Source organism: Octopus sinensis, linkage group LG10, assembly GCF_006345805.1.
Source record: "Octopus sinensis linkage group LG10, ASM634580v1, whole genome shotgun sequence".
In the NCBI taxonomy this organism is placed as follows: Eukaryota; Metazoa; Mollusca; class Cephalopoda; order Octopoda; family Octopodidae; genus Octopus; species Octopus sinensis.
The window spans coordinates 64,851,917-64,996,095 of record NC_043006.1 but is presented as its reverse complement, the minus strand read 5'-3'; the positions used below and the strand labels follow the sequence as shown (position 1 = coordinate 64,996,095).

Genomic DNA, 144,179 nt, shown 5'->3' with positions numbered 1-144,179 from the left:
TATATAGCACCATGATAGATCAATGGGACTTAAATAATCAGCCACATAACTAGGCACAATCCAAAGACATATGTCTCTGACTAGTTGAGTTATAGCTTGTGTCCATAGGTAAAGTTGACCTCAACAGGATTTGAATGTAGAACAAATGGTCATACGTAAATGTTGCAAGGTATTTTGTGCTTTAATAATTGTATGAACATTCTACCTAAGAATAATGATATCTAACATAAATCTTAGGGTCTGTCATGAGCCCTACAACTCATAGGGCCAGGGTTAAACCTGGCTTCTATGGTGTATAAGTGATTGAGATTACAGCACACTCCTCACCCTGGATGGGATGCTAGTCTGTTGCAGAGTTCACTTCCCAGCTATTACTGGAACACATTTACAGCTGAATGGATCAGGGCAACGTGATATGAAGTGATTTGCTCAAGAACATAATGTGCTGTGTGATCCAGGAATTGAAACCATGACCTTACGGTAGTAGTGAGTGCAGCAACCCAACCATTAGGCTATACACCTTCTGAAGTGCAAGGTACAACTGCTTGATCGGAGAGGTTAACAACCATTTCTATCACACCCACCTCCCAGTTCTTATTGTATCAACCCTTGTAATAAAGATAATGATTTTAAACTTGAATATAACAAATTGTTGATCAACCATCAGATGGAGGAAAGTGTACCTAGGACTACATTATTCAATGTGTCCTTTTGTTGTTTAAGACTGTGGCTTGTAATTTGAGGGCAATTAAACTGCTTTTTCTAGTCATGTAGACACTTGTTTGCTTTTTTTCATTCTGTAGTGGGTTTGAGATTATTTGTCTATATTTGATATTTCCACCATGGCTTTGGTGAGAGGTTTTTACTCTTAATTGAGCTGTTTTAACGATGGATTTAGTTAGAGGTTGTTCATCCAGCTTTAGCTATTTCCATGATAAATTTGGTTAGAGGCTTTTAGTCTGAGTTCAATTGTTTCAAAGATGGCTTTGGTTAGAGGTTATTGATCTTACTTTAACCATTTCTATAATAGATTTAGTTAAAAGTTATTGGTCTTACTTCACCTGTTTTTATGATGGATTTGGTTATAGGCTATTGGTCTTACTTTAGCCATTTCATAATGGCTTTGATCAGAGGTTATTCGTCTTTCTTCAGCTGTTCCATAAAGAAGTATTTTCTTGATATGTGTAGTAACTGCATCTTTGTGTTGTTGAAAGAAACAAAAATGTCTGTGTTTTCTCCTTAGATTTTTTAAAACCCATCGTTAGCCAGGTGACTCTGATAAGCAGACTTGTTTGCTTGCTCATCCACCACCTCTTTAGTGTATGCTGTCGTAACATAGTTTCCTTTGGTTCAACAAAGCAACAATCAACCTGCATTGGTGATGGGCCCCGTGTTGTCAAAAATGATGGCCTAATTGTAGTATTTTATATATAAATATGGATGGTAAATCAAATTAATACATTTATCAATTTTATCAAGCAGTTGTCTTTTGAGATGTGACATTGATCATCATTTCTTGCTGAAAGAAAGCTGGTTCACACTTATAAACTTTCACATACTTCCCTTGTACACACACACATCTACTCACACAGAGTTGAAATGCTGCTTGATTTTCCTTTTCAGCATTGAATGTCTACCATCCCACTTCCATTGCGCACACACACATACACTTGCACAGAGTTGAAACACTCCCACTACCAAGTTTTTCATCACCCCCTTCCTTATTCATCCATCACCCCTTTCTTTCTCATTCATATGTGCTGACAGAGAAAAACACAAAAGTATTATTATAGTAGATAGTCATGTCAGTTTATTTACAAACTTAACACAAACACACTCTCTCAGTATTTTGGTTAATTAGTGAGAGTTGCAGGAAGAAGGGCATCTGGGTGTGAAATAGCTACCTTAACAAATTCTCTTCAACCCATACAAGTATGAAAAAGTGGATATTAAATGACAATGATGATGCCAAAATTGAATCATATAACATTTCTGTAGACATAACCAACCATCATGTAAAGTCTCTTTATAATGAATACCATTTCAACCCTAGCTTCATTCTTTTACTGGCTGAAACCAGCAAAAGACTTAGAATAAATTAATAATGAAACAAATCTGAGATGATATTGTTTTGAAGATTTTCTTTCTGTTTTTGTATTTGTTATGTTTCCTTGATTTTCATTCCCAAGAGTTTAATGTGTATAACATGATGACAATAACAATTTTTATAAAACTAATGACAATATGTTTTTCTTTGTATTTCCAGGTAAGAATACGGTATGGGAATTTTTCAATTTTTTTTTTTGAAACTAAACATATCTGCATTTCTTAAGATGACCAAAAAGAAAAAAAAAGAAAAAGAAAAAAAAACCTAATCCAATCCAAGAGTGGATCTTTTGTGCCTTATTATTGAGATATTAAGATTGCTACTTAACCTTCGAAGTGTCAAGAATGCCATATTTGGATATTTATTGCACCACCACCACCAACAACATTATGATGATATACCACAATGGAAGATGATGAAGAAGATGATGATGATACTGCCATTGCTGTTCTTCATTGTCCTCCTCATCCTGTTTTTACTTCTGCGACAGTCAATGCTGCCAAACTTGGATTACCTACCATTTGTTGTGACTAAAAACAAGCCAAACAAGGAAACGCAAATACACCCAAACAACAAACCTACTTACCCCGTCCCCGTAGCCCTCAAAAAATAACCCTGGCTGTGACGTAAGATTTGATCCGCTGTCGTCATCATCTTTCTTTGGCTTTAATATTGCTGTTAGCTGCCAGGTGTCTCTGTAAGTCTCTACAACTGAATGTTTGTGCCGTTAATTTGGCAGACTTTTCTTCGTCTTTCTCCTTTTCTTTATCTTTTTTTTAATTTATTTTATCACATTTTTTTTTCTAACAACTTAACATTTTCAGAATAATTTGGATATTAATTTTTTTTTTGTCTTTGCACGTGAAGAGAAAAGTTTAAACAAGCATAAAAAAAAAGAAAATGAAAAATACAAAACAAAAAAAAAATCAACCGCATAAAGAAAAAAAAATAATAATTAAACAAACAGCATACAAATTATTTGTAATGAGAGTTTTAAAAAATTTTACCAAAACACAAAAAAAACTAATTTAGAGAAAAAAAGAAAAAAAAGAAAAAAAACAGTCTCTTTGAAAATATGGAAAATAGACATAAAAAAAAAATTGTTTTATTGTGATGTGAGTGGAACAAAATAAGAGAGTATGAATTCTACTGCTGATCTCTACATGTATTTGTATGTGTGCATATTATGTCTGTATGGGTGTGGTAGTGCATAAAAAGAAAAACAAAACTAAGACAAAATTACAAATATTAAGCCCAGAAATTAGACCAAAATATGTCATAATTAATAACTTTGTCTATTGAATTTTTTTTTCTGGTGAATGTGTGTATTTTTTTTGTTTATTTAAAAAAAAATTTTTTTTAATTTAAGTTCCTTCTAATGGCTCTCTTCAAGTTGTACCAAATATTGATTTGCACTTATGAATTGTAAATATTACAAGTAATTACTTTTGTTCTTAATTAGACACACCTTCCTTGTCCCCACACCTCCTGCTTATGTCTATTTGTATTTTGTTATTTTTTCGGCTGTGACACTGCAGCAAATGCAAATTGTCTTTTAAAGCCTCTGTACCTCCCCAACTATACCCCCGCCCTCTCTTTATCATTCTGTCTATCCATCTATCTATGTGTGTACATCTATATGTATATGTGGATAGGTAGAAATTTGTATATATGTATGTATTGATGCATATATATGTTTATATGTATGTGTGTGTATATATATTTATATATATATATAATACACATTTACATATATGTATATACTTCTCTCTCTGTGTCTATGTGTAGGTGTGTGTGTATATATATATATATATATATATATATATATATATACACATACACACACACACACACACACATATTCCTCCATCTATTTATTTTAATCCTGCATTCTCCTGCTTTTCCATTAATCAACATCTTTCTTTATAATAGTCCTTTCTAGTAGAAGTACAAGGCCTCAAATTTGGGGGAAGGATTAAGTTGATTACATCGACCCCCAGTTTGTAACTGGTTCTTAATTTATCGATCTCGAAAGGATGAAAGCCAAAATCAAGCTCAGCAGAATTTGAACTCAGAATGTAACGGTAGATGAAATACCACTAAGCATTTAGCCTGGCATGCTAATGATTGTGCCAACTCACTGCCTTTTCTTTCTTTATAAGAGTAATAGCAATAATAATAATAATAATAATAATAATAATTGCTTCTAATTTAAGCACAAGGCCAGGAATTTTGAGGGAAGTGGGAGAATTGATACCGTGGACCCTAGTGATACCAAGACGAAGTCGACCTTGGCAGGATTTGAATCTAGAAAATAAAAAGCCAGAATAGATAATGGGAAAGTATTTTTTGTTGGACATTGTAATTATCCCACCAATTCACAATCCTAAATAATGATAATAATAATAATAATAATCTTAACTGATTGGAGGTGTTGACATGTACATGTTTTGTCTTGGTGTAAAATATGGGTTCAACAAATATTCTGCTCATTACCATAGATTTGCTTGTCATTTGTTTGACCATAACTGGTTGAGCATGTCCTTTAGTGGCTGATTGTGAGCAGAAGTGGTGGGGGAGCATCATGGCCATGTGTTGAGAAGAATTCGTAGGGGTTTGAATAATTCACCTCTGAAAATATCAGTGCTTGCATAGGGTATTTTTAGCTGTGAGGTTAAGGTTCCAGACTACTACTTCTTGTAGAGTAAAAGTAAAGTTACCTTCTTGCATCATACCAACTCATAATAGCCAGTTTCCTGGTTTCATGGCGTATGAATTCCCCACCTGGACTGGATGCTGGTCTGTCACAGTGGTATGCATTTTTGCCAGCTGAGTGGACTGGAGCCACGGAAAATGAAGTGTTTTGCTCAAGAACACAACGCATCGCCCAGTCCAGGAATCGAAACCACAAACTTACAATCAAGAGTCCAACACTCTAACCTCTAAACCATGCACCTTAACCAGACTACTGCTTGTTGTGTGGTTAATCCAGGTTTTTGTAGCTTCTACATTTTGTGATATACCATTTTTGTTTTCATTTTAACACTAAATTGTCTATGCTTTCATGGGTTGGATTGTGTATTGGATCAAATTTTTTATGGCCAGATGCCTTCCCTGTCACTAACCCTCACTTGTTTCCAAGCAAAGTAATATTTTCCCCATGGCCAGGCATGTTTTCACAGAATATCGCAAATGCATGATACTGCTTGTATGACCATGACGCTGACGGCTATCATGCAATGTCAAGACAAGGGGATTCCAAACATACACACACTCACCACCACACACACATATATTTATATATTTAACAGGCTTCCTTCAGTTTCCATCTAAGTTCACTCAGATGGCTTTGTTTGACCTGGGGCTAAAGTAGAAGACACCTAAGGTGCTGTGTTGTAGAACTAAACTTGAAATTATGTGGTTGGGAAGCACTTCTGACCCACACAGCAATGCCTGATTGGCCAAGCTTTCCATTAGTTGATTTGATCAATGGTATGGCATGCTCATGAAATTAATGTTCAAGTAGCCAAGTGCTCCACAGAGACATGTACTGTTAATATAGTTCTCAGGGTGATTCAGCATGACACAGAATGTGACAAGGCTGGCTCTTTGAAATACAGGTACAACTTAACTTTTGTCAGCTGAGTGGACTGGATCAATGTGAAATAAAGAGTCTTGCTCAAGGATGCAATGCCCTGCCAGGAATCGAATTCGTCATGTTATGATCATGAGCCAACTGCTCTAGCTACTAAGCCACGCACCTGATTTAAATATATACTGTATTTTAACATGTATAAGGAACTCCCTAATTTGGTGGGGGGCGGCTTAAAATTTGGAAAAAAGGTTTTGTAAGGGATTATAATACTGTCCATGTATAAGAAACTCCCATATTTTTCACCTAATTTTTGACAAAAACGGATTCCATATACATGTTAAAATACAATGTATATATATATATATATATATATATATATATATATATATAATGTATATACCATATTTCCACACTTCCTCAACTGGGCAAATCATTGTGCTAGACCCTATAATATTATTGACATCAACACCCCAGCATGTGTAGATCAGAATTGGACCCTTGGATCCATGAAGGCCCACAGGCAACAGCCCAGTGTGCCTATGCCTTAAGATGTCCCCTGTGTGTGTTTATAGTAGATATAAGGTCTATGAATTTCACTAGACCTTCAGTGCAGTTAAAGCTTATAAATTAAAATGAAATATTTTGTTTTGTCTGAAGACATTACAGATGAGGAGAGTCAGTTGTCTCCATCAAAAAATTAAAAAAAAAAAAAAAAGGAACAAGGCAAAAATACAGAATACATGTTTGCTCAGGAAAAACTGTGAAAATTGTCCTCTGACTGGTTGCAAGTAAGTGCTTGAGTGAACTCCATTTCATAAAGCTGGTAGTTCAATTCAGTGTTGTGGGATTGTGTATTTGAACAGCAGGCTGTATTGTAAGCATTCCCATTCACCTACATCAGTGGTTCCCAAAGTGGGTAGTATTGTCCCCCTGGAGGCAGTGAAAAGTTCCTAGGAGGTGCTGAAGGAAAGTGGGGCGATAATGGGGTCGTGATTCATGTAAAAATTGGGGTGATAATGGGGTGGTAATTCATGTAAAAACAACAAAATGATGGGTTCATTGGGTTATATTTTATTTGTGAAATACAGTTGTTTTGAATTTGCTTCAGAAAGAGGTCTATGTTTGTGATGGTTAGTTGGGGTGGTGGCGCTAGGAATTTGGCCTAGGTGTCAAGGGAGTGGCAGTCCGAAAAAGTTTGGGAACCACTGACCTACATGACAAGGATCTGAGAGTTGAGATAGGCCAGGTTCCCATTTCAAAACATTTATCTCTCATCTACTGAACACTTTAAAATTGAAATGAAGACAAGCACAGATTTTTGAAGACTCCTTGAAATAAAAATATTTAAAAAAAAGAACCATTTTATATACAGTTTGGCAGAAATAAAGACATGTATGCTCATCTATCTATTTTTATTATTCTTAAACAAGAATATTATTGACAGTGACTTCGAAGTTTTAACCAGTTAAGCCAAACATCAAAGTCATTGTCAATATTCTTGTTTAAGAATAATGAATCTGTACTTAAGAAAAGTATAGAGTAACTCCACAGATTAATGTAAAATTGTTTTTATTATAAACAACATTAACACACACACACACACATATTCTGTGGGATGGTTTCATTCAAAGCTGAAGACCCCTTACATCATTATCATCACACCAGTTTTCTACTCTGTATACATTCATTTAACTAAACAAATGCTTACCAACTATGCTAGAAATCTCTATTATAATTTCAATGGCAGTTAATCAGTAGACTCGATCGAGCATCAACCAAAATCGTTTGCAGTATCTGTTTTGTCCCTTTGTTTTTTAAATTCTGGTTGTGCCAGAATCAACTTTGCCTTCCATCTTTCTCAGGTTGATGACATAAAGTAACAGTCAGTTTCTGGGCTCATTAGTATTAATTAAGCCCCTTTCTTAAATTTCTAGGGCTGTGTCTATCTGTATTAGAAACAATTGTTTAAGGATAACACAGACAGAATCATTAGAACATCTGATAAAATGACCAGGCCAGTGGATGAGGAGAGCCTGCGCCATTGCTGCATTCACCATTTATTGGTGTATTCCCAGGTCCTCTTGGGCAACCCATTGAACAGAGTTTGAGTAAGTCCCCATCTCTCTGAGATCCTTCCTCATCAGCCATGACCATGTAACATGTGGTCCTGAACTTCTTTGATACCAGGATGCTTTGCAGTATTATGGGTCACTCTTGGTCAGATTTTCTATCCAACCAATGACTCTTTTCGGAAACTTGGGATATATCCTGTTATTGTATGGATTCAGGAGTAACCACCTCAAACAATTTGGCCATGTTGCTCAATTTCCCAAGTTAGACCCTGTTTACCATGTTCTCTTCTCCAAGTACTTAGCTGGGTTGATGGCTCATGTTGGTTGACCACATACCACCTAATCATGGCAGATGAAGAGGAAGTATAGATAAAAGAATAATCATTATTTGTCACGGCTCTTAAAGTTTTGAGTTCAAATCTTGCTAAAATCAACTTTGCTTTTCATCTTTTTGGGATCATTGAGAGGAAATACCAGTCAAGCATCGGAATCTAATGTAATTGCATGTTTTCTTCCCACAAACAAAATACTGGCCAAAATTAGAAATAAATTATTACTTTGGGTCTGTTATGTAACCTGTCTCTGTGTTCTTTTTTAAGGAGAATGTACACATTTAGTATTGTAGAAAAGCTGAGAGGAAATGTTCTAAACTTGCCAAAGATATTTGGAAGCACAAACATCTGCTTCTTCATTCCCCTTTACCTATTATATATATCTGCATGTGTATGAGCGTATTCACATATATAGAGGCAATTATGCAGATAAATGCCTCCATATCTGCTCAACTTGATTCCTCTTATATCTGTTCTTTACCTAAGTTTGAATCATTTGAGCGCTACTAAGTGTCTTCTTTACTAAGAATCTCTGGATCTCATCTTTTGGCTATTTATATATATATATATGTATATGCATCTCTCTCATATATATATTACAGAGATGTACTTGCATAGCAAGTGACCTGATCTGAGATTGTGTGCTGGAACGAAGACAATTGCAGTGTGGAAGGTTTTAATAAGCCATTTAAAACACACAAAAACTGTTAGATTCACTTCAACACTTAAATTTACTTTGCCAAAATATTTTCATCGCTTTGAGACTGCAACCTGTTCACTCACAAGATGCAGCACAAAATTTTGTCAGCGAACAGGTCGTTGTCTCAAAGCAACAAAAATATTTTGGCAAATTAAATTTAAAAGTTGAAGTGAATCTAATGGTTTTTGTGTGTTTCTTAAATGGCTTATAAACACCTTCCATGCTGCAATTATGTATATATATATATGTATGTATGGTTTATCTACCTTTCAGCCCTACTCTTTCTGGCAGTCTTCCTCTCCATTACCTCCCCTCCTCCTTCCTATACATCTTGCAAACTTATTCTTCAATTTACCTTGTACCTTGTGGGGTCATCTAGGCACCTTATCACCATTATTTATCTCTTACAGCTCCTACTGTTCATTTTCTCTGCTTTCTTTTTCCCCTACTAGATGTAAGTAACCATGCAGGTACCCCACAAAAATTTGCATTGCTTCTCTTTTCTGGAGATAAATCCCTTAAGCCACTAGCATAAAACTGACTTCCCCAACCTAGGGGAGCTGTGAGCTGTATGGCAATCTCAGTAGGGTCAGTGGCACCAAAAATGCACCCAGTTTACGCTGTATAATGGTTTGCATTAGGAAGAGCACCCAGTCATAGAAACTGTGCTAAAACAGACACTGGAATATGATGCAGCCCTTGGACACATTGCATCCTGTCAAACTGTTCAACCGTTGCTAGCATGAATGATGATGATGATGTGTGTGTGTGTGTATACACACTTTATTTGTGGGTTGACACAATGCTACCAATGATACCATGTTAGGAAAAATCTCTCAACAATTATCAAGCCTGCCACATGGGAACATTGGTATTTGTCTCCATCTCAGATGTGAATACATGAAGCTACACAAAGCTGACATATATATATATATATATACAGGGTTGGCGAAAAGTCACCCAACAGTAAATCAAAATTCCATAAATACTTAATATTCAATTGTATTTATTCATTCCAATTATGAATGTTTAGTAATTGAATGCTGTGAGTTAAAATCATTGTTTTTGCCAAAATTTGACTTTTTTAGCAAAGTCTCTTTCAGTTGTTAAACATAAATAAATCTTGGAATTAATGGTTTTGATTTACTGTCAGATGACTTTTGGCTAACCCTGTATGTATGTATATATATATATATATATATATATATATATTATATTGAGCACTTTCATGTACTTGTGATACAGGATTCAAGCTGAAATATACATCACACATTCTGGTCATCATCATCATTGTTTAACATCCATTTTCCATGCTGCCATGGGTTGGATGGTTTGACAGGAGCTAAACTGTCCAACCCATGCCAGCATGGAAAGCAGACGTTAAATGATGATGATGATGATTACAATGAGGGATATCCGTTCCCCACAAATGTGAATCGATTACTTGCACAACGCTCACTTCAATGCTTTTGTCTATATTTACCTTGAAAGACATTGGTTGGCATATTAGTCTAGCCATCTGAGATTCTTGGGGTGGCAAGTTGTCCACTGGAATGAGGGAACCAAAGCAATGAGAGGCAGGTGAGGGTTGCATCAGCATTTCTCTTTTGATCTAATTAGATTTACACAGTTAAGATAGGCTTTTTATGCAGTCACATTTTAATGTGCATGTATATATATGCGTGTGTGTGTGTGTGTGTGTGTGTGCATACATACATATATATATATATATATTTATAAATAAGAATAAGATAGATATTTAAATATCAATCTTATCAAGTGGCCAGCATGGGAATATAGCACTCTCCTAGTGCTATATGAACATCTAATGTGACTTTAGGGTCAGGTTTTGACTGCTATTTCAGCGTGGTGGTATCTCTCAGATACCCTAACTTATAATTTTATATATATACACACACACACACACACACACACATACAGTCTCATGTATACATATGCTGGACCATTGAAATCTACAAGTTTTTTTTTTTCATTCTCTCTCTGTTTATTTTCTCTTATTCCTATCAGTTGAAGAGCATAGGCTCGAAATATAAAAGACTTTTTTTATTTTCCCGAGCGTCAAACTAATACACTTGCTTGTTGTTCATACACCTGTCTTCATCTTTTGTTTTTCTATGAATTTCAACTACAAGTATATATATATATATATATATATATATATATATATATATATATATATATATGTATGTATGTATACTTATATATATGTGTGTATATAAACACATACTTTGCTTAAGGTAGGACAAATGAGAAAAAGTGTGCTCAAAACATGTTATAGAGGATGGATTCTTTTTTATTTAAACTGAAGCTAAAAGTTTGTTTTGTAGTTCAAGTTTTATTAAGTAAGAAAAACACAAGTTTTAGTGAGCAATATAATACATCTTTAGTACTTAAATATACCTGGATGATAAAATAATGGGGTAAGAAGCAGGTTTTTAGCGTATCATTTCTCCGACATTGATTCAGTCCTACGCATTGGAACCATCTGTTTTCATTCACATCTTAGGAAAGGCAGGAATCACACAATCTCCCATTATTTTTCTCTTCCTCTTCCAAGATATATACATATAAATGTATGCATATATATATATATATATAATAATAATAATAATAATAATAAAAGGGTAAAATTAATTAATAATTTTACCAAGTAGATCAGTACATTAAAATAACCTTTTTAGGTAAAATTATACAAATATTCTATAATTATAAGCATAATTATAATTAGGGGTCAGCTAATTGCTTCACCATGCACCGAATTTAGAAATAGGAGTTAAAATTCCTTTTCTGCTACTGTGCGTGGTGAAGCAATTAGCTGACCCCTAATTATAATTATGCTTATAATTATAGAATATTTGTGTGTATATATATATGCATTTATATGTATATTTATATACATACACATATATATATATATACATACATTGTGTGTGTGTATATATATATATATAATATATATATATATATATATATACACACACACATAATATGTGTGTATGTATATGTAGGTGTTTTGCACTTTGCCCAAAATATGCAATAGCCTCATATTTAAATTCCTCTAAGTCTCCCCTGAGCCAGCCATCCTCCTGAAGGCTTAAATATATAGTTGTTTTTGTTTTAAATATTTTTTTTTGTTGGTGTGTATGATGTGTCATATAAACATATATATTTTTTAATGATGTATCATATGTATTTTATGATGTATCATATTTTCAGACATTTTGGACATTACTGGGGTAAGAGAAATTCTTTTTTTTTTTTTTTCATTTTGGAATATTAATATGTAAATGTTTGCATGGGTGAGTGAGTGAGAAAGAGTTTAATACGTGAATGAGGATTGAAGTCAAACATGAATTGTATTATATATTGATTGTATCGGAATAAATTTAACAAAATAATTTTTTTCTATTTATTTTCCATTTGTAATAATAATGATAACAATAATAATAATAATAATTTATTTCTTTATTGCCCACAAGGGGCTAACCATAGAGGGGACAAACAAGGACAGACAAAGGGATTAAGTCGATTACATTGACCCCACATAGCAAAACGTCCAGTTTGCTGTTACTTAAGCTCTCAGGGTGAGACTTGAGACAGCTCTTATAAAACCAAGCAACAATAATGGAACTATCAATAATAATAATAATAATCCTTTCCACTAAAGGAACAAGGCTTGAAATTTTGTGGGAGAGGACTAGTCATTAATATCAACCCAGTGTTTCACTGGTACTTAATTTATCAACCCTGAAAGGATGAAAGGCAAAGTCAACCTCGGTGGAATTTGAACTCAGAACATAAAGATGGACAAAGCGCTGCTAAGCATTTTGGCCAGCATGCTAATGTTTCTGGCAGCTCACCGCCGTAATAATAATAGTCATCATCATCATCATCGTTTAATGTCCACTTTCCATGCTAGCATGGGTTGGATGATTTGACTGAGGTCTGGCGAACCAGATGGCTGCACCAGACTCCAATCTGATCTGACAGAGTTTCTACAGCTGGATGCCCTTCCTAACGCCAACCACTCCGAGAGTGTAGTGGATGCTTTTACGTGCCACCGGCATGAGGGCCAGTCAGGCGGTACTGGCAATGGCCATGCTCAAATGGTGCTTTTTATGTGCCACCTGCACAGGAACCAATCCAGTGGTACTGGCAACGACCTCGCTCGAATAATAATAATAATAGTAATAATAGTTTCAAATTTTGCTACAAGATCAACAGGTTTGAGGGTAGGGGCTAAGTTGATGAAATCAACCCGAGTGTTCAACTGGTATTTATTTTATTGATCCTGAAAGGATGACCAGTGAAGTCGATCCTGGCAAAATTTGAACTCAGAACATAAAGACAAATGAAATGCTGCCGAGCATTTTGGCCAACATGCCACCTTTAGGTAATAACAATAATAATGATAATAATAATAGTCCTTTCTACTATAAGCACAAGGCCTGAAATTTGGTAGGGAGGGGGATTAAGTCGATCACATCGACCCCAGTACTCAACTGGTACTTGATCTGTCGACCCCAAAAGGATGAAAGGCAAAGTCAACCTTGGTGGAATTTGAACTCAGAACACTAAATACCATTAAGTATTTCGCCTAGGGTTCTAACAATTCTGCCAGCTCACAACCTTAATAATAATAATAATAATCCTCTTTATTTTAGGCACAATACCTGAAATTTTGTGGGTAGGGGACTAATCAATTATACTGACCCTAGTATACAGCTTGTACTTATTTTTTTGACCCCAAAAGGATAAAAGGTAATGTCATCCTTGGCTGATTTTAAACATAAAGACAGATGAAGATGCTGCTTAGTAGTTTGTCCAGCTAACGAATCTGTCTCACCAACTTAATAATAATATTGATTTCAAATTTTGACACTAAGCCAGCAATTTCGGTGGTGATAGTAGGAGAGGGGGAGGTGGCAAGAAGATTACATCGACCCCAGTATTCAACTGGTACTTGTTTTTATAGATCCCAGAAGGATGAATGGTAAAGTTGACCTCGGCTGAATTTGAACTCAGAATGTAAAAACACGAATTGATGCTTAGCATTTTGTCCAGCATGCTAACGACTCTACCAGCTCACCACTTTAATAAGGTCTCAAATTTGGGGGAAGGGATTAAGTTGATTACATCGACCCCAGTGCATAACTGGTACTTATTTAATCAATCCTGAAAGGATGAAAGGCAAAGTCAACCTCAGCGGAATTTGAACTCAGAATGTAGTGGCAGACGAAATACCACTAAGCATTTCGCCTGGTGTGCCTACGATTCTGCTAGCTCGCCACCTTAAATACTAATAATGATAATAATAATTTCTGATTTCAGTGCAAAGCCAACAATTTTGATGGGAAGGGTCTGTTGGTTAGTTGGTACCATTAACCCCAATACTTGATTGTACTTTACTTCATTGACCCCTAGAAGGATAAATAGAAAAGTTGACCTTGGTGAGCTCAGAAGTTGAGAGCTAGAGGTAACACTGCAGAGCATTTCATGAACTGCTCTAATAATTCCTGCGAATAAAAAGGCACAAGGCCGGCAATTTTAATGGGAGGAATTTAGACAATACCCTTGATTCCAGTACTTGACCGATACTTTATTTTATTGACCTCTTGGGAGTACATGCTGTGATAGTTTGATATAGTAAGAAGCCAATTGTCTAAAAGAAGTTGACCAGCTCAATGCTTTGACAGGAGATACTAATACTAGACAGGGTTGAAAAGTAATAATACTTTATTAAATTTTATATATATATCTATATACATAAATGTGTAATGGTGTCTGTGTGTGTTTGGGGTTACTCTAACTCCTCCCACACCATCCAACCAATTTTAATGATTTTTTTGACACATAGGTAGATCACATGACCTGAAGTTTGAATAAGGCCAGAATTTTTCGAAAACTCGCAAATGCTCAGTTGCCATCAATTTTTGAGAGCTCAATTGAGCGTTTGAATAGAAATTCCCATAATGATGTTAATTTTTCCTTCTTAATGAGTAATAGTTGGCATAGGGAATGTAAGCTAGTATATATATATATATATATATATATATATATATATATATATATAATCATCATCATCATTTAACGTCCGCTTGCCATGCTAGCATGACTTGGATGATTTTGACTGAGGGCTGGCGAATCAGATGGCTGCACCAGGCTCCAATCTTGATCTGACAGAGTTTCTACTGCTGGATGCCCTTCCTAATGCCAACCACTCTGTGAGTGTAGTGGGTGCTTTTTACATGCCACTGGCACGGGGGCCAGTCAGGCGGTACTGGCAACGACCTCGCTCGAATCTTTTTACATGTGCCACTGGCATGGAAGCTGGTTAGCCGCTCTGTCACACATATATATATATATATATATATATATATGTATATAGGCACAGGAGTGGCTGTGTGGTAAGTAGCTTGCTTACCAACCACATGGTTCCGGGTTCAGTCCCACTGTGTGGCACCTTGGACAGGTGGATTTGGTAGACAGAAACTGAAAGAAGCCCATTGTATATGTGTGTGTTTGTGTTTCTCCCCACTTACTATTGTTTGACAACCGATGCTTGGGTGTTTACGTCCCCGTAATGTAGCGGTTTGGCAAAAAAAACAATAGAATAAGTACTAGGCTTACAAGCAATAAGTCCTGGGGTCAATTTGCTCGACTAAAGGTGGTGCTCCAGCATGGCCACAGTCATATGACTGAAACAAGTAAAAGAGAATATATATATGTGTGTGTGTCTATATATTCTTTTACTTTGACTACGGCCATGCTGGAGCACCGCCTTTAGTCAAGGAAATCATCCCCAGGACTTATTCTATCAGTCTCTTTTGCCAAACCACTAAGTTACGGGGACATAAACACACCAGCATCAGTTGTCAGGCAATGTTGAAAGAGGACAAACACAGACACAAACACACACACACACACACATATATATATATACACACACGATGGGCTTCTTTCAGTTTCCGTTTACCAAATCCACTCACAAGGCTTTGGTCAGCCTGAGGCTATAGCAGAAGACACTTACCCAAGGTGCCACGCAGTGAGACTGAACCCAGAACCATGTGGTTGGTAAGCAAGCTACTTACCACACAGCCACTCCAGTGCCTATATATATATATTATACAAACACACACAGAAGGATAATTAGGAATGAAAATGACAAAGGAATAAAAAATTATGTCAGATATTGGAAATGTATTTTAAGTTCTAACACCAGGTTATTAGTATCAATGTGCCTAAGGGAAATGAAAGATGTGTGTGTGTGTATGTATGCGTGTGTGTATGTGTGTGTGTGTGTATTTGTATGCATCCATGTCTAGACATGTAAGGGATGTAAATCATCATCATCGTCGTCATAGTGATATGCATTTGTTCCCCATCTTCTGAGTTGGTGACAGGAAAGGTGTATAGTCATAGAAAATCCACCTCAACAAATTCCATCCAACCCATGCAAACATGATGATTATGATGATGATAGTTTGCCTCCAAGGCCTGCAATTTTGAGAGAGAAAGGGGCCAGTCAGTCACATAGAGCCTGATGCTTAATTGGTCATCTTCATGTATTGTATGCTTTACAGTGAATTAATGGCACTACGATTGAAGTGTTCATGATTAAGTGTGATTTCTCCCATCGGATCTTGCCATAACATTACCTGATTCTGACTTTTATTTATTTATTCATTTACTTGTTTCAGTCATTTTGACTGTGACCATGCTGGAACACAGCCATTTAGTTGAACAAATCGACCCCAGGACTTATTCTTTGTAAGCCTAGTACTTATTCTGTCGGTCTCTTTTGCGAAACCGTTAAGTTACAGGGATGTAAACACACCAACATCAGTTGTCAAGCGACGATGGGGGGGACAAACACAGACACACAAACATATATATACAATGGGCTTCTTTCAGTTTCCATCTACCAAATCCACTCACAAGGCTTTGGTCAGCCCGAGGCTATAGTAGCGGTCACTTGCCCAAGGTGCCACGCAGTGGGACTGAACCAGGAACCATGTGGTCAGGAACCATGTAGTCAGACCCCCTTCTCACAAGAACAGCAAGCTATTCAAGTGGGGTGGGTGTGGGGCAGTTTAGTCATCGACCACCCCAACCATGGAACAGGTAGTAAATACTTGTTTACATAGCACTAGTAGCAGGTCTCTTCAGCCTGTCATGAGATCCCTGACTACTCCTTAGCTAGTATATTATTCTATTAAATGACATTAGGAAGTGACGTTCAGCCATAGAAACCAGGCCAAAACAGACAATTGGAACCTAATGCAGTTTTCTGGCTTACCAATTCCAGTCAAATCCATGCCAGCATAGAAAATGGACATCAAATGATGATGATGTATCAATTATTTATTTATTAAATAATGTCCCATAAAGAACGTATGTAAATGATAGTTGATCTAGGTGGGCTATGAATTCAGAAAATGAAAATCCGAAACAAATACCACAAGGCATTTTTTCTAACACTCTACTGATTCTGCCAATTAACTGGACAGTAATAATTATCTTTTCACATAGCCATCAAGGTCAGAAATTTTAAGAGGGAATTGGTCAATCAAATTTGCTCCAGTATTTGATTGGTGCTCAGTTTTATCAACTATAGATAAATAAAAATAAAATCAACCTCAGTAAGTTTTGAAGAAGGAGCAATAATAATAATAATAATAATAATAAACCTTTCTAGTCTAGTCACAAGGCCTGAATTTTTGGAGGAGAGGACTAGTCGATTAAAGACCCTAGTGCATCACTGGTACTTAATTTATCGACACCGAAAGGATGAAAGGCAAAGTCGACCTTGGTGGAATTTGAACTCAGAACATAGCAACAGACGAAATGCCGCTTAGCATTTTACCCAGCATGTTAATGATTCTGCCAGCTCACCACCTTCATAATAATAATAATCTTTTATGCTATAGGCACAAGGCCTGAAATTTTGGGGGAGGGAGATTAGATCGACCCCAGTGCACTACTGGTACTTATTTAATCAATCCTGAAAGGATGAAAGGCAAAGTCGACCTTGGCAGAATTTGAACTCAGAACATAAAGACAGACAAAATTCCGCTAAGCATTTTGCCTAGCGTGCTAACGATTCTGCCAGCTCGCTGCCTTAATAATAATAATAATTATTATTTCAAATTTATGCCACAAGGGCAGCTTGGGGGAGGTAGGGATGAGTCGATTACATCAATCCCAGTGTTCAACTAGTACTTATTTTATTGACCCCAGAAGGATGAAAGGCAAAGTTGACCTCAGCGGAATTTGAACTCAGAATGTAGTGACCGGCGAAATATCACTAAGCATTTTGTCCAGCATGCTAATGATTCCGCCAGCTCACTGCCTTAATGATGATGATGATGATAATAATAATTATAACAATAATAATAATCCTTTCTGATATTGGCACAATGCCTGAAATTTTGGTGTGAGGGGCTTGGTCAATTATATCAATCCAGTGCTCAACTGGTACTTATTTTATCAATCCTGAAAGGATGAAGGGTAAAGTCACCCTTGTTGGAATTTAAACTCAGAACTGAATAGAATTGGAAAAAATGCTGATAAGCATTTTGTCCATGCTAACAATAACAATAATAATTACTTCTAATGGTAATAAGAAGCTGAGATGTTGGGAACTGTACAAGGGAAAAGACTAAAACTGGAGATACAAGAAATTAAAATGACTGTAAAAGTTTTTGGACATCTGGTGGTCATTTTCATCTGGTGAATATCTGGTTGTCTGTTTTCTCTGAGGAACACCTGGTGATCAGTTTTAATTTTTGAACACCTGATTATTAGAATATTGTGTCCAACTGGATGCAACAGATGAATGAGGTGACTGCTGTTTTGAACCACAGGTAAGAACACCAAGAACACACAACCAGGGTTTCAATTCCATCTCATTCCATTCAGTACGTTAATAGTAACATTGAATATTTCCTGCCCTTTAACCTTTGATTTCTGATTCCTAGCTCTCTTTGGACTGAAATCAATTAATTACAGAATTAAGCTTTCAACATTTAGTATCTCTCCCTGTGGTTCTCAAATTTTTTTAATATCTAGACCAGATCCAAAATCTGAATCTTTTTAGTGGGCTGCACCAAAAAAAGTAAAACACAAGTGAATTCTTAAAACATTTTCAACCATCTTAATTTTATTATTTAATTATGGTAATCTGTCTGCCTCTTTTTGATTCTTATTTGGAACTAGCTTAAAAGTTGGTTCATTTAAAATTTGGATTTTCAACCCTTTTCACGGTGGTTTCCAACCCTTTTATCTATTTCCCATGGACCCTTTTCAGTATGCTTATCCTTATGCATATATTTATATTATGAAATTTTGAATTTAGTTCATGGACCCCCACTAATACCTTTTAGACCCCAGGTTGGGAACCACTGTGTTAGCATATAACAAATCCTCATCCAGACCCGATCACAATACTGGATGTTCAAGAACCAAATGAAGGGCAGATTTTCAGTTCTGAGATTATCCTGATTCCAAAAAGATATAATATGTATGTGAAGACTGAGATACTGGGGCCCTGGACAGAAAGAATTTTGCATTTATCATTATCTATACACAGGAAGGCTGTTGGGGGTCACCAAAAGGATGGTTGCGGGCCACATGTGGCCCTGAAAGCAACAGTTTAGGACCCCTGATCTATTAAGTTTAGTCAGAAGGATTAATTTTAATCTTTTTTCTTTTTGTCATAGATTACATTTAAGGACCTTCATATTCTCTAAATCTTTTATTCCAATATTGACGTCTGTTGTTTGTTCCTTCTCGAGCCATTCGTGGCTCATAGGGCCGGTTTCCTTGGCATATAGGTTCCCCACCAGTACGGGACGCTCGTCTGTCACAGGTGAGCTGCAAGATGCAGGAGGAATGAGTGAGAGAAAGTTGTGGCAAAAAAGTCAGCAGAAGTTTGCCATTAATTTCTGCCGGACCCGCAGGTGTTTCACTCATAAATACACACATCGCCTGGTCTGAGATTCGAACCCGCAATCCCTCGACCACGAGTACGCTGCTCTAACCTCTAGGCCATGTGCTTCCACATATTGACATCTAGAGGGACGGAAATCAGCGAGATTAACCCAGAGAAAGTGAAAGATGGAAAACCCAGAAGTTTGAGGTTCGCTTTTCCATGCTTGCGTGGGGCAGATATTTTTCTATTGGCAAATGACCTTCTTGTCACCAACCCTCACTTTTTTTTCCAAGCAAGCTAATATTTCCTCATGAGCAGACATGCTTTTCATGGAAGATTGGAAATAAGCAACTTCACTTCTATGAGAGTGATGTCTAGAAAAGGATTCACAATCACATACACACACAATAGGCTTCTTTCAGTTTCCATCTTCTAAACCTACTTATAAAGTTACGGTTGCCCAAGGTGCCAAACAATAGGACTGATCCCACAATCATGTAATAAGGAAGTAAGCTTCTCCACCGCATTGCCATGCCTGTACTGACAGTTCTGTACAAATTGTGATGTGCTAAAAATAGAAGTATAGAGACTGTGAGTGAGAGGGAGTACATAAATGTAATATATACAGAGAGAGAAGTGGAGAGTGGGTTACTGTACAATTTAGAGGGAGGGAGGGAAGCTAACTTGCTGTGTAGTGTTACAGAGAAGAAATTACTGAGTAGTTGTCTAGAGAATGAGAATAGATTGCTGTAGAGTGTGAAAAGATTGCTGTATGATATTGGTGAGAGAGAGAGTGTGTGCGTCTGGTTTACTGTCCAATGTTGTGAAGCATGTGGATCAATGAATAACAGTATATGGGAGAGACAAGGGGAGGATTACTTATTGTACAATATTGTAGAGAAAATATGGATTGTAACAACACTGTAGCCATTGTTGACTCTACAAGTATATTGTCTGTTGCTCTTTCTGTAAGTCACAACATGTCTATTGTTAGCACCAAGTCTAGTCCCCAGGTGTTAGTACCACTGTGTAATGTCTCCTACCAGATATAACTATCCCAGTATTGGCTGAGCTGCAGGTGTAATATAACAGCCATGACAGCGTTGTACAGGCAAGATGGTCAAGTGGTTAATGTTTTTTTCGTATGACTGCTCATAGATTTTGACTTCAAATCTTTTCATGGCATTTCTTTATGTTTTTGCTTAGAACTCTTTATTCTACATTATATTCTCTACACCCACCCACCCACCCACTTCTCCTTTTCATGTCTTTTCACTTCTCCACTTCTTTCATTGATTCTCTCTCTCATCCTTGCCTAAACACACTTTTCCATAACTTTTGTAACTTTTGGCAATGTTGGTTAGTACCTTGAGCAAGTGTCTTCTACTATAAGCCCTGGGTTGACCAATTCCTCATGAATAAATTGTGAATTTCGTTTGACAGAAACTGTGTGAAAGCCCAAGCCCATTGTATGTATATGTAAAAAGGACCATCCAAACATGGTCAAACCCAGCCACCCCGCCCCAAATGGCTCCTGTGCTGGTAGCACATAAAAAGCACAATCTCAACGTAGCTGATGCCAGTGCTGCCTGACTGGCTCTCGTGCTGGTAGCACATAAAAAGCACCCACTACACTTTCGGAGTGGTTGGCATTAGGAAGGGCATCCAGCTGTAGAAACATTGTCAGATCAGATTGGAGCCTGGTGCTGCCTCCTGGCTTGCCAATCCCCAGTCAAACCGTCCAATCCATGCCAGCATGGAAAACGGACGTGAAACGAATAATGTGTGTTTGTCCCCCCCACCCACCACCACTTGACATCTAGTGTTAGTTTGTTTATGTTCCCATAATTAACAGTTCAGCAAAACAGACTAATAGAATAACTCGCAGACTTAAAAGAAAGTCGTAGGGTCAATTCGCTCAGCTACATTATTCAAGGCTGCAGCCATGCTGGGACACAGCTTAATGCTAATGTCCTTGGGAAATGCATGATCACCACAATATCCCTTCTTTCTTCCATTATAAATCTGAATCCTTGTTCCCTGTAAGAAATAAATATTTTGAAATAAACAGCAGTGATAGAATAAAAGGAGCCCTAAAGGTCAGCAACCTCACCTTATTTTTCTGGTTGCTTGGCCCCAGTAGATCAACAGTCAAAGACATTTCAATCATGACTATCATTTAACCCTTAAGTATTTAAACTAGCCGTATCCAGCCCAAATATTCTTCCTGTTTATAGTTAAACTGGCCAGATCTTGCCTCTCACACTTACCCTACAATGCCATACTAAACATAAACAATCACATCATTAGAATTTTGATGCTACAAAGCAATTTATGATTAATTCAAAGCAATGTGAATAAACACAAATTGCATTTGACGAAATAGTTTAAATGCTAATGGGTTGAACCAGCTATATCAGGCCCAAATATTCTACCTGTTTTATGTTCAAACTGGCCAGAATCTGGCCTTTCACACCAATCCTACAATGTCATTCAATTACCTCGTCAAATTCTGAAAGGAGCGAGATAATGCAAGATTAATTCAAAACATGACAATTAGTTTTGGCAGAATTATTTGAATGTGAAAAGGTTGAAGTGAAGGCACAGGGTTTAGTGGTAAAGCTTTTGTGCCCATGAGCACAAGATTACTAGATCGTGGTTTTGGTTCTTGGATTGAGTGGTGCATTGCCTTCTTGAGCAAAACCTTTCATTTCACATTGCTCCAGATCACTCAGCTATAAATGAGTTCCCCTTCAACAGACAGGCATTCTGTTCAGGGCAGTGTCGTGATCTCAGGTACTGAAATGCTGTGGAAACCAAATGACTGACCGTTTGATTCCTAGGGCTTGAGGCATAACTGTCTCAAGCCCTAGGGTTTGTTGATGATGGAAAATTTGGTTGCTATTTCTTGCACATTGAGTATCCAGATAGTGGTTCTTTCATTGGCTTACCAGAAATTTTTGATAATTATCTCTAGCTCAGTCCAGATTCAGTAGATCTACCATTAAACTTATTCCAGCCATAATCATCTAGTCTTTATATCTACTACAAACTAAATTATCAACTGTATCTTCTTTATTAAAGATGGTAGAGTGTGATTCCGGGAAAATTAGGCTGCTATTTTTAGCAGAGCAAGAGACCACATTGAAGCTCCCTTTTTATCTAGGATGAGTTCAATACATAAAACTTCTTTCATTTTTTTTTACCCAAACCACTGAAATCACAGACTGAATTCTCAACAATGTGCACTACTAGCTATCCTCATCTATTTCTGTCTCTGACCATCATACTTGTACTTGCTGCAGTATTTACCTGGAGAGAATTGAGTTGGTTCTGACCAACGAGTTTACATGTCCTTCGTGGATGCCAACCACACCTGGCAGACAGTTGCCCCACTGGGAGAGCAATCATGTCAAGTAGAATAGATGCCAGAGCTGTAGTTGTCATCCGCTGATGAGATGTAGAGTTCATATTCGGAGTTTCAGTGGCAATTAATTGCTGAAGCATAGAATAAACTACTCACATCAGTTGTTAGCTCTTCAGGACAGTACATCCTTCAAAACTTGCTTCCTGAAATTCGCCAGCCATACACCTGATGTCCTTCCCTCTTTTTTTTTTTTTTTTTAACAACTCCTTCATTGTTCACTTCCTGTACATTATTCTATTTATGTGTTAATGCGCTTTTAGCTACCTTTTCTGATGAGTTATAGTGCACCTGAGCACTGTATACAATAAGTTCATTCAATGCCAATGCTGCCTGACTGGTACCCATGCTGGTGGCCCGTAAAATGTACCTACTACACTCTTGAAGTGGTTGGCGTTAGGAAGGGCATCCAGCTGTAGAAACATTGCCAGATCAGATTGAAGCCTGGTGCAGCTTCCTGGCCTACCAGTCCCCAATCAAACCATCCAACCTATGCCAGCATGGAAAGCGGACGTTAAACGACGATGATAATTATTATTATTATAATAAATTGTAATACCTCTTTCTCACTCTCTCTATCTATTCCTATCTGTATGTATGTGAGTGGATGCATTTGCCTCCAGCGCCAAAACGTACCCTTACCTAAACCAGCTGCATATTCAGTCAGCTGCATCAAAGCATCTCATTCTGTAGCACCAACAACTATCAGCTAAACATTAATCACATTGTCTTCACCTGTTTGGGAAGACTGGAACTGATTTTTAAAAAGGTACCATAAATACTCTGGGAGTGAGAGTAAGATTCAACAAAGGGAATAGCAGTAGTGGATGGCTTTTGTGGTTTCTAGTCAATGACCAGTGTTGCACTAAATAAATTGCAGATATACCAAACCTTCCATCACCTGGGCCCAGAGCCACCTCCATCAGTCTTGTTCTCCGCCTGCAGTTGAGAAGTATTTATTGTCTTTGGCGTTAGGAAGGGCATCCAGCTGTAGAAACTCTGCCAGATCAAGATTGGAGTCTGGTGCAGCCATTTGGTTCGCCAGCCCACAGTCAAACCGTCCAACCCATGCTAGCATGGAAAGCGGACGTTAAACGACGACGATGATGATGATGATGATGATGATGAAGTTCGTTGGTGACCTTACTGATACTAATGCCATGTAAGCACACAGCAATCAGCTGTAGAACCCATGACAAAGCAGAAAGTAGAGCATGACACACAGTCCTCTGGCTCGCTTACCCATATCGAACCGTCATGGAAAGCGACGTTAAATGGTGGCGGCGGCGTATCCATACACTGATACACATACGACACACATTTGTTGTTTTTATCAATCTTTTATGTATGTATGTGTGTGTGTGTGTGTGTAGATGTTACTGGGATATTGGGAGGTGAGTTTAGTAGAGAAAGTAAATAGTAAAACTAGTGTAGTGAATTTCTTTCTACTCTGATTCACCGACTACATGAAAATATAGGGAGAGGTGACACCCACCACTACCACCGTCATCACCTTAAAAAAAACCGACATCGATCTCTTCAGCTAGACTACATCGTTTGTGACAAACCCTCACAAATCGATAAATATCGAAATACAATAAGAGTTAGCTCCCTTGGCTATATTAGCGTTTCACTTCTCTTCCTCCTCCTCCTTCAGTTATAGATAAAAGGAAGACGACACAGCAGTTGCCTTCCTCCTCCCTCACTCTCACAGCTTTTGTATTTTTTTTTTGTAATTTTTTAATTTCTTCTCATTTGCTTTCTGCCTCTCTCTCTCTCTCTCTCTCTCTCTCTCTCTTTCTTGCCATTCTTGTGTTGCTTCCTTTTCAATCAAACCTTTCATTCCCTCCTTCACCTAACAGTCTGTGTTTCCTTGTCTTGACATCACGTAATGGGTGTAAATGAGTGTCACTGTCACACAAGCGGGGTCCTTCATTTACAATATTCTGCAAAAAAACTTGTTTGGTTGTAGGGGAATGTTACCCTGCTTGCAAACAACATGAGGTTTGTCAACAGGAACGACATCAGACTGTAAAAAATCTCCTACAGCAGATTCCATCTGACCAAGGCAAGCATAGCAAAGTGGACGATACGCTGGTGATGATCGTATATATCATCATTGTTGTTTTAACATCCATAATATTCTGATGACCAGACATGTTTTCTATGAAAGATTGAAAACAAACATCATTTGTTTGATGATGATGGTGGTGGTCGTGATGAGGCCAATGATGATGATTATCATCATCATTTACTGTCATCATATGATGTCAAGACAAATGCGTGCGCACACACACACACACACACACAGAACAGACTTATTTTCAGTTTCTTATTTCTTTATTACGCACAAGGGGCTAAACATAGAGGAGACTAACAAGGACAAACAAACGGATTAAGTTAATTATATCGACTCCAGTGCATAACTGGTACTTATTTAATCGACCCTGAAAGGATGAAAGGCAAAGTCGACCTAGGCAGAATTTGAACCCAAAATGTAGCGGCAGATGAAATACTTATTTCTTTACTACCCACAAGGGGCTAAACACAGAGGGGACTAACAAGGACAGACAAACGAATGAAGTCGATTATATCGACCCCAGTGCGTAATTGGTACTTAATTTATCAACCCCAAAATGATGAAAGGCAAAGTCGACCTCACCACCTTCATAATAATAATCTTTTATGCTATAGCCACAAGGCCTGAAATTTTGGGGGAGGGAGATTAGATTGACCCCAGTGCACTACTGTTACTTATTTAATCAACCCTGAAAGGATGAAAGGCAAAGTTGACCTTGGCGGAATTTGAACTCAGAACGTAATGGCAGACGAAATACAGCTAAGCATATCGCCCAGCGTGCTAACGTTTCTGCCAGCTTCTTTTCAGTTTCTGTCTACCAAATTCATTTGCAAAACTTTGATGATCGGAGGCCATAGTAGGAGACATTTGTCCAGGATGCAGTGCAGTGGGACCGAATACAAAACCACTTGTTTGGAAATAAGTCACTGAACCACCCAGTCACATCTGTGTGGGTGTGTATCAGTCATGGTTGTGTGGTAAGCCACATGGTTCTGAGTTCAGTCCCACTGTGTGGCAACTTGAGCAAATGCTTTATACTATAGCCCTGGGCCAACCTAACCTTGTGAGTGGATTTGGTAGATGGAAACTGAAAGAAGCCCACCTTATATATCATCATCATTTAATGTCAACCTTCTATGCTGGCATGGGTTGAACGGTTTGACAGGAGCTGGCTAGACTGCACCAGGGTTCAGTGTCAGTTTTGGCATGGGTTTTATGGCCAGCTGCCCTTCCTAACACCAACCACTCTACAGAATGGTCTGAGTACTTTTTATATGGCACCAGCACAAGCAAGGTCAGTTTTGGTGTAGTTTTTTGCAGCTGGATGCCCTTCCAAATCCCATGGTGTATATGTTTGTGTTAGACGTTACAAGATAGCTGTGAGTGTCAACCCCTATGCAAGCTGTGTCCTTGTCCTTCATTTCTAATCATCTGTGACATGTCAAGTCTTGGGGAAATATTACCTTACTTGGGAACATGAGGTTGATGACAGGTAGGGTATCGAGCCATAGAAAATTGTTGTTGTTTGTTCCTTCTTGAGCCACACCTGGCTCATTGGGCCAGTTTCATGGTTTCCTTGGTGTATAAGTTCCCCATCTGGATGGGATGCCAGTCCGTTGCAGCTGAGCTGCAAGATGCACGAGGAAAGAGTGAGAGAAAGTTGGGGCGAAAGCTGGAGCTGCGTGGAGCTTAGGTGTTTTTGCTCATAAACACACACATCGCCCGGTCTGAGATTCGAACCCAGGATCCCTTGACTGTGAGTTCACTGCTCTAACCACTAGGCCATGTGCCTCCATGCCATAGAAAATACACTTCAACAAATTCTGTCCAACACATGCCAGGATGGAAAACTGAACACTGAACAATGATGAGATAAAGAATGCCAGGCTTATGTAGATCAGTGGTCTGCTACCAGGACCCATATGGCCCTTAGGGTTCTATATAAGAGTTTTATGTGTAATAAATAGATTTTACTTCTATAACACAGTCATCCCTTAACTATTGTGGGTGTTACTTTCCAGGTTTTAGGTGAAAATCTGCGAAGTAGAAACAGTATTCTTTTATTTTTGTATTTGTTTCAGTCATTTGACTGTGGCCATGCTGGAGCACTTCCTTTAGTTGAGCAAATTGACCCGAGGACTTATTCTTTGTAAGCATAGTAATTATTCTATCGGCCTCTCTTGCCAAACCACTAAGTTATGGGGATGTAAACACACCGGTATCTGTTGCCAAGCAATGCTGAGGGGACAAACACAGACACACAAACATATACATACATACATACATACATACATATATATATATATATATATATATATATACATATATATGTCGGGTTTCTTTCAGTTTCCATCTACCAAATCCACTCACAAGGCTTTGGTCGGCCCAAGGCTATAGTAGAAGACACTCACTCAATGTGCCATGCAGTGGGACTGAACACGGAACCATGTGGTTAGTAAGCAAGCTACTCACCACACAGCCACTCCTACGCCTTTACACAGCCACTCCTGTGCCTATTTATACTGTATATTTTTAAAATCATTTTTATAATTTGTACATATTTATTTTATAATAATGCAAAACAACACCACAAAGGAATTGATGTAAGCTTAAATAATAAATCATGATTGGTGAACCACGATATGGCAAGGGATTACTGTACACAAAATATTTCAACATTTTTTTTAGATGATTTCTAATAAAATTTAATTCTAAAAGTATAATAGGATTTTTTTAAAACATCAAATGGCTATGACGGTCCAATAGAGTAGAATAAGAATCTAAGGTGTCCATAGGTGAAAAAAAAGGAGCGAGAAACACTGACCTAGATTAATTAGATTAAGATAATCTTCCTCCTTTCTCTGTGTCTAAAAATTTCTACTTCTGTAAGGAATCTTTATTGTTATAAGGGACAGTTGATTGGCACAATCATTAGGACATTGGACAAATTGCCTTGTGGTACATAGTTAAAGTTCTCTGCTTTCTGAGATCAAATCTCACCAGGGTCAACTTTCCCATTCATCATTTCAGTTTTAATAAAATCAAGAGACAGTAAAAAAAAATCCATTCCCTACTCCCCGAAAGGTCTGACCTTGTACCTCTGTCAGAAACTACTACTACTACTACTACTACTACTACTACTACTACTGCAGCTGCTTCTGCTACTACTGCTGCTGCTGCTGCTACTACTACTACTGCTACTACTGCTACTACTGCTGCTGCTGCTGCTGCCGCTGCCGCCATCATCATGGCAAGCTGGATGACGAAATGTTTGCAGCATTTCATCTGTCTTTACATTCTGAGTTCAAATTCCACCAGGATCCACTTTCCCTTTCATTGTTTCAGGGTCGACAAAATAAGTTCCAGTAGCATACAGGGGTCGATGTAATCAGCTTACCCCATCCCTTTGTGCCAAATTGTAAAACCATTATTATTATTATTATTATTATTATTATTATTATTATTATTAAGGTGGTGAGCTAGCAGAAACGTTACCACACTGGACAAAATGCTTGGCGGTATTTCGCCCATCGCTACGTTCTGAGTTCAAATTCTGCCGAGGTCGACTCTGCCTTTCATTCTTTCTGGGTCAATAAATTAAGCCCCAGTTTCATACAGGGGTTGATCTAATCGACAGGCCCCCTCCCCCAAAATTTCAGGCCTTGTGTCTTGAGTAGAAAACAATCATTAGCATGCTATTTACTGTAGCCCTTCTTTTATACCAAGACAAAACAATGTACATGATAATGCTTCCAATCATTATTATTATTATTATTATTATTATGTGGATGGTGAGTGAACAAAATTGTTTGCAAGGAAGACGAAATATTTAGTGGCATATTTTCTGATTCTTTATGTTCTGTGTTCAAATCCTGCTAAGGTCAACTTTGTCTTTCTTTGCTTTTGGGTCAATAAAATGTACTGAGGTCAATGTTATTAACTCGCCCCTCCCCTTAAAATTGCTTCAGCCAAAAAGTAGAAATATTATTATTATTATTAAATTGGTGAGCTAGCAGAATTGTTAGCATGCTGGGCGAAATGTTTAGCGGTATTTCACCCATCTTTATATTCTGGGTTCAAATTCCACCGAGGTTAACTTTGCCCTTTATCCTTTCAGAGTCAATTAAATAAGTACCAGTTACATACTGGGGTTGATGCAATCGACTTAATCCCCTCCCCCATGTTGCTCTTATGGCAAAAACTTGAAATTATCCTTATCATTATTATTATTATTATTATTATTATTATTATATTATTATTATTATTCCACCAAGGTTGACTTTGCATTTCATCCTTTGGGAGTTGATAAATTAAGTACCAGTGAAACACTGGGGTCGATGTAATCAACTACTCACCTCCCTCCAAATTTCAGGCCTTGTGCATTTAGTAGAAAGGGAATAAATGAAAAAAAGAAATCATTATTATTATTATTAAAGGTGGTAAGCTAGTAGAAGCATTAGCACACCAGACAAAATGCTTAGCGGTATTTCATCCATCTTTACGTTCTGAGTTCAAATTCCACTGAGATTGACTTTGTCGTTCATCCTTTTAGTGTCAAAGTACCTGTTTCGCACTGGAGTCAATGTAATTGACTAGCCCCCCCCCTCCCACAAAATTTCAGGCCTTGTGCCTTTAGTAGAAAGGATTATTATTATTATTACCATTATTGTCCTTTGATGTTGTTCTCAACGTTTTATGCCCTTGTGGCCAATAAAATAAATCATTATTATTATTATTATCTTCAATAGAATGCCTTGCAGCATTTTCTTAGACCCCTGTCTCAAGCCTTAAGACTCATAAATCCAGTTTCTAATTTCCACAGCATATAAACGACCAATATTACAACATTCCCCCTAAATGGGACACCAGTCCATTGCCGGGTTACTTATTTATGGTTGAGGAGACTGGAGCCATGGGAAATGAAGTGTTTTGCCCAAGAACACAACACACCACCCGGTCCAGATATTGAAACTTTGACCTTGTGATCATGAGTGCAACAGCCAAAGTACTAAGCCACTCACCTGGTGGAAGGTCAGCAGTGGTTGCCTGTCATTTCAACATTGACTGTTCTGTCCAGAATTCTTTGAGTGACACTCCTTTGGACGGTGAGTAAGGCAGCTGGCATTGTCTCCCCCACTGGATTGCTTCTTGGGCCTCCATGCCAAGTATCAAGCGGTGCAGAAGCATGCAACAAGCTTGGTCGATGGTGGGGCTACCCTGCAGCAGTAGCTCCCTTGCTAGTTGATGTCCAACTGTTGTCTGATTGTACAGATCTTCCGCTTGACCCAGTAACCTTCCAACCATTGGTCAAGGACTCGTCCACCTTGTCAGTTATCCAAAATAAAAATTGAGACAGAGTTGATACTGAAGTAAGTGGAATAACAACAGTTGAAATTATCAATGGAGGGTCCATTGCCTGGAAGGAGAGAAATAGGGGGTGGGGGAAATAAAGAAGAAAGATAGATTAACTAAAGCAGGGGAGGCAGAGTGAATGCATTTAAACTAGTGGTTGGTGGGTTGCACTCATGATCATAAGATCTTGGTTCTAGGTTCAATCCCTCTGCATGGCACCTAGGACAAGTGTCTTCTACTATAGCCTCAGACCAACCAAACCCTTGTGGAAGGATTTGGGAGACAGAAACTGAAAGAACCCTGTTGTGTGTGTGTGTGTGTGTGTTTCTTTGTGCCTGTGTTTGTCCCCCACCACTGCTTGACAACCGGCATTGATGTGTTTATGTCCCCGTAACTTAGCAGTTTGACAAAAGAGACTGATACAATAAATACCCAGCTTAAGAAAAAGAAGTAAATCCTGGGGTTGATTTCTTTGAAGGCAGTGCCCCAGCATGGCCACAGTCAGATGACTGAAACAAGTAAAAGATAACAGATAAAAGATACGAGGCCATGCATTGTGTTCTTGTGTGAAACACCTCATTTCCTGTTGCCACGGTCCACTCAGCTGTAAAATGAATTCCAGCAATTTCTGGGAAGTCAACCCTGAGAGAAACCAGCATCCTGCTCAGAACAGGGGATTGCTATCATCTCAGTCATTTATAAGTAATGGAAACTAAACTGGATTAAGCTCTGGCTTATGAGTCTTTAAGGGCTCAGGAGAGACCTAAATAAGAGGAGAGAGAGAGAAAAGGTGAAGTAGATGAGGGAGTAGGGGTTATCAACATCATCATTTAACATCTGTTTTCTATGCTGGCATGGGTTGGATGGTTTGACAAGAGCTGGTAAAGGCCAGGGGGTGCAACAGACTCTATTGTCTCTTCTGGCCTGGTTCCTTCAGGTAGATGACCTCTCCATTGTGTTTCTTCAGCTAGATGACTCTCCTAACATCAGCCACTTTACAGAATGTACTGGGTGCTTTTTATGTGGTACCAGCACCAGTTATCAGAGAGAAAAATGACAATGTGGTGGGTGGGGTTCTGCAGAAGTCAATGTCAAAAAACAGACAATAGAAAGGGAGAGAAAGAGGTGTGGGGGAAGTAGTTATGAACAATGCTATTATAAAATATCTCGCCATTATTTAGCTCCAAGTCACTTTGGCTGAATGAGCTGACCTGTAGTCAAAAGTGTCCCTAAAGTGCCAGTCATGTCTTTTATTTGGACAGTGTATCTAGGACTACATACGCTAATGTGACTTCCTTTTCAAAATCAATAGAGTGTAATTTGAGAAGTCTGCTTGCTATTTCTAGCAGGTTGAGGGATCATATAGAGCAGGCATGGGCAACCTTTTACAAGAAGCAGGCCATATGAGACATGAGTGATCTTAAGTGAGCTGCATTACTAAAAAAATTCAAAGTAATTTCTCATTAGGCATGCTATTCAGAAAATCCCATGGGTCACAGGTGGAGAAGCAGGCTGTCTTTGGTCAGTAAAAGAATCGTTTATAAGAGTCATTCAAGGTAACAAGTCCACTCTGACCTTTAAAGGAACTGTCCTGTGAAAATCAGTCAGAAAAACAGGTGTCACTGTGGCTTCTTTAACTGGCAACATCTATGAATCAGAGGAAAGGCATTTGAACAAACACTGCTCCACAGCACTTGGCAAGAGCAGATTAGGGAATAATAAAGAAGGCGTGGGTTGGGGACATGATATCTCTTCTCTCATATATCTGGTATTTCGTTGGTTATGACAACCAGGGTTCCAGTTGATCCATTCAGTGGAACACCTGGCTTGTGAAATTAACAAGCAAGTGGCTGAGCATTCCACAGTGTGTGACAAGGCTGATGCCACTCATTTTTGCCAGCTCAGTGGACTGGAGCAACATGAAATAAAGTGTTTTGCTCAAGGACACAACATGCCATCAGAAATTGAACTCACAACCTTATGATTATGAATCAAATATCTCTAACCACTGAGCCATGTGCCTCATATGTCTAATAGTAGTAGAACAAGTAGGTGAAGGAGAGACAAAGAGAGAGAAAATACTCAAGAGTGAGGCACTGGTGGACAGACACCATTCCTTTTCTAAAGACCAACAACAACAACAGCTAAAACAGCTCAGCAGGTAAGATTCCAAATAGGAATTGTGGGTCCTTGGACAATTAGTATATTACAATCTTTAAATCTACTTCATTTGAATGAATCCCACAACAATTGAATACTAACATCATCATCATTATTATTGTTGTCGTTTAGCATGCTGGACAAAATGCTTAGCGATACTTTGTTTGTCTTAACCCTTTAGCAGTTCTATATTTAAGGGATGAGGAATTATGTACATTATTTATATTTGACGGGTAGTTGTCCTCATTTTGTTTGTTGTTAACACAACGTTTCAACTGATATACCCTCCAGCCTTCATCAGGTGTCTTGCAGAAATTTCGAACCTGGGTTCTCATTTTTGAGGTATTTTTCAATGTTATTATTATTATTATTCATTTAGCGTCCGCTTTCCATGCTAGCATGGGTTGGACAGTTCAACTGGGGTCTGGGAAGCTAGAAGGCTGCACCAGGCCCAGTCTGATCTGGCAATGTTTCTACGGCTGGATGCCCTTCCTAACGGCAACCACTCCGTGAGTGTAGTGGGTGCTTTTTACGTGCCACTGGCACAGCTGCCAGACAGGGCTGGCAAACGGCCACGGTCGGATGGTGCTTTTTACGTGCCACCGTCGGGGCGGCGCTGGCAACATCCACGTTCGGATGGTTCACTTACATGCCCACCGGCACAGGTATCACACCTACAATTTCTATTGATGTTGATCGATTTCGATTTTGATTCTGACTCTCACATGCCTCAACAGGTCTTCACAAGTATAGTTTTGTGTCCCAAGAAGGAAAGGTATGCATAAGTGGATTGGCCACATCCCAGGTAGAGGCCATGGGTTATGGTCTCACTTGTCCTGTCGAGTCTTCTCACGCACAGCATACTTCCGTAGGTCTCGGTCTCTAGTCATTTCCTCGGTGAGACCTAAAGTTTGAAGGTCGTGCTTCACCACCTCGTCCCAGGTTTTCCTGGGTCTACCTCTTCCACAAGTTCCCTCAACCGCTAGGGTGTGGCACTTTTTCACACAAATATTTTCATCCATTCTCGTCACATAACCATACCAGTGCAAACGTCTCTCTTGCAACTGATGCTTCTTAGGTCCAACTTTTCTCTCAAGGTTCTTACATTCTGTCGAGTATGAACACTATTATTATTCAGGTCACTGCCTGGAGTCGAACTCGGAATCTTGGGGTTTGTAGCCCACCCCCTGAACCACTATGCCATATACCCATGGTTAAGAGTGCGGGCTACTAACCCCAAGATTCCGAGTTCAATTCCAGGCAGTGACCTGAATAATAATGATTTCAAATTTTGGCTCCAGGCCAGCAATTTTGGAGGAGGATGTTATTTTTCTGCTTTTTTCAGTTATTTGACTGTGGCCATGCTGAAGCACCACCTTTAGTCGAGAAAATCAACCCCAGGTCCTATTCTTTGTAAGCCTAGTACTTCTATTGTTTTTTTTTTTGCCAAACTGCTATGTTACAGGGGACATAAACACACCACCATCAGTAGTCAAACAATGGTGATGGGGGAGAAACACAAACACACACACACATATATACAACGGGCTTCTTTCAGTTTCCGTCTACCAAATCCACTCACAAGGCTGTGGTTGGCCCAAGGCTATAGTAGAAGACACTTGCCCAAGGTGCCATGTGGTTGGGAAGCAAGCTACTTACCACACAACCACTCCTGTGTCTATAGTTGATTACATTTTATTTCTTTGACCCTGAAAGGGTGAAAGGCAAAGTCAACCTGAATGAAATTACGAGAACATAAAGATGAACGAAATGTCATTAAGCATTTTGTCTGGCATGCTAACGATTCTGCCAGCCCTCCTGCTTAAATTTCCATCAAATATTACCATCATACGAAACAATGTAATTTGCAATCTTCCATGGAAAAGTGTTTGAACTGGAGTTGGTCCATTCATTCAAATAACTAAAAATTCTTCAAGGTGGTGCCCCAGCATGGCCACAGTCTAATGACTGAAACGAGTAAAAGCTAAAAGATAGCCACAAAGAGGTGATATATTTGCAAATGACAGCTTATTGATCCAACCACATTCTATGACTGGTACTTATTTTATTGACCCTTGGAAGAATGAAAGGTAAAATTTCTTTGGTTATGTTTGAACCCAGAATTTTACTGGTACTCTATTATTTCTGGTTGGGTATGACTTTAAGCTACATCCAGTTATTGAGGCCTGGTTCAGGAGTTCCAGGGTTTTGAGGAGTGTAGCATCACTTCTTATCCACTTTTGTTCCCAGGTCTACTCTCATCCAGAGTACTAGCGGCTGTCAAGGCCCACCCAGCTATGAGTTATTTAGCATACCTCTGCAAATAGTCCCTGACACACACCTCAGCAGACCTAGAGCAGGTGAGGCCCTCCAGTTCTTTAATTGCTCGTCTAAGAGAAGGTAACTCCATCCAAATCTTTTATTCTGATAACTGATGGAGACAAGTAAAAGATTAAAGATAAATTAGTTGTAAAGGATTGAAGTCTCACTTATAAATTCAATGCTTTAAGTGATCACTCTGCATGCTAGAAATAGCAGCCAAAAGCCATCAAACCAGATTCCACCATTTAAAGATAGTAATGATAAAAAAAAAATGAAAAGATGTAAATGCATTGAAAGACATGATGGTCATGGCTAGAAAACCTTTCATCAAACAGTTGACCAATAGGAAGCTTTAGGTTAAATCTGTCAGTCAAATCATCATCATCATCATTTAACATCTGCTTTCCATGCTAGCATGAGTTGGACGATTTGACTGGGGACTGGCGAACCAGATGGCTGCACCAGGCTCCAGTCTGATCTGGCAGAGTTTCTACAGTTGGATGCCCTTCCTAACGCCAACCACTCTGAGAGTGTAGTGGGTGCTTTTACATGCCGCTGGCACGAGGGCCAGTCAGGTGGTACTGGCAACGGCCACACTCAAATGGTGTTTTTTACATGCCACCTGCACAGGAGCCAGTCCAGCAGCACTGGCAACGACCTCACTCAAATGTTTTTGCACATGCCACTGGCACGAGCTCCAGTAAGGCAATGCAGGTAACAATCCCGCTCGAATGGTGCTTTTTACGTGCCACCAGCACAGAAGCCAGCTTGTTGCTCTGGCAACGATCATGCTCATATAGTACTCTTAGCACTCCACTAGTACGGATACCAGTCATCGAATTTGATTTATTTGTCATATGTGGCACTCCGTCTTTTATGACGACAAGAGTTCCCGTTGATCCAATCAACGGAAGAGCCTGTTCATGAAATTAACGTGCAAGTGGCCGAGCACTTCACAGACACATGTACCCTTAGCATAGTTCTCAGGGATATTAGGGTAACACAGAGTGTGACAAGGCTGGCCCTTTGAAATACAGGGACAAGAGAAACAGGAAGAAAGAGTGAAAGAAAGTTGTGGTGAAAGAGTACAGCAGGGTTTTCCACCACCCGCTGCCAGAGCCTCGTGGAGCTTTAAGTGTTTTCACTCAATAAACATTCACAACACCCAGTCTGGGAATCAAAACTACAATCCTATGACTATGAATCTGCTGCCCTAACCACTGGGCCATTGCGCCTCCACTATAGTATATAGGAAATACTGAAGCATTGGGTCACATCCAGGTCTATGACCAGATAGATGTGTGCCATAAGTGGGTCTGTCTAAAAGACTGACTTATGAAGAGGGGTGCTGCACAACAACCATAATCACCTTTCTACTATAGGTACAAGGCCTGAAATTTGAAGAAGGGGTATGGTAGTTGACTACATCGACTCCAGTGCTTAACTGGTTTTTATGTCATTGACCCTGGATGAAAGGCAAAGTCAAACTTGGCAAAATTTGAACTCAGATTGTAAAGAAGCACAAACTACTGCCCAGCATTTTGTCCTTCATGCTAACAATTCTGCCATCTCGTGGCCTTAGGTAACCTCTCAAACTGCATCTAAAGCTGCCCTCTGTTTACCCTGCCCCCTTGTTATTGTGTACAGTGATAAGTCAGCGAAGGAGATATTAGATTACAAATTACAGGTTTCTAAGTTCAAATTACTTGCAGTTAAAAGCATCCAAGCAGGTGGTTAGGAGGACCACATGGAGGAGGCAAATGAGAGTAAGAGAAGGAAATATACTGAGTTGGAGGGGCTATGCAAGGAAGGTGTGATCCCATCAAAGTTGAGTGCAAAGGGTTTGTAAACTAATCCCTCTACAGAGCTTATAACATACTGGGCATTACAGGGGCCAGTAGGCAGAAGACCATCAGGTTTGCTGTTGAGGCAGTAGAGGTTTCCTCAAGGTGTCCGTGGATCTGGAGGTGTGAGCCTTCAAAGGAACTGGGCTGCTAGGGCTAAGGCTGGCACTCCATCAGTTTCAATGGTGTGGGTTCCAGTTGATCTGATTAATAGAACAGCCTGCTCATGAAATTGACATGAAAGTGGCTGAGTTCTCCACAGACATGCATACTATTAATGTAATTAGTCCTTAGGGAGATTCAGCATGACACAGAAAATGAAAAGGCTGGCACAATACATTTTTGCCAGCTGAGTGGAATGGAGCAACATGAAATAAAGTCTCTTGCTCAAGGATACAACATGCTACCAGGTATTGAGCTCACAACCTCACCGTTTAGCCACATGCCTTTACTAACTCAGCCACTAGCAGGGCTAGTGCTAACAAGACCCAAGCTGAGGTTTGATCAACTGCCGCTGGGTCACTTGAGTGAGGGTGTCCAATGTTGAAAGATCCCAAAACATTTAATGACCCCCAAGAAGCATCATTGAAGATGTGTCCAGATGCATCTCTGGTTGATGTACAGAAAAGCTACAAACTCTGTAGTTAGTTGGAATAAGTATCGTATCAATCCAGGACTGGTCCTTTTGACAGACTGCTGTGCTATACACCCTGTGTCCTGTCTGCTTTATGCCATGAACTCAGACACCAACTCCTTTAAGAAATTTTGACTTTAGGGAAGATTTCCTGCTACTTACTGCAGCATCACTGAATAATTAACAAGGTCCCTTCACAATCTTGACATCCTGATTTTGGTCCTACTTCACATAATCTTGAGCAAATATCTTTCTCTCTCTCTCTCTCTCTCTCTGCTCATGAAATTGGCATGAGAAAGCGAGTGTGTGTGTGTGTGTGTCTGTGTGTTTGTCCCCCCGCCACCATCTGACAACCGATGTTCATATTGTAGGGTACTTTGCCTAGCAAGGACAAGTACTTTTTCTGCTCTGTAACAAGATGTTTGTGGTTGGTCCATGTATTTACTCAAGCCTTGTAACTTTTCTTGGCAAAAAAAAAAAAAAGAAGCACTGACAAAATAAGAACCAGACTACTTTTTAAGTGCTGGGGTTGATTTATTCAACTGAAACCCCTCAAGGCTATGCTTCAGCATGGCTGTAGTTCAATGATTAAAACAAGTAAAACATAAAAGATAAAGAAGATACACATGCAATGTACTTTATTAGAAATAGAGTAAAAAAAAAAAACAGGTTTGGGGTTACTGTTTGAAACCCTGTCCACATTTAACATATCTCGGACATCACAGTCTACCAGGGACCATCTCTCTCTATGCTCAACCTGCCACAGGTTTGGCATGCAGATAACGGATTTAAACTCTTCTCAATAAACTTACAAAACCCACATCATGAAATTGTTACTCCACAGGTTGTATCTCTTCAATGAGGAAACTGGTAGTGGTTGCTCATCCACCATCCATCACTTTAAATCTAGATCTTGTCCCCGTTAACAGGGGTGGTCGGATTTACCTCAATGCCATAGCAACCACTCTCACACCATCTTGCCTGGTTTTGGGCGTCCGCCCTTCTTAAACCAACCCTCCCAATCTCCTCCTCCACATTTTCCTTGGTCTACCCCGCTTTCGCTGTCCATATACCTCAAACTCTAGCACCCTCCTCAACACATGCCCATACCACCACACTCCATTTGCCCTTGCCAGCCATTCCACTGATTCCTCCAACCCCCAGCATCCCCATCAAGTCCTCAATCCTCTTCTTATCAAACAGCTTCACCCCACACATTTCTCTCACCATTGCTCTCTCAGTCCTTCTCAAAATTGCTCAACCTGCTAGAAATAGCAGACAAATCTTCCTTAGATCGCACTAATGATTCTACCAACCCACCAAATGATGATATCTTTTATTGCCACAAGGACAGCAAATAAGGACATTTCTTGACAGTGGTGGGAAGGTTTACATCAAGAGAGAGAGAAACATTAAATGAAATTGTTTACATTATTTACATTTGACAGATATTTGTCCTCGTCTTGTTTGTTGTTAACCCTCCAGTATACCCTCCAGCCTTCATCAGGTGTCTTGGGGAAATTTTGAACCTGGGTTCTCATTCCTAAGGTATTTTTTGATATCATTATTATTATCATTATTATTATTCAGGTCACTGCCTGGAATTGAACTCAGAATCTTGGGGTTAGTAGCCCGCGCCCTTAAGCACTATGCCATATGTGGATATATGGTGTTGCGGTTAAGAGTGCATGCTACTAACCCCAAGATTCCATGTTCGACTCCAGGCAGTAACCTAAATAATAATAATAATAATAATAATAATAACATAAAAAAATACCTTAGGAATGAGAACCCAGGTTTGAAATTTCCCCAAGATAACCTGATGAAGGCTGGAGGGTATATCAGCCAAAACGTTGTGTTAACAACAAACAACATGAGGACAAATATCCGTCAATTGTAAATAGTGTACATAATTCCTCTCATCTCTTAAATAGAGAACTGTATTAAATGAAATATAATGTAAAAAAATATAAAACAATTGTGTCCCAATAGTGAGACAACACTTTACAATCAAGCAAGGGGCCCCACATATTATTGAGTACTTTGCCTATCAAGGCAAGTACTTCCTCTGGTCTGCAACAAGATGTTTGTAGTAGGCCCATTTATTTACTCAAGCCCTTCACTTTCTTTGGAGAAAGGGTCATCAACAACTTCTCTCTGCTGTTCTCAACTCTGGGTTGCTTTTTCTGCTTCTCACCAACTGGATCCTTATTTCTTGCAGCTCTGCCTCACTATCCTGCCCCAGCTATTTTTAGTGCATCCTCTTTTTTGCTTCCTTTGTGAGTATTAGGTTATAAGTTTTGATGAACGAAGGCTTTCCTTTCCCAGATTTTGTTGGTTGGTTTTGAATTGTTACCAATGCTTGTGGTTTTGTTCTTTTCTCGGTAGGGGTGTTGGCCCTGCACATTTTTACCTCAAGGAAGAAGTGGTCCATATGAGTCTAACCACTGTCCTTTGACCTGTCCAATGTGGGAGATCATACCAGGAACTTGCACTCTGCTGGCATAATTCTCATGCAAGCCACCACACCACACAGGAACCAGACCCTGTGATGGAGAAGGCTCACTTAACAACATCAAACTACTCTTTCATCCTCCTCTTCAAATGATATTTAAATTGATGAAAGCTTCACCAAAAAGGAACTATTTTGTTCAAAGAGAATTAGTTTAATTTATATAAAGATTGAATCCCAATTTAAATACAAGGAAACAAAGAAAAAGGGAGGGATTAAGCAGCAGAAGTTAGTGGAGAGAGAAGTAGACCCCAGAACAAATGGTCTGTTCAGCCATGCTCTGCTCACATAACCATGATGGCATTGCTGTTGGAAATGGCCAGTGACATTTGCTGCAGCAACCACCTCACTTCATGGGGCTCATTTCCTATATGGGCCACAGTTATCCCAGTTTTGCAGAGGAAATCAGCAGTGCAGGATCCTGGAAACTGCTTGCCTCCCTCCTCCCCCAAAGGAAGGCAGTTGAATGATGCTTACAAGGGAGCTGGCTGACTGCTAAGTGCATCCTAAATCTGACAACAATGTTCCAGTGTTGAATGAGTTTTTAATTCTACCCGTCTGTCTTGGACAGGCCCAGCTGAGACTTCATTTAGTGTTGGTTGCACTACTAAGCCAAAGAATTTAATAAAAGTTCTCCATAATTTCCAACCTGGGAAACTACCATAGTCTTCTTTGATAGCTAGATCCTCTCTCAGACCATCTCTCATGCATATCAATGGTTGATGCCCCACTGGCTAATTTGAAAGGACCGTGAGTCTTTGACAACATTCCAGATGCCAAGGACACTATTCTAGTCTACACTTGACTCATAAATGTAGCCCTATCAAAAAGAAAATCTGTAAAAAAAAAACTGCTTGACAAACGACAACCACACACACACACATGTTAAGTCAGGTCACTCATGAGTGACATGCAACCAAGGTAACATGTAAACCAGTACAAACTTGTTGCATAGTCAAGCAGTCAGGGACTAAACAGGCAACAACACCACCAAACCTATTTAGTGAGTAGGTTGGTCTTTGGACAGCTTGTGAGGTGAAGACTCATCAAAGTTGGAAGAACTTGGGAGAATCAAAGGCCATCCAATCATGAGATATATACGTGTGTGTATGTGTGTGCGTGCATGTGTGTGTGTATGCCAGCATTGCATAAAAGGCACCTGTGTTGGCACCACATAAAAACCTCCTGTGCTAATGTAACATAAAAAGCACCCATTAGACTCTGTAAAATGGCTGGCATTAGAAAGAGCATCCAGCCATAGAAACCATGAGAAAACACAATTCAAGCCTGGTGCAACCTTCCAGCTCCTGTCAAGCCATACCAGCAAGGAAAATGAATGATAATGGTGATGATGGTGCATGAAAACTTACGAATTTCTTGTTTGGTAGCCTACCAGTGTGGGTTGGATTCTGAGTCATGGTGGGGGCTACTAACCCAGGATATGGGGAACTCTGACAAAAAAACTTGAAGTATGTTAGTCATTGAATTTGTGACATATTTGTACAGCTTTCTGCTTTCAGCATTTTTAAAAAGCATGGCTGGTCCTACACAAATCTTCACCACTGAAAACATAATTTGAGTGGATAGTCCAACAAGTTATAATGTTGGCTGTGAAACCCTCGTATGTTGAAAGCAATGGGAGAATGCACTCTCTCTCTATATATATCACTTTGACACCTGTTGTGTGGTACCCTGTGCACCTGTTCAGGCAATGTCAGTTTGATGGAAGGAGTGAGCTGATGTACAGCAAATACATTTGTTCCCTATAAACAAATCACCTGTGCAGGTCATTCTGCAAAAACTGAACACTCATACATCGTCTTCAACGGGTGAGTTCATCATATGTGTGTGTGTGTAAGAAGCACTCCTGCTGGTGGCACATTAAAAGCACCCAGCACATACTGTAAAGTGATTAGCATTGGGAAGGACATCCAGCTGTAGAAACCATGCCAAATCAGACTGGGACCTGGTGCAGCTCTCCAGCCTGCCAGCTCTGGTCAAACCATCCAACCCATACCAGCACGGAAAACGGATGTTAAAGTTTGATGATGATATATATATATAGACGTCACTGGTGCCAAGCTGCATCGGCCTTTGCCTTTCCCTTGGATGACATCGGTGGCGTGGAGACGGGAGGCTGGTAAGCATGGGTGACTGCTGGCCTTGTGCCTCGGAGGGTAACTTTCTAGGTGCAATCCGATGGTCATTTGTGACCGAAGGGGGTTTCCATTCCACACACACATATATATACATGGCACATAAAACACACCATTCGATCGTCGTTGTTGCCAGTGCTGCCTGACTGGCTTCTGTGCCAGTGGCACATAAAAAGTACCATTCAACCGCGGTCGATGCCAGTATCGCCTGACTGGCCCTCATGCCGGTAGCACATAAAAAGCACTCACTACACTCTCGGAGTCGTTGGTGTTAGGAAGGGCATCCAGCTGTAGAAACTTTGCCAAATCAGATTGGAGCCTGGTGCAGCCTTCTGGCTCGCCAGCCCTCAGTCAAACCGTCCAACCCATGCCAGCATGGAAAGCAGATGTTAAATGACGACAAGGATGATGATATATATATATATATATATATATTATTGATGTCTAGAATTTTTGTATAAAGTTTCAAGAAATGCCAGCTCGCCATCTTAAACCTATAAATAATAGCATGTAAATATTGGTTGGAAAAACCCTTTTGGAAAGAAAATATCGAAGGCTGCTCACACACAGACGGCAATTTTAATTTAGTGCTGTTCCTATTGCATATACTGAGTTTTATATAGGAGATGTAACTGCATAGCAAGTGACCTGATCTGAGATCATGTGCTGGAACAAAAACAATTGCAGTGTGGAAGGTGTTTATAAGCCATTTAAAACACACAAAAACTGTTAGATTCACTTCAACATTTAAATTTTATTTGCCAAAATATTTTCGTTACTTTGAGACTGTGACCTGTTCACTGACAAAATTCCGTCTGTCATTACATTCTGAGTTCAAATTCCGCCTAGGTCGACTTTGCCTTTCATCCTTTCGGGGTCGATAAAATAAGTACCAGTTTCGCACTGGGGTCGATGTAATCGACTTAATCCCTTTGTCTGTCCCCTCTATGTTTAGCCCCTTGTGGGTAGTAAAGAAATATATATATATATATATACACACAAATTTTATAATTATAAGCATAATTATAATTAGGGTTCAGCAAAATTGCTTCACCACTTACCGTAATTTAGGAATAGCAGTTAAATACTATTCTACTACCAGGTAACAATACTCCCAACTCACGCAGGTAAAGAGAAAAAAATAGCGAATAACGAAGCTGGGTGGATTCGTTATTTTTTCTCTTTACTTGCGTGAGTTGTAGAGTATTGCTGTCTGGGAGATATCTTATGGTAGTAGAATAGTATATAACTGCTATTTCTAAATTTCGGTATGTGGTGAAGCAATTTTGCTAAACCCTAATTATAATTATGCTTATAATTATAACATTTTTGTATAAGTTTACCAATAATGGTTCTTTTAACATACCAAACTACTTGGTAAAAAAAAATATTAATTATAAATTGATTAATTAACTTTACCCATTATTATATATATATGTGTGTGTGCTTTATTTGTTCGATATTTGTGTGTGTGCACATATCTACATACATATATGAAGGTGCAAGTGTAGCTGTGTGGTAAGAAGCTTGCTTCCTAACTACATGGTTCCAGGTTCAGTCCCACTGTATGACAAGTGTTTTCTATTATAGCCTTGCACAAGCTACAACCTGGTCGTTGACTAGATTACACAATATCTGTGCTATGTACATACATATACACGGACACACAGAGATTTTGTTTATGAATGCATGAAGAGATTTAAAACTAATCTTGGTTGTGAATCATATTTTTAATCAATGTAAATGTTAGCAGATAGGGAGTGTTTGTGTCAAAGTTTCCAGAATGTTCCTCACAAAATTTGACACTAAATTTTCACCATCTCTTATCTTCCATCTTCAGGTACATCTATAAGAACGTCAAGATGGAATCACAAAAGCTCAGTGGGTGACTTTGCTGTTGTGAACTTCAGCAAGACCCTTCATTTTCATCATCACAGTTCACCCAATCTCGGAGAGACTTATATGATAAAATTGTGTCGTGGATTCTCATCTCATGCAGGAGCAGATGAAGGTCATTCAGTTACTGCAAAGTGGTAAGTTGACGTTTCACCACAGATCAATACTAATCCTACTAAAGGCGTTCCAAAAGATGACCATCCCATCTTTTTAGGTCTTCTGTCATTATTTGAGGTGCAATTCCAGGAGTTGACTGCTATATCCTTCTCCTCTTTGACACACAATATAGCAAATGATATGAAATGTATTTTACTTCTAGAAAATATAATATAGAAACAAATATTATATATGTATCCTCATCATCATTTAATGTCCATTATCCATGCTGGCATGGGTTGGACAGTTTGACCAGAGCTGGCAAGCTGAGGGGCTGCACCAGATTCTGGTTTAATTTGGCATGGTTTCTACAGATGGATATCCTTCCTAATGACAACCACTTCAAGTGTAGTGGGTGCCTTTAATGTATCACTGGCACAGTGTGCCATGGAAATGGGTAAGAGGTTCATGTTTATAATATTCTCAATGAATATTGTCATATACCTCTGCTGTAGAGGAATAACAAAATAATCTCTTGTAAAACATAAGAGTTGGTGACAGGAAGAGCATCCAGCGATGAAACACTGCCTTGTTTGTTATTTCACATCTTTCAAAGCATGGGCTGAACAAATACTTTTGGGGTATTATTTTAATGACCTGATGCCTTTCCCATCACCAACCCTTACCTGTTTTTCAGTAAAGATTTCTTTATTCCACTCATATTCAAAATGAAATGTCAACATTAGATTGCTGTTTTGTTCAAATAGTTTCATTTTGCAAAAATTTTAATTCACACACAAGCTTCCATACAGTTTCCATCTACCAATTCCAGGTGTTACACAATGAGATAGATATAGTTATTAGTCATATAACCAACTGTACACTTGCTACTTTCCAGAGATATCTCCTCTGGGAGCTGCTTATCTCCCCTAGATATTAACATTTGAAACCAGTAGCATACAACTGAGAAATTAGCATATTATTGAATGTAGGAATAATACATTGGCTACGGTGCCTGTAGAACACATTGAATGAGCACAATAAATATAACTATATATATAATTAATGAATGACAAGGAAACAGAAATCACGTAATCAACTTTACTGACTAACAGTCTACATTCTAATGGCTCCAAAGAAGCCATAGGATGTTACACAAGCACTCAGCTCTGAGTGCACTGCTTCTTAGAACAGAAACAGCTGTAAGCTAATGAAGTTAAGTACATGATTTCTGTTCCCTTGTCATTCATTAATATAATGCTCTGTACTTACCAAATGCTTTATCCTAAAGCATATTTGCATTCAGCTCTAACAACTGGTTAGTATGCCTATGTGAAATATAAATACGTATACATACATATGCATCTTGAAAAAACTTAGTCATTGATGCTGATGACATTTCATTAGTGGTGTCATTTAAACTGATGAAAAATGCTTTTATCTTCCTTGCTAAGTACAAAGTCCATATGACCCGACAGTCTCACATCAACAAAGAACTGGGTATGTTAAATGTCACTTAGATCAGGCCTAAAGACAAATCAGTGAAGGATAATGTGATCTTTGTCCAAAATACCCTAAACTGGACTAATAGGGATACGGGCTGGAGGTCAGATAAGATTAATTAATAGAGTTGAATGTTTAGGGAGAAAATTTCACAGGTCAGTTGATTGGCCGTGCAACATGCATTATCTTGTAGCTTCAAGATTTCAGTGATATGATTGTTTATTTTTAGAATGACATTGTAAGGTAGGTGTGAGAGGCCAGATCTGGTCAGTACGACCATAAGACAGAATATTTCAGCCTGATGTGGCTGGTTTAAATGGTCATTTGGTTATTAAGAGTCAGGAATAGCAGTAGTAAATGGAGGAGAATCGAGTGAAACAAAAGGTTTAGGTGGGAGTGCAGGTCTTATACAATCAGATGGTTGGCTAGCGCAACGTCCTTTGTAATAGCAGCTGTTGAAAGGACAAAGAAAAGGCACAGTTCAACAGAGAGCAAGTGAATTGATTTCTTTGTTGAAAGGGACAAGCTAACAGATGCATTTAGATTAAATATTCCACTTCACATACAAAGAGGGGTTGTGAACAAGTTCATTAACCCTTTTGTTACCAACCCGACTGAAACTGGCTCTGGCTCTTTAGTACAAATGTCTGGTTTTCAAAAGTTCTGAATTAAAACCTTCCACCAAACCTTAGTCACAATTTATGTTCCTAACTCTAGCTTAATGATAACGATGTTATTTTACTTAATTCTTTGTTATATTTAACATAATTGGAAGAAACACTGAGCATCTCAAAATAAATTCAGTAACGAAAGGGTTAAGACAATTTATATTCTGGTGACCAATATCCTTTAAATATATTGTGCAGCATCTCTGGTGAAACAGTTGATGATTCAGTTGTTGGTGGTTCAATTCCACCGGGTGCTATTTTTTTTTTTTTTAAATAAAGGGCATTGCTGTTATCCAGAATATCTAGACTGTTTATATCAATGTAATAGGGTCCCGAGTTCAATCATACTGCATGACATGTTGGTATTTACTATGGCCTGGGCTGATTAAAGTCATATAGGTGAAATTGGGGAAGAATGGAAACAATGTGTAAGACTGTTGGTTGGGTTGTAGCTGTAATTCTAAAGCATGTCCTGTGACTCAAGTATTTAGAACAAACTGAAATACAACATTGAGAATACTTTTAAAATTAAAATAGAACATGAAACACTGATTTAAAACCTTAAAAAGAATATTTATTGCTGGAATTAAAAATAAATATGCATAGCAATATATACATGAATGAGGGAGGGTGGGGGGCATAAAAAAATAATTGTCTTTCATTTTCAAAAAATAAATAAAAGATGTCTGTTCTGGTTATTTTATATCAAGGAATTGTATGTCCATCTGTAGTAAGTAAGTTTTGGGTAGTGGTCGAGGAGCTGGCGCCAGCACTGTAAACACTTGACGGTCAGCATCAACATTGGTTCTGAAATATAAAAAACAATGATAAAAATTTCAGTTTCGAGCCCTTTTTATGGTTCAGCTATTAAATAGATACAAGTTAGATTTTAATACCACACAGACAGGCGCAGGAGTGGCTGTGTGGTAAGTAGCTTGTTTACCAACCACATGGTTCCGGGTTCAGTCCCACTGCGTGGCACCTTGGGCAAATGTCTTCTACTATAGCCTCGGGCCGACCAAAGCCTTGTGAGTGGATTTGGTAGACGGAAACTGAAAGAAGCCCGTCGTCATCATCATCATCATCATCGTTTAGCGTCCGTTTTCCATGCTAGCATGGGTTGGACGGTTCTACTGGGGTCTGTGAAGCCAGAAGGCTTCATCAGGCCCAGTCAAATCTGGCAGTGTTTCTACGGCTGGATGCCCTTCCTAACGCCAACCACTCCGTGAGTGTAGTGGGTGCTTTTTACGTGCCACACGCACTGGTGCCAGACAGAGCTGGCAAACGGCCACGAACGGATGGTGCTTTTTATGTGCCACCGGCACGAGGGCCAGGCGAGGCTGGCAACGGACACGAAACGGGGCGGTGCTGGCAACGGTCGTGAAACGGAAAGTTCTCTTACATGCCACCGGCACTGGTAACACATCTGCAATTTCCATTGATCGATTTCGATTCTGATCCTCATATATATGTATGTGTGTGTTTGTGTGTCTGTGTTTGTCCCCCTAACATTGCTTGACAACTGATGCTGGTGTGTTTATGTCCCCATTACTTAGCAGTTCGGCAAAAAGAGACCGATAGAATAAGTACTGGGCTTACAAAAGAATAAGTCCCGGGGTCGAGTTGCTCGATTAAAGGCGGTGCTCCAGCATGGCCACAGTCAAATGACTGAAACAAGTAAAAGAGTAAAAGAGACACTCCTGTGTCTGCACAGCCTCTTAAATGAAAAATATTATTGAGAGTAACATCGAAGTTTTGGCCAGTTAAGAAGCCATTGTCAGACTGCCTGTTAAAGTGTTCAAAGTCACTGTTAGTAATATTCTTGTTTAAGAATAATAAGCCTGTACTCTACAAAAGCATAGTATAACCCATCAGATTAATGTAAAATTGTTTTCATTATAACTGAACATAAAAAAAAAAACATTCACACACACACACTCAGAGCTGTTGTAATTAGATGTACTTACACAACTACAAATCCCAGCACATTCACTTCGACTAGTTTTTCTAAACTTGTGGCTGCACTCATACTTAACACATGATGCATTAAGTTCACACCTGAAAAGAGATTCAATGAATAAATACATAATACATAAATAAACAAGAGCACTCAAAGAGCGCAAACATCTGCCAATGCAACATCAACATCCTCTCAACGGTTAACTGGAGATAATATTCAAAATGAGAATATCTGAAATAAAATCCTTCAATAAATATCATGAGATCTTTTGATTTTCTCTTCTCTTAAATTCCGTTCTTCCTTTAGTAATCAATCCTGTTGTTTTAGATCGATGTATAGAATTATGTATATATGTAAGTATATTGTAAAGTATTAAAATGTATGTATAATCTCCTAATATAATAATGAGCAGTGTCCTTTTATATATTTGTGAGTATAAATTATATATATATATATATATATATATATATATAAATAACATAGAGCCAGAGTGAGAGGTGAAGGCAGAGGAGATAAATGGCAAAGAGAGCGTTGTATGAATGAGAAAGGAAGGGATGACAGATGAGTAATGAAGGAAGGAGTGAAAAAGCCAATAAACGGCATTTGAAGCCTGAGTATATATGTGTATGTATGTGTGTGTACAAGAGAATTATGTGAAACTTTACATATACATGTAAAGAAAATATAGAAAATAATCCAGAACCCTTGTCCAGTACCAGATCAATCCCAAAATCTAATCAGTTTGTGTCAGTCACGAGGCCAAATTATCCCTGAAAGTTTCATCCAAATCTATCCAGTGGTTCTTGAGATATCTTGTCCACAGACAAACAAACACGACTGGAAACACTACCTCCGCCTGGTTTTCAAATTTTGTCACAAGGCCAGCAATTTTAGGAAGAAGTGGATAGTCAGTACCATCAACCCCAATACTTGACTGGTATTTTATTTTATTGATCCCAGAGGGATATTCTCTTACTCTTTTTTCATATTCTTGTATTTGTTTGTCATTTTGACTGTGGCCATATTGGAGCACCACATTTAGTTGAACAAATCGACCCCCAGGACTTATTCTTTGGAAGCCTAGTACTTATTCTAGCGGTGACTTTTTTTTTTGCTGAACTAATTTACGGAGACGTAACCACACCAACTTCAGTTGTCAAGCGATGGTGGGGGACAAACATAGACACACAATCACACAGGCATTTTTCAGTTTCCATCTACCAAATCCACTCACTATGCTTTGGTCAGTCTGAGGCTCCAGTAGAAGACACTTGCCCAGAACCATGTGGTTGGTAAGCAAGTTTCTTACCACACAGCCACTCCTGCACCAAAGGCAAGGTTGACATTGGCAGAATTTGAACTCACAACATAAAGAGTTTAAAGTAACAGAAACACCGGCAAGCATTTTGTCCAGCATTTTGCCTTTAAATTATGGTTTCTGATTCAGACACAAAGCCTGTAGTTTTTAGGAGAAGAGATGCCACTACCACCTGATTGGCACGTAAAAAACACCATTTGAGTGTAGTCAATGCCATTGCCTCCTGACTGGTCCTGTGCCATGTAAAAGGACCATTCGAGCATGGTGATTGCCAGTGCTGCCTGACTGGCTCCTGTGCTGGTGGCACATAAAAAGTACCCACTACACTCTTGGAGTGGTTGGCGTTAGGAAGGGCATCCAGCAGTAGAAACCTTGCCAGATCAGATTGGAGCCTGGTGCAGCCTCCTGGCTTGCCAGTCCTCAGTCAAACTGTCAAATGGAAAACGGACGTTAATCGATGATGATGATGATGAGACAAGTGTCACCACTGACCCCTGTACTTGACTGGTATTTTATTTTATCGACCCCAGAAAGATGAATGGCAAAGTTGAATGTAAACAGTTGGAAGAGAGATCTTCATGTATCTTTTCTAACTTTTATGTCCCGAGTTCAGTTGCTGCTAGGGTAAGCTTTGTCTTTCATTCATCTGGGGGTCAAAATAAAGTACCAGGCAAGTACTGGGATGGATGTAATTGACTAATCTCTCTCTCCCCATAAAACTGCTGACCTTCCAGAGAATGTGGGAAAACATCTGATTTCAATAACACAGGAGAGAGAGAGATGGGGGAGAAAGAGATAGTGACAGAAAGGCAGAGAGAGAGAAAAGAGAAAGAGAGAGAAAAAGAGAGAGGTGGAGACAGAAAAGCAGAGAAAGAGAAAGAGTGAGAAATTACCTGGTTGAACGGGAACAAGTTTTGTCTTACTGTCTTGTGATTTCATTCCCAATGGTAAACAAGAATCAGGTAAATGTGGGCCTAAAAGACAGAGGGAAAGAGAGAATAATTGTCTTATGCAAAACTATACAGGGTTGTCAAATCAATAAGTTACTATTTTAACAAATTCCTTCAAATTATCAAGTATTTAGCTCCTAGGTCAGCAGTACACTGCTGAGTTTGTTTTATCTAATTGGAATGGCTTTTCATATCTGTGTCCTTATAAGGCAATATAAGGACACAGATATTGTGTCTTATAAGCCAGCTGAAAACGATGTTTCTCGGGGTTAAACATCAGAAGCAGTTGTCCCTTCCAGGACAGCCACATTATGTTGGCAAACAGCCTTTACTTTAAAGAACTGTTACTGAATATCTCTTTCTGAGAGATTTAGAAATAATAATGTTTCTCTTTTATTAGATCAGTGACTATGTGTCACTTTGAAAAATATATATTTTCGAACAGTGAATTCGGCAACGCCACCTAGCCAAGCAGTTATTCTGTATTGATAAAGAACAATTACCCTGAAACCAGTCCACAGATGTTGTTTTGGACTGGAGTGGGGTGGGGTGCTAGACTCCCTGTTTGAAAATATGACACAGATATTGTGCTATATAGCCAGCTGGAAATAATGTTTCCTGGGGCAAAACAATAGTAGCAGTTGTCCCTTCCAGGACAGTCACATTATGTTGGCAAATTGTCTTTAGCATAAGACATTTGTACAGAAATAATAAAATATACCAAACCACATCATCGTTGTTTGGCCCCGATCTTAGAGAAGTACCCCTGTAGGTTCATATCAAACCATATTGCTAAGAGTATGGAAAATTGGACCCCAAACTTATCTCAAGGCAACAGCAGTTATTTCTAATTTATTTTTAACTATATGGTCAGCAGAATCATTGAACCCTTTTGTGAGCATATTATTTAATGAAACACACTGACTATTTGAGGTTTGAAAATAACTAAGAATTTGAAGGGGTTTACTAAAATAACTTTTTCATTTTTAGGCTTACAACATACACTGAAATAAGAATTAAAAAAAAGGGATGATATATTGTATACTGCAGTAGTACTCCTACTCCAAGTCTTGATAAAAAATAGGACGGATCATGACACCTCTGACTATAGGTGTGCATGATCAAGGTAGACCTGGGGTTAAACAACAACTGCTAAAGCTGAGCTGATTAACTGACAATCTTTTACTTGTTTTAATCATGCTGGGGCAACCACCTTTAGTCAAACGAATCAATACCAATGCTTATTTTTTTGAAAGCCAGGTACTTATTCTATCAGTGCCTTTTGGCAAACCACTAGGTTACAGGGACATAAACACACCAATACTGGTTGTCAAACGGAGGTGGGAAACAAACAGACACACACATACAAATGTTTTTCTTTCAGTTTCCATCTACTAAATCCATTCGCAAGGATTTGGTCAGCCTGAGGCTGTAGTAGAAGACACTTGCCCAAGGTGTCATGAGTGGGACTGAACTTGAAATCATGTGGTTGGGAAAGCAACCTTTTATCATACAGCCACACCTACGACAAAGAGAAAAAGTAAAAGAATACTCACCCCCTATTTTGTAAATTTTGACATCAGTGAACTTCACTTCAAACGAATGAGGAAAGTATGTGTTTCTGATTCCATAGAAATATTCCCTGATTTTGCTGTCTCGGCTTTCTGTTCTGCTGTGGGCGTTTCTCTCAACAACCTAATAACAACAAAATATTAACATGCACATTATATATATATTCTTTAATTTGTTTCAGTCATTTGACTGCGGCCACACTGTAGCACCGCCTTTTAGGTTATGTTCATTTCTAATTTATTGACTTAATAATTTATCTTTTATCTTTTACTTGTTTCAATCAATGGACTGTGGCCATGCTGGGGCACCACCTTGAAGGCAGTCTTAGTTGCACAAATTGACTCCAGAACTTATTCTATCAATACCCTTTTACTGAACTGCTATGTTACAGAGATGTAAACAATCCAATGATAGTTGTCAAGCAGTGGAAGGAGGACAAATGCAAAGACATAAACACACACATACACAGCAATCTTTCATAATTTTCATCATGTGACATCTAGACAAGGGTACACACAAATACACAATAGGCTTCTTTCAGTTTCTGTTTACAAAATCCACTCACAAAATTTAGGTCAGCCCAGGGCTATTGTAGAAGAAGACCCTTACCCAAGGTGCTGTGCAGTGGGACTGAACTCAAGATCACATAGTTCTGAAGCAAGCTTCTTTACATAGCCGTGTCTGTGTGTGTATAAAACAGCTAATAGTTTGAGGGGTGGGTAAAATGTGAGAAAAAGGTCTTGATTCCTTACCCCTCCAGATTTTGGCAGCAGGATAACTTTCACGAAGTCTGGCATATCTCGCACCAATTCATTGTACAATCTCTCTTGGTCTAACACTGCTATGATGTCCACTGCAAATAGATAAGAAAAATGGTATGATGTGTGAGTGACCACAACAATGTTCTAATAAAATAATTAATAAGAATGCCTTTCGAATGTTGGGCCTTACGGAGGCAAAGTGACTGAGTTCCTTTAGAGCACTGGGCCTCATGGAGGCAAAGTGACTGAGTTCCTTTTGAGCATTGGGCCTCACAGAGGCAAAGTGGCTGAGCTCCTTTCAAGCGTTGGGCCTCACGGAGGCAATGATTGAGACCTTTGACATTTTGTCAGGCTTGAGAAGACCCATTAAACCAAGCAAAATCACAGTCATGGCAGATACCAGTGTCACGCAAATAGGCACCTGTGCCAGTGGTACATAAACGCACCCTGGTGTCACACAAATAGGAGCCATGCCGGTGGCATGTAAAAGCACCCATTACACTCTCGGGGTGGTTGGCATTAGGAAGGGCATCCAGATGTAGAAAAGCATGCCAAATCTAACTGGAGCCTGGTGCAGCTATCTAGCATGCCAGCCCATTCAAACTGCCCAACCCATGCCAGCATGGAGAACAAACATTAAATGATGATGATGAATTACCATATTAAAAGACCTAAAAGATGCAAAGGCATATTAGATGAACCACAACTGCAGAGGTGCAGATTCACAAAAACATTTTTTAGTGCAATTAACCCTTTTATCATCATCATCAGCATCATCATCATCGTTTAGCGTCCGTTTTCCATGCTAGCATGGGTTGGACGGTTCAACTGGGGTCTGTGAAGCCAGAAGGCTTCATCGGGCCCAGTCAGATCTGGCAGTGTTTCTACGGCTGGATGCCCTTCCTAACGCCAACCACTCCGTGAGTGTAGTGGGTGCTTTTTACGTGCCACCCGCACAGGTGCCAGACAGAGCTGGCAAACGGCCACGAACGGATGGTGCTTTTTATGTGCCACCGGCACGAGGCCAGTCGGGGCAACGGTCGCGAACGGATGGTTCTCTTACATGCCACCGGCACTGGTAGCACATCTGCAATTTCCATTGATCGATTTCGATTCTGATCCTCTGTATTTATTTTGAGATGCTCTGTGTTTCTTTCAAAGAATTTAGTAAAATAACTTAGTTATCATTAAGCTAGTGTTAGGAACATAAATTATGACTAAGGTTAAACCTGCCACATCCAGCCAAAATATTCCACCCATTTCATGTTCAAACTGACCAAATCCAGCCTTTCACATCTATCCTACAATGTCATTCTAAAACTAAACCAGTAAATCACTGAAATGTCAAAGCTACGAGACAATGCATGATTAATTCCAAAACAATGTGAATAAATAAGTGCTACACTTGACAGAATGATCTGAATGCTAAAGGGTTCCATGTAATATAAGCCCAACTTTGCATATAGGACCCAGGATGATTTTTCTGAGAAAAGCTTTCAAAAAAAAAGTGCAACAATGCTGAAGTATGACCACAGCTACTACAATGGATTGAGCCAAAAATCATTAAATTTAACACTATAAAGTCTCTTGATGGTTTTCTAATTATTGTACTGATGTAGCCAGCTTAGAAAAGAATAAATTATTTCATTTATTTGCCACAAGAGTGAAAGTGGACATTATGAGGACAAATGAGAAAATTGTGATGGAGTCATATTGCAAAGATTATGAATTATGGAAGAATATATAAAACAGTTTTGGAAAACAAGAGTATACGAACAGGAATGAAATGAAAGAGTATATGAGCAGGGATGAAAGAGTATGTGAACAGGGATGAAGTGAAAGACTATATGAGCAGGGATGAAAGAGTATACGAACAGGAATGAAATGAAAGAGTATATGAGCAGGGATGAAATGAAAAGGGAGAATCAACTAAAGCTAATAAAGGTAACTTTACAGATTCAGGATTATTCTTTCATGGACAAGCACTTTCCTCTGGCTGACAGGTACATGCTGATAGTAGGCTCATTCATCCCAGTAACCAGTCTCACCAGCCTTTTAGCAAAATCAATGGAAGGCAGCACTTCCTTTCCACCTTCACTTCACTCTCCAAGTTAAACTTTTTCAAGCTGATAGCAGCATGGTCGACAAAGAAAGCGCTTGCCTTTAGTTCTTCCAACTTTCACCAAGCACCATACGCAATCAGATGGAGAAAGATCACCAGGTCCTCTCAGCCATAAACAGAAGAAAAAAAAGTAAAGAAAGAACATTACTCAAAATGGGCAGCCATGTCCATCCTACATGCAACTGGAATCTGTCCATAATCCCCAGGCTGAATCCTCCAGAGTAAGTTATTCAGTTGTGTATTGGCTATGCCCAGAGTTTCCCAAGAAACAACAATCCTTCAATTGAGGGAAAAGGTTGATGCACTATTGGTGCTAGACTAGTAGAGAACTGATAAAATTGCAGCTGTCAGGAACCTAATGTTGGTCTTTTTTTCAGATCACATTCGTGGCACTCTGTCGGCTACAACGACAAGGATTCCAGTTGATCCAATCGACAGAAAAGCCTGCTCATGAAATTTAATGTGCAAGTGGCTGAGCACTCCACAGACACGAGTACCCTTAAAATAGTTCTCGGGGAGATTCAGCATGACATAGAGTGTGACAAGGCTGGCCCTTTGAAATACAGGTACAACAGAAACAGGAAGAAAGAGTGAGAGAAAGTTGTGGTGAAAGAGTATAGCAGGGTTCACCACTACTCCCTGCCAGAGCCTCACGGAGCTTTAGGTGTTTTCGCTCAATAAACACTCACAATGCCCAGTCTGGGAATCGAAACTGTGATCCCATGAATGCAAGTCTGCTTCCCTAAACACTGGGCCATTGCACCTCCACAGAACACATTAGTATGAAGTTGAAGTCAAAATAGATTCCTGTTATAGATCAGGACTTATTTGATCAAGAGCTAATACCTTTTACTAATGATGTTGATGACAATAACAACAATGATTCAGATTTTGGCACAAAACCAGAAATTTTGGAGAAGGGAGTTAGTCGATTATATCGACCCTAGTGCTCAACTAATACGTATTTCAGTGACCCTAAAAAGATGAAAGGCAATGTTGTTGATCTTGGTGGAATTTGAACTCAGAACATAAAAAAAAAAAAACAGATGAAATACCACTAAGCATTTTTGCCCAATGACATAAGTTGTTGTAGTAGTAGTAACAACAACAACAGTGATTTAGTTTGACTGGAGATAAAGCTCATTTGGTGAAGGAGAGAAGTAGCTGAGTAAATTGAACCCAGTAATTTCAATAGGTAAATTAATATATTTTAATAGACTGACCTTCAAATGCTCCAGCTGTATGTACTAGCGATTGATAACCTCCACCTCGCACCCAGCCACTTGTGTTGATGATGACACCACTGAGGTTAGCTGAAACAGAAAACCAAGTTAATAAATCACCCATCCAGACACTGGAGCTGTTTGCAAAAATCAATATGTCCTGCTTAAATTAAGGACAAACTAATCCAGACAAAAAGAATTTAGTAAAGACACAGGCATGGTTGTGTGGTTCAATCCCACTGTACAGCACCTTGGGCTGACAAATGCCTGGTGGGGAAATTTAGTAGATGGTAACTGTGTAGAATCCCACCACACACACACACATATGTATGTATAAACTTGTTTACCAGTTCAAATATACTTGGGGCATACCTGAACCTGTAAGAAAGAAATCTGTCATAGAGATAAATGTAAACCAGTAGTTCCCAAATATTTTCAGGCTGCTGTTCCCTTAACCCCTATTCCACATTCCTAGCACCCCCACCACAACTCAACACCACAAACATGGACCACCTTCTGCACTAAATTCAAAACAATTATTTCAAATATAACCTAACCTAATTAACCCATTATTTTGGGGGTTTTTTTCAACATCCATTGCCCCCTTTTGGCCACCCCATTATCATCCCACTTTTCTTCAATGCCCCCTTGGATCTTTTCACTGCCTCCAAGGGGGCAAAACCACCCACTTTAGGAACCACTGGTGTAAACACACCAAGTCAGCTTTCAGTGCCACCTAACCAGACTGTTGCATACATGCATTTTGGAGTGATTATCTCCTCTCTTCAGCAACAAAAACCAGAGAGGTAGACACTGTGAACTGACAGGAGAGAGATATGATATTCCCATCATTGTTCAATAAAATACAGAGTGACAGCGCTAAGTGGTGATGTGTATAAATACAAACTTCTAACTGGTAACAAGTTTTCTACACATCACAGCTTAGCACTGTCATCCTGTGTGTATATATCTACAGATCAAACCAACAGGCCATGCACTTTCAAAAAGTAAGAGAGAAATACACACATACACACATAATATATATAGAAACATTGCCAGATCAGACTGGGCCTGGTGCAGCCTTCTGGCTTCCCAGACCCCAGTTGAACCGTCCAACCCATGCTAGCATGGAAAGCGGATGCTAAACGATGATGATGATGATGATGATATACTTACTTTTCTTATTTGCCTCACATTTCAACTGGATTACTGATGCTAGTCTGCTGATGAGGAGGTTGTACAGAGCAAGATTTTCATTGGGACTAAAATGGCCAAAATGGTAGACAACAGGTGCCACGGACTGGATGAAGCCATCTTCAATGTCTGCAGGTCTTTCTACAACTGCTGCTGCTGTTAATAGGAAAAAATGTACAATTTAGTTTCAAACAAGGAACAAGATGGAAGTTAGGTTAAATTCTAATACACAGTATGAAGTATTTTCATTAACATCATCCACAACACATGTTAAAGTACTGAAACCATAGAATCTCAGAAATTATAGGGAGCCCCAAAAGCAAGGCAACATTTAAACAGGTTTTTATTTAAAAAATCTGACAAACGTATGGGACATAGGGAAGTTGTAAGTTCTATATTTAAGAGATGAGGAATTATTTACATTATTTACAAAAAGAAAAAAAAAAATTAGATTCATAAGCCCTAAAATTCACTCCATAATTTCCCACAGGCTACTAACCCCAAGATTGCGAGTTTGATTCCAAGCAGTAACCTGAATAATAATATAATAATAATAATAAAATCGAAAAATACCTTAGGAATGAGAATCCAGGTTCGAAATTTCCTCAAGACACCTGAAGAAGGCTGGAGGGTATATCAGCCAAAACGTTGTGTTAACAACAAACAAAATGAGGACAAATAATGTATAGGGAAGTTGTTTTAAGCCATCCCATCATCATCATTGTTTAATGTCCGCTTTCCATGCTGGCATGGGTTAGACAGTTTGACTGAGGCCACACCAGGCTCAATCTGATCTGGCAGAGTTTCTACAGCTGGATGCCCTTCCTAACGCCAACCACTCCACGAGTGTAGTGGGTGTTTTTACATGCCACCGGCATGAGGGCCAGTCAGGCAGTTCTGGCAACGACCATGCTCAAAAGGTGTTTTTTACGTGCTACCTGCACGGGAGCCAATCCAGCAACACTGGCAATGACCCATTATCTGGAAAATGCATAATGGAGAAAAAGAGTGGAATAAGGATTTCCTTTTCACCTCTAGTTCTCACTGTTCTGAGACAAATTAGAAAACTCTACACAGCCACTCGAGCTGCTGTACACAGCACCCAAATCTTCCTCAAATCACACTAGTATATTAAGAAAGGAAGAACAGTGGATGGATAGAATAGTCCTAAATATACTGCCTGGGAAAGTTGAGATGCCTGCAATCATAAAATTACTTGATCAGAGCTGACAAGGAGATTTGCAGAAACAGAAGTTCACAAAGATATTACAGAATGTAACAATGCACAACTTGAGATAACACTCACAAAGCTGATGTTACACAGCACAACACTGGTCACACCTAAAACATTAAACAACAATCACAGTAGAAACACAATCTTATACACATTGACATTACAATACACAACACAAACTACAGCTAATACATCATCATTTAACGTCCATTTTCCATGCTGGCATGGGTTTGACAGGGGCTGGCAAGCTGGAAGACTGCACCAGACACCAAACTGATTTGGCATGGTTTCTACGGCTGGATGCCCTTCCTAATGCCAACCATTCGGAGATTTTACATGGTTTGATGGATCTTCTTCTCAAGTACGACATAATGCCAAAGGTCTTGGTCATTGCCTCCATGAGGCCCAACACTCGAAAGGAGTTCAGCCATTTTGCTTCCATGAGGCTCAACGCTCAAAAGGTGCTTTTAAATGGCACCAGCACAGAGGTCTCAGTCATTGCCTCCATGATGCTCAACACCTGAAAGGATTTCAGCCACTTTGTCTGTGAAGCCCAATGCTCAAAAGGTGCTTTGTATGTGCCAGTTACGTGACACCAGCATCAGCCACGACTGCCATTTCACTTGGCTTGATGGGTCTTCTCAAGCACAGCATATCGTCAAAGGTCTCAGTCACTAGTCATTGCCTCTGTGAGGCCCAAAGTTTGAAGATCATGCTTCACCACCTTGTCCCATGTCTTCCCGGGTCTATCTCCACCACAGATTCCCTCTACAGTTAGAGATCGACACTCCCTTACACAGCTGTCCTCATCCATACGCATCACAAGACCATACCAGCGCAGTCGTCTCTCTTGCACACCACATCTGGTGCCACTTATACCAAACTTTTCTCTCTTAATACAACACAATCTCCCAGACCATGACATTATAAAACACCATACAACACTAATGCTTCATGCGTTAAACACCATTCACCACACAAAACAGGTTACACTTAATACACTAATTTACATTTACAACAAGACCCACACTATTTTACACGTCTTAACCCTTTTGTTGTGTGGAGGCACATAGCCTAGTGGTTAAAGCAGTGGACTCGTGGTCGAGGGATCGCGAATTCGAATCTCAGACTGGACGGTGTGTGTTTATGAGCGAAACACCTGAGCTCCACGCGATTCCGACAGAAGGTAATGGCTAACTTCTGCTGACTATTTCGCCACAACTTCCTCTCAATTTTTCCTCCTGCATCTTGCAGCTCACCTGCGACGGACCGGCGTACCATCCAGGTGGGGAACCTATACGCCAAGGAAATCAGGAAACCGGCCCTTATGAGCCAGGCGTGGCTTGAGAAGGAACAAACAACAACAACCCTTTTGTTACTGTATTTCTTTCAATTACTTTAAATATAACAAAGAATTTAGTAAAATAACTTAGTTATCATTCAGCTAGTGTTAGGAACATAAATTGTGACTAAGGTTTGGTGGAAAATTTTAATTCAAAACTTATGAAAACAAGACATTTATACTCAGAGTCAAAGCTGGTTTCAGCCAGGTTGGTAACGAAAGGGTTAAGCATCACACCCTCATATATTAAATAATATTCACAGTACAGCAGCGCTATCTTATACATCCCGACAATAAAGACGACGGCGGCAGCGATGCTGACGATGCCTGGCATGCTAACAATTCTACCAGCTCACCACCTATATAATAATAATTTTCCTTTATTCCCAAGCCAGCTCTAGACCTGCTTGATCATATGTTAGAACATGATCCAAGTCGGCAATGCAGTGCTGAACAAGCTTTAAATTGTGCTTGGCTCAGAGATGTTGATCCTGCTAAAATCACACCACCTGAGTATGACAGGTTTTTCTTCTTTCTATACTTATCCCTGCTGTTTCTATTTCCATTCATTATTGTTGAACATTATACTATGTTATTATATATGTTCACATCCCATTCAAGCATGGTCGATGCCAGTGCTGCCTGACTGGCTCCCATGCTGGTGGCACATAAAAAGCACCCATTACACTCTCAGAGTAGTTGGCATTAGGAAGGGCATCCAGCTATAGAAACCTTGCCAGATCAGATTGGAGCCTGGTACAGCCTTCTGGCTTGCCAGCCCTCAGTCCAACCGTCCAACCCATGCCAGCTTGAAAAGCAGACGTTAAACAATGACGACGATGAATGATAATAATAATAATAATCCTTTCTCCTATAGGCACAAGGCCTGAAATTTAGGGAGGGGGATAGTTGATTACATCAATCCCAGTGTGTAGCTGGTACTTATTTTATTGACCCCAAAAGGATGAAAGGCTAAGTCAAACCTTGGCAGAATTTGAAGTCAGAACATGAAGAACAGAATACCAGGAAGCATTTTGCCTAGTGTGCTAACGCTTCTGCGAGCTTGCCCCCTTAATAATAATAATCCCTCCTTCTATAGGCACAAGGCTTGGATTTTGTAGGGAGGGGAGACAGTCAATTACATCGATCCCAGGATTCAACTGGTACTTAATTTATTGACCCTGAAAGGATGAAAGGCAAAGTCAACCCCGGTGGAATTTGAACTCAGAACATAGCGATGAGCAAAATACAGGAAGCATTCCGTTCAGCGTGCTAACAATTCTGCCAGCTCACCGCCTTAATAATAATAATAATAATTCCAGAAGACTTACCCAGGGTACCAGGGATTGAAATCATACTCTGGAAACAAAGAAAAACAAACAATTTAGCGATCATTCATAATTTATTTGACATAAGAAAAGTAATCAAAGAAATCAACTATGACATTTGTTTATTCATTTAATGTTGTTTCCATGCCAAGATGGACAGAAGAGAAACTTACTGAGGCAGCATTTTACAACCAGGCGTTCTTCCAGTTGCCAACCCTTACCTGTTTGTCAAGTAAAGGATTTCTTATTCCACTACTTTTTGAATGTATAGAGCAATTCATCTTAATGTCAACCAGGAATGTAAACAGGATTCAATGTTTTACTCAGTAGAATATGAACTCAAAGGAGGTAAAGAGCCGAGACAGATTCTGCATGATATTTTGTCTGATGCTCTAACAATCTTACCAATGTACTTCCTTATTATAATAATGATAAGAAGAAGAATGATCATGGTACTCTGTTGCAATGCCAGGTAGTGGCTCTCATGCTTTCTGGCCTTAACTGATAGGAAGTATTAACATGTACATGCTTTGTCTTGTAAAATAGGAATCACAGCAAATATTCTGCTCAATACCACAGAGTTGCTTGTCAGTTGTTTGACCGTAACCAGTTGAGCATGTCCCTTAGAGGCTGACGATATGTGCATCTCTAATCACAAGCAGAAGTAGTGGGGGAGCATCACAGCCACGTGTTGAGAGGAAAAGCCTTGCAGAAGAATCAACAGCACCATTTGATTTGCCATAGAGAGGAAGACTAGCTACCTTTCCCTACCAAAGGAAAGGGATTAATTCTTACTCTAGACTCAGCTGATGGCTGAATTCATCCTACATGCAGCAACAGCTGTTTAACACAAGACCACAAATCAGTAATGCCCAGACACTAAATAATAATATGCAGAGCAGTTTTGTCAAACTACTTGCATTTCAAACTGGCTTGCAGTTGGTATTTCCAATGCTTAAGCCAAGTAATACCCTACATCCTACCCACCTCCTGTAGCACTGCTACAACAAGGACTTTTGGAAGTTATCCACAGTTTCCAATTTGAAAGTTTTTCAGAAGAGACTGCTCAGACTGTTCTCATTGATGCCCAGAGCCATTCCCAGACAGTCAGATACAAACTCAGAACAGTAAGGAATGCAATAATGATTACTAACATAAACACAAAACCACAAGTTCTAGAGGAAGAGAACAGCTAATCATCATGTCTACTGTACCTTATTTTGTTGACCCTGGAAGGAATAAAGATAAAGCTGGCATCCACAGTACTTGAATTTATAAAGATTACTACCTTCCAGATTGAACAACTTGTGATCAAAAGCATTCCAATCAGGACCACCCTGTCTTTGCTACATATATGACTACTTCATTGCCCACTGTGTTCTTCCTATTTTTGAGTTAGTAGTAGTAGTGTAAAAAAAAACATAAAGTTGGATTGGTCGTGGTTGGCATGCTTTTGACCATAGTTCTGCTCAATTATGGATAATAAGGACTGAAGAACAAGAAAAAAGTTTCAGAATGGAATAATTGATTTGAAAGTGGGGTGTGGGTAGGTAGTAGGAGGTTATGGACCAAGTTCTTTACTCACTTGTCCAACATCAATATCCACAAATAATGGGGCATGGCCAGCTCGCACACAATAATTCAGGAGCAGCTTACAAACGGTACTTTTACCAACGTCCTTAGGTCCAACAATCATAATCTACAAAAAAAAAAAAAAAAGGCAAAAAGTATTTTAAAATGCGTGAAACAAATTTATAATGATTTATTTATAACAGAAACACAAGGAGAGAAATATTGAGTGTGGGAGGGGACAGTCACGTCAATTGACTGGGACTTATTTTATACCCCGTCCCACAAAGGTGTAGAATTAAGTTGCCTTTGGTGAGATTTGAATTCACTTATCAAGGACAAGGAAAAAAATATGACCACTGCTTGACAACTGGTGTTGATATGTTTACATCCCTATAACTTAGTGGTTCAGCAAAAAAGACTGATAGAATAAGTGCTAGGCTTTAAAATATAAGTCCTGGAGTCAATTCATTTGACTAAAAATTCTTCAAGGCAGTGACCCTGCATGGCCATAGTCTAAGCATGCCCATCTATCTTCATTTATCTTGGGAGTTTGGTCCCTGCAAATCACTGATAAATGCATCCTCCCCATGCACTTTGCAGAGGGGAACAAATGGTAGATTCATTGGCACCAAACTCATTGCCCCACAACAATGAAGCTTCCGCTTTCATGTATTTCTTTGCTCATCTCTAACTTTTCCTGTAAAGAATACCCTCATCTGAATCATTTTTTATGATTAAACACCTTCATATATTTTCTGTCCACTGGTCCCATGTTGACTGGTATGAAAGCATAAATCTGCATAAAAAATACATGCAGCTCAATTACGTAAATACAGGCAGAAGTCAGTGCATTCCGGGTGGCCACTGGGGTACATTTTTGCAGTACATATATATAATCTTCAACTGATCACCAAACCATGTTATCCTAGATCAAATCCACTGGTAAGTGTAACACAGTTCACAACTAAGCATACCATGTTTCCCAGGATCAGTAATAAACAAGACAACATGTATTTACTGTAGTCTTATCATCTAAGGCTATAGGACTTTCATCTCAAGTCCAACATCCTTAGATTAGACCTCACCACTTTCTCCCAAGTCGCATCTGACATATTTTTCAACCCCATCTATCAGTCATCCTTCACACATTCAAACACACCACGTCCATACTAGTGCAGTCTTCTATCTTGCACATTGTGGCACATACTAAACTGTTATCTAAACAGCAACAGAAAGAGGGTTGGAAAAACAGTGAAGCACACAAGGTCTGATCAAGAAGTACTGGGACAGTTAACATGGTAATGGAGCTAAAATACACAGAGTGAAGCTGCTTCGCATGGAATGACCCTGAACATTCTCACTCACTTCCATAGTTTATAGCAGCACTTGAAAGTAAAGTGGGTAGAGTATGGTTATCTCAAAAAGGTCAGGTTTCAGCTGTGCAGGATCTCCTTGATTAAGATGAAAGCTTTTGTAAAACAATCATAACATGTGATGAATCATGGGTCTATGGTTGTGATTTTGAAACCAAGATAAAAATCAAATCCCACTTGAAAGGAAGAAAATTTCAAGACATCAAGGAAATCCAAGAGAATGTAATGAGGCTCTCTATCCCCAGAAAAGGAGTTCTAGGAAATGATGGCTAGATAAAAGGTGTGGCTTTGGAAAGGGACTACTTTGAAGGAGATTAAATGCTGAATTGATAGGTGTTGTAGTTTTAGTTTTCTAGCACCTATTCCAATACTATTTGATCAGACTTCGTATGTATAACTCTATAGCTTTTAATGATGAGGTAAACTCAATCAATTATGGGATACAATTTTAATTAACCAGAAGTAAGCAAGGCTGTAGAAATGATGATGATGATGAAAGAGAGAGAGTACAGCTACATATATGTGTGCATGCATATATTTGTAGCTATACATATTTTGCTAATATATAAAGAGTAAAATAAGATAGAGAGAGATGAATGTAACTGATGAAATATACTCACCCTGGGTCCAGGACCCATCTCTTCACTGGCCTTCCGTTTCATCTGTTCCAATGCTCCATGGACATTCAAGTACATCACCATTGGAGTATCCTTTGAGACATAAGCCATTTCGGTCTTACCAATTAAGTAACAAAGAATTAAGGATAAATTTACAGAGAGGTAGAACAAAAAAAAATAAAATACATTCAGTGTGTTTGTTCCCAAGACAACCAGAAATTTATGCTGGCTATATGCTGGATTAGAACCAGCATCACCAGGGCTAAAATTAAACACTGCTTGCTACTGGTTTCAAAGATCATCCAGTTGTTCAAAAGAGTAGCTAATTATTCTACAGTCACTAATACATTAGATGTAATGTTAAAACAGATTCAGTGTAATACTAAGAAGGCTGGTTCTTTGAATCACATGCAAAATCAATCTAATGAACCACTACAGTTTCCATCAAGCAAAAACTATATATATAAAACTCAACTCTGTCAGTCATGAATGACCATGGGTACACCTAAGTGGTTCCCTTCTGGGGTAAAAGTGTGGGCGGAAAGTCGTTTCACCAGCAAACGCACAACCTGGGGTTGTTTTTATGGAAGACCAGCAGTCACCCATGCATACCAGCCTCCTCTCTCCATGCCACTGATGTTATCCAAGGGAAAAGCAAAGGTTAATACAGCTTGGTATCAGTGATGTCACAACTCATTTCTACAGCTGTGTGAACTGGGGCAACATAAGATAAAGTGTCTTGCTCAAGAACACAACACGCAGCCCAGTCCAGAAATCAAACTCACAACCTCATGATCGTTAGCTCGACGCTCTAACCACCGAGTCATGTGCCTTTACACACACACACATATATGTAGGTACAAGCATAGCTGTGTGGTAAGGAGTCTGCCTCCCAACCAAATGGCTTTGGGTTCTGTTCTACTGCATAGAGTTTGAAAAAATATCTTCTACTATGGCCCTAGGCTACTCTAGACTGGATTTGGTAGATGAAAACTAAAAGAAACCCATCGCGAGCGTGTGTACATGCGCACACATGCATGTTAGTGTTTCCTTGTGTTTGTTGTAAATTGGTGTCACTGTCACATGTTTCCAATCTTCTGTGAAAATGTTTGGTGATGGGGAAATTTGACCTTACTTGGAAACAAAAGCTGGTGACAAGAAGGGTGTTTATCATAAAAAATCTGCCCCAAGAGACTTCCTCTGAACCATGCGTACATGGAAAAGTGGGCATTAAAATGATGGTATATATACATACACAGAGTCACGAAGATTGAAGATTGATTTCAGCAGATGAGTTATCTAATCCCATCGGCAGAACTAGCCACCCATTGAGTTATAGTCTAAATGGCTGAGCATGATGTCACAGTCAATTGTACCCTTAACGTAATTCTCAAATACAATCGGTATCAAAACTGGTCTTTTGAATTACAAGTAAAACCAGTCCTACTGTGCAGCACAGCAGGATCAACTGCAGAACATAAAAACCATTAACAGCAGCTATTTCTGTATCCGCGAATACATACACACACACATGCAATAAAAGGAAATATGTAGCTAATAAATACATAAAAAGGATATTTTGATGCTGCATCCATGCCATGTGAAGACAGCTAACTTTGAACTTGGCAGGAAAGTGGCCTTCTTCCCCTTCACCAGTTCTGTACCAAACACTTCTGCTTTCCCATCTGTCAGCTGCAAAAGATAATGAAAAATTTAATACAAGTACTTGATAAAATTTTGTCCTTTAGCTGAATGGGTGAAGAGACATCAATAAAAGACATATTACTCAAATACTGGAGCCTGATATAATAAACTCTATGTTCAACAAAATATGTAGTCTTGTGCCTAATTTATCTAACTTGAAGACAACATAATATTAAAGAAAACATTTTCGTGAGTCATCATTATTATTAGTGATGCAATCAGTATTGCCATATTATTAAGCGGGCAAGCTGGCAGAAACATTAGCATGCTGGGGTAAAATGCTTAGCGGTTTTCATCCGCCGTTACATTCTGAGTTCAAATCCCGTTAATGACGACTTTGACTTTCATCCTTTTGGGGATCAATAAATTAAGTACCAGTTGCATACTGGGGCTGATCTAATTGACTGGCCCTCTCCTTAAAAATTTCAGGCCTTGTGCCTGGAGTAGAAAAAAAGAAAAAAAAGTATTGCTGTATTATCTCCCTTATAGTATTTAATTAAGTCTCTTTGTACTCATATATATTTAAATGTCTGATTTCACATGCTGGTATGGGTTAGATGAATTAAAGTTTTATCAAGGCATCATTTTACAACCAGACACATTCCCCATTACTAACCTTTACCTGTTTTTCAAGTAAGGGTGTTTTCTTCCAGTTGTCTTCAAAAGCTCAGAGCTAGTGGACAATTTGCTGACAGAGAAATGACTGCTTGTGGATCAGTGATTTTCATACAAGCTGTGTGGTGGTAGATGTTTGGGAGGGCATCCAGCCATAAAAACAGTGCCAAAACAGACACAAAAGTCTGGTGCAATCTTCTGCCTGGTTAGCTCCTGTCAAACTGTCCAACCCATGCCAGCATGGAAGGTGGATGTTAAATGATGATGATAAACACACACACAGGCATGACTGTGTGGTTAAGAAGCTTGCTTGTCAACCACATTGCTTCAGGTTCAGTCCCACTGTGCGACACTTTGGTGTTTTCTTCTATAGCCCAAGGCTAACCAAAGCCTTGAGTGTGGGTTTGACACCTAGAAACTTAAAAGGAGCTCGTCATGCATGTGCATATTTGCATGTAGCTTTGTCTTGACATAATGTGATGGTTGTAAATGAGTATCACTATCATACAAGTGGCATTGTTCATTTCCAGTCTTCCACAAACAACATGTCAGGCTATGGGGAAATATTGCCTTGCTTGGAAACAGGAAGGGTACCCAGCTGTTGAAAATCTACCCCAACAAATTCTGTCTGACCCATGCAAGCATGGGAAAACAGACATTAAATAATGCTTGTACCAAGTCTTTTAGATAATTTATTTTTAAAAGCTTAACTGGTTTCATACATTTCTCTAGTTTTCAAAAGTTGAGATAGAAAGACATAGGGCTATGCCACAACTGTATGGCATTTAAAAATTCTGTTGTTTTTATAGAGAGAACATGGCTCGAATTAGTATCTGTTTAGGACAGAATTTGATTGGCAGAGGGTGATTACGTGATTAGACTTAGAAATTTTTGTAAGTTCCCTGCTAAGTCTGTGTATTCATATCATATGACAATATTATTGGCACCGAAAATTAAGGCTGACACGGTTAAGTGAACATGTCAAATCTCTCTCCATATATATATGCTCACAAAGAATGCTGTTGATAGTAACTTTGAAGTTTTGGCTAGCTAAGCCATCATCAGATTGCAGTCTGACAATGGCTTAGCAGGCCAAAATTTTGAAGTCACTGTCAAAAACATTCCTGTATAAGAGTAATATATTTGTACTCTACAAAAATATGGAGTAACCCATCAGATTAATGTAAAAATTTTTTTTATAACTGAACATAAAAACAAACATTAATATAGAGAGATACATACACACATAAATGGCGTTGTACAGTTTCTGTCAACCAAATTTAATCACATGGTACTGGTTGCCTAAGTTTACAGGAGAAAACATTGTGCAAAGTGCACCACAGTTAAACTGAGCCTGAAAAACCACAAGGTGGTAAAGTAAACTTCTGAGGTCAGCTTTGTATTTCAACCTTCCCAGGGTAAATAAAACAAGCAACAGTAACCAACAGAATCAATAAAATACATTACCTTCCTTCTTACAAAATATCCAACAAATTATTAGTTATAGTAATGACATTTAGTTACCCCTCAATATATCCTAAGTTCAAACTCCGGTCAAGCTCAACTTGGCCTTTTCATTCAAGGATCAATAATATAAGTACCGGTCACTTACTAGGGTCCAATTTGACTATACTGTCCACTTAAATTTATTTCTTTATTGCCCACAGGGGTCTACACACAAAGGGGACAAACAAGGACAGACAAAGGGATTGTCAATGACATTGACTCCAGTGCGTAACTGGTACTTATTTAATTGACCCCAAAAGGATGAAAGGTAAAGTCGACCTCGGCGGAATTTGAACATAGAACATAACGGCAGATGAAATACTGCTAAGCATTTCACCCAGTGTTAACAATTCTGCCAGCTCGCTGTCCACTTAAATTTGAAGCTTTGTGCAGTAAACTACTGTTGTATAGCCCTAGGTCATCTTTGATTAAAATCTATGACCTTCCAGATGTAGCCATACACCTCCCCACCTCCTAGACAGATTGGAACTTCCAGAAGAAATGGCAGTGGTTTGCCTGGAACTTACCTCTCCACTATACATCTTGTTACATGAACTAATAAGGATGCCTCTACACTGTTCTGTAATCTGCTAAAAAGAGCAACCAAATCTTTCTTAAATCTCACCCTACCATGCAAAATCTTTTACCTTTTACTTGTTTCAGTCATTAGACTGTGGCCATGCTGGGACACTGCCTTGAAGAATTTTTAGTCAAATGAATTGATACCAGTTCTTTGGATTTTATTTAAAAACCTGGTATTTATTCTATTAGTCTCTTCTGCTGAACTACTAAGTTTCAGGGATGTAACCACACCAACACTGATTGTCAATCAGTGGTGGGAGGACAAACACACATACACAATGCGCTTCTTTCAATTTCTGTCTAAATCCACTCACAAGGCTTTGGTTGGCCCAACACTACAGTAGAAGACACTCGCCCAGGGTGCTACACTGTAAGACTGAACCTGGAGCCATATGGTTGAGAAGCAAGCTTCTTACTACACAGCCATGCATGCACCTATATGGGAAAAAATAAATAATACAATTCCAAGAAAAGGGGGATAGTCATGACTGGAATGTTTTTGATTGTAGGTTTGCTTCATCAAAGTACAAGTGTGGGTAAACACCAACAGCGATAGTATCTGGATTCCATAAACTACTCACGTGCTATTGGCTAGTTACTTGAGGTGATCGACTCCTCTCATTTGCAGTAGTCATAGTCTATTAGTTATAGCAGGAACAGCAGGAGGTTAATGTTCACTGGGAATACAAACACAACACCATATTTTCCAGCTCAGGTGGTCTCATGTAATTAACAGAAATAACGACTTTTCACACACACACACACAAATATTGATTTCTTTCATAGCACAAAGCCTTGTATATGAGAGAGAGGGTAGAGTCAATTATATAAAGTTCAGTCCTTGAATATGATTCTCTACTGAAGCCAGTGAAGCATACGTATTTTTCATCTTTTATTTGTTTCAGTCGAATGAATCGACTGCATTACATATTATCTTTTAAGCTTGGTACCTATTCTATCAGTCTCTTTTGCCGAACCGCTAAGTTATAGGAATGTAAATACATCAACATCAGTTGCCGAGTGCTGGTGGGGGAGACAAACATCGACACAAACACATGCACACGACAGGTTTCTTTCAGTTTCCATCTACTGAATCTGCTCACAGGCTTTGGTCAGCCCAAAGCTGTAGAAGATACTACTCGCTCAAGATGCCACACAATGGGACTGAACCTCAAACCATATGCTTAGGAAACAAGCACTTCTTACCACACAACCATGCCTGCACCTACATTAAACTATATAAACTCAGTCCTTGAATGTAATTCTCCATTGAAGTCATTCAAACACACTTTTTAATTTTTTTTAACATTACACCCTTCACAAGGCAATAAGAAAGATGGCAAGATTAAATCTGTAGAGATCCGTTTCAAAAGAGACTGTATCAGTGTGTCACTCAAAGAAGACACAAACTATGCATAAAGAGCTCATTCATAAGTAGATATTAGAACTAGGAGTATTTCATATTAATGGTCTTAAAAACCACACAGGACAATTGACATATGTATATATTTTCAACAGCTGGCCTGTCATAGCGTTTATGTCTTTTCTTGTCTCTTAGAAAATTTATTATAAACACAAAGTGAAGCTTTATCTAACAAAAAGCTTAAATCACTTTAAACAAAGGCTAACATGTTAAATAATGGACAACTTGTGTAATCTATTAGATCATCATCATTTAATAACTACTTTTCTCTGTTTGCATGGGTTGGATGGAAATGGGGCAGATTCTCTATGACTGGATGTCCTTTCTTTTGTTAATATTCATCTGTTACCAAATAAGGTAATATTTCCCCCATGACCAGGCGTGTTTTTGTGAAACACTGAAAATGAAGGCCATTGTTCTCATGACAGTGATGATCATTTACAAACGATATGATGCGAAGGCAAAGAGACTGTAACACACATACAATGGGCTTCTTTCAGTTTCCATCAACCAAATTTCCCACCCATACCAGCATGGAAGGCGGACATTAAACAATGATGATGATGATGAAATTCACCCACAAGGCTTAGGTTGACCTGGAGCTATAATAGAAGGCATTTGCCTAAGATACCACACAGTGGTACTGAACCCAGAACCATGTTGTTAGGAACCAAACTTCTTACCACACAGGCATGCCTGCACTTGTTACGAAAGAAAGCGAGAAAGTTCTTGCAAAATTTCTTAACTCAAGTAAGCACAGCACTTAGTAATCACAGGAGAACTGCGTCATACTAATCCAGACGGTGAAGTTCACTTCACAATCATGATGTTCCCTGATTAATTCCACTGTGCAAAAGCTCATGATATTCATTATATATGTTCTTGGGTTATAACCGTAACAGAAAAAACAATTTAACACCACTGTCTGGCATTTGGCCATCTTTAGCAGAGTTCACTTACAAGCAATCTGACCAGATCTCCAGCCTGAGGATAGAAACTGTGTTCTGATATGTCCTGAGAGGAGGTATTTCTTCCAACTATTCCTCAACAGACGCTGAAGTCTAGCAAACTTTGTTGGCACTGCCCTTCTCCGTCTGTTTAAGCCAGTGTTTCTCAAGGAGTAGGAGGCTTTCATGCCTATGAGGACTGAAAAGGGGCAAATAGATTACTATGTTTAATAAAATTAATATGGTTTTAGACTTTAGATTTGTCGAACACCATGCCAAAGAAGGGAGAATAATTTGGACGATTATTGGTAAGACAAAACTTGGTTGAGGCAGATTTTCTACAGCTAATGACCCTTCTTGTTACCAACTATTACCAAGTAAAGGTTGATGGCATCTTACTTTCCAAGTAAGGTATCATTTCATTCCTTTGATCCTCACCCATTGAAAGCTGAAACTACAGAACTTTTTGCTTCTCACCAGATACTAAACACAGGCACAAGACACTGTTTTTGCTCAGATAATATTAATGAGGACCAAGGAATGACATTCACAGTAAAACATGTGCAATGGCTTTCTTCTCAGTTTCCATTAGACTCACAAGGCATCAGTCAGCTTGAGGCTTGCAATAGAAGACATTTGCCCAAGGTGCAATGCAGTGGGACCAAACCCAGAACTATATGGTAACAAAGCAAACCTTGTGACCACACTGGCATGCCTGTTGGCAATGGGGCATGAATTTCACCAATATTATTTTGGAGACTTGGTATTTGTCCGTTTGAGAACTGTGGATTTAAGTAATTCCAAAATAAAACACACACACATGCAAGCATCACATAAAAGGCACCCGTACTGGTACCATGTATAAAACATTCAGTACACTTTGTAAAGTGGGTGGCATTAGGAAGGGCATCCAGCCATAGAAACCATGCCAAAACAGTTGGAGCCTGTTGCTGCTTGCCAGCTCCTGTCAAATAGTCCAACCCATACCAATATGGAAAACTGATGTTAAATAAGGATAACAATATATGTATGTACATCCTATCTTTAGAAGACAACTGGACACACACACCCACAATTTTCTTTGTCTAAAACAGTTTCCTACAAAAGCAAGAATCCTTCATGGAGACACTCCACAAGTAAAGAAGTAGTATGTGAAGTTTTAACAGGCATGGCTGTGTGGTTGAGAAGTTTGTTTCCCAACCACATGGTCTCAGGTTCAGTCCTACTGCATGCAAGTAGCACTTGACCGACCAAAGCCCTGTGAGAGGATTTGGTTGATGGAAACTGAAAGAAGCCTGTCGTGTATGTGTATATATGTGTATGTGTGTGTGTATACACAGTCAGACACACACACACGATTGCATGTGTTAATGGCACCATGTCTTGACTCTGTGTAACTGGTAATAATTGTAAATGAGTATCACTGTCATACAAGCAGTGTCCCTCATTTCCAATCTTCCATGAAAACATGTCCACCCAGGGGTAAATATTACCTCACTTGGAAACAAGTGACTAGTGATAGGACCATAAAAAAAATTTGTTTCCACAAATCCCATCTGACCCATGTAATTATGGCAAAACAGACATTCAAAGGCAACGATAAAACCAGAACCCAAGCCAACCAGAACTTTCAAAATGGGTTTGGGAAATGGAAACTGAAAAGAAACCCATTGTGTGTGTGTGTGAACGCTTGTCTTAACATTGTACAATGTATCATGCCCTGGGGATACATGGCCAAGGGGAAATATTACTTGGAGGCAAGTGAGGGTTGGTGACAGGAAAGTCATCTGGTTCAATGCCTCAATAAATTTTATTTGACTCTTGCAAGCATGGAAAATTGGGCATTAAAATGATGATGATGATGATGCATGTATCACAAGCCATCTTTGTCTATGTATTTAAACTCCTCAGTCACTGAAGAGTTGAAATAAGACTGAGACATGCCTACAATACTCACTAACATGAGACTTATAACAAAGACATTGCTCACATTCCATTTTAATTAATTTCAACTAAGATTTTGGAACCATTTCCCCTGCCTTTATTAGCAAGAATTGATCATTAAGCTAATGATTCTTTCACCATACCACAGCTGCAAATATAATTAAAATTTCTTGCTTCTTTTCAGTAAGCCCTTTAGCACTGAATTTGCCATGTCATGATTTTATTCACATATATCTTCAAAATCAATGAGTAAAAATAGAAAATAAATACACACATCCTGCACATTTATATATAAAAAAAAAGAAAAGAAATAACATATGACTCAGGGGAAATTTTTAAACCAAATAATTGCAATGTTTTTTTTTTTATTTTTCACATTTTTAGGTGACAAAAATATATTGTAAGCACAAAGTGAAAGTTTATCTTACAAAGAGAATTACTCGAAATGTATTTTAAGCTCTAAACAATAACTTTTATCAGACACAACAGAGCTGATATTGTCAAAAATATATATAAGACTATTTCATTTTGGAGCAGAAGGGGCATATCATTGAGGAGGCCATGAATGGCAATGAAAGGACTTTGGCAAATACAACTGATTCACTGATTAACCTAATGACAAATAATAATGAAGTAAAATTGAACCAGTGGGTGTGTTTTTATTATTGGCTTTGTTCATCGTGCCATCATTGTCCAGACACTCCTATCTGAATCATATCCCTTTCTCCCATCATCCTTGTCGTATCCAACCCAATCCAGGTCCTGCACTAATCCTCATACCATGTCCTCCCTTTCCAGAACATCAACCATTTGGAATTCTTTTCCTGCTCCTATGTTTCTCACAGGTGTTCACTTTCAAAGGTTCAAAAAAATAAATGGCATTAGTCTCACCAGTTTAAGAGAGCATGTCACAGGCACTGACCCTTTCCCCAGAACCAGCCAGAAAAAAATAGAAAATTAAAACATCAAAATAAACTCTATTAAACTTCAAACACACAAATAAAATTGCTAAAAAAAATCTCTTTTGACAACTGCTTACTTCCCCTTTCTAACTCCAAATATCAAAATTGGAAGCAGACATCATGTCAATGTATTAATCACTAATTAAATATTGAAAATCGAAACAGGTGTCATGCTAATGTACTAAATTATTCAGTAATCCATGAATAATGAATATTAATACAATTACTGTAGTGTGTGTGTGTGAGGGGGATATCTTTCATTGAGTCAGCATTAGTATCTAAACCATATACTTCACATTAACCTGAAAAAAATAAGAAGGTACATCCCCCTCAGATCTCACTCACCCACCTTAAAAAACAGAAAAAATAAAAAGTCAGGATACATTGAACAATATTGCCAGAGACACACTATACCCGCAAGCAAGTCAGGATGGCCACACTTGGAATACTTTTGTTCATAGGCCTGTTCAATCAGGTCTGACATTTGGAGCTGAATATCAATTAGCTGAAACACAGGCATTCTCTTTGCAACAGTTGGTTTCTACTCAACACAGATAACACACACACACCTTTTTACTAGCTTCATTCAGTAGGTCATGGTCATGCTTGGGCACTGATATTAATATATTCATCTGTTATTTGTTGTGTTAAATGAGAATAATTGAATATCATTTTGGAAATACCTACTCATAAATGGATTACAAATCTCCCTAGAGCTAATGTGTAGTAATCTGACAACACAGGACTAATTACTCCAGTCTCCTCCTCAGGAAAGTTCTTTACTATGGACTTAGGCTAATGAAAACCTAGTGAATGAATTCAGTAGAAAATGAAAAAAACCACCATGTGTGTGTGTGTGTGTTCTGAGTTTAGTCCTACAATATGTCCCCAACCACCAACCCACCAGAACTATAAGCAATAAACTACATTAGTCAACAGATGCAAACATAGCTGAATGGTCACTAAATTCAGTGGATTGACTGAAAGGGTGAACATCCTCAAATTGTAATCAACATAAACTGCTACAGGTGTAGCTGTGTGGTCAACAGCACAACACCAAAGGTCTGTCACCAGTCATTGTCTCTAAGAGACTTAAGTTCAAAGATCATGCTTCACCACCTTGTCCCATGACTTCTTGGATCTACCTCTACCAGCTGTCCTCATCCATATGCATCACGTGACCATATCAACATATCGTCTCTCTTGCACATCACATCTGATTCCTCTTATGCCTAACTTTTCTCTCAAGATGCTTACATTCTGTCGATCAAGGACACTGACATTGCACATCCAGCAAAGGATACTGGCTTCATTTCTCTCAAACCTACGCATATATTCGCCCATGTTTCATTGCCATGCAGCATAGCTGTTCACACATAGGCATCAAACAATCTGCCTTTCACTCTGAGAGAGAGGCCCTTTGCTACCAGCAGGAGTAGCTCTCTGAACTTTGCCCAGCCTAATCTTATTCTCACAGCTATGCTCTCGGAGAATCCACTTCCATGACTAACTTGGTCACCTAGATAATGAAAGCTATCAACTACCTCTAGCTTGTTTTCTGCGTATTTTTGGTATTTATTGTATCTGTGAACCTTCCACATACAAATGTTAGTTTCCTTGTAAACCTTCCTCTCATGTTGCTGCACCTTTTATGTGTCCACACACACACCTTGTGAGTGGATTTGGCAAATGAGAATGGAAAGAGGCCTATTATATATGTGTGTGTGTGTGTGTATAAAAATCAAAATCAAAATGAAAATTTTGTAGTTGTAGTTGTGGCCAATGCCAGTGCTGCCTGACTGGCACCCGTGTCAGTGGCACATAAACACCATTCAAGCATAGGTTGATGCCAATCCCCCCACCCCTCACTGATTGGCTCCTGTGCCGGTGGCATGTAAAAAGCATCATCCAAATGTGGTCAATACCAGTGCCATCTGACAGGTTCCGGTGCTGGTGGCAGATAAAAAGCACCCACTACACTCTCAGAGTGGTTGGCATTAGGAAGGGCATCCAGCTGTAGAAGCCTTGCCAGATCAGATTGGAGTCTAGTGCAGCCTACTGGCTTGCCAGTCAGTCCCCAGTCAACCGGTCCAACCCATGCCAGCATGGAAAACAGACATTAAACAATGATGATGATGTGGCTATTCGCAATTTAGAACCGATAGGCAACAAGTACAGTTGTCACTAGAGCAACGGAGGGTATTTTTAAGCACCAGCAATGCTAGAAATAAGAGTCAAAACAACTCTTAGCCACGTGAGAGCACTTTTCTAATGACCTGTCTCCCTTGTCTGCCATTAGAAAAGTGATCTCACATGGCTAACAGTTTTGACTCTTACTTCCAGCAATGTTGGTGCTTACTAGCACTCTCCGTCACTTTAGTGACGACTGTATGGAGTGGCAGTGTGGTAAGTAGCTTGCTTCCTAACCACATGGTTCTGGGTTCAGTCCCACTGTGTGGCATCTTGGGCTGACCAAAGCCTTGTAAGTGGATTTAGTAGATGGAAACTGAAAGAAGCCCATCGTATACGTGTGTCTGTGTTTGTCCTCCCACCATCACTTGACAACTGATGTGTTTACGTCCCCGTAACTTAGCGGTTCAGTAAAAGTGACCAATAGAATAAGTACTAAGCTTACAAAGAGTAAGTCCTGAGGCCGATTTGTTTGTTTAAAGGCAGTGCTCCACTATGGCCGCTGTCAAATGACTGAAACAAATAAAAGAATATATATATACACATGAACACACATGTATATTAGCACCATGTATATGTGATTGCTGTAAATGAGTGTCACCATCATACATGCAGCATCCTTTATTTCCAAAAGTCCATGAAAATATGTCCAACCATTGGAAACAAGGGTTGGCAACAGGAAGGGCATCCAGACATAGAAAATCTGCCACAACAGATTCCATCAAACTGATGCAAGAATGGAGAAGAGGACATTATAAAAACAAAAATAAATAAAATAAATTGGTGTCCATTCTCACCATCACTCGTCAAAAGCAGTGCAAACCACTTGTTAATTTTTTTCCATGACAACATCTATAAATATCTGAGCACTTATGTGTGTGTGTGTGTGTGTGTGTGTGTAAGTTAAACATCATGTTTACAATTTCAAGACAATAAATTAATTACTTGAGTGCATTAGTCAATTAGTTATGTGATTAATAAATCATACATTAAGTGTTTTATATTAGAGCCAGTACAGTAATGCAAGAAATTTGCAAACCACTTTGCAAATTTTTAAAAATATTATTCCAAGACATTACAAAATGTACATTAATGTTCATAATTTGGTTATTCACAAGAATGCACAAGAGAAGGTAAACGACAATTGGGAATAGCTGAGTGGATATTGAACCTGTTTTGGTGATAGTACTTTTTTGGACAGGAGGCAAACACCCACAAACACACATCATCATCAATGTTTAATGTCCGTTTTCCATACTGGCATGGGTTGGATGGTTTGACTGAGAACTGGCAAGCCACAAGCTGCACGAGGCTCCAATCTGATTTGGCAATGTTTCTACAGCTGGACGCCCTTTCTAACACCAACCACTCCATGAATGTAGTGGGCGCATTTTAAGTGTCACAGACATAGGAGCCAATCAGGCGGGTTTGGCATCAATCATGTTCGGATAGTGCTTTTTACATGCCACCAGCACAGGGGGTACTGGCATCTGCCAAGTTCAGATGGTGCTTTTTATGTGCCACCAGCACAGGGCCCAGTCAAGCGGTCCTGGCGTCGATCACATTCGAATGGTGCTTTTTACATGCCACCAGCACAGGAGCCAATCTATCTATCTATATATAATTGAAAATTCTACCTGCACACCTGGAGAAGTATGTTGTGTAGAAACAATTGTAGTGATTGAAAATAAATGTCCAACCATACTCCTTCTTTTTTCAATTATCTATTCACACACAACAGATAAATCGACCCCAGGACTTATTCTTTGTAAGCCTAGTACTTATTCTATCGGTCTCTTTTACCAAAACACTAAGTTACGGGGATATAAACACACAAACAGCAGTTGTCACATGATGGTTGGGGGGGACAAACACAGACACACAAACATATATATATATTTGAAGGACTTCTTTCAGTTTCCATCTTCCAAATCCACTCACAAGGCTTTGGTCAGCCCAAGGTTATAGTAGAAGACACTTGCCCAATGTGCCACACAGTGGGACTGAACCTGGAACCATGTGGTTGGTAGTCAAGCTACTTGCCACACAGCCATATAATGAGAAAAAGAGAAGGAAAGAGACATAGCAATTTCTTAGTTGAATATAATTGATATATATGTACATGCACACACACACTTTCTGTCCTTGACTAGCTTCATTTGGTGGGCTATGGCCACACTGGAGCATTAATGTATTCATCTGTTATTCGCTGTATTAAATGAGAATAATTCAATGTTTTTGGAATCATTGCCTACAACTGAGTTACAATCTTCCTACAGCTATTGTACAGTACTTTGAGCACAACACAGGATGAACCACTCCAGTTTGCTCGACATAACAACAGCAAAAAACAAACTTTTGCTTAGTAATTATCAACTCTGATTGAAAGAAGAGAGAAAGAGAATGGGAGAAACATTAAAATGCCTAATGTCAAATAAGTCAGCATCAACTCAGCAATGCCAAAACATCTCATGACATATTTTTAACTTTAAACCAATGTTTTTTTTTTATTTAAAAATTTTCTATATTTACTCGATCTCCTGCATGATACATGATCAAAAAGACTGACGGCCACGGAAACAGATTTGATCATGTAACATCCTTCACTTTATTGACTTATGGGAATGATGGTAATTGGAGGTCTGGCATTGCCAAGACCCATTTCAAAGGACATCAAAAGAGTTGCTGCTTAAACTCCAACATCTTTACAGGGGATATTCCACAAAGTATAGAAAGGAATAAGAGGGAGGAATAAGGAATAAGAGCAAGTATAGAAGCAAATTAGGCGCATTAATATATAAAGTATATTAAATATATCAAATACAACATATGTATACATGTATACGTATAAAAGGGTCCACTCACACAGAGTACAAACGACAGAGAAAATTAAAGGGGTGGGAGAAAGGTGTTACAAGTGCAACAGTTGTTTCTGGGGCTTAGCAAGCCATAATAATGTTTGTAGATTTAGTCCATCAGAAAATTTGGTCGTACAGATGCATTTAACATAGGATGAGACAAGCCTCCATCTTCCAGGAAGAGAAGATCTTACATTTCAGATCTAAATGCAGAGAAGTTCAAAGATGGAATAATTAAATATGGAAAGCTAAGTGTATTAGAGGATGGTGGGTGGGACTTGAGGTGGGGGTATTAAGACAGGGAGTAGTGAGAGGAGAAAAGACAGTTTAACAAAAGAGACCAATAGAATAAGTACCAGATTTAAATAAGTACTGGGGCTGATTGTTTCAACTAAAAGCCTTCAAGGCAATGTTCCAACAAGGCCCCAGTCCAAAGACTGAAACAAGTAAAAGACAAAACATAACACCTGAATCACTATTGGATATTCTCTACTTTTTTGTCAAGTAAAACAATTCAGAGTTGCCACTGTCAGTGTTGGTACAACGAAAGGCAGGTTTGAAAGATTGTTGAGATACTAGAGCTGATGATTAAATAGATGATTGTTGTGTACAAGAGGTGAGATGCATGTGAGCCACAACCTGACTGCTCACAGGCAAAGAGCACAGTATAAATTTTTCTAGGCAGGGAGAAGAGGATATGATACTGACAGAGAAGTAGATAAAGTAGCCAAAGTATAGGAGAGAATAGTTAACTTAGGACTAGTCATAGTCACAATAGCAACTATCTCTGCTTATGTATCATAACTGGGACTGACAGATGAGCAAATGAACCATTTCACTAAGAATCTGTTGCAGACCACCTCAATAATGAAATCAATTTCATAACAAAGTGAGGGACATTAATGGACATTTTGAGCAGCTCTCTGTAATGGCTATGAATATGACACAGGGAATAAAAAATGTGCAAGACTCCTGGAGTTCTGTTACACAAACAATTTAAATGTTCTGCGTTGTGAGGACCAGAGAATTGAAGTGTTTCATATTGCAAGACAGTGTGTGAGAGAGAATCGTGATGCCACAGGAGAGAGAGAAATATGTCCACATGGATGATGGCTCACTCGCATTTAATGATGCTGCGAAGAGAGAGACTTGGAGACACCATTAAGAAAGGTTGCTAAATGAAGAGAATGAATGGGTGAGGGAAAGTTTGCCAAATGTCGACCTAACAGTTCGAATTGACAGTGCCTTGGTAGATAAAGCAATTAAAGGTATGAAAACAAGGAAAGGTCCTGTCCCATCAGGAATCACTGCTGAGATGCTTAAACATCTGGTGGTGTAGGCTATAATCTACAATATTGTAGATAACATCAAAAAAGTGAAAAGACAAGTCTGGAAAAACTAAAAGAATATCTAAAACAGGCGTTAGGTTTACAAATGATGAACATCGAAATAAATATCAATGGAAATAGTAGTTGTGATACCTGTGCCGGTGGCACATAAAAAGCACCATCCGAACGTGGCCGATGCCAGACTCCCCTGGTACCTGCGCAGGTGGCACGTAAAAAGTACCCACTACACTCGTGGAGTGGTTGGCATTAGGAAGGGCATCCAGCTGTAGAAACACTGCCAGATCAGACTGGAGCCTGGTGCAGCCCCTGGCTTCCCAGACCCTGGTTTCCCAGAACCTGGTTTCCCCAACCCATGCTAGTGCGGAAAACGGACGTTAAACGATGATGATGAAGGAGAGAAACGAAAACAAGAGGGGTGCCAATATTTAACAATGAGTAGGGCAGCAAACTGGCAGAATTGTTAGCACACAGGGCAAAATGCTCAGCGGTACTTCATCTGCCATTACATTCTGAGTTCAAATTCCGCCGAGATCGACTTCGCCTTTCATTCTTTTGGAGTCAATTTAAATGAGTACTTCACCTTTCATTCTTTTGGAATCAATTTAAATACGCACTAAGGTCGATGTAATCGACTTAATTCACTTGTCTGTCGCCTCTATGTTTAGCCCCATGTGGGTAATAAAGAAATATTTAAAAATGAGTGGATCAGAGTCGTTAAGTGTTCTGGATTGCAAAGCAATGTGTCTAAGTGAATCAAGATGTTATTAGGGGAAAAAGTGAGTTTAAAATGACAGTGGTGCACTTCCCTCACTGATGTTAAAAACAAAATGGTTTGGAAATGTTATGATGAGAGGCTAGGGACTGTGGAGGATATGTAGGAAGAAACAGGTTTACTCCAAATATATCCATCTGAGGGACCAGCTAAAATGACTACTAAGGATAAGAAATTAGGGAAAGCTGCTACTCCTGGTAGCTACTAAATAGGACTCAAATCAGTCATTTGCATAGTCAATTAGGGAGTTCAGACAGTAATACTGAATGACTAGCCTAATGTTATCATCAAGTGCTACAAAGAAGCAGCAACTGCAGCGGGATCAAACAGACAGGCGGGTCAAGTTATGGGCTACTACTGATGCCTTCCCCTTAGAAAAGGACTGCAAAAATACTTCTTAGCTAAGACTGAGACTCTCTATCGAGCTTTTATAGACCTGTGATAGGATACCAAGCACTGTAATCTGCTGGTCATTAAAAAAGACCAAGTGTAGATGAATGGCTTGTGAGATTAGTGCAAGGCATGTAGAGAGAAGCAGTCAGTTAAGGGAGAAATTTTGTGACAAGGTAGGCGTTCAACTCTTTAGCATTCACATTATTCTCTCAAATGTGATGCTTATTTATTCACATTGTTTTGAATTAACCATTCATTGTAGCTTCAAGATTTCAATGATGTGACAGTTTTAGCATTATGTCGTGCTTGAGAAGACCCATCAAGCCGAGCAAAATTGCAGCCATAGCAGACACCAGTTTCATGCAAATGGCACCCGGGCTGGTGGCATTTAAAAGCACCCATTACACTCTCAGAGAGGTTGGCATTAGGAAGGGTATCCAGCCATAGAAAACCAGACTGGATCCTGGCGCAGCCTTCCAGCATGTCAGCCCAGTCAAACCGTCCAACCCATACCAGCATGGAGAATGGACGCTAAATGATGATGATGAAGACATTGTAGGGTAGGTGTGAGAGGTCAAATCTAGTAAATAAAAGAGAGAAACTATTTTGGCTGGATATGGCCAGTTTAAGTGCTAAAGAGCTATTTATTGTGGCTCTCCAGGCCATAAAAGAAGAGTTTAAGACTGGATGGCTATGGAAATCCTTCTATAGGCTGATGAGTTAGTATTTATAACTGTATCAGATAGAAATCTGAAGAAATTCCAGACATGTAAGCAAAACCTAGAAGTAAAAAATTTTCAAAGTAAAACCAGTGAAGACTAGAGTTTTAGTAAAACAGGATCCTGCTGCCATAAGGAAAATGGTTGTGTTCAATTTGCAGAAAAATACAAAGTAGGAATTCTGTATGGTGAACCCAATGTGAACTATGACGGCACAAGATGTCACAGGACCACATGGACAAGTATAAATGACTAGACATGAACTATCAAACTCATAGATTGTTATCTAGGGGCATACAATTTAGTCTCATATGCTCTCCTGCAGTTAGTAGGTTTTTTTTTACTGTTCCGTCAAGGCTGGGGGGTGGGGCAATGATCACAATTTTTTATTTTATAGGGTCTTCAAGACTAAACAAGAGGAAGGAAGACTTTAATCTCAAATATGACACTTGGTTTTAAAGGCTTGCAAAAGAGTGAACACCACTAAAGCCACTCAAAGTGCTAAACCAGGTAACAAATTGATCTACCCTACAAGAGCCCAGAATGCAAAGAACTAGAAATACAGCAAAGCATCTCATCCAATGCTGTAACCATTCCGTATGCACACCACCCTGGACTGGTACTTATATTATCAATACCAAAGAGATAAATGGCAAAGAAAGTCAAAACAAATACTGCAAGCCCCCTCTTGTCATGTCTCAATGACTTGACCAATTTGTTAAAATGGCAAAAATAAATGAATAAACAGGATGAAATGTTTTTGAAGTTTAGAAACCAACCTCTAACTCTACTTCTGCTCCACTGTCCACTTCAACCCGAAGTTCAGATAAAGGTTCAAGCTTGTATTCTTCTGTGTGTGTCGTCTGAAAAGAGAAAAAAATTAATACATTGCTTACTTCTTTACTGTGTTCTATTAGATCTAGATCAAGGGTTCCACACATAGGGGGATCGCAAAGTCTAAGCAGGGGGGAATGGTCGCATAGCCTTGCTAGAAGTGGCTTGGGATAATATTAATTTCAACTCATCAATTACATTTTTTATACTCTGCTTATGTTAGGGGGTCGCGTGGGTTTCAAGCTTTTAGGTAAGGGGTCGCGAGTGCAAAAGTTGAGAACCGCTGATCTCGATTTTTAAAAAAATCAGCAAAACGTTCAAGAGAAATTTGAAATCCGAACGTGGTGATGAAACTGTAGGTAAAAATAAAACTATGCGCTACTTCGTTTTCATGTCTCGATGAAAGTAGTGTTTATCTTGTCAAAAGTGAAGGAATACTTTATCTGAACAAGGTAAAAGTTTTATTTCTACAATACTGCTAAATAAACCTGGAGGACTTCAAGAATAGCTGTTCTACATAAGTTGAAATTTCTCCGTCTTAGGATTTTTCCAATGGGGAAACATTTAAAAGACATTTTTAAACCCATGCTTTTTAAACGTCTGTCCTACTTCGTCGTACCTTTGGAACAGCATCCACCACTAAAATAAATCTTTTCGGCACTGTCATGCCTTTGGTTGTCAGAAGTGAAAGTAGAAAAATCTGACGTCAGTGCCATCTTTTCTTTTTTGTCCCCACTTTTCTGAGAAATTCCAAGTGATGCGGGTCAGCTATTCTGAAAGTCCACCACGTCTGTTCAAATTTATTATCGAGAAAAATATAACGCCACATAAAACTCGAGTTTTGTGAGGCAATGAGAGAGGCCACAAGTTTAAATAAAGTAACTCTGTCACATGTATTTGATGTTAAACAAGTCCAAGTCAATATAATGGAATCAGGTTTTTTTTCTCAAGTCCATAACAGATTACCAACGTGTTGCTTGTTTATCAACAGGGGCAATCTTACATCATTAATATTAGGAGTGTCAAGGAAAAACCTTCATCTCCGGATCGAATCTGAGGACACCTGATCAAAAAGACATTCCAGTCATAACCATCTCTCCTTTTTTCAGACTGTATTCAGGTCTGTATTTGGCTTGTGTACAAAGTGATATAATTTGGTTACAATTTCTAGAAGGTTGAACGACAACGTAGAGACACCCAAGTTTGCTCTTATCGTGGATGTTTGCATCATTTTAACGCAAGTATAAAAATGACGACAGAAATGAGTTTGGGTGTTCATCCTTGTTATAGATAGATAGATAGCTATAAAGATCAACAAGGAGTGAAAACATACATATTGGTCACATGTGACACAACACTGCCTTTTTATTTATTGTAACATCTATATATATATATTATTAATTTAAATATGAATTGAGGATTTGAAAATAACTTCTGAGTGATCATTTTGAAAACGATTGAAAGTTGCTAAATAAAATAATAAACCAATTCCACAAACCTCTTCTTTATTTTCACTTGAACTTCCCTCCATCTTGAATAGCAAAAATTTACGATGAAGGCAAGTCTCACATGAGCGAGAAAAAGTAAAAATACTGATATTTTTTCTTTTTCAACAAAATAATATTTAATTATTATAAACTTTAAAAAACCTAAAGAAATAATAAACTATACATCTTAATTATAATTTAACTATTTTCGGATTATTATTAGTATTGAAAACAAAATAACAAAAACCTATATCTATATCTTCTAAAAAAAATCCCTCACAACGCGATCACAACGAGATTACATACATTTGTTTCGGTTTCACTGTTTTCTTTCTTATGATTATACTTTTTTTGAGTTTATTCAATAAAAAAAAATCTTAAAATTTCATTAAACTTTCAAATAAATATTTATTTTTGCTGAAATTGATTTACCTAAAGCAACTAGGAAACAAGAGAAGAAGAAAAATAATAATAAGCAAACGACGAAAGAGGAAGACGTGTGTGGTTTGTGTATAAAGCGGTGCATGCTGGGAAAGTTTGTGCAGTCCTTGTATCTGCTGCTGTCAGACATTTGGATCAGTATAAGGAAGACGGAGAAACTGGCCAAGCAACATTGAAACAACTCAAGTGGCACTCACTAATTCTTCTTTAGTTTAGCCACATCTTTGTGTGTGTGTGTTTTTTTTTCTTTTTCCTGCGAGGTAAGTGAAGTCATCGCCAACTGCTTGCCATTTACAGTTTCTCTCTTTTTTAAAAAAATAATCTCTGACTTGTGTAAAATGTCTCGAAAGTTCATTTGATCTAATTTACCCTCCATTTGTATGTGTACAATATTTTTAGGTAGCTATCTTGCAATATCATGTATGCATACACTGCAAGCTATTTCTGTATAAATGTTAAATATATGAAACATATAATGTGCACTATATATTTTTCCGTTTCCATGTATACTCGCCATTTAAATATCTGGCTGTTTGTGTGCGTGTGTATGTATGTATGTGTATATATATATATATATATATCTCATACACACGCCATTGATAGGTGTATGTACATCTTCTCCTTTACTATATATTTATGTATATTCACCATATGTATGCACTCTTCTTCTGATGTATATATACATATTATTATTAGTATGTTTACATCATCTATGGTATGTGTGTATATGTATGCTCGCCATATGTAAGTATATTACACAATTTCTGTGTTTATATAACCTTCCGTTTATAAGTTTCTACACCCTTTATTTGAATGTGTACGTCTTATAAACCCCTCTGTTCTTTGTATGCGGATGTGTATTTATTAATGTACGTTTCCTAGTTGGTCTCGTACTCAACAATGGAAACCTAACCCAATGGATTCACTTGTGCTTGACTGCGGTGTTCTGTTCTAATACTTTCATCCGTGTGACACATATATCTTATATACACACACGCACCATATATCTATCTATACGTATATACACACAGATCTTTTATGTGGGTTTTAAAATTCTCTGGAAATACGAGTAGGTTTGGGAAATCACAAACCGTATTTATGTTGAAGTTTACAGAGCATTACTATATATTACTTTCATGTATGTGTTTGTTACCTTTTATTATAGAGAAATAATAGTATTAAGTGGTAATCAGTATTGATCAAACGTTATATTTGCGTGTGTATATGTATGTGTACATGCACACAAATACGTTTTTTTTTTTTTTTTTAATTTAGTCTGAAACATTGACTAGGGGCATGTCTACAAATATTCATTTTAACGTATTTTTATTATATATGTTGTATTTATAAATAGCTATTGCGTCTGTGTATATATACTAATACAGACGCAATACAGAGTATAATGTCTCTACTTTCGGATTGTCTCGATAAAAGAGCTTTATAGTAGCATATCAAAGATAGAGGAAGTGAAGTCTCTCTCTGTACACGTACATTACACACACACACACATATTAGTATATATATACCTACATAATGTGTGTGTGTAGAGAGAGAAAGGTGGGTAACTGAGATTACACGCTTTTTCGGAGTAATTTCTCAGAATATTGTATTGGAACGGAACTTGCAGAACAGCTCAGCTTTGTATAAAGAGAAATATTGGTTTTGATGGTGGAAATGCTGATATAATAGAAGTGGGCTTGTTTTCCTAGTAACTATCTTAGACCTTTCCACACGAGTATCATATTTTATATCATTCTATCTATCTATATATATATATATAACCGCATACAGTCTAGTGGGAATTTAAAACCTCCATCCCTTAACTCGCTGTGAATACGTCGACATAATTATTTTCCATCAATTTCCTATTGATTTCTTTTACTTTTCTAGTCCTATTCTTTTATTCATTGTTAGCTGCATTTTTTTAAGTTCAACTCCAGTCGGGATTGACATAGCTTAGAAACCAACTCGGCTTTAGAAATAGTATTAAATCTTGTTTTTGGTTTCAAAACACATCCGCTTCCCACAAATTTGTATTCTTATGCCGAAGTCAGAAAGTGTGTGTGTGTATATAGAAATCGACAGTTTGGCTGAAACGAATCTTATCCTTCGTAAATGGAGTTCAAATCCAATAGTTTATTTTAATCCCACCCACTTTTTAAAATCGATATAAAAAAAATAAACTACCAATATATTGAATAAGTTCAGTCAACCCTCCCCTTCCTCCAGAGAATATCTACTACTGTGTTCGCTTCGTAAAAGATAAATTTATAATAAATGCGTATACGTATGTAATGTACACGCAGTTAAGAGTTTGTTTACAAATAGCTAAGTATGGCGAGACAGGATCAACTGTTTGTGTAGGTCTCACTTCTTCCATGGCTCATGGCCGTCTAATGTGTCTCCTTTATATTTTATTTAACAACTACTTCCAGCAGTTTCCGTCGATGCACTGCAAATCGCTCGAGTTTTTTTGAATAAACGACCAGACAATAAGTTTAGCTGATTGATAGGAATTTTCTGGAAGCACTCAATCAAGACGAGTGTGATAAAACAGGATTAGACGGGTTCTATTGTTGCAGTTGTAACCAAGTTTATGTGTAAACTAATATATATGGATGGATTAATGTTTGGAAAATTTCAAGACTGAAGCTGGGAAGGAGACATATGGCTTTTGTTTATTTTTTTAGGTTAAAAAACCCATTTAAAATGTACACATTACAATGTGTAGGCTGTTCATATGTAAACCGGATTACATGTCCTAAACTAGCTTAGGGAGTTGAAAATAAAAGGAGTACACAATGTCGCGACACTCTTCCCTATGTTTTGGGAAATTTCTAGAAACCAAATTCGCATGTAATCGTTCACTTAAGTAACCCTATACATCTTATAAATACGTCTTAATTTTTATACTGTTTTTAATGTTATACTCTGTTAAGTCATTTCGTCCGATGGTCTGTAAAAACAAATATTTAAAAAAAAACCATCTTTAATATTTCAAACTATTTAGGATGTTTATTTCATTCTGCGAATATTTCCCTAATGATGGAAACACGTTGGAATAACAAATCCAAAACTGAACGCCAGATGAATTTCTCAAACCTGTTTAAAAAGGGAAAATGCTGTAGTTCTAAGTAGAAAATCGAACCCAACCGTTATCCCTTAAACTATTTTGATAAACTTTAATTTTTTTTTCTCTTTTTTATTGCTGAGACGCTCTGATTGTGTATAAGGTTTCGATAGTTTTTCTTCCCTTAGTGGTTTGTATCGACTAATTTACTTCGTTTCAGTTATTATTGGCGTTTCTTTTTTTTTTATGGAGAGTGAGGACAACGTGGGGTTTGAACACTGAAATTTTTTCTGTTGATCGGACGCTCTGTTCTTTTTCTTTTTTAGTTTTGTCCGGAATTTTTTTCTCTCTCTCTATTAAACGCTATTGTTCGTTATCAAATTAAAAGAAACGGTTCTCTTTTGCCACACTGAATTGTTCACTGATCTTGGTTCCCAAGGTCTGTAAAATACCTTATTATAAACATATATACCTTACTACAAAAAGAGGTGAGGGACATTACGAAAAATTAGTTTCATCAGCTGCTTTCGATAAACTGTTTCAAATTATTCATAGTTAGTTGAATGCATACACAAGTTTGTCTTGTTTACTTTTTACGTCTCTGGGACTAGAATGGATGTTTGCGAAATGGTGATAATATTTAGGGACAGACGGGAGATAAGGATTAATGAACGTTTAAAAAGCAATTTAAAGACATTTCTCATTTCCTATTCTTTGCAAAGAATTTTTGTTGGCAGTGTTTCGTCCAGCTTTCGACAGTCATGAAATAGTTCCTCAAGGATAAGTATATGAGGGTGAAAGATGTGAAAAGATATGAATTCTTTAAGTTTTTCAATATTGTGTTTTCCTTTGCATGAAACAACACAGGAATATTATGACAAAACATATTCCCTTTATCCTTTCGTAGAGGTGTTGGATTTCGTTTTCCAAAACGTCCTGATGCTCTCTTTCAAATAACTGGCATTTATGTGGGTGGGTTTGATTAAGAGGTGTGTTGTTAGTTTTAAAAAGCAACAAAAGTTATTATAGTGGCAGTGGAAGACTTCAGAATTTCACACCTTTCCAACCCACCCTCCATTTAAATCTGAAATCTGTTTCAAGAAAGTAGCTGAGATTATTTTTACAGCATTAACTCGTACATTCTTTTGTGCATTAAATGCAATATTGTCTTTATTTATAAGTGTGTGTATTTAAGCTTACTGAATCTGTAGTTCCTCGTCAACTATGGAAGAACTGATTATATTTGCTACTCTGTATCAAAGCTGTGTCTTGCAGCAGGGATAGTTGTCATGCAGAGGTAGACCAAGAAAGGAATAAATGAATTTAAATAAAACACTTAAATATGACAGACTAATGGAGGTATGCAGTGACATGTATAAACATGTTGAAACAATGAGTTTATTCGCTGTTCCCTTATAAAATGGGAAACTTTTATGAATTTAATTTATTAGTATTTATGAGTATTTAGTAATTAAATGCTCATAGAAATAAGTTTCTTGTATTTTACCCAAATTGTTCAAGCCCTTCATTTACCCATCTATTGAATAAAGGGTGTTAAAGTAAGGGCAGGTAATTCATGTGATTGAGATTCTGTTAGTATCTTATTTCTTGAGTGTAATATTCAAGTCATTAATTTAATGAATGTATATTTATTTCCCATGGTAAGGATGGATAGTTTCAGTTCACTTGGGAATTGTTGGCAAAATTTTGTTATTGTTTTACAGTAAAGTGATATTGCTAATTCTTGTGAACTGGGAATATACATATGTATAATCAGCATGGTAAAATAGTGTACTTTACCTAGAGACATGACACCGGTTAATGTTTTGAACTCATAATCAGTAGTTCATCACTATCTGACCACTTAATCTGTTCTAAATATTTTTATATGGTAACAAGTTTTAACAGTTTAATGCACTGTATCTCTTGAAGCTTGTTAACTTCAGTATTGTACATATTAACTATATGGTCTGATATTGGCTGGTTTTATTGCAACACTACATTTTAGTGAAGTGTTACACAAGCTATTTTTTGGTAAAAGTTCAACACCAAATTTACATATCCACACTAAATACATTTTGTTGGCTGTTTTTGGTTAGTAATAGTTAATCCAGAAATTACTGAAGGGATTTTGTTGATAGATATTTAGAAAGATTTTACATCCTTCTGCTTTATGAAATTTAAGAATTTTTAATACAATAGTTTCTTTATTAGTATTACATGGTAGTGATATATTCTGATTACAATACTTTGGTAAGTAAAAGTTCATTGTTTCTGATCTTGTTACATAATCACACAAAAAACTGGGTTAAAATTAACAAGATTAAAATATATATGGAAACAACTTGTATTTTATTGCCTAAATATTTTAAATAAAAATTATGGTAAAACAAAATTCTGTCTTTTGTGTGGAATAAAAAATCATAAGCATTTATCAAGTCATATCGGAATGAATTAAAAACTGGAGTGGCTGCGATCAACTGAAACCCTTTTTTAATATACATGAATACATGCAGCATACAATTTTCCTTGTATAGAGAGATACCTTTTGTAGTAAACAGCACTTTGAATTTCTGCCATCCCATTCTTATCCTAGCTATTTACTTGAATTAAGTTACTCAGTTATGACCCCTGGCTGGAGCCCATGCACTGTACAAACAAGATAGACAAACCAAAAAGATTTCCAATAATATTAATATAGTACGCTATTTTACTGATTTTAGTGAAAGAGCTGTTTTATGTGTGTGTGGTTGTCATCATCACCGTTTAACATCTGCTTTCCATGCTGGCATCTGCACCAGGCTCCAATCTGTCAGATCAGATTGGAGCCTGGTGCAGCCATCTGGTTTGCCAGTCCTCAGTCAAATCGTCTAACCCAAGCCAGCATGGAAAGCAGACATTAAACGGTGATGATGAGTCACACACACATAAAATAGCTGCTCTTTTTTCTAAAATCAGTAAAATAGTGTACTATGTTAATATTATTGAAAATCTTTCTGGTTTATCTATCTTGTTTGTACAGTGCATGGGCTCCAGCCAGGGGTCATAACTGAGTAACTTAATTTAAGTAAATAGCTAGGATAAGAATGGGATGGCAGAAATTCAAAGTGCTGTTTACTTCTGTTGGCTACAAAAGGTATCTCTCTACAAGTGAAAGGAAGATTGTATGATGCATGTATACAAACAGCAATTCTACATGGTAGTGAGTTGTGGGCCCTGAATGCAGAGAACCTGCAAAGGTTAGAGAGGAATAACTATGCTCTGCTGGATGTATAATGTATGTGTTCAACAGTGCTAATGTATTGAGAGAAAAGTTAGGCATAAGTGGAAGTAGATGCTTGTGTGCAAGAAAGTGGTGGTTTGGGCATGTGATGCAGATTGATGCCAACAGCTCTATAAAGAAGTGCTGATCTCTCCAAGTAGATGGAAGACATGGGACTACTCCCCTTGGGATGCTAAACCTTTCAAGCAAGAAGACGAAGGACCAAGATGTCTGGTACCTTGCTGTACTCCACAGCAGAAGTGCTAAGGCCAGTTACCTCTGGTGGAGAAGATTGGCTTGCAAGAGTCATGTGTCAGTGCCATATAAAAAGCACTCATGCCAAAGTCACATAAAAGCATCCAGCTGTAAAAACCATGCCAAATCAAACTGGAGCTTGGAGTAGCTCTCCAGCATGGATAACAGATGTTAAATGATCATGACTCACTCAGCATGTAGCTTCTGTAAACCAACTTGTACATTAGGTGTTTGGCTAATTAAAAAAAAATGGTTTTGTGTTCCCATTACAGCCCATTTGATGGCAAATAAAACAGGCATAGATGGTAACACTTGTGAGTGTATATATGTATATGCGTGCACACGCACACAATTTTCATCCCTTACTAGGATATTAGTAACTTTAGGGTAAGAGCTAGATGAACCCAGAGACAAGTCCTGGAGGAGGAGATGGAAATTGAAAGAGCTGTCAACCAGCAGTGGGTTCATCATCATCATTTAACGTCCATTTTCCATGCTATCATGGGTTGGACGGTTTGACCAGGGTCTGGTAAGCCATGGAGGCTGCACCAGGCCCTAGTCTGATTTGGCAGTGTTTCTACAGCTGGATGCCCTTCATAGATACTAATTGATGCATAAGGCAAGGAATAGGAAATTATAACGTAGACAATTGGATGTTCCTGTGGAACAGCATATTAGGGGTAACAGACTAGATCTGTAACTAGTGCAAGGACCCAACAAAACAAAAAATCAAAAAGGTATGACCAGGATGGAATAGCTCCAAAGTAGAGCCATAAAGGCTGAGATCTGGGAGTGGAAAGAGCGGATGGAAAAAAGCAAAGATCAAGTAACAAGAAGCTAGATATCAGGTATACCTAGCATGGAGAAGTGCTGAAAGTAAAAATTTTGCCAGTGTTCTAAAACATGATGGTCAGAAGCATGAATTGTTCCAGATTGCAAGACAATATACAAAAGAATCAAAACATTGTTGATGTGTATACCTAACGACAACAGCACACTTGCTCTTATTGGCACTGAAAAGACTGAGTTATGGAAGAGCTGTTAATAAGGAATTGCTGAATTGGGAGGATGCATAGAAGAAAGAGGGTTATATGAAGGTGAATCTAAGAGGGCCAGTCAATTAAGTTGACAGCAGTTATTGTTAATTATGTTTAATGATATGAAGATAGGAAATGTATCTGGTTCATCAAGAATAGCAGACATTTCAAATTTCTGGCAGAATAGAATACAAGCTAATCACTCACATAGGTAAATTATCATACCTTAGGGCTGGTGTAGCAGCAGCATCAACTGCTACAAGGACAAAAGGGCTGCTCTAGAAAGAGGAACTAGAGGTATCAAACTGCAGTTGATTAGGAAAAGAATTAACCTAAATGAGATGCAGTTTGGCTTTGTGCCAGGAAGTACTACTACTGATGCACTCTTAGTGAGACAACCACAGAAATACTTGTTCAAGAGTAAACTCATATAGCTGGCATTTGTTGACTAGTGGGGCCTTTAGTAGGATATCTAGCTCTGATCTAGGAGTGTGTTCATTATAATCTTGTAAGCTAAAGCAGGAATTTAAGACCAGATGTATGTGGGAGCATCTAAATGTTGATCTAGTCCTTATTGCAGAATCTATTGTAGAATTAGAAATAAAAACCAAGAAACAAGAGATTAAAGTAAACTTAGTAATCACTACAGTATTACTGAGGAGGTGGAAGAAGAGAGTAAAACCTACTACTCTAAGGGAAATTGTCATGCTCACTATGCAGACAAGAAGGTAGAAATTCCATATGCACCCATTGTTGCACAGAAGGAACACTTCACGGGACAGGTGGTAAGAGGCAATCAGCTGAAGCTTACAGAAAATAGATTCTTTCAAATGCTTAGAAGGAATGGGTGTTTTGAAGGTATAATAAGACTGAGTTAATAGAACTGTCTCTGCAACATGGGGCTTCTCTCTCACTGGAGATAGATATGAGGGTTATGTACAGTATAATATTGCATTGTTGCTGCAAGACTTGATGCAGAAGATTGGAAAGAAATGAAGCAAGCATTCTTTGCTGTATGTATGATGCTACTATGCATGAAAGACAGGGTACATATGAGCTGAGAGAAAAATTGTCAGAGGAATTAATTGTAATCTGCAAGGGAGAAGAGTATTATGGCGTGGATATGTGACGTAAATTGAGGATGACTGCTGTGAACAGAAAGGAACTTGAGGAAGATGTGGGACAAAGTAGTGAATGCTGATTTCACAGAAATGATAAAGAACCATGTCAACCAGCAAAATCCAGTGCAGGAGAAGGCCCATTAATAAGCATTAAAAAATGGCAGAGTGGGGACATAATTGTGTGTGCACACATTAATTTCACATCTGCTGACTCCCCCACTTTTTGATACCCTCTCTTTTCATTCTCTTGTAGCAAGTGATAGTATTGAACCTAGCCATATTTCAATCCCCCACCATCATCACCCTATTTATAAGGGCTGCTTGTACTTGATATCATCTACTATTACCCTTTCTCTCTTAGGCCACTCATCATTCACTTCCACCCCCGTCCATTTCCATTGTTATCCATCACTCACTCTGTTCTCTCATCTTAATTACTTAATCTAATTTCCCATTATATTCAAGTTCACTTCATCCACTTATTCTATAGTCATTGTTCTCTTCAGTTTGCTTTCCCTCTCTATCAAACAAATACTTCATAGAGTAATGAGAAGTTGTTCATATAAGGGGAAACTAAAGCAACATTACTAATGCTGGTGCCACAATGAATTGTTCCCAGTACACTGTAAAGTAGTTGTTGATAGGAAGGGCATCCAATTAGAGATTGAAACATGCAACATTGTCCTCCAACCTATCTGGGAAGGCAATAACTTTGAATAAGAACAAAATCCATGCCAGTATGGAACATAGATGTAAAAGTGATGGGAGTTGACTTTCAATATTAATAGATGCATGGCTCAGTGGTTAGTGTCATGCTTACGATTGTGAGGTTGTGAGTTTGATGCCTGGACTGGGCTGCATGTTCATGAGCAAGACACTTTTTCACAATGCCCTGTTTTACTCGGCTTTAGAAATAAGTTGCGACATCACTGATGCCAAGCTGTATTGGCCTTTGCCTTTCCCTTGGATAACATTGGTGGCATGTAGAGGGGAGGCTGGTATGCATGGGCAACTGCTGGTCTTCCATAAAAACAACCCTAGGCTGTACGTTTGCCGGTGAGGTGACTTTCCGCTCAGACTTGTACCCCAGAAGGGAACCTCTTAGGTGCACCCATGGTCGTTCATGTTAGATGACTATGTAATCCCAAATCAGTGGGGATAAAGCAGGCCATTTGGCATGCAGATATCGGCCAAATGACCAGGCACCTCTACAGATCTTTTTCCAAGTATACCAGCCTTCCATATTACTGAGAATGATACTGCACACATTGGCGCACAATGACGAATTGTTGTGTGACAACATGGAATTAGTGAAAGGAGGCATCTGTTCCCATTTGGTTTATGCAAGGGTGTAATACCTCTTTGGAGAACAAATAGGTAATGGCTATGATAAGCTTATTTTTTCTCTTTTTCAAAAGATTAAGCAAGTTTGCTGCTGGTTGAAGTTATTTGCTAGATATAAAAAAAAAATACTGAATATTGTTTTTACTATTTTAAGGGTAGATGTTTTTAAAATGCTAATTTGAGTTCAACAGTTTTACATTTTCTTGCACAATTAAATCTACAACCTCTCATTATACTGATAACTCAGTCTGAGAATGTTTTATTGGTTACCTATTTTAAGACAACAATGTTAATATAGTTTTCAAAGTTAGTTTCTTAAATTTTTGTAGACATATGACCTGAAGTTCCTTAATGGCTATTTGTAGGACAGTTGGTATTTTTGAGGCACTAATTGCTATACTCCTTTTCTTTAAAATAAAATTTGTTTTACCTTTTATTTAGTAAAATAGCTTTTTAAAGCATCCTTTTCATGTTTTTCATTTTGTGGACTGTGGTTACACCTTCAGAGTTTATATCATTTTAATACTCACTTTTCCAAAGTTGCCTGGTTCAGGTGAAATTCAATGTAGATTTTTTGTCATTGAATGTTCTTCTTGTTGCCAACCCTCACTTGTTTCCAAGTAAGATATTTCCTCTAGTTCGTGCATGCAAACAGATGACACCACTGGCATAAAGGTGCCATTTGTTTGCTTTTAGCACATCATGAGAAGGTGACACTCTTGTAGGCACACATTTTGGGCTTCTTTCGGTGTTCCTCTATAAAATCCATGCACAAGGTTTTTGTTGGCATCACTGTAGTAAGATATTTGCTGTACAGTGGGTTTAACCCCCAAATCATATGATGGCAAAGTCATGCCTGCTTACATTATATTTAAGCTTATAGATTAGAACTAAAAATTCACTTTTTTTTTTCTTTGCTGGGCTTTAATCTTAGAGTAAAAGGGTGTTGCAATTCTTTTCATCTGTACTAAATATAAATCAATGACTTAGTCATTGATTCATATTTAGTAAATTAAAACCTCATTTTTATGTTGTACTAGATTTCTTCGTGCTTTGTTTCTGTACTCTACTAACATTTTAGTCAGGTTTTTACCTCCAATTCTTGGGTGAGGTGAGATCCTATTACTTTAAACCTAATTAGATCAACCCTGTTTACTTTCATTTTTCTGATTGTGTAAAAAGCCACCGTTGACAATTTTCTTCATATGTTTATAAAATGCTCTTAATTGTTCACTTTTCTGCCTTGACATGTTATTCTTGCTTTATGAACCTAGTTGTGTGGGCATAATTCTTCCGAAAGCCTGTTTTTATAGATGGTGTTTGTAAATTTTTTTTTTTTTTTCTGAATGCACAAATATGAGGACTGATACATGGATTGGCAACTGTTACAGCAACTGATCCTTGACAACTTTGTTCCAATTCTAAACACATGTGGTTTAGTGGTTAGGGTTTTCAGCTTATATTCATATGGTCATATGTTTGATTCTTGGCAAAAATGAATTGTTCCTATAATTCAAAGGGTATGCATTTCTGTGGGTTGCTCAGCCACTTGCACAATAATTTTGGAGCTGCTGGGGTCCTCGTCCTTGTCGTTGTAACCAGAATGCCTTTTTATTTATCGTTCTCAACTCTGTTTTTAATTGGTACGTTTAATTTGTTAGATAAACACCATGAACCTTTCTTTGGGTGTCTTGTTGAGTTTACTCTCTTGCAAGCATTTGGGTCTAGTCTCTGGTTTGAAGATAATCTCATCCCTAACAAAACTTAAGAAAAAATAGTATGGAATTATTTTGGTATTGTGGAATTCTCATTCATCATCATTTAATGTCTGTTCACACTGACATGGGTTGGACAGTTTGACTGGGCTGGCATGTTGGAAGGCTGCACCTGACTCCAGTCTGATTTGGTATGGTTTTCTACAGCTGGATGCCCTTTCTAATGCCAACCACTCCAAGAGTGTAATAGGTGCTTTTATGTGCCACCGACATGGATGTCATTTGCGTGACATTGGGTTGCATTTACGTTCCACTGGCACTGGTGTCAATTTGCATGGCACCGGTATTTGCCACGCTTGCAATTTTGCTTGGCTTGATGGGTCTTCTCAAGCATGACATAATACCAAAAGTCTTGGTCATTACCTCTGTGAGGTCTAGTAATATTTTTTTTACATATCCTTCTGAATGACTTAACTGGTAATCATTATTTTCATATACACAAATATACACACACACCATAGGCATGCAGTCTATGGAAGCAAGGAAGCAATGCTTCTCTTAAAAATTATAGAAACAAAATCGAAACTATTGTTTTTTATGCTCAGAACAGATTAGTGGGGATTAAAACAGTTTCAAAGTTGGTGCTTGTTGGACATAAAGTCTAGGTTGTGTGTAGATGGTGCTCGGAACAAAATTTGTAAGGAATCAAAAGTTTTCTCTATTGGAGGAGTAGGAGCTGGAGTAAGTCATTGATGAATAGAACAAAAGATGCGATAGGCAAAACTAAAACCCGGGAACACACTAGAGTTGATGGTGTGAATCAGAATGCATCACCAGCAATTAGTGAACTGACAAGAAGCCTCCAATTGAAGAGATGAGTCCAATTGAAGAGATTTGGTTCTAGACACAGTTGAAAGCTTTGCTCATTTTGAGTGTAATGTGGATTTAAGAGTTTTCACTAAATATCTTGAGACAAGGTCAGTGATAAGGCTTAGATCTGTTGTTTGGTACAACTGGAGATATTTTTGCACATGGTTAGCCTTGATCAACTAATCCTATGGTATGTGATTTGTTATCTACACAGCAGGGGCCTATCCATAGAACCATCTTCCATGTCTCTTCCCAGTTGAGGACCAAACTGCCTTATCTGACATACAATTATAAATTGTATATCAGTCTGGGAATGTTGTATTGTCAACTGTCATATTTCTGCATGTTCAGTCAGTGTCCAGTCAGAACATAACTGTTGTTTCAAGATGTTGTCATGATCTAGGAGTCTTGTGTATATGTTTTAATGTTTTGGGGGAGGATTTTTATACAGCGACACATTATTGACATTGAAGCTTCCTACAGCAATAAAATATACTCCTTGTATTTCCAGGTGGTCTTTTGTTATTTTGTTGTGTAGATGGTCAGTGATGTGCAGTGTGATATTTGTACTTTTGTGCTTTGTGTACAGGATGGAGGGATACAAGTGGAACTGGCATAGTTTGCGATCTGTCTAATGCAGTGTACAATTTTTAATTTGTTGGTCAAATGTGGTATGCATGATTGCTCCAATTATGCTTTGCATCTTTTTACCAAGTCTTCATGTGTATGTTGTGAAAACAGGTTTCAAGGGATTTTATATGAAACTGAAGTCCTTGTCATTCTGCAAACACTATGACATAATGCATCAGACTATAGAATGTCATAATTGTGTAAAACTAGGTTTCATGGAGAAAGTTTTATAGATAGCTAATGAGTGGGTGATAGGGTGGATCATTATATTCTGATCAGGAAGTAATGCATTGTAGAAGTGTTGCTTTTGTACATTATATAGGTGGCAATTTAAAAAGTAGTATGCTTGTCAGCATTTTGAGTTTATAAAGGTAATGGTGAGTGGATTCCAGGAATGGAGTCAAGTTTTACTGAGAATTTGACAGTAAATGTTAGTGGATTAGTTTTAGGTACACTTTGTGTATATGTACATGATGGTGGTCCTGTATATCTACAGGAACTGTTCCAACCTATCTGTATGAGTTGATCCTGGTTGGAAGACTTTTCGTGATAGACCTACTGGAGCCAAACAAGTCTCTAGAAGCTGCTAATGCTTTTTTTTCCTTTTTTTCTTCATTTCATTTTAATGAAACCCAAGTTAATTATGCTAATTATCCCTGTAGTTATTCCACCTGGTCTTACTTGGTTTACTGTTGTTTTACTTAATCTTTGAACTGCTGAATGCACTTCTGGTTTTATAACAAACTGGTACTACTTCTATACTCTCTCTCTCTGGTTTATAGATTTAGTTTTATTTTCTATCAAAATTGAACAATAAGTATCATTAGATCCAAGTTTCCAAAGGATCAATTACTGATACACTGCATTTCTAGCTGTGTGAGTAGTGTTTGACTTTGTGCTGAACAAAATTGCAAGGGACCTCACTAAATGTTCTCATCTTCTGATGTTTACATCCCTGCCAGAAGCTATATAAGTAGTCACATGCATGTACACACACATACACACCATATTCATATATAATATGCACATGGATTTTTAAACTTGGAAATTAGGCATAAGGCATTTTTTTAGAGGGCGGCTAGTGGTGGGGTAATATTTTGTCACACAGTTTTTCATCTGATTTTCTATATAAAAAAGATAGATAAAAAATTTTAAAAACTCGTCTGGGTTTCAGAATTAGCACTTGCTTTCAACATTTTTTTTCTGAAGAGAGTAAAAATTAGTTCAGTGTTTTCAAATAGAATTGTGATTTTGTTTTTTCTTTAAATCTTTTTTTGACCCTGTGTGTTCTATCCCTGTTTAATATTAATATGGTAACCTTTTAACTTATTTATGTTGAAATATACCTTTGTTTTAATTAATTTTGAAAATGAAAAGTTTAGTAAAATAGCTTTGACATTATTAAGCTGGTGTTTGGAACATAAATTAAGGTGAAAATTTGATAGGTTTTAAATTACATCATTTTAAAATAAGACATTTTTATCAGAATCGGGGCAACTTCAGGTAGGTTGGTATTCAAGAGTTAAACTACTGATTCAGTTTTAAATGCTACTGGTGGAGCTACCCAATCTCCAAGTACTGTATTGCGACACATGGATGGAATTTAAAATAGAACTAGTTGCTATTTTTAACAATACTTGCTACAGCATTGACATCCAGTGATTTGGTTCCTGTATTCTTGCATCACATTCACTGGATCAGCTGGTTGTGATTTAAGAACAATGTGCCAGTGGCACGTAAAAAGCACCATCCGTTCACGGCCGTTGCCAGCCTTGCCTGGCCCCCTGTGCCGGTGTCATGTAAAAAGCACCATCCGATCGTGGCCGTTTGCCAGCCTCGTCTGGCACGTAAAAAGCACCCACTACACTCATGGAGTGGTTGGCATTAAGAAGGGCATCCAGCCGTAGAAACATTGCCAGATCAGACTGGGCCTGGTGCAGCCTTCTGGCTTCCCAGACCCTAGTTGAACCGTCCAACCCATGCTAGCATGGAAAGCGGACGCTAAACAATGATGATGATGATGATGGCTGTTTTTAACGTGTCTACATATGATATTTAAAATGGATGTTTGGGAAAAATTAAGCTGCCCATTGGCAAGTACACAGTGCAACCTGGAGTTGGGTTGTTTAAAGGGGACTTCTTTTAACATGAAACTGTCTTCAGAAGGTAGGCATATACATTAGTTGTTGCTATTCATGCAATTTCATGTATAAGGGGTTCAATATTTGGAAACAATTTCCAATCCTAGTTAATTTTGTATCTAGTTTGTTGTTCAACTGTCACAAAATACTCTAGTTTTACTTGCATTGGTAAAGTTCTAAGATCACTTGATTTTTTGTTTACTATAGTTTTTTTTTTTTTTAGTGTATTTTGAACAGTTAATTAGCTAATTCCTTTTTTCTGTACATAACACTATGAAATAACTCAGATAATTCATGTACTTCATAATAAATATCTTTTTGTTGTTTCTTTGCCATTTAAAGTTGCACGATGATAGGCTTCTGCACAATTTCTAGCTATCGAATTCCGATGCCGTAATAGAAGACGCAAATGTTCAAAATACTGTGTACTTGAACCTGGAACAATGTGATTTCAAAGTATTTTTCAGCTCTACGGCTATGCCACCATCTGTTTTAATTCTAATCATTTAAAAACGTTTTGGTTTTATTAGTTTCAAGTATATCATAATTAAGCAGTGTCACCTATCACATTTGCTATTTTATACAAAACATCTCTGTTTTTTGTTTTGTATATTTGCATTTAAAAGGTGGTTTTTATTTGAAGATTGTGCTGTTCTTTGTGCCTGTCCAATACTTCTATGGTGTCTTTCTGCAGTCATACTTTTTCAAAGGGTACACATTTCGTATTGCTGGTTTAGTTTCAAATCAACAAATTTCTTATTTTATTCTTTTACTTATTTCAGTCATTTTACTGTGGCCGTGCTGGAGCACTGCATGACTTATTCTTTGAGCCTGGTATTTATTCTATTAGTCTCTTTTGCTGAACCACTAAGTTATTAGGACGTAAACACACCAACATCAGTTGTCAGGTGGTGAGGTGTAAACACACACACACATACATACATAAGGCTCCTTTCAGTTTCCATCTATCAAATCCACTCAAGACTTTGGTTTGGCCCAAGACTATAGTAGACACTTGCCCAAGGTGCTATGCAGTGGGACTGAACCCAGAATCATGTGGTTGGGAAGCAAGCTTCTTACTACACAGCCACTCCTGTATGTGTGATTTTAGGCAGCAGATTGGCAGAGATGTTAGAACATTGAAATGTTTCAATATTTGTTTCAGCTTGCTGAACCCTGATTTTAACTTCCTCTCAAGGTCAACTTTGCCTTTCATCCTTTCAGGGTTTATAAAGTATCTTACTTTTGGATTGGCAGAATTGTTAGTTCTTTGGACAGTGCTTTGCAGTATCTGTTCCAGCTCTGTGCTTTCTGAGTTCAACTTGCAGCTATCTGCCACTTAGCAATTGTAAAATCAAAAAAGCTGTTTTCCTTGTTTATTGGAAGGTCAGCTGCTATGTGATGATTTCAATAACTGCCACTATGATGCTGTACCATTGTTAGTTATGTCTTCAAATTTAGCAACAGAAACCTAATCTCTCTCTCTCTCTCTCTCTTTTTAAATCATTATTATTATGGTCTGAAAATGTTACATTGTGGTATTAGACTGTTAAAACTTTCTCATTAAAAAAAAAACTGGAGTTAATGTTATAAGTGGAATAATATGTAGATTCATATTGTTTTCTCAATAACAGCCAAGAAGTTTAAAGAACTGTATAAAAAAAATTCCCCAGTGGTAGTAGTATTTTGTTAAGTACACCCCAGTCAGTTTCTGCACATCTACTTCTTTCAGTATTCACCAATCCCAATGGTAGTATATCATCTTAGCCAGCTGGCAAGGTGAATATTTTCATTTTCTTTCATATGTTGGACTCTATATTTAATGATGACTAACCATCAACCTCTTTTTACTATGTTATTCACCATAATATTCAATTAAAATCCTAAAATAACTGTATCTCAAGGAAACTGCCTAAGTTATATACATAGCAGTGTCCTGGAACTTAGACGTCAGCTTGGCATTTTTTCTCTACTTTCAAAACTATTTTAAACCAACTACCAGTATTACAAACATACAAATTCTCTTGTTTATATGAAAAAAAGAAAAATTAAGCAAACACTTGCACTGACGCAAATATAAAAAAAAAAGGCAATGTTATTTACTTTCTTCATTTTGTGACCATGAATTGTTGATTTGATAGTAACCATACTAAAAGCCAGTCATAGTTTGGTGAATTTTGTTTGCATATTGGAATATCATCTATCAGCTGTTATTCTTGATCTTTGTAACCTCTGTTTTACATATTCTTTATGCTTTTCCATTTATCTTTTTAATATATTTTATTTTTATTCCTCTTCACGCAAAACTTTTTATCAAGGTGCATGTTTAATCTCTGATAATTGTTTTTTCCTACACAGATTTCTGGTATATTTGTAGTAAATATCTCTTGGTTAATTTTACATTCTGATTGATATTCTAGTTCTACAATTATACTAATCTCTTTTTGAATTGCTTCACTCCTCATTTTAAATTTGTAAATAATGCTGTGTTACAGTCAAAATAAAATTAGTGGGGAGTTTGGAACCTGGTTTCAATTCCTAGTTGTTGTTTTTTTTCACTTATCTTACCCATGTTTCAGTCACCCCTCCCCTTCCACTAAGTTGTACAGTTGGATACCATTATTAACTTAATTAAGGCAGACTTGAGTGAACAATATACTTTTGTCTCAGAGAACACACTGGCTAATTGACAGATTCACTCTCCAGCATTTTCCATACACTGTTTCACATACACTTTTTCCTTTCTGTCCTTTGGCTGCTAATAGCCATTGTGTTTGTTTTTTTCTTTCTTTCTCTGAACTGATAAGGAGTACAGCTCTTCTTCAGGCCCAGTACACTTCTCACCAGCCTTGTCTCATTTCACCATAACTTATACTAATATCTTTTAATTATTATTTTACACATTTGTGAACAATCTCCAAACAGAATACAATGGTTGACTCCCAGAACTGTAGTTTGTTGAATTTCTTTACTCATTCGTTTTAGAATGGCTTGAAAAATACAATGACTGCTACAAAATTTGTGGGCACTATTTCAGAATCATGTTAACAATATATGCATATGGTAATATTGGTTTATGTAGATCACCACATGAGCTTTATTTCTGATATTAAGGTGCTTGGATGTTTAACTACTAACGTCATTGTTATCATCATAACTGCTTGCCTTGTTCAAATCAGAATTACCTCAACTTACAGTTTGTAAATGTAAGTTATCCTTGTTTAGTCCCAGATCAGCTCTATGGTTGAAGGCAATCTAGTTAGGAGCCTTTGTATCTATCTAGGGCTGGTTCCCAAAATTAAGAGATAATGGGGTTAGATCCCCTAACGACACTGTCAAAACTGTATCTTGGACTGTATTTTATACACACACACATAATAGGATGTGATGTAGGGATTTGGTTGCTATAGATGGCATTTGAACTACACAAAGGCTTCTTTGTTGGTTTAATAGTTATTGGCTGCTGGATGTCCTTTTTATTAATGAATGATTACTATTGAGAATTGTTCCATGGCTATTGAATTATTACCTTAGTTCATGATTTACTCATTAGATACCTCTACACTTCTGTATAACAAAATAACTGCATAACATCCATTAGTTGCCCTTCAGTTATTGATCAGATGTTCCAAAAATGTTTTCTTGGTGGTGACTGATATAAAAGCAGCATCAATATTTATTACAAATGCTAAAGCTAGGTGAAATTTATAGTGGTTTTCCTTATTGTTAAACCGCTTTGAACTGCTTGGCATTTCTGCTGCTAACTGACATAGTTTACATTTTATAAGCAACGGTCCAATTTATCTCCTGACAGTTGGAGACATGAAATTACAAGATTAACAGCCATTACACACTTAAAACTTTATCTGAAGAAAAAAAAGTTTCAAGTCTAAACTTGGACCTTGCCTTTATGAAGTCATATGTTGCTTATCTGAAGCATGAAGGATGTCTTCTGGAGTCAGTTATGTATGTTGCAAAGTTAATTTGATGACAGTTGCATAGTATTTATGTTATAGTGGTGCTATCTAATTTATCTTCTCTATTGGTACTCAGAATAAATACTATATGAGTGGCCCTCTAATGATATATTAAGTCCTGTGTTGCTACAGTAAGTTATTGGTAAACCATGCATTTGTTTCTCTTTTCATTCTAAATCTCTTCAATTATACTTTTAGAGAGATATTATATCTTTCCTCTTAATCTCTGGTACCATTCTGGTTTAAGAAATCTGATATTGTTTACAGAATCATTGATAGTGTTTCCAATTGACACAGTGTACATAATTTACAAATTAGCTTAAATTAAAATTGATTAAAAATACAGTTTGAAATTATTATTTACCAAAATTAGATCATCAGTCAAAATACCATGTATTTCTTATGGCTCTTTGTTCTGAATGAAAATCCCACTGAGGTCAGCTTTCCCTTTATCCCTTTGGAGTCTAAAAAATAAATACCAGTCGAATAGTCAAATGTGTCTAAATCGGAAACCATTTTGGTCTCCCTCTCCTTTCTTCTCATTGGTAATTCTTTGAAGTTTGTCTGAACAGCTTCTGAGAGTGACCTTCACTGTCCAGGTAAAATGAGTTCAGTCTGAGCTGAACAATCTTAATAATACCAATAATTAGCTGGTTGACACTTATACATATCAAGTCATTGACAATATTTGGCCTCTGGTTGCACTACTCTTTAGCTTGGACCATGTGAACATGGTTTTGTGCGATATCAAAATCTCTGCTTAGCTGTAGCCATGGGTTTTACATGCTTCATTTCATCCTAGTTTTTTCAGAGTAATTTCACATATTTGATTTTTAATATCCTTGTTTACACCTGTTGTAAACAAGGAAATATGTTTATTGGAGGCAAATGTATATCATTATATTGCATTAGCTTTTCTAACATTTTTTTTCTCTTTGTTGTCATTTACTTAAATATGTAATTTCATTAGTCAAATAATATAAATTCTAACAAATCTGTGTCCAATAAAAATACGCTATCACTCTTTTATTGAGTGTAGGTGGAATTATTTTGTTTTTTGAAAAACAAAAATATTTTGTGTTGCTATATAGGTGAGGTGTATATGTTTTAGCTGGCAGACTTGTTTCTTTTTATCCTTTCAATCTGTTTTTAGCTATAAAACTAGCTTTAACTGGAATGATTCAAGGCATTTAACAGCTTTTAGTTGTAGGTGTGAATCAGGCAGCTAGCACAACTCACACTGTTCTTACAAATGCCTCACTATTCTAATCTTCCTCCACAGATAAGGATTCTATTTCAGTATTTTGGTGTGGCAGCCAGTCACTTCAGGACTGCTTAAAGTATTTTCCTATATGGGATTCTTTTAAAAAGTGGGATGCTATTGTTTCGTTTAAAACTTAGGGATCATTCAGATAAGTGGTAAGTAGGTATTTGCAATTAATATTCTTCATTTCTTAACACTACCTCACCTGACTTGCCTTCTTCCAAATTATTCTCTTTTTCTTTTCTTTTCTCTCTCTCTCTGTCCTAGACTGGTTTGGCTCTTTATAGTGAGTGTTTATACTTCTGCTGGTGGGTAAACCTCACTGGAATGTTGGAGCTTCCCATTAATGGTTGGTTGTTGCCCTTATTAGTATGATTCTCACAGACTTCTAAATTAGTCATCTTTTTTTCTTTCTCTCTCCTAAACAGCTGTTATTTCCTGCTTGGGTGATGATTTTTTTCTTCTAGTAAAAAAACATTTTAATTTACATACTCTCCGTATTGAATGTTATCTGTTGCGTTAGAATAAGCTGATGCAGCATCTATTGATTTAGTTTTATTCTATTCTGCAGTTCCTTCTTTGGTTATGTTTATTAATCGAGCATTCATTTTCCCCAATCTGACATTTTTCTAATCTCTCAGTTTTAGTGTCATTATTTCATTTTTGTTTCTTTCTTCTCTGTGCCTAATATCGCATTGTTTACTTTTGTAAGTTCTGTTGGTTTACCATGTAAATATAATTGTGCCAGCAATTTCTGGCTTCAGAACTGCTTAATGTTGCAGAATTTTGAATTATTGCTATTTGTATAAGAAAAGGATCTGTTATTTGCAAAGAGCAGTGTTACCTCTTTATAAAGGAAATGTACCAGAGATAAACTTAAGTAAAACTTTTTTTATTAGTTTACTAGAGTGAAAATACTGTGTAACAAATTATAATAGAATTAATACAGAAAACTAAAAAAAAAAATTAAGTTATAAGCTTCATAATTAGTTTCCAATTTCCATATTTATATTAAAAATATAACAAAGCTATTTATTAGTTTCTATCTTTGAAGTGAAGAGGTTGTATTGACATTTTTGTTCATTACTCGGGTCAAATTTTATTTACTGTACTTTTTTTATTATTGGTAAACCAGTGTATACTTTTTCAAATGCAGTTTAAGTACTCCTTCAGATATTTTCTTATCACTGGTTTTCTAATATGAAAGTTTGTTGTGTAAATTGTTTTATCTAATTGGAATATCAACGAATGAATAAGCAGTTGGAATGTTGTTGGCTACTTTTTCCTCCATACAAAAACTTTCGGTTCTTTAACAGATGTGACATTGAAGATCATATAAAAGCATTGTTGCAATTTATTCCATAAAATACATGAATTCCCACAATATTTTATTTCTGTTCTATCAATTAGTATGGATATTGTTTCATCAATTTCAAGAAAACCTGTTTGCTGTTTTTTTTGGGGGGGAGGGGGGGTTCAATTTGAAGGCAGCTGTACTCATAGTCCTCATGATCCCTCTGGTAGATATTTTGAATAATTAGAATAACGTTGTTCACAACACAAACAAAAGAAAGCATTTATGCTGCACACAAGTTTCTTGTTCATGCTTTGCTATAATGCCTAAAAGATGCACAATTTCTCTAAATGACCAAGTCGTTTTATATACTAGCAACATCTGCAAAAGATCCATTGACTACAGGTTTTTCCTCTCTGCAACTGAGGGTTTTATTTTATTTCATGTTCTTCAAAAGTATCCAATCACTTTTACAAGTTGGTGAGGGCAATTATAAGATTTAAAAAAAATTAGATTTTTCATTGTATTATGGCTCTTGAAAAATTAGCATCAGCATCAAGTTATGTAATGCTATCTATAGTTGTCTGACCCCATTCTCATCCAGTGGTCGAACAACAGTAAAATATCAGATGGTAGTAACTCTCTCTGGAGCCGTACAATGAAAATAAGCAGTGTTCTCTATTTTTAACTGCAGCCAGAAGCAAGTTTTCCCCAACTTATTTTATTCTCTTCCCACAGACTTGCTTAAACATGTATCATTGTCACTAAGTCTGCTTTTCATTAGTCTAATACAAGCTGCAAGTGTTCTTTAATCTTCCACTTAGATGCACTACTAGACATGTCATTAGTTTTATTAAATCTTTAGCTTCTAATCTTTCTGATTTGCCCATAATTATAATCTTCACTATGTTTATCACCTACTTAATTATTTGTACATTATTCTCATTTCTTATTTGAAAAGTTTTCAAGAAATTTTTAATTTGGAAGTAATTCACAGTAAAGATAAAAATTTCTATTGCTCTAAGACCAAATTGAAGAGGAAATATTTCAATTTTTATAATAAATGCCCCATGTTCTTGCATGTCATAAGAGATAGCTAAAAGGGTTGGTTAAACAAGGGTATCTAACAGTGAAACCTGTTCAACTGCTGCCAACATGAAATATCAAATGCATGTGTGTATGTAAAGAGACATAGTCATAGACACCTAATTTCCTTTTTTATCACCATGGATAGATCTAAATTTCTTGCATGATTGAAAATCTAATTATTTATTATGTAGCTAAGCAGATTGGAGTTATTTTAATCTAAATCTCATCCAGTGCTGACTTTTGGACTCTTATTTCGTTAAGCAGGATTAATTAGAAACTAGAATTTAGAGACCGTTGGCTTCTGTTATTTTCTCATTTAAATTTCATTATGAACTTGTTTTACTTCTGGAATTATTGCTGCTTTAATAGAACCTATTTGATAAATGTATATTGGATAGGCTGAAAAATGAAGCAGCACACAACTTTTTCAGTGGGTAATCTTTTCAAAGGTGGGATATAAAAGGCGGCAAGCTGGCAGAAACATTAGCACACTGGGCGAAATGCTTAGCAGTAATACAATGAATATGGCTGTATAGTTAGATTTGCTTCTTGGCTATATAGTTTTGGGTTCAGCCCCAGTGTGTAGCACCTTAGCATCAAACTGACCAAAGCCTAGTGAGTGGCTCTGATAAACTGAAAGATACCTTGTTTTGACTTTGTGCATCAGTAGAAAATAAGCTACACCATCAAACAACTAGTATCATTTCCAATCTTACAGAAAAACGTGTCTGGTCATGGGAAAATATTACCTTTATTGCCCACTGGGGGCCAACAGAGAGGGGACAGTACAAAAACACGGGTCTATAAAAACGTATGAATTTTACATAAAATGAAGATTAAAAAATTTATGACTAACATAATGTGTATGTTAGACAAACAATAGAAAATAGCACAATGAAGTGGGGCAGGGGGTTGGCTCCGACCCCCCACAAGCACTGTTCCACCACTGAAACCTTTTAATTTTCCTTCATGGTTTACACTTGCATATGGTCATTCATACTCAACATTTGTACTACACCCTTCCGTCTTTAGTTATATATATATAACAGATGACAAACATCTCTTCTCCAGCTGTATTTTCCTTTTAAGATAGAAAATGAGGAAACTCACCAAGCCCCGGCTGGAGATGAAGATGCCTGTTGTTACTCCTTTCATTTGGGTCTTCCATACTGCCTCTTTCACCATAGCAATCACAACAAGGAAACAAACCCTTTCTTCCTTGTTAAAGGAAGACGGTGGAGCAATCTTTGATTCAGGTGACAGCTGTACTCTTCCCAGACGGGACAGCAGCTATTTGACGTTAGAAACAGGTATGGGTTGGCAATAGGAAGGGTATACCACCATAGAAGATAAGCTTCAAATTCTGTCTGACCCATGCAAGCATAGGAAAGTAGGTATTAAAATAATGATTGTTGGCATAAGTTTATTATTCAAGAGTTGTTGGATAATTGTATACCTTTTAGAAATAGACTTCTAATATTTTAAATACTGTCTTTAATAAAAATGACTGACTAGATTGCAATAACACACAAATTTGTATTGATAACTTACAAACAATAAAACACTGCTGCTTACACATCTTGTCAACTGACATTCTACCGTGATAATTGTTTTCATTTTTGTTTCGTTTTTTTTTATGACATTTCTATCATTGGATGTTTATTAAATTATAAAATATTACAAGGAAAACATTTCGTATTCTGTTGCATAGTTTAGGATTTCTTGTTAAACTTGATAGAATGTTTGACCTTTTCAGATAGGTATTTCAAGGAATTCTCTGAAGAATAAGAAATATAATGAGGCTCATCAAGCCACAACTTTGATTTCTTACAAACAACGGATGCTACTTTTATAGAATTTTTTTTTCCTATTTAATGCATATTTCCTTGAACTTCATGTAAAAACTAGTAAATGTTAAATTGTTTTGTCTTTTGTAGATTGACTGCTTGTTTGTTTTCAGCAGAGATCTCCTAAAATGACTGTTGATTATTACAAAGTACTTGGTGTAAACAACAATGCCACTGATGCGGAAATAAAAAAAGCGTAAGTATTTTTTTTGTTCTCAGGTTAACCTTAGTAATGAAAAAAAAAAAAGGTTTGATAGTTATGCATTTTCGGTAAAAAAAAAAATTCTATCATAAATGTAATCACTCAATTGTATTCTGTAAAGCTAACTTTACACATATACTGCAATTGCACATGGCTAAGTGATTAGGATGTTGGGCTCACAATCATGAGTTTGATTTTTCAGACCAGGCATTGTCTTTGAACAAAGTGCTTCATTTCACATTGATCCAATGTGCTCAACTGGAAATGAATACTGCTCTTATATTGGTGCAGCTTTCTTTCTTCCAACTGCCACTTGATGCTCCATTATGTCAACAGAAGGGTACCTGTTTCACAATTACATAGGCACCTAAAATTATTAGTGAATGCTTGGTACATGCTACCTCACTTGCCAGCAACGGCTATGGCTTTGTGTGTATAGTTAAACTGTTCAAAATCATATGGTTTTGATTTTGTTACAACTGTATGACCATTATTAGCTGGTGCTTTCTATACCACAGGTTGGCTTTGAGTAAAATATGGTAGACAGAAACTATAGAGTACCTACGATATGTATCTTGTGACATGCAAATTACTTGGGAAGTCACTGTCATAAAAATAGTGCCATTTGTGTGCATCCTCCAAACATTTCCAGCTATTGAGCTGCTTGTTGTTTGAAGTATAACCTTGCTGGAGTTAATGTGACAGGAGTAGCCAGCTCTGATAAGCAAAGACCTCTATGATAGTTAATAGAAAAGTCAGACAATTTGTCTGTAAACTAGTGGTTGTAGTGATGGACTTTGACAGTTGGTTTGGTCAAGTGACCTTTCTTTGGATGGAACCTAGATTGTATGCATGAAACATCAGCACACTTTATAAAATTCTGTGATTAGTAATAGTGAGCTTCCTTGTCTTTACTGTAGCATTTATGAATGAATTTGGTTAATGGAAACTATACAAAGCTTGTCGTGAAATTCTGGTGATTTGATGAGCTTGCTGCTTTCTTTACAAGCATGGATATGTGAATATACAATTGTATTGTATAATGCTGAGCATGCATATTAATACAAACAGTTGAGCATAATTTCTTTCACACTGAAATTGATACTACATGAAGAAGGTTGTGAAACGGCTGTAATCTTAAAGATGTCACATGGTTAAATGAATATATATTCACTACATGTACCTCCTGACTCTGTTTATATACTCCTCATGAAATAATTTCATCAATCAGATCTTCTGGATTTCATCTGCATAGGTGCTCTACATTACTCTTCTTTGTATTGGATTACTATACTTAAGTGGAGCTTTGTGATAACCACAGAATTTTCTGAAACCATATCTTATACTTTAAGTGTGTGTGTGTAAAGGCATGGCTGTATGGTAAAATATTTGCTTTCCAACTTCATGGTTCCAAGTTCAATCCTACTGCATGGTACCTAGAGCAATTGTCTTTTGTTTTCGCCTCCAGCCAGCCAAATCTTTGTGAGTAGATTTGGTAGACAAACTGAAAGAAGCCTGTCCTGTGTATATCACTGTCACCTTCCTTTGACATCGCATCAGTGTTACCATTATACAAGCACTGTCTTTTGTTGCCAATCTTCTATGAAAACCTGCCTAGTTACGAGGAAATATTACCTTACATCTACCATTCCATGTTCACATGGGTTGGGTGACTATATATGATGATGTTTGCATCTTGTCAACAGCAGTTGCCAAGTTGTGGATTTTTTATCTTTTCATCTTTTGGGTTTCTTGAGACACATTGGTACCTCATGGCTTGTATTCCAGCTTTTTAATTACTAAAGAACTTCTTAGTATTGCACTACAACATTTGAAGTTTCCATGAGATTCCAAAACTAAGCTCTGTATTTATTAACACTGCCTAAAAAGAAAAAAACATTCACATGCTTTGACCCCTTGTGTAAAAGCAAGTGGCAATGATCTTTAAGTACAAACTAAAACCAATCTACATGGAGGTTTATTTTAAAATTTACTATTGATTTAATTCTGCACTGGTTATATAATTTTATCACAACTTTGATTTATGAAAGATCAATGTTTGCCACTTGGAAATTTTATAAAACTTGAAAAATTTAGAATGCCATCTAGGAAGTTGTGTATATCATCATGTGTTTTTGTATGTATAGAAGTATCGAAGTATTCATCATTTCAAGTCCATGTTCCATGCTGGCATGGGTTGAACAGTTTGGCAGGACTCAGTGAGCCCAAGAACTGCATCATGCTCCAGTGTCTTTGGCAAGGTTTCAACAACTAAATGCCCTTTCAAATGCCAACCACTTTACATGTACTGAGTACTTTTTCTTTCTCTGCCACCACCTGTGGTCACCATGCAGTTGAAGATTACAATCCTTAAGTCTTAATGTTTTTTTTTTATATATACTGACCTCAGGCCAAAATAACCAAAACTGCAGGTTGCTGAATAGATTTTTGTCTATTTTCAACTTGTCCAAAGGAAAAAAGGACATCACACATGCATGCACATTTGATAATTAAATCTAGCTCTTCACCATCACAGCTATTGTGACTATTGGTTAGGATTATTAACTACCTGGTTACAAGTTGAAACATGACTGTTGCAGTCAATGTTGTATAGTATGGGTGTGTAACTTTCTGAGAAACAGAAACCAATGCCTTAATCATGGCCAACACTGAAAGATGATGCAATAGTATGAAGTAAGGATACTTGATTACCCAGATAGAAGTTCATTGTTAATGCAGATAGTGACTACAAGTCATAGCTACTGGTTAACAATTCCTAATTTTATATAAGTGCATGGAGCTGTAAAAACAATTGGTCAGACAAAATGAAATGTCTAAATTTGTATTTAAAAAAAAACCTACGTTTGTGATTAACAAGTGTAAAAACTGAATTTGACCTTGCAATTTAGTTCACTAAAAAAAATTCAGTTAAAATTCTCACCTTTAATACAAAAGATTTGGAATTGTGAATTTATGAACTTTCACCTAAAAAGTACACACACCAGAAATAACTTTTTCTAAACATAAACTGTTATTTCAAATGGAAACCTTTACAGAAACTTTTTATTGGGCATGCATCTCTTCTGCTCAATGAATTTTGGGCTTACATTTAGGATGTCCTCAGCTAGTCTTAGGTCTCTTTAAGCAAGCAAGCGAGTGTATGTACAGCATATGTATAGTCTCTTGTAGGTAAGATTTAATCCTTAATCCCATCACCGTTACCTATCATCCCACTGAGGACACTAACTGAATTAATATTTCCAATCCTTTACATTCTTCATTCAGATCTTAGCAAAGCCAACTGTATCTTAATTGTTTTGATATATGTTGCTATAGTTTCATATATTTACATATAATCATTTGAATGCTTTTAACAATGAAAGGAGAATAGAGTTCTGTTTTTTTAGGTTGTTTGTAACATGTAATGTGGTTGATTAGTTGTTGAATACTTCTTTTTCCAAATAGCTCAGCTGGTTCATAACTTAAAAATTAAAATATATGAATACTAGGGAAGAATAACTTCAATATATTTCTAACTTGTCACTGATAAAAAGTACATTTTTATGGTTTAGGGCAGTGTTTCCCAACCTTTTTTCCCGGCGCCCCACTTTTTCATAGCAAAAGTTTTTACGCCCCACCTTTTTCCATGTCCACTCACATTTACAAGTACATGTAAATCTAAGGTTGTGCCCGCGATGACCGCTCGTCATGTACAAATATTTTCACAGCCCACGTCTATGCCCCGCGCCCCACCTGAATTTTCTCAGGCCCCACCAGTGGGGCGTACGCCCCACCTTAGGAATCACTGGTTTAGGGTAAAGAAAGATTTGACGACCATAAGTTTTGAATTCAAATCCATGGCAGGTGTTTTATTGTATATTTAGTTACATACCTCAGTTCATCTATCACTCAAGAATAGGTGCCAGACCATCCAGTAAAGTTACCTGAGATGGATTGCTATCCTATTCAGGAAGCACTCTCTTACATCTGTTTAGCATTATCAAAATGCCTAAGCACTGACTATGTGATTAACTTGTGATTTTAAAGTAATTTATTCTTATGTTTCACTTAAACTTTGAAACTTGAAACTTTTTGCTCTCATTGGTTCTGCAGTCCTAATTAAAGACTTAAACTAATGTTTGGATTAGACTTAAGTCATACTAGTTTATTGGATCTAAGAAATACTACTCAGCTTCTGCATTGACTGTTTATAGGAGTATAGAAAGATGCTTATTTATCTTTTACAGCAGTACATAGTGTATAAAAATGGTAACTTTTTACATTAATACATTATATTCAATGAATGAGCACTGGATGGTCATCTATTCTATGACAATGGGGTGGATAAACATAGCTTCTCCATTGATTCAATTGTTAGGAAATTAATTTTAGAAATTGTGCAAATTATGAAATGTCCACCTTGGTCTTTTACCCAGGCTTGCTGTCATCCATAGGCAAGGCAGGTTTAAGATGCAGGTATGTCTAGGTGCAATGGATGACCAGGATTTCGATATCTTGTGCTCTTTGCATTTCACAATGTTGGCTGAAACTGCTTTTTTGACCTATTGAACCCAGTGTTTTCGTTCACTCAGTCTGTTGCGGTTAATTTCTACATGCTGTATCAGGTGCCCCTTAATCCAAAGTCATCAAGAATTTAGGACCCAAAAGCTACTCTCACCTAGTTTGCCTTATTAAAGTGGTTTTCTGGCTTGGCCACTATACATGCTGTGGCTTCAAGGAGCCATAACTCACAGTAGAAGGCCAAAGATGGACAGAAAAACTTGCTGCTATTCCTCTTTTACACACCCACATGAATACATAGTAGTATATAAAAAAAGTTACTTTTCTATTAAAGAAAAAAAGTACATAGTTTTTGTTCTATGGCTGTTAAATTCTGATCATCTTGAGAATTTTCTAGTCTTGGTTAATCTCTTCCATTTGCAACTTGTGTTTTCATTATATTGCACTCAACCTTTTTGATACCAACCTGCCAATACCACCCATGGTGCTGTCCTGTTCTAAAGTGATCTAAATACTGTTCATCAAAATTTCATGTCAATTTATGTTTCAAGCACCAGATTCAGTATCTCAGTTATTTTACTAAATTCTTCATTATTTCTATAATTAAAACAAAGGCAATGCATTTCAATAGAAATCTGCTAACAAAAGGGTTAAGTTTATATTTTAATAGTTTTACTATTTTCTCATAGCTTTTTAGCATAATCAAACTTTAACATTGAATGAGGGTATTTGATTACAAAATGTCTAAACCACATAAGATCTTATGTTTTCTAGGGTCGTGGTTTGATTTGATTCGTTTCTTTGTTTCATCACCATCGTTTAAGACCCACTTTTCCATGCTTGCATGGATCAGATGGATTTTGATGCCCAAAACGTTTTTCATGGAAGACTAAAAATAGCTAACATAGCTTATTTGTAACCATTACATGATGTCAAGTCATGGGTGTGTGTGCACACACAGCTGACTTTTAGTTTTTGTCTACCAGACCCATTCACAAGGCTTTGGTCAGGCTGGGCTGTAGACTTGCCCAAGGTGCGATGCAGTGAGCTGAACTTTCATGATTCAGGAAGCAAGGTGCCTTGCTGTACTCAACACTCGTCCACCACAGAAGATTTGATATCCAAAAATCACCTCGATAACACAATGTAACACATGTTTTGTTTATTTGTATTTTTTAATGTTCATATATGCATTTTTTGCCACTAAATTAAAAAATCTCACTCGTTTTGACATAACATCGATAGTTATTTATTTATTCCTAATTTCATATTTGCTCATAATATTTGTAACTTTTCTCTTCAGCACTTTGTTGGTTCAATGTATTCTAGTATTGTAAGGATAATTACACAACATCTATTACTTTTTCATATATTGAAAGGTATTTAGGAAGTATAATATTAGTTAGAACAAAAAGAAACAATGAAATTCTGTGCTGTAAATACCTTGATAACTGTTTTCTTAAGATAAGTGCTTTGACGATCGAGATATTCTGGAGTGTATACCTTCATCTCTTCTGACTAGAGACCATATATAATCTCCCATCATAGCAGTATACCATCGTCCTTGGTATCTTCTTTCCATAGTTGCAATGTCCCGATGAAATCTCTCACCATGCTCCTCACTGACATCACCCAAGTTTTCGAAGAAAAAATCTATGGGAGAATGCAAAAAATGAACCTTTAAGGACATACAACAACCCATTTTCTTGAAGTTTTCAATAAGCTTTGTTACCAGCTGTTTGTAGTTAGGATCCTTGTGATTTCCTAGGAATCCACGAACTACATCACGAAATGCACACCAAGCTTCTTTTTCAACTTTTGTCATCGCTCTTTCCAGTTTCTTCGACTTTAACATTGCATTTACTTGGGGCCCAACAAATATGCCACCCTTAATCTTAGCCTCAGATAGCGTTGGAAACATAAGACAAATTTCTTGAAAAGCTTCTCCTCTAAAATCTAAGGCTTTTACAAACTGTTTTCCCAATCCGAGTTTGATATGTAGTTGGAACCTACTAGAGGCTGTTTGAGAACATTTAACATTCCTGGCTGCAGTTCCACTTGTGGGGGCCAATGTACTCTCTTGTAATGATCATCATCAGCTCTGCTGTCCCATAAGCAAAGGAAACATGAATACTTTGTGTATCCCCCTTGCAAGCCAAGCAAGAAGGCAAGCATCTTGAAATCACCACAAACATCCCACTTGAACTATGCGTATTTTATTTTGTCGAGAAGTTCTTTGACATTATCGTAATTTTCTTTCTTCTGTAATAGCACCATCCGTTCGTGGCCGTTTGCCAGCTCTGTCTGGCACCTGTGCAGGTGGCACGTAAAAGGCACCCACTACACTCACGGATTGGTTGGCGTTAGGAAGGGCATCCAGCCGTAGAAACACGGCCACATCTGACTGGGCCTGACGAAGCCTTCCAGCTTCACAGACCCCAGTTGAACTGTCCAACCCATGCTAGCATGGAAAGCGGATGCTAAATGATGATGATGATGTATGGAGTGTGTATGAGGCAAAGAAGGATATTTATTTCCATTGTGGAGCAACACTGCTTTGAGACTTCGTGTTGAGCTATCTATGAACAGTCGCCATTCCGCAGAATCATGCTTGAGTCCAATAGCAGTAAACAAACCAATCACATCTTTACAATAACACAGATTATTAATATTTTCATAGTAAATTTCAAATTCTTCATGGCATTTCTGGTACACAGATGTCTTGCAGTCTTCCCCCAGTAGATTCCATTCCTTCAACTTTGATGAATGAACTTCAGCTCCTGACTTAGTAAGACCCAAATCACTGGTTAAATCATCTAGCTCACTCTGATTTGGAAAGTGAGACTCCAAAGTCATTCTTGGTACGAAAGCTTCCTCCATTTCTTGGCTGCTGCTACTTGTTGACTCTGCAGGTGAAATATTTTCTGGTGGTAGTGGTACTCGTAAACTGTCATCATGTGGGACAGGTTCTCTAGATGATGGTATGTCTGGATACTGAAGAGCTTGTCTTCTTTTCACTTTTCTGTACTTTGTCACATTGATCATACAAAAGTAAGTCATCGTGATGGTTCTTTGGCTCTCTCCATACCCTTGGACGGCAAAAGGCATTGACCTTCCTGTACCTCTTAACCATCCTTCTAGTGTAGATCGACAGCTTCCACATATCACATGTGGAGCCCATGGTTTGTCCTGGTCACCCATGGGCATTCCGAAGTAGTCTGTACGCTATCCACAATTTGGCACCTTTCACGATTTTATGTAATACCTGCTTTTTTCCAATTTAATAACCACACACATAGCAAAATGTATCTGGAGAATTTTTACATATTCTAGTAGGCATCCTGAAAGTAGCAAAACTTAGTAATTGGTCTGAAAGAAAATTAGACATACATTTAGTAGCGGAACATTATAACAATAACAAATATATAATATTAAAAGTCGACATATTCTTTTTAACTGTTGATGATACACAAAAAATAATTTCCTTTTTGGAATCAGCAGAAAAAATGGATTGATAAACAATAAAAAAGATACAATAAACAAATTTTTTTTTGAAAATTGTTACGTTGTGTAATGCTTGTCCTTGGGGAGCCCTGTCATTGTCATCCCATCCACCTACACCCCCCCAACACATTTCATCCCCTGAGAGCAGAATATGCAAATGCTACACCCTCCACCATCACTGCACGTCATTTTCAGTTATGGTTTAAGCTAATTTGAAATAAAATATTGGCATTAATTTTTGAAGCAGTGCTTTTGAGAACAGAAATTTTATTTTGACATTTTTATTGCAAGTTCTTTGTTTACAATTTAGTCTTTCATTCCCAATGTCATATAAGATAAAGTTAGGATGGAATATGTGACAAACCATTTAACTAAAGAGAAAACTCTTGTCTTGTTAGATAATATGTGGAGTTAAGTTTGGTTTTTGTCTCTAAGAAAGCAAGGCTTGTAAATTAAGTAACTGGGAGCCTCTTACTAAATCTCTTTCAAATGACAGCCTATTATTTGAAAAATAAATGCATATTGGATAAGTCTTCTATACATTCAGCATCATTGCTGTTTTCCATGCTGGTATGAGTTGGATGTTTTGACAGGAGCTGGCAAGGCTGGGAGCAACACCAGGTTCCATTGTTTTAGCATTGTTTCTACAGCTGGATGCCCTTCTTAACACCATCCACTTTACAAAGTATATTGGGTGTTTTTTTATGAGGCACTAGCATATTTTTGTTGGTTGGTTCATTCAACTAAAATATTCTTTGAGGTGCCCCAGCATGGCCACAACCTGAACTGAAACAAGTAAAAGAAAAATTATAGCAGCCTCTGTCTTTTTGCAGTTATTTAAGAACATCAACTGGTGATTATATATATATATGTATCTAATGTTTGAAATGTTAATATATTTGCAGCTATCGGAAACTTGCTTTAAAATGGCATCCAGACAAAAATCCTGACAGAAAAGATGAAGCTGAAAGAAAATTCAAAGAAATATCTCAAGCCTATGAAGTACTTTCTGACAGTAAGTACTCACTCCTTTTCATGCCATTTCGATCACATTCTCTCTTTCTCTCTCTCTCTCTCCTTTTGAGGAGTTCATAAATGAGTATCATTTCACCTTTTTGACATCAATGTTAGGCGTGGTGCATCCCTCTCCTCCTCCAAAGGTTCCTTATTCTCCTTTCTGAAACCTGTCAATGCTGCTTTCAAGATTTTAGATGATTTTGAAGCCTATTAAGTCCCAGATTTAAAACATTGTATTGATATTGAAGTTAATTTAGATAATTTAATGGAATAAAATCAGTAACTAGATGGAGGTAATCAGCTCTAGTTTTTGCAGAGCCAATTGGGTGAAGACCAATTCTTTAAGTACAAGTGTTCAGTTGCTGATTAGCAAGTAATTTCTTTATAATTGGTTTATAGTATATTATTTTTATCATTTATTTTTTTTACTAATGGCAAAAGAAACTTGCTTTCCCAGGGGTGTAGCAAAAATCCAGATCTGTAGTTAATGTAATTGATCAACGTCTTCTACCCAAAAGCCTTAATAATTTCTAATTTAGGCACAAGGCTTTTGGGTAGAAGATGTTGATCAATTACATTAACTCCAGTTTTTGCTTAGTATTTTACTAAGTACCAAAAGTAAAGTTGACCTCAGCAGGTTTTGAATTTTTTTCAAGTTTCATTGCTAAGTATTTTGGATTAATACTCGGATGTAGAAACAATGAGAAGTTGGGTGGAGAGTCACCTACTTAACCCAAAGATCATGGGGGGGGGGGGGGTAAAATTTTACAATATGCTGATCTTTGTTACCCATAGGTTAAAAAACAAAATATCCAAATATAGAACTGACAAAATTGTGGAGTAACATTTATATATGTTGTCTTGAATATTTATTACCCAACAAAGTTAGACATAACATCTACAAGAAATGAGGCAGAAATCCACAATCAACTTGAGTGTGTGTCTGTCCATTTCTTCCTGGTTTAATGTAGCTTGTCTCTCTTGTTCTTTATCCTGTCATTTGAAAATTTGTCTTTACACTAATTTTTTGTAAATGGTAAGCTGTTGCTTTGTTTTGGACTATCAACCTACCATTTCTATAAATTTTCTCTAGAATTGTTCAAACCTACTTGCTCATCCACTTCATGTCATCCTTACTATCTTAAAACTCACCAACCCCATTCTAAAACTTTGTTCAATCCATTCATAATTTTCTAACCAAGCACATTTTGCAGAAGTTCAAACCAAATACCAAACATCAGCCTTCTGACTTTCTTTATATCTCTTTATTGACCAACACTATACAATTAACTTAGAATATTGGGTTGTGTATCATTCACAATTTAAAATTTCTCCAGGTTGCTTCTCAGTAAAAAAAAAAAAAAATGTTTAATTTTATTTAAATAAAATGTATCTACTACTGTCATAGGAGCTGAGGACCATTATGGAAGATCAAAGCTTATGGGGAAAACGTGTGGAAAAGTAGGAGCATCCTAAGGGACGACCTAGATAGATAGATACTGGTCTAATTTTAAACAATTCTTTGTCGTTATATATGAAAGTGATGAGGTAGTCAGCATAGTGAGTTCTTACCAAGCTAACCTCAGTCATTTGTTATAGTTAACTAAGCTCTTTACAAGTAGAAGTGACAGGCAAGACACTCCAATTTTCACCCAGCCCAAAATCTCACTTGAGTTGATTTTTGTTTTGCATCTTGCTCAACATTGAATTGGATTACAGAATATTTCTACTACCGAATTGATCAGTCAACCATCCTCAGAAATTTAAGGCCATTTGCCAATATACAAAATAAGGGTTGAGAGGTAAATATAGTTGGATGCCAGGATAAATGCTTTGTGTTAAGTATATTACTCTACAGACTAAATTTTACTTTTTTTTCTTTTTCTTTTTCTCTCTCACATAAGTACTAGTAATATATTTTGACTCATTATTGCTGGTGGAAATAAATTCAAATAACTAATAATAGTGATAGTTTAATGTGTGAGGGCAGCTTGAAATAGATTTGTGCAATAATTGTGTTGGTTAATTCTACAAATTTTGACATACATGGTTTTTACAATGTGAAGTGTTTGTGTGTGTACCCTATTGTATGATACAAATAGCTGGTTCAACTCATTACCATATTTTATTTACATAAGGCTGGGTTTTTTAAAAACTTTTTCTACATCTATAACATTCATGTCTATAACTATATCTAAGCTCTCGTGGCTTTTATTTTTCAGAACAAAAGCGAGATGTCTACGATCGCTATGGACTTGAAGGCCTCACAGGAATGCACACCGATGGTCACCCTGGTTCTGGATTTGAATTTAGCTTTGGTTACCCTGCTTTCCACTTCAGGGATCCTGAAGAAGTGTTTAGGGAATTCTTTGGAGGAAGAGATCCTTTCGCAGAATTCTTCTCAGGTATGGTAGGGGAAATAACCCACGATTTTCTTCCTGGTATCACCTGAATCAATCCCAACCTTTTGTATAACTTTGAATCCTTTTTCCAGTCAATTACATAATTGTCCTGTTGTGTACATTCAAGTCACACAGAGGTATTATGAAATAGAAATCCTTTCAGCATGTTGACAATTCTGGTGCTTAAATTTTCTTTTCAAAGAAGTGTGTTAAGTTTAAGTTTTAAATGTTACACACATCAGTTTGCTCCCATTTGGCCTTGATCAAGCCAATGTTTTAAGGGCTGCACTATCTAGTTTATATTAAGACAGTATGTTGCATTTTGAAAATGATTTAGCATCTATATCTAGCAGGTCATATAATCATATAGAAGCTATTTTATTGATTCAACATTTTAAAAAATTAGGTTGGCACTCATATATTGTAAGACTAGCTTTTTCATGCTGCTAAAGTTATTTCTGATTATTTTCATTTAAGCAAATAGGATTGTCTTGACAATTTAATATTCCTGTTTTGAATCCATTACACATCAGAATTGAAGTGGGGAAAAAATTTGGTGTGAACATGAATTATACATTTCAAAAATTTTTCAAAGACTGATCTTCTCCTTGCATGCCTCCTGACTGTTCTGTTGCCAGCTTAAGTAAATATCTTAACTGCCAAAGTCTTGGTGATACAGTCCTATTAGTTTATATAGGTGTCATGAAGATGTACAGTTCATTAAAAAGCGAATGTTTGATTAGCTTGCAGTGTTATGCTCCAATACTGTTGTAAAACTTGCAATAGACTGCTGTCTTATCCAGAACAAGGCTGTCTCATAACTGTTTACTGCTTTGAAAACTGGAATATGCTCTTGGTAACTATGGTGGATAAGAGATTTTTTTTATAAAGCTTTTTGCTGTATTTCTATAGAGTACGCCATTCTAGAATTTCTGCTCTTTTTACTAAGCTTATTTCCTGTACGGTGTTTCATAAACTTGTTGATTTGCCTGTCTTTTTTTTTTTTTTTTTTAATATATATATATATATATATATATATATATGTATATAAGGTGTGTTCTGCATGTTTTTTCTCAACTCCTAATTATGAAAATGGCATCCTTCATTCACAATGAAGGGGTTCTAGTTAGATGAGTCTTTTGGTAGGAATTTGTAAGAATAGTGCTTGTTGTGGTTAGATTGTACAAGTCTCAACAAAGCCACTCATTGCTTTCATGAGTTCGTTTCAACCTCACCTGACCTGCTAAAAAGTCAGCAGTTGACTTCTCCACTATGTTCAGCAGTAACAACTTACTGACCAAAAGCCTGCTACTAATATCAATAAATTCAGAAAGTGTCAATGGATCATAGTATTATTCTATTGGTTCTAGGCGGTCGAACATGCAGAATTCAACCAAACGATAGAATGTTTCAACATTCTTTTCCAGGCTTTCCTAGTCCATCCCTTTTTGACCCATTCCTTGATGAGTCTGTCTTCAATGCTGGCCCAAGGTAAGTTGAGAATTTTTTATTATTGTTAGCAGACAAAGCACTGGGATGGGTAAATTCTCTCTTCAGTTAATGAAAATAGAATCTGCTTCACCTGCAGATTGTTGGTGTTTTTTTTTTCTTCCCCTTCTATTAATGTCTTGCATGATATTTTTGCACTGGAACTTCCAACTACTGCTTATTCATTTAATACCAAATAACAATTTATTAAAATATTTTTAAACTGTTTTTTGAGATGTGCAAACAGGTTGGTTGTTTTTGTTAACTTTAAAACACTATACCAAGTAAATAGTTGGCCTCTTAAATTTATACATTGTATAAATCATTAATTAGAAAAAATTAGAGGTCCAGTCCCTGTTGTTCACTTAATTTTTAACTGGGATCATCTTGGTATTGCTGTTGCAAATTTGTATCTACTCTCCTAGAAATTGATGGAAATATTTTAACTAATTCTTTGCACTATTGATTGTGCAATGAAAAACATTATTTCCAGTATAAAAATCTATAATTTATACATGATGTTTATTTGTTAATTTTTATATATTAAATATTCTCATTTAACCAAGAACGTACTCTCCAGTTTGCACATCTAGAACATATTTTCATTCTTCATTAAACTTCTTATTGTATTGATTTCCTGTTTACTTCTTTTAAATGTTCATCTTATTTGTTCACCTGCCTGTTACAGAAGTTAATGTAATTTGACTTAGCAAAAGATTGTTTTAGGAATGCAATGTTAGAAGAAAAACTAAAATTTCGATTCAAACCTGATGGTTGTTTCTTGTGAAGTAATTCATTAACATTTGGAAGAACAGGTCAATAATATCTCAAGGATATGTGATAAGATTTTCTTTGCTACCACATTGGTTCCTGTCTTGAACCCACTATGTGGTATCTTATGCAAGTAATAACAAAAGCCTTGTGAATGAAATTTTGGCAGATAAAATCTTTTTTTGGAACCCATTAGATGTGAATCAGCATAGAATGACTTAAATTGCTGGGTTGAAAAATGTAACTAGTGTCGCCCATTACCCATTTTTCATCTTGAATCTCACTGTTTACATCTGACATCTCAATATGAAACATAACAAAAATCAGTGCTGGTTATAATTCCTATAGAATAATGTAAAGAGCACTGCTAACACAGAACATGGTATGGACTTATAAAAATATTTAGTATAGTTAGGTTTCATAACGAAATACCACGTACCTACAAATCATTTGTATTTACATACCAGCTTCCAGGAATGCATTTAATATTTAAATTGATATATCGAATAACTTTACACTGCTATGTGTGGTGGCTATTTAAGCAATTTGTTCGAGGATGATTAAGGGTTAGAAGGGTGCTGATGAAGAGGCAAAACCCCACTGCACAATATACCCATTGTCCATTTTTAATCTTCAATCAGATTGTTTACATCTGATATCTTGTATATGAAATGTTATAGCAAAAATCGGTGATGGCTATAATTTCTTAACCTTAACAAAATAGTTCTGTTTGTCCCTGATGTAATCAGAAAACAATTGCCAAAAGTACTGGGGTCGGCAAAGATGTTTTGAAGATGGTACCTCAGCATGGCTGCATTCCAATGAGTGAAGCTTGAATTTTCAAAGTTACAGTGTTAGTAGCAGTATTTTAATATCAAATAGTTGAAGTCTGACTCAACTCAATGAGGCTACCATTTAAAATATAGTAATAACTTTTCTGTTAGTATGTGACCACAGATACGGGATGCTTAGATTACTGCAACCAGTGATTTGTCAAATATTAACATCTGTCCAGATGTACGTGTGTTGCTTATCCAATTAAATTCATTAATCAACATTTAGTCATGGATTTTTCTAATTACATAGACATGTTGCCATATTGATAGCAAAGTTATGAAGTTGATGGCTTTCAAAAGTGATAGTAAAATCAAAGCTTCACTCACAGAATGAAGCCATATTTATCTTGAGACTTTAGTGCAGCATTGCAGAATCCTAAAACTGATAACAGGTCAGATTCAAGGCAAGACTGATCACACTAACTTAAGACCATGCCTTATTTACAATTTTATAATTCAGAAATATTTTTATTTTTAGAATGCATTACTTTTAAACTTGAATTTCTGGTTAACATTAAATTTTTGTTTTTTAAATTTTACAATTGCTCTTAGAAAGCTTGTTTCATTTAATACAGTTGTAATCTAATTATCTCATTAATGTCTTATATAGTGTTTTTTTAGTTTAATTATAAATGGTTTCCACCCACCCATTTATACAATATTCCTTGTTCAGAAATCACATTAAGAGCAGCATTTATTTCAAATTCTATCCTATTGCTTTTACCCTATTATACATCCAGTCTCTTGCACCATGTTTATTTTTTATTTTTCTTACCTACCTACCTACCTACAAATTATTCACCTTCGCCTATCCATACCCTTCTTTGGGCAGAGAAAATAACAATCCTAGATTTAGGATTGACAAATGTTCTTTGCAACACACCCTTTCTCTTCCCTCACTCATACACTATGCACCTTGCACAGTCTGCTTTTTAGATTGTCACTCATTTTTGGGTAGCATAAGTTTAGCTATTTCCTGAAATTTGGTGCATATGTTTAACTTTTCAGAAGCACTGTTTATTAATGCAATTTTTATGTTAATGATGCAAGCAGTGTAATTCTTAACTTATTCTGGTTGTGGTTTTTTAAAACCATACAGTCAATTTTAACTTTATTATATTCTTCTGAATTTAATAAAACTTTCTTTACTCATTGTTATGAACTGTCTTCATTTTATTTTTCATTTATTTTACAATCTCATTGAATCTTCTATGAAACTGGAGATTGCCCCATATTTAGTAATTAAGACTATTCGGGTGCTCAACTACTTTAAAAACATTTTGACATTGTTCTTTTATTTTCTGTGATTTTATCTGTATTGTTTGCTGATATTTCTAAAGGACTAATACTTCTAAACACATCAAATATTAGAACTGCAATTTGTTTGCAAAATTAATGCAGAAATGAACTTCACATTTTATTAAAGTTGTGTAACTTTAAATGTTTTTATTTCTCCATTGTCTTAAGTGCCTTACCATTTTCACTTGTTACTTTTGTTCAGTTTCTGCTTACTCTGTCTAGTGTAGGGTGTGTGTCTGTCTGAGCACTTTTTTTCCTTTTCACACATTTAACATTTCTAACATTAACATTTTATGTTGCATGTTGTTTAATTATCCACTGGTATCTGTTTGCCACCACCCACCCCACATCTTCCAAAGATGTTCACTTTGATATTATTGTTTCAATATTGCTCATCTAGCTGAAACATCTATCAGCTATTGATTTCATTCACTATTACATGTATTGCCACTCTGAGCTGTGATCGAGTAATTCATATCTGATGCTAACAACAGAGCACTGTTCTAATCATTCCCACAAACCTTTGCTCAAAGTTAGTTGTCTATCTCTCTAATCATGGATACCAGTGGACTGGGTTTTGGGGTTGGATACCTGGTGTTTCTTTCCATCACAAGCATGGTTGTCTTTGCACCCTTTCTCTGTGACCTACAACTTGGGGGTCACTCTCATATTGGCTGAATCCTTTCTGCCCACTGAAAGCCCGAGTATGTTTTCAGTCGAAGGCGACACCACAATAGACGTCACAGAATGGAGCAACAACAACAGCAGGGAGTCAGCCGCAGACAACGAACACCATTTGGATTTGCACCGTTTGGTTTGGGCATACCTTCTTTCTTTGATGACCCATTTGAATTGGCACCAGCAGGGTAACTAAATGTTTCTTTAATTTTTCTGGCTTTCAATTACCTGCAATTGTTTTTGATTGATTTGATAATGCCTGCTTTTCACTTTGGCATGACAGTTTTTACAACAACAAGCAACTGACATCTGTCTCATCTCCCAAACAATTAGTTGAGATATTCAAACTGCTAAATCATTCTTGTCACTATATTTATTATAGTTTAATAATGCACCTCATGTAAGAAATTACCTGCAAGATGTGTGGAGCTTATTAATATGTAGGTCTACTCTGTCAGAAAAAAAACCTGGCTAGCACTGCAAATTGTGTTTCTTATTTGCATCTATTGAACAAGATGCCATATTTGGCATATAAGACACTTTATTTCCAAAACATTGTCTCAAAAAAAAAAAGACCCACCCTGGGTTCTATATGTTAAGTTGGGCCTATATTATATGCTTTAATGCATAAAGAACTTTTTTCCCATATAGGCATTGCCAAAATTGGGGTGCAACTTTTATGTCATCAAATACAGATTTTTACATTTGTTTGGTTGATAGTATGAAACACCAAAATTTGTTTGTTATAGATTCTGCAAATGTTTACAACCACCTTGTCTTTGCTTACAATTTAGCAAATATAGAAATATACCCCTTTGCAAAAGAGGGTTCTAGAACAAAAATATTTCTTTTTAATGGTCAGTGAATTTTAAGAGTGAATTATATTAATACTATGTGGAAAAGAATACAAGTTGAAATTATTACTGGTTTGCAAATTTGGCTTGCCAAAAATGAACCACCATTAATATGTCATTGATATTGATGGTGGTGGAATTCCATCATTTATTACTTTCTTGTCCACTACAACTCTTTACTCTCTCTCTAGTTATCAAGCACTAATATATCTGATACAGTATATAGTATCTCAGAAATTTACAACAGCCAATTGTTCAGGGATATCTTTCTCCCTAAACAAGCTCAATATCAGTTTTGTTAATCAGACAGAATTTTTGAATTTTAATATTTGATGGTCTCAACCTAAAATGGAACTTCTATAGGAGATTCTTTCTACACCTTATTTCATAAAAGGTATTCACTAAAATATAACAAAACTAATTAGCAATTTTCAAGATTAATTACCAAATGTAGGAGACGGTTTGTTTGGCATCGGCTTTTAATCAAAGGCTGCTTGAATGGCTTTTGCTTCAGCAACGCTCTTCCAATACTAACTAAAATGTGGTTTGTTAATGTCATGAATATATTGTTTCTTCAAAGAATGATTGCATCTGCTCAGTTCTATTAATCCTATAAAACTAGTATTAGTTATTTAACTGAAACTAAAACCACGGTTTTCTTAAGTTATTTTTCTTTTTAGGGTTGATAGACTTTAGTTTAAGGTTTCTCTTTATTTTATAAACAAGGTTTCTATAGTTGTTTGAACATTGAATTATAGTTCAAGAAGACTAATTTACCATAATTTATTCTAGCTCTGCAGTTTGTTCCACTGCAATAATATCTTTGTGAAATCTTATCTACTGAAGCCTTCTAGTTATCTTCAACCCCTGGACATTGGTATTGGGTCCTAGGGCTCAGAACCAATCACCTGTTGTCTCTGGCATATAGGTGACTGAGAACTACAACATTCTCCCTGAATGAAATGCTAATCTCTCAAAGTTACTCATTTACAGCTGAGTGTTCTGGAACTATGTAAAATGAAATGTGCTCAAGAACACAATTTGCTGTCTGATCCAGGAATTGAAACCACAATCTTGCAATCATGAGTGCAACACTGTAACTACTTGGTCCCAGGCCTTTACCTTCAATGTATGAGGTGAAGGGAATATGCCACAGTGAGTCCTGTAACCTAGTGTATCCTGAAGAAATCAACCTGATGTTTCATCTCTCTTAACTATAATAAACTATTTGCTAATTTTGCAGTAAATTCTTCGAACCCTGCAGCACCTAATTTACAACTCAATGGATTGGCTGGGTCTATCTGAAAGTTGTCCATTCCACAGACCTAATGCAGATATTGGTCACTGCCAATATCTAATTGAATGATAGCTCTTATCTTTCCCAGCGGTGTTAGAGTAAATAAAACTTCTAAAGATCCTTTCAATAACAATGTGAAACACCTTCTTTTAAGCTGTTCATATTGAAGTTATAATTTTATATTGTAGTTTTACATAAAAATCTTTTATATTCCAAAACCCAGTTTGAAATAGCAATGAAGAAAAAAAGGCTAATTATTTTACTAAATCCAAATTATTTTTTTATTTATTGGAACTTGGGAAATATATTTCATTAGAAATATAAATCACAAAGCTAACATAATTAGAAGTACTAGCATTTAATGATTCTTGATTTATAATTATGGGTTTTGAACTGAGTGAATTTGACCTATTGGTGGTTACTATGTTGTATTTACAAATTGCCAGACCTGATCTTTCTGATCCATAAGAAAGATCCCCATGGTCTGGCTCTCAACTGCTCTTTTTGTAGTGTTGATTTACCACCTGTATTTCCTATTTAAGTCTACTGGTCATATTTTGACCAGAAAAATAAAATATGTTGCTAGTGACACACAAACTAAAAACCTATCAGCAGGATGTGAGGCATTATAACTTGTTTGTGCATTGGAGTATGTGATTAAAACTTTTAACACACATATTGATATGGTTTTTCTAAGTGCATGTCTATAGCCTCCAAACCATAACTTTTCATTTCAAATAACCATATCATATTGGAAATCTTTTTCTTTATACTGCTTAGATTCCCCCAGAAAAATACAAATGTTCTATTTGAAAGCCTCTTTACATATGTTATCAGCTTTGTAAGTTGGGGTGTACCAAAGTTGTCCGGTACAACGAAGTACTACATGAAACGTCTTGCTCATTATACAAAGCCTAGGTTACATCTTCGTCAATGTATACGATTATACTTATCTCTATAAACTGATTCCTTCTAACAGATTTAGGTGAACTGAGGTGCTGAGAATTGTATGCCCAAACACACTACAGGGCACCAACTGTGGATTTGAACATGTGACCTTTGTACAGGTTGTTGAATACCATAGCTACACTACCATTCCATTGTCATTACTACTATGAGTGAGGGCAGTTAACTCTTATAAGCATCATGATTACACAATGACAATTATTACTTCTGCAACTCTCAAACTCTGATTATCCCATCATTAAAGTGACTACTTGCATTTCATGAGTATTTTTTCATTGAAGATATGGTGTCACTAATGGGTATAAGGGGGACATACTAAAATAATCTGCTGTGGATTTGATGTGTGTAATATTTAATTTTCTCTCCTAAACACTGCTTTAGTAATCAGCTCAACAGTGCAACATAATAGAAATCAGATGCAAGACTTGTGTTGGATTACTGAATTCATGGTTGTGAATCCTATCAAATCTCATGTCCTGTAACCGTTTTAACTAAGCTTACTAGAAGCAGCAGACAAATCTCTCTCAATTCACATTCTACCATCTCCTAAAATGGGCGATATTGCATGATATAGTATTAGAAATGCTACATCTGATAGTAGGGGGAGACAGCATGTTCAAGGCTAAGGCACCTTGGATCAGAGCTGACTTGGGGGTCAATCTATAAAGCATCTAACTCCTATTTGCTCCCAATTATGCTGGTAACAAAAGGAAAATAGTTTCTACTCCTTAGTCATCGGTAGAAGGGTTCCGTCCAGCTTTAAACACGTCCTGCTATCCAGTCATGTGTGCATGGGTAGCTTGGTAACGAGGACTAAGAAATAGAAGTCCCCAAAGCTAAATGTTTCTGAAATATAATTTTAAACGCCTACTGGTAATGTTTTTATCAGTTTATCTCTGATCATTATCAAGTGTCTCATTGTGATTGTGCACTTTTTAAATCAAAAATGTTGTCTGCTCTGCCATTGCATAACTTACTGTGAGGGAAATACCTATAATACATGGATATTGGAAATTTTGTCTTCTGTCTACTTAATAGAGATTGGAGATAAGCATTACTCCAATAATTTCATGTGACCAATGTTATTTTATGATGTGGATTTAAGTTTTGGTTATTTATTCAGTTTTAAAAAAATGTCCTTTCAAGTCGAAACTTAAGATATTCTTGCTCGCACAAACACCACTCTGAGGTTTGCATCACTTTGGTTACTAATCCATTACTAATATCAGTTTATTTATTACACCATTCACTCACTAACACTACTGTTCTTACATGGAACTCTACCACTCCTTTATGGATGGCACTGTCTATAATAGTAATCACATTGTCTCCAGTTTCAACTAATCTTTTAAAAATGTCTTCAGATATCCATTATTTGGTTCATTTCTGCATTTCTTTGGTTTTGATTTCTACTTAGTTATACCTTACTACTTTTTTATATCTTTCTCTTTCTCACCTCTCTCTCCTTATCTATCATGCATGTGTGTGTGTGAGTGTGTGTGAGTGAGTGAGTGAGTGACATTGACATCTGTTTCATAGTTGTCTTTATTTCCATATTTTATATTCCTTCTTCAGTCTACCTCCTTTTTTCTGCAACTCCTCCATGCTTTTAGCTAATTGTTTTCAATCTTTAAGCTTATATTCCATCTACTAAATGTCAAAGTCCAGTCAATTAACATTCAGCCACAACTGTGTGTATGTACATACATATGTAATTGTAACTGCTCTTTATTCATCCTCATTAGAGACAGAATCAGGCATTAGATCTTTGTTTCCTTTATTTGACATTGCTCTTCTTTTTTTTTAATTTTTAATTTATTGAAGATGAATGCCTACATTTAGATGCCTTATTAACCTCACCATTTCTCTCCTATTCTTTGCATGTACATGGTATGTGTGTGGCATGTACACACACAAACCTATTTTGTGAAAGAGGGATTTTAACTATAGAACCCATAAAGCTGTATGGAGAGTATTACCTCAAGCGAATAAAGTAATTAGTACTGATGTATTGATAAAATGCTTAGCTCCTCATGTGAATAATGGTGATTAACGTAAGGTATGTAGGTGGGTTTTCTTAATTTGCGAGTGGAAAAAGATTTTTTAAATGGTATATTCAAGAAGAGGAAAGACAGTGCCTCTTTTATTTATTTATTTATTTATATATATATATATGGTCTCCAAGGTAGATAGGTTGGGTGAGGATTGAAGTGCAGTGGTTCCTGCTAAAGGTATCCTATTGTCAGGTGGTAGTGTTTAAACCAGGTGAGGAATTGTCTACCTGTAGTTTAAACCAAGCAGGGGAGTATGCCTTATGGCTATTTGGTTCAAATGTATGTTATCCTGGCTTTGTTGTTTTAGCTCTAAGTGATCCTTGATCCAGAAGATCTATGATCAAATGTCCCCGCCATGATTGTGCCATTTTATTTTAATGGTTCTCAACTGGGGTCCATATTAAACTTTGTTGCTAAAATTTATGCACATTCCGCAGAATGGTTTAATTTCTTATTCAATTCCTAATAATGATATAAAAGTACAGTAGGGTTTTTTCTTGTACATTGAATAGCTATAGGAAGTCCAGTAGAGTAAATTAAGAATGAAAGGGATCCATTGGCTAAAAATGATTGAGAACCACTAGTTTATTCAAACATAGCATTTCTCACTAAAGCCTAATCAACCTCTTTTGTGATGGTGCCACAAGAAAATGCAGCCAGTATGCAATCTAAAGTGGTTGGCGATTGAACGTCATTGAGTTGTAGAAACCAAAGCAAATTACCTATGCAGCAGCTCTGACTCTCACCTGGAAATAGCTTGAACTATGATGATCCAGCCAACCCATAGAAAGGAAATCTAAAATGATGTGTAATTTGGAGGTTTGGTTGCTGTTTCTAGCAGATTGTGTGAACACTTAGATCCTCCTTGTTGACTTGGGTTTATGTTGCCCTTCTGGGCTTGCAAATAAATAATGAAGATCATTGTCTTCATTATGTGATGTCCAAACTTACTGTTTCATAAAAGAGTTTTACCTGATTTAGTTGAATATAACTATAAGGTCTGATTTTTTTTAAAACTCGTGTTGAGTTTAAAAAAAATATAAAACCAGATTTAAACAGCTGACTCTTGTCTTTCAATGGAAACTGGTGGAAATGTAGCAGTGAATGGAAAATTAATAAATTAGATTTGTCTTTTATATACTTAGTGTTAGTCCTACGTAGTGTGAATAACTAACAGTGTGCATAGATAGATAATGGTTAGTTTTAAAAGCCTGGTTAAATAACATGGAATACTTTGTATTCTTTGTGTTACTGCAGTGTTGATATTTGCTAACAAATACAAAAGCATGCTGTTGTTTACTTTCAAAGTTCTTTTGCTTAATTTTTTTTTTTTCCCTTCAAGTTCTTTTAATTTTGTTTGCTTTCCCTTACATTATTGACAGCAATCAAGGTTCTTGGTACCTTTAATTCAACCGGGACCATTTTAGCAAAGTTGTTAAATTCCTTTTGGGGAGGGTATGAACTCTTCTGTTAAAAAAGAATCTTTGTTTTCATGCCATCTACTTGAAGAGTTGATGGCAAAATTGGCAAAGCATTGCATAAAATACCTTGTGGTATTTGGTTATATCTATTTATGTTCAAATTCCACCCAGGGTATCATTGATGTTTATTCTAAGGTCAGAAGTACCAGTCAAGTTCTGTGACTGATATAAGCAACCATGCCCTGGAATCTGATGCCCAGCATGGACACAGTCCAGGGACTAAAACCACTTGAAAGAAAAAAAATTTTAAATCAGTCAAGTTGGCTGAGTTGCTTTATGGTACCTAGTTGATACCTTACCATTCTGGTTTCAAATTATGCCAGTTCCAACTTAGCTTGGGGGTTTGTTTTTTCTTTTTCTCTCCTCCTTGGTGAGCTAGTGAAATATAATTGATTCAATAGACCGTCTCCCTCTCTCTCTCTGCATGAGCCCAATCTTTAAAGATGGAAAAAGTTTAACATTTACAGCTACATTAGATTTCAGTCAGTTTGATATCTGATCATTATTGGTTATCTTAATCCTGGATCAGCAAGCAGATTGGATTAAGCTTTATATTTCATCTAGGACAGTAAATATTAGCATATCAAACAATGCCTAGTGGTATTTTCTTCTGGCTCTTTACATTCTGAGTTCAAATCTCGCTGAGATCAACTTTGATACTTTATTTCATTGACCCTCAAAAAGTTGAAATGCTGTCAAGTACTAAAGGTTGATATAATTGGCTTGTCTCTTTCCTCTTAAATTCTGCAATGGGCCAGCATCCCATTCAAGGATGTTGTCATCTTGATCACATATATACTATGGCAACCAGCTAACTGGCCTTAGGAGTCCTAGGTATATAAACAAAAAATTGTCATAGTGGGTGAGAACACGAGTTCAAATATGGTACCTGATGATTTGGAGATCAAACTATTCTGATAGTATCAATGTAAATATTAACATTTTCATCTCTAAAGATTTGGTCAATAGTTTGAAAAATTACCATAACAGCTTTCTAGAGACCTAATTTAACTTTGCTTATGATTGTATTTTCAGGTTTACTTCATTTTCAAGTACATCATTTACTGGTCCAACAATGGGTGGAAATTTCCGTTCATCTTCAACTTCAACAAAGTATAATAATGGCAAAAAAATTGTAACCAGAAAGTAAGTAAACCACTTAGTATCTTTCATGTGTACATATTTTGCTTCTGGTTATTACCTGATGCTGACACAAGTCTTTTAGCTTTATAGTGATTATAACAGTAGTGTCATCACCACCACTGTATTTCAGTAATTTGGTCAACTGTAAATTATTTATTTAACATAGAATACTAGCTGACCCCATTCTGTCAATAACTGATGGCTAATTGTATTTTGTACATAAATAAGGTACATAATAATCACATAGAAACATTCACATACTTCCCTTGCACACACTCCCTCAGAGTTAATTCTTTTCAGCAATGAATGTTCACCATCCCACTTCAGTTTGATATCAACCCTTCCTTCCTTATTCATCTATCATCCCTTCCTTTCTCATTCATATGTTGTGATGGAGAAAGTATTATTATAGTAGATGACTCCTCAGATTGAAGAAAAAGGATAGACTGCCTTGACACATGTTGCTCAATCATTGAAAGGATGAGGAGGGAACAAAATATCTTGCACAGCATTTTAGTATTAGATTTTTAGTAAGTTGTAGTTTTAAGGATTGTAATGAGAGATTCTTAACTCATTACCAATATGAATATAAATTCTGGTGTTTTGGCTTCTGGAAATGGGAATTGGCTACAGTTCTCAAGCTGGGTCCGTATGACTCTTGGGAGTCCAGATAAGGTTTTGTCAAAATTTCCATTATACTTCTACAATACACAATATTAACAATTGTTTTTAATACAATTCCTAATCATCATCATCATCATCATTTAACGTCCGCTTTCCATGCTAGCATGGGTTAGCCGGTTCAACTGCACCTGGTGCAGCCTTCGGGCTCCCCAGACCAGTCAGATAACAGTATGAGATTTTGTAAAACCTCAAATGGCTATGAGAGTCCACCCAAGTAAATAGGAATTAAAAAGTCCATAGGTAAAAAGGGGTTAAGAACCACTGGTTTGAAATCTAGTCAAGCAGAGCAGCAGATATATAGGTGTCATGGTGATGGCACTGTTTATCATTGGCACCAGCAATACCAAAACTGACAAATGATTTGTTGACTAGCAATGGTGGGTAGAGCTGTCACCCATCCACTCCCTTTTTGTGATGGTGGTGGTAGGCCATAGCAAGAAGTTGTCAGGGTTCACCCACCTATTACTAGGCTTAAGTGGGGGAGACAGGAGTGTCCCTCATTTGTGTCATACAAACTACCATATTTAGTTTGTCCCTTTTACATTGAGTTCTCATGAATGATAGTGACTTGTTTGCTACATCTGCTGATGTCACTGTTAGAGTTTTTGTTGGATTCTTGTGGGGTTTTTTTTATTCTCCAATCATGAATTATATCAAGTACCAACACCATAAAAATTTATCTTCCCCATCTCTTATTTCCATGAAACCATTACTTCAGTGTGTGTGTAGACTATAATTGCTAACTCTTATTCTGTTTCTCTCTCTGTATTATAGTGTTCGAAATTATATCTTGTCTGTTGATGATAATCGACTGGTGTATTTGTTTGTTTTCAGGACTATGGAGAATGGTATAGAAACAGTAACTGTTGAAGAAGATGGGGTATTGAAATCAAAGACAGTGAACGGGGAGGCACAGGCTTTGACCTACTGAAGTACAAGACTTAAAAAAAAATACTTGTCATATTCCCCTTTTTGGAACTCTAGGACTGAAAAGAACAGTGTAAATACTGGTCATCAGATATGACAGTCTGACTTGGGCTTATTGTTTTTTTTTTTTCTCTTCCTCCAATTTTTTTTTTAAAAGAACTTTAATTTTTTTATCCCCAATAAAAGTTATCACTACTAAATGTTATTTTTTTCTGTAAGACTGCACTATTATTTGGAGGGTGTGTAGGTTGGAACTGAAACTACAACTCTAATTACATAACGTTAAATACTCTAGTTCTGAAGTGACAAGAATGTTGTATATGTACATGTTTGACTTGAAATATATATGTATATACATATGTATATATCAATGTATGTAGATGTATGTGATGATAGGGGTGGGTTGCTGGGCTGGGTAGGGGCTTTACATAACCTGCAGCACACATTTAAACATTTTCACATTTGGAAATGACAAGTTTCAATAAATCTGGTGATTTGGATCAAAGAAACCCAAAGTTTGTCTTCTGACAATTCTGCAACCTGGTGCAAAACAATTCAAGTGGGTTCTCCAGTCTGATATAATATGCACTTTTCTTTGGCAATCTTTAATTGGACAAGTTATTTTTTTAGAAATTCACTTAACTTTTCTCAAGCTTTTCATCTCAAAATTGATGCCAATTTTTTTTTTTTTTTTTTTTTTGCCCTTGTTTCTACCATTTGTGGGATTCTTTATCCCAACCAGTTGCAAAACTGGAAAGTTTGCTTATGTAACTAGGCAGAACTTGTTTAATATAGAAGACATTACCAGAAAGATCATTTCTTTATTTATATTTGTCCTTTATTTTTTTTTTTTTACCACCCACCAAACTGATCTCCTGTAGTAGTGGCTGAATGTTTTCTATGAAAATAAAACTAATTTTCATTTAGCTCTTTTATGTTGTTTTTTTTTTTTTCTTCAAGTTTGAATGTTATCCATTAGCATTCATCTCTCTAGCTGCCTCTGTCTGTTGTATTGCTTCAACTTAGTCTGCCATAGTTCAGCTCAAAGTAGTCTCATACAGTTGTGGTTGTGCTGATGGATATATCTTGGTGTGTGTGTTTGTGTGTATAGTGTTTAGGTTTTCAATCGACTGATTTCATAATCCAGTTTCAATTCTCAAGTGGTACCACTTCACTGATGGCCTTTCAACATCACACTTTTCTATTTCTCCTCTCTATAGTTGTAACACTTTATTTTTTAGTTTTGATAATTCAAAGGATTCTGTTTTAGTAAATATATTAAAAATAACTAATATTTTTTATATCGAGAGACATTAAATAAATCTTTTTTAACGGAACTCTAGACAAAGCTATTATTTATAGCCTTATTTACTTCGAGTTCCATTTAAAATGATTTAACTAATATTTTATAAGCTTCACATTGAAGCCTGAGAACTTTACAAGTTAGATAGTCTATTACAGCTTTGGCTTACCGAAGTTATGTCGCCTTTTATTTAAGGTAGGTGGCCATTTTACCAAAGACTTCTTTGAATTGCATGGTTTTTCTTTCTCTCTCTCTCTCTTTCTCCCCCTCCCCTCCTCCTTTCCTACAATTAAAAAATTGCTGCCTGTCACCCTTCCGAAGTTACATAATTTGAAAACTGTCTTTTCTGATCCCTAAAATGAGGTTCAAATCTGCAGTTATTAATTCTGAAAAATTTTCATCTGGTGCTTAGTAATGATTTACAAAAGCTTAAATACTTTGTAATTAACTTTGTTTATGGGTGAAAGTTACCAATTAACTTGGCTAATACCAAAGACCTCTTGTTGAAATAGTTTTTTTTTTTTTTTTTTTTTAATCTTCCAGAAATACTCATTTCTACATCACTTCACATCTGAATATGGTAGTGCATCTGTACATACATGTTGCTTTATTGTACTTGGTTTGTTTATCTTTGTCTTAGTTAGTGAAATCTGCTAAAATTGGACTTTACAAGAGGAGTTCTTACCAAGCCTACGTGAACTTGGCTTCCCCACACTCCACTTGTAATTTGAATTGTAAGAAATAAACTCTGACAGTCATAAACTGAGTTAGGCTTGTAATCTATGACAAGTTTATTTACCCAGGTATTTACTCCTCTGAAGAGTTTACACACTCACAGATACGCAAGGAGATATTTGAAGCCAAAGATCATTTTCTACTTGTCTGTATTGGGGTTTTCTTTAATGCTGCTGTATTCTCTCTGCCCAGTCTCAGCAGAACTATTTGTTAGCTATTGTAGTTGTGATGCTGGGGGAACAAAAATTTGCTGGTAAATGGTATTTTTCTGTATGAAGACCACATGGACTTGATATCTTGAGAGATAAAAACTTTATCCAGAGTCTTGTTTTCATTTTTATTGATTTGATAGTTTTTTTTTGTTTTTTTTTGTGCAATTTGCTTTCCTACCTCAGCAATCAATTTTAAAAAAGAAAATGTATTTCATGTTGATTCGTTAATTATTTTTTTTTAACATACTTCTCACTTTATCTGTCAGTTTTGTCTCTTTGAGGATATGTGTATAAAACCAGCTTTTCAAAATCACCACTATTGGGCATATACTCACCATTTCTGAGTTCATGCTAAAAAAAAAAACACACACACATGGTCGCACGTGCACACTTCGCATACACACATGCGTGCACATTATAAATATACTAAGATTTCAATTAGATGCAGTTTTCAGTATATTATGATTGTTTGTGCCATTTCTTTACATTGTTTAAATTTATATAGTCATATAATCTTTGCTTTCATTTTAGTCCTCAGCAAACAGTTTTATAAAATATTCTTGACATCTCATATGAGTTGTAAATGAGTGTCACTGTCATACAGATGTCATTCATTTCCAATATTCTACAAAAGAATGTCTGGTGACAGGGCAGTAGTACCTTACTTGATGATTAGCAGCTGGCCATATAAAATCTGCCTCTGCCAACCATTGCAAGCATGGAAAACTGGACAATGGTGATCATACTAAGACCTCATCTACATCAAACTCAACCGTCACACCTCTCACTCACTCTGTAGTAGAATTTATCACTCAGACTCACAAATTTTTCAATATAAAGCTTTTTGTCAATCACCAGCCTTGATCCAATTGAAATAAGTCTCGTAATAATTTACAGCATATCAAACCAAACCCTAACCAACCAACAACAGAAAATAAATAAATTCTCTAAAAGTCAGTCATACAGACAATAGAGAACATCAATCAGAACTTATTCAATGTGACCTTTAAAAGTAGGTTTCCTTCACAGTGAGCGAGAGACTGCTAACATGCAACTGTGTCGAGCTAATGCAGCATCATCGTTTTATTAATGGAAACTAATACTTTCAACAATCCTCCTGGACATTTAAGGAAATCTATTTCCTATACATTCTTAGTATTTATTGTACCTGTGCATCTGCCACGTGCATACACACACACACAGACTATTTTCTCTTAACTAGTTTCAGCTTGAGAGTTGCAGCCATGCTGGGGCACTGCCATTTTGTGTGTATGTGATGGGCTCTGATTTCCCTTCTACCAAATCCACTCGCAGGGCTTTGTGGTTGGTCTAAGGCTATAGTAGAAGGTACTTGCTAAAGGTGCCACATGGAAGTGAATGTGGAACCTTGTGGCTGGGAAGCAAACACAACCATGCCTGCACTGGGTACACTTTAGAATTTCTACCTACACCTTTTTTTTACATATCAAGAGAGGCCATCTCCCTGATGGGATTAGTAATTTGTCTATTTTCCTACCTACTAGGATTTTGGTCTTTGCTAAATTAACTCTGAGGCCCTTTGATTTTAGACCTTGCTTCAACACCTGAAATTTCTTCTTAGTTGTGGAGATTGAAATACATGAACAAGGTCATTAGCATAGAGGAGTTTCCATGGGCAACTGATCTGATCCTTGAGGACTGATACTCAAGAGTGGGATGTAGGCTAAGTACCAATCCTTGATGTGCTAACTGTGCAGTAAATTTGTTGCTATACTCATTAGACTTTCACCTTACTAACTACATCCTTCTACATGACTTGGACAGCTTGCACCAACCACTCCTCTTTTCCAAGCTTCTGCATCAACCACCAGATAAGGGAGTGAGGGACCCTGTCGAAGGCTTTCTCCATGTCAACAAAAGTCAAATACCATGGTTTATTTTTTGCTAAATCCTTGTTTTTTTACTCGGAAGATAGCATCAGTAGTGCTTCTCTCTGGCACAAAACCAAACTGCATCTCATTTAGATTAAATTTCATCCTAATTAGTTGATCTACAATCCTTTCTGTGACTTACATGACCTGGTCCTGCAGTTTGATAACTCTAATTCTAAAGCCTCTCTTTTACCTTTGTGGCAACTGACTATAGTGCTGCTGTACCAGTTATTGTGTATGATACCCTTCCTGGATAATCTGATTAATTATACAGGTGACTAGGCCCATATCCCACTCCTTCAGATATTTTAAGCACCTTGGCAGTAGTAATTCCTGCTGGACCAGGAGCTTTCTGTTTTCATATCCTTAATTGCTTTATTATGCTGCTTTCCTCTCAGGTAGCTTGTCTCTGCTGGGTCCACATTAAGAAGACCCTCCTTCTCCCATGCATTCTCCATGTTCAACAGCCTTTCATAGCTATTCTGCAAAGAAAGAGGCATGAAAGTTCAAGTGTACCCTCATCCATCCTAACACCTCAAGCTGCAGAGCATTGACAAACTTCCTCATCCATCCCAACACCTCAAGCTGCAGAGCATTGACAAACTTCCTTTCTTCCCTAGCTAAATATACCTGTCACTTAGCTTCTCTTCTACCTGTTATTCTCTGCTATGCCCACTCTTCAAGGCCTGTTTCTTTGCTCTTATGGCCCTGTTTACATTATTTACATTTGATGGATATTTGTCCTCATCTTAACACAATGTTTCAGCTGATATACACTCCAGCCTTCATCAAGTGTCTTGGGGAAATTTCAAACCCGGGTTCTCATTCCTAAGGTATTTTTCGATATTATTATGATTATTATTATTCAGGTCACTGCCTGGAATCGAACTTGGAATCTTGGTTAGTATAGTTTGAAAGACAAGCTAGTTTTTGATGAAGTCAAATGTAAATAATGTACATAATTCCTCATCTCTTAAATATAGAACTGTATGGCCCTGTCTACTTCGCTAAAAATCAAAATGCATGAAATTTAATGTACAATTTATAAAGCAATTTCCTATAATAGCAATATCCATGCAGTTCATGAGGAATCCCTATAGATATGTAAACAAGTCATTCTCTAAATTAGTGATATATTATCCTTTATCATTACTTGTTTCAGTCATTGAACTGTGGCCATGTTGGAGCACTCCCTTGAAGGGATTTTAGTCAAATCGACAACAGTGCTTTTTTTTTTAGCTTGGTACTTGTTCTATCAGACACTTTTGCTGAACTGTTAAGTTATAGGGACATAAACAAACACTAGTTGTCAACCAATGGTGGGAGCACACACACAATAGGTTTCTACTCAGTTTCTGTCTACCAAATCTACTCATAAGACTTTGGTCAGCCTGTGGCTACAGTAGACACTTGCCCAAGGTGCCACACAGTAGGACTGAACCTAGAACCATGTGGTTGCAAAGCAAGCTTTTTACCACACAGCCATGCCTGTCTAGAATGTTAAACTATTGGAAAGTTGACTTGATATTAGTTTGTTAGTGTTTGTTTTGTTGAATGTAGCCAGCTTGTTAGGTTGCAAGCCAAGAGGCTGATGGCTCAATGTCTGTCACTGGGCATAGCACCTTTTCTTTGTCAAGTTTGGTTGGAGCTATATGACGACCACTGTGGTTGCTCAACTGCCTCTTAAAGTGGGACATATAGAACAATGTGGTTCTAGTTATAAAAAGAAAAATACTAGTGCAATGTGTCCTTGAGCAAGACACTTTATTTCACATTGCTCCAGTCCACTCAGCTAGCAAAAATAAGTTTTACCTGTAATTCAAAAGGGCCAACCTTGTCATGCTGAGTCTCCCTGAGGACAACATTAAGGGAGCACTTGTTTGTGGTGTGCTTAGCCACTTGCATGTTAAGATTTAAAAAACTGGATGGTCACTGCTGGAATGCCTTTTTTTAAAATGAAAGATCTGCTTAATCAGGGATGACCTGGGTCTGAACAAGACTCTGTGCTCTGCCTCTCTTATAACACCTTTTAAACCTAAATTAACAAGCTACTTACCAACTCGCCTCATTCCCCTTCCTTCTGTCACTCCTTCAATCCTTGCATTTAACTTTTTACCCAAATGGAATTTGTTGCCTTTGTTTTCTTTACAGGTCATCTTCTGGAGGTCGAAGCCGGGATTTCACTATCACAAATCTGGGAAGATCTTGCACGTTCATTGGCAATTTCTGTCATCATTTAACATCTGTGTTCCATGCTGCCATGAGTTGAATGGTTTGACAGGATCCAGCAGGCCCAAGGACTGCATCTGGCTGCAGTGTCTGTTTTGACAGGGTGTCTCTGGCTTAATGCCAACAACTTTACAGTACACTCTGAGTGCTCTTTTCATGCCATGCAACTCGGGAAGATTACGAACCCTGTGGGGAGGTGGGGGTCAGATTTATGCTTGGGGTGTGGGCAGTTAAAACATGAAGTGTAGAAGAGCAGGTCTTTGGAAATGGGCTGCATGGTGATTCAGATTTGATAAGGAAGGAAATGATTTGTAGGAGCTGCAGAGATAGATAATTAGGGTGTGTCCAGTTGGATCCCTCAGGGCATGAGTAGAAGGTGGGGTGCAAGATTGTATGGGTAGGAAGGTGCATGGTTTAATGGTTAAGAGTATTTGGTTCACAATCATAGGGTCATGAGTTCAATATTTGTCAGTGCATTGTGTCCTTGAGCAAGACACTTCATTTCACTTTACTCCAGTCCACTCAGCTAGCAAAGTAAGTTGTACCTGATTTCACAAGGGCCAACCTTGTCACGTTCTGTGTCATGTTGAGTCTCCCTGAGGACAACTATAAGGAAACACTTGTCTACGGAGTGCTCAGCCACTTGCATGTTAATTCCATGAGCGGGCTGTTCCGTTGATTGAATCAACTTTAACATTTGTTGCCGTAACTGATGGGGAAGTAGCCAGCAAGTCCTCATCATCATCATTTAACATCTGCTTTCTATACTGGCATAGGTTGGATGATTTGACTGAGGACTGGTAAGCCAGGAGGTTGCACCAGGCTCCAATCTGACCTGGCAAGGTTTCTACAGCTGGATGCCCCCCTAATGCCAACCACTCCCAGAGTATAGTGGGTGCATTTTACATGTCACATGCTTAAATGGAACTTTTTACATGCCAGTGGCATGGGAATAGGATGGAAGGATGAGGACCGATGGGACACAAGTTGAGGACAGTAGAGGGATGTGGAAGGGAGAACAGGTGATTAGTAATGATACAGTTGACAGAGA

The 144,179-nt window shown here is 37.3% G+C and overlaps 2 protein-coding genes and 1 long non-coding RNA gene across 7 annotated transcripts in view; 2 read left to right on the top strand and 1 right to left on the bottom strand.

Moving 5' to 3' along the window:
* Positions 1 to 3,324, top strand: part of LOC118765152 — a 46,170-nt gene extending 42,846 nt beyond the window's left edge. The window contains exon 2 of the long non-coding RNA XR_005001015.1: positions 2,267 to 3,324. This is a non-coding gene — a long non-coding RNA (uncharacterized LOC118765152). The remainder of the gene's footprint in view (positions 1 to 2,266) is intronic.
* A 43,643-nt stretch (positions 3,325 to 46,967) lies between these two features.
* On the bottom strand, positions 46,968 to 85,426 carry LOC115216516 (polyribonucleotide 5'-hydroxyl-kinase Clp1). Its single transcript, XM_029785954.2, has 13 exons — positions 85,270 to 85,426; positions 83,717 to 83,800; positions 66,552 to 66,665; positions 64,977 to 65,102; positions 62,997 to 63,110; positions 61,415 to 61,442; positions 57,490 to 57,663; positions 56,314 to 56,403; positions 52,960 to 53,060; positions 52,192 to 52,330; positions 50,579 to 50,659; positions 48,375 to 48,465; positions 46,968 to 47,214 (listed from the first exon to the last, which is right to left on the bottom strand). The coding sequence occupies exons 1-13, from the start codon at positions 85,300 to 85,302 to the stop codon at positions 47,103 to 47,105; spliced, it is 1,287 nt and encodes a 428-aa protein (XP_029641814.1). The 5' UTR covers positions 85,303 to 85,426; the 3' UTR covers positions 46,968 to 47,102.
* A 358-nt stretch (positions 85,427 to 85,784) lies between these two features.
* LOC115216544 (dnaJ homolog subfamily B member 6) lies at positions 85,785 to 138,560 on the top strand. 5 transcript variants are annotated; one of them, XM_029785998.2, is made up of 8 exons: positions 85,788 to 85,959; positions 110,706 to 110,811; positions 119,748 to 119,857; positions 122,082 to 122,264; positions 123,632 to 123,752; positions 127,372 to 127,521; positions 135,021 to 135,131; positions 136,647 to 138,560. In XM_029785998.2, exons 2-8 carry the CDS (start codon positions 110,744 to 110,746, stop codon positions 136,741 to 136,743), a joined length of 840 nt encoding a protein of 279 aa, XP_029641858.1. In that variant the 5' UTR covers positions 85,788 to 85,959; positions 110,706 to 110,743; the 3' UTR covers positions 136,744 to 138,560. The 5 variants fall into 5 exon arrangements, with proteins under 5 accessions (XP_029641860.1, XP_029641858.1, XP_029641862.1 ...); XM_029785999.2 differs by having other exon boundaries at positions 85,791 to 85,959; positions 123,689 to 123,752; XM_036506737.1 differs by lacking the exon at positions 85,788 to 85,959 and adding an exon at positions 99,297 to 99,374.
* Positions 138,561 to 144,179: the final 5,619 nt, after the last annotated feature.

Coding starts and splice junctions, on each gene's coding strand:
- LOC115216516 (XM_029785954.2), bottom strand. CDS start 85,302: ATGGAGGGAAGTTCAAGTGAAAATAAAGAAGAG. Junction 56,404..57,489: donor ATGTGAGGCAAATAAGAAAA/GTAAGTATATCA, acceptor TTTCTGTTTCAG/CTAACCTCAGTGGTGTCATC. Junction 53,061..56,313: donor TACAGCTGGAGCATTTGAAG/GTCAGTCTATTA, acceptor ATCTATTTGCAG/TGGACATCATAGCAGTGTTA.
- LOC115216544 (XM_029785998.2), top strand. CDS start 110,744: ATGACTGTTGATTATTACAAAGTACTTGGTGTAAACAACAATGCCACT. Junction 110,812..119,747: donor GATGCGGAAATAAAAAAAGC/GTAAGTATTTTT, acceptor ATATATTTGCAG/CTATCGGAAACTTGCTTTAA. Junction 122,265..123,631: donor TTTCGCAGAATTCTTCTCAG/GTATGGTAGGGG, acceptor TATTGGTTCTAG/GCGGTCGAACATGCAGAATT.